This window comes from Apostichopus japonicus, chromosome 6 (assembly GCF_037975245.1).
Source record: "Apostichopus japonicus isolate 1M-3 chromosome 6, ASM3797524v1, whole genome shotgun sequence".
NCBI classification, from domain to species: domain Eukaryota; kingdom Metazoa; phylum Echinodermata; class Holothuroidea; order Aspidochirotida; family Stichopodidae; genus Apostichopus; species Apostichopus japonicus.
The window spans coordinates 17,490,341-17,634,519 of NC_092566.1; the positions used below are offsets into that span (position 1 = coordinate 17,490,341).

Consider the following 144,179-nt stretch of genomic DNA (forward strand, 5'->3'; position numbering starts at 1 on the left):
TTTCCCCGTTGTAACTTGCTGTTAAGGTTGATATGAATTTCTGTCTTTAAAGTCGCCGCACCATTTCAAACTTAACCTCCTTCTCAGCATTTTCTTTCATTTGTCACGACAAACATTGGAAGATATATTGCATCTGTCTCCGGTAGTAATCAAACATTTAATGATCGTTTTTCTTATCCACATAGAGGAAATGGCGAAATATTTTTTTTTTTTTAGCTTCTTTCAGTATTCTGAATAAGTCATCGAGAGTCGAACAGTTCAACGAACCAATAAATGCCCAAACAAAAAAAAAAACAAAAAAAAATGAAAAATATAAACGGGAAGGAATAATTTCAACTAAAACGAGAAAGTGATATTTCTATCCTAATGAAGGATTGATTTATTGCTGCACCATACGTTATAGTTACTGCATCGAATGAGCACGTGAGTTCTCAACTAAAGTGAAAACACTGGCAGATAATCAATGCTCAGTTATGTATTCAATGTGCAGCGGACTGCGTTTCATTATTAAATCCGTATTGCAAACAGCAGTGCGTACAGTATAGTTGTCAAGCAAAAGCAAGGATATAAGTGACAGCAGAATTGGAGAAACTTCCTACCAGTAGGCCTAGTATTTAATGTTAATAGCAGGGTACCTGAAACCGAGGCCGAGTAAGACCAAAGCATACCCTCCCCCCCCCCCCCACAAATGGACTTGGTATCCCTTTTTTTATGGTGTAGGCTAGCCCTTTCTTTTTCTACCCTGTAGAAAGTGACTTTCTGTGTGCACATTTTCAATTGAAATTAAGCATGTATAAAGTCCATGTGAATATATATATATATATATATATATATATATATATATATATATATATCAGTATTGCCAAACTATCTTTTCTTTTACGGATATTTGATCTTAAGAAGGCTGATCGCTGTCATACTGCGGAAGACGACAGTAAGTACATTTTGAAGAATAATATGATACCAATGTGTCAGTGTCTATCTGTGACATCACACCTGTTTGCTTCAAGTTCACTTTTGGTACATTTTCTGACCACTCCAGTGCCCTCCACACCCTCTCACAGAAGCCAAGCGACAGTACCGAGAATAAAAGGGATTAAAATAAAGACGTTACAAAACTGAATGTAACAACCTCACTAGCTCTACACAAGTAATTGTGCTGGAAGTTATGATAAAGTAAATTAAGTTTGGGCTGTTTGGTATAGATTTTTGCATCCACCTCAATTTATGCACTCTTTGTGTAAACATCGGCGATGTTAATGTAATGACAGCGAAGTGATTTGCTATCACCATGGGAATAACTGTTCCTAAAATATAAAAAAAAAATGAGTTACTCATTTCTTTCATCAAATTAAAACAAATCTTGTTTGCCATGTTGTCAAATTGATGGAGTAGGTTCCTTTATCAATTTTGGACAGCGATGTTTAGACATTGGATACGATTGTGGGGGTGATAAGGAGGGATTTTTCATTAGGAGGGAGTTTTAAAAGTCGGTTGCTAGGGGCTGTTCAGATGAGTCAAAATTTGAAGTGTCGTCTGAAACACAGATAACGGATAGACCAGACAAGATGACAAACATGGTTCCCTTCTATTTGTAATGACCAAGAGGAATACTCTAATAGGTCTTTGTAGCTCCGAGTAAATTTATGAAAACGAAGTAAAATCACGCATTTCAGACTTGGCAGGCGACTTAATTACTGAGTCTTCCCGGTTTAACTTATCAAAGCACGGAAAATGTGAGTCTTATTAGACAACACATATAATGGCCGACAGAGTGGCGGGGTTGAGGAGAGAGGGGGCAGGGGCAGTGGCGGAGCGTCCATACAGTCAGGGGGCGGATGCCCCCCCCCCCCCCCGACGGACTCAAATGGACTGCTGGCGCTCTTTTCAGCTTTTTACCACTTTTTACTTATTCGCGATTATTGACTTTTTTATTGCGCTCTCATCTACTTATTGACATTTGTCACATTATGTTGGCGATGACACCTATTTATTCTTCGTTTATCTGCTAATTAACAAGGCCTGGAAAGGGTAATTTCCGGTGATCTAGGAAGTATCTTTACTCAAAAACTTTCTGTACCCTCCGCGCCAACCTGTGGTGGCGCTCTGCTTAGATAGTGTCGAAAGCGCCCCTATACAGACCATTCTCGACCCCCCTGACCAATACCCCTAGCTCCGCCACTGGGCAGGGGAGGCTCAACCAGTGACTAGCGCGATATTATATAAAGTGAGGCAGGCCAGAAATATTCAGGTTGAGTTATCAAATCATTGAAATGTTCCAATTCCCAAGTCATTTTATCTTCATACAAACACACGCTAACGTATGTCAGTTGTACGTTACTACTCAATTGACGTATTCTTCAGTATTATAAATCTTACGGTCAACTTATTAGCCTTCTTTCTGGTTACGTTATCATAAAAATGGATACAAGTGTGCGAGAACACTGGCTGGGCATGGTTAGGCTTCCATGAAAGGGGCTGATCCCCACCCACCCCAACCCCCACACGCCATTCTAGATAATAACAGGAAGGTATGTACAGTACGGCGAATAAGGGCGCACAAAGTCTAATTTTCGTGCTTTTGTTTAGGACTGCATCAACGAACACCAAATTGGATTTATGAGGCATGACGTCATTTTCAATAGATTCGAAGATGCACTATTGTGATACTGATCCCTTTACTCGTGTTGAACATGTATATCCCGGTAGCGAATTTTTTTTTCCCAAACAGATTTGCAATTACGGATTTTTCAGCCAATCAGATTGCTCGTGACGTCAGCATCAATAATGACCATCGCTTGGAAGTTCGAAGACATATACTGAGTTACACACTGACACTTGATTGTGTCTAGTTAAGGGGTTTCCCTTCAAACGCCCTAACTTTACTTTTAAGCTTGGATTACATATTGACCTCACTTATGATACATACACTACATTCTATTTGGTTCGTGTTTGCGTTATCCACGATTCGTGAGCCGTCCTATTGAAATCAGAATTCGTTTCGTGGAATGGGGCCTACACTAAAAGCAACTTCACGACGCGAGTTCACGAGTCTTGAGTGAATATACACAAAACAGTATAGTGCATAGTATGATATATTTCCGTCACTGCACTGTGTACGAAGTTATAATACATATAGGCCTACAGCGCATGTGTGATGCACCCTGTACGAAACTTTCACTGTGCGATGTTATCGATTAATGCCTTCACAGAAAACTTCGATCAAAGTAGATCATACAATAGTAATACTAGTGTGCTAAATATGTCTAAACCAATTCCAAACCTATCTAAATATATGTACGAAAAGCTACGGGTAATTTGAACGGGTATATCTTCGTTGCAACAAATGGATGCAGAACCTCGAAGTGAAGGTTTCTATGATGATAACGTAACTTTTCCCATAGGCGTACGAGTCGGGGGGGGGGGGGGGCAGGGGGGGGGGCAGACTGCCCCCCAAATTTCCAGAGGACAAGAAATTCGGGCAAAAGTCCTAAAAAATTCGGGCAGCCTAAGAGGAGAAAAAAATATATATATTTATATATATTTTTTTTAGGCTGCCCGAATTTTTCAGGAGTTTTGCCCGAATTTCTTGTCCTCTGGAAATATATGCAGTAGCTTGCCCGAATCTTTTTCAAATTTTTGCCCGACAATTCCATGATTTTCTTTATTTAGCATCATGATGCCCGAATATTTCCGTGTAACACCACCGTAAGCGCAGTTCATCTGGGTTACCACACTTTTTGCACGATCAATTTTTTTTTTTCGAACTAGTCAATTGTATACCTGGACCAAGGGCGGCGGAACCAGGGGTGGGCACGTGCCCCCCACTTTTCCTCAGGTTAAAAATGTGCCTTTTTTCTTCATCAAAATTGAGGTGCCTCAAGTTAGCAAGAGGCCTGGGAACCAGAATGAACACTCGATCGGAAAGGGCCGTTTCCGGCCATCTGAGGGGTTTGTAAAACCAAAAAATTTCTAGTACGCTCCGCGCCAACCGATGGTGGCGCTCCGCTCAGATAGTACAATAAGAGTTATAGTGGGTACTAAATATAAGGCTGCATCAATCCAATCGAATTTCTGCGAAATGCCCGTTGTGTCGGTGCACCCCCCTCCCCAGATTAAAGTGCTTCCGCCGCCCTTGACCTGGACATCCCCAACATGAGTGTATATAAGAAGCATTTTCTTTTTCATGGATGATGGGGGGGGGGGGGGGGAGTGCCTACAAGCCTAGAAGTACAGGTTTATCATATTCTTTGTTATATTTTATACTTTTTTGTGAGACAAATTGCAGTCTCACCCGACACAGCGACATTATTCCGCCTACGTGTCGTTGAACAATGTATGTTTTTCTGGAGGTAGCTGAGTACCGTGTTAAAATATTAAATAAGGTAACTAAATAGGAGCTTAAAAAATATACTGTCCGATTTTCCCCTTCAAAGTGATGTTACCATTTTTTCTTCTTCTAATTTAGCAAATTTTTGGGGAAGTGTAAATTTCTAAAACGTGAGATTATAAAATAAAGAATGTTTAGATGCAACTTGCAAGGCCTCAGAAGTGCCGTTTCCGGCAATCTGAGAGGCATTGTGTGCCCAAAATTTTCTTGTACGCTACGCGCCAACCAATGGTGGCGCTCCGCTTAGATAGTGTCACGGGAACTTTCGGGCACAAAAAGTTCTGCCCCCCCAAACTGAAATGGTCCCGTACGCCTATGACTTTTCCCACCAATCATGAACGACTATTTACGCACACTTGCAAACCTGTTTGGGAAAAAAAAAATTCGCATCCTGGTACGTAAACCAGTTACTGTCCATGGTGTGTGGAGTTGGTAGAGCCTTACTCCTGTTACCAACATAGTCATATAGGAAATATGGATGATGGGTGGTAGGAGGGTGAGGAGGTGGCCAGGGGTAACAGAGGCAGCAGGCTGGTGTATTCAGTCGAAGTTGGTCATTTCAAGACTGAAATGGTGGATGGGTTAGTCATGAAATGAGGTAGGTATTGGTGGGAGGGGCTGGACCATTCAGTCACTTTGGAGATGAAGGAAGGGGTGCTAGAAGGGGTGAGTGATGGGGCAGTTAAGGGGTACACTGACCAAGACGACACAAAATAAACCCAGACACAAATTGCTTAGTATTATAATCAAATTCTATTTGTCTTTCTGCAAAGCCGCCATTTTTATTACCAAATAATTCCAACTTGCATTTTTTTTATTATATATGTACACTATTAGTCAATTTCTTCTCATAAAGTAAATGCTTCTAAATACATTTCTATTCAAAATTAAATTTTTCTTTCATACCAAACTTTTATAAACTACAAACTAAAAGATGACTGGGTTAAAGACATTATCACTCTCAAAACATTTCATTAGTTTAGAGACAACTTACAAAATATAAATATTTATAAAAAATGGTCAAATATTGCACCCCCCTCCCCCTTACCTCATACTTTCTTATGAAGTAGAGAATTAATTTGAAAAAAGCCTGACATTTTCTGGTATTTAAACAGGGTAATAGGTATGATAATTTTTTTTGGGCCACACAAAAAAAAAACCAATTTTTCATCTATGTATTTGTGTCATTAGTAATAATAAATAAAGTCACAGGGGAATTATCATGATTAACTTATTTTTTTGCTCTATATTTCTGTTCACATTTGATCTCAGCAGGACTGCTTCTTAGGAACATCATGGCACCTATAAAGATGACTGCACTGAGCAATGCAATAATTTGTCACTTCAGTCCTCATCTTGGCACCTAATATGATAATAGGCAGTTTTTGCTAATTATGCATACAAAATTTATAACTGTTATTTTGTGCTATTTCACAGTTTCTTAGTAGGTGTTTTGCTCTTGGGTGAATATGTCATAATACCACATAAATAAGTGTGTTCTTTCCATGGACATTTCACAAAAGAACCCATGTTAAGGATGAAAGGGGTTAGACTTAGGTTCAGTAACCCCCACCCCTATTCTGGAAGACATCTCCCCCCCCCCCCCCACTCTTCTCCCAAGTTTTCATATCAGTTGGAAAAGTGCACTCACAAATAATAAGTTTGAAACTTATTTGTGACATAACTATTTTAAAATTGCCTTCACATCTTACTTCCCATCACATCATGAGACATTATCACGGTATGACCTTCTCATTGTAAGTTAAACTGTTCATTATTTTTAGTAATATAATTATATAATTCTACATTGACCTGCCCAGTTATGTGCAAAATTACATAGTTTGGAGACATAAAGAGCACATTGCTTTGTGTGTCTTGTGCTAAATTATGACCATTATTTAGTTGTTGTATTACATCATGCATATATGATAATTGCTAATAATGTTCAAGTCCCTAGCAAATGCAATGTCTTCAAAATAAATCGATTTTACAAATCCATATATTGTGATAAAGAGCTGTAATAAATTAATAAAAATATATCTTAAAAAAAGAAGAAGAAGAAACACATCTACCAGATTTAGTTCGAAATTTCAAGCAATTCAAATAAAAAATATCTAACTATATAAAATAAAAAAAACTCTAGAAATAACCTATACCACACCAAACAGAAACCCTACGTTAAAAAAAAAACACATGCATAAGTTTCTTACAAAAATATTTCCTTGGAAGTTAAGATCGCCAACATTTGTTACCACCCCCCGCCCCTGACAGAATTATACATATAGCCAGTAACATTACAGGTGTCCATGACAAGCTTTAAACCTACTCAGAGACAGTCAAGTTATAAGGGTTCCATGTTTTTGTGATTCTTTGCTTCTGAATAAGTTATTAAGTAATCAAATTTCAGAGGGTTTTGCTGAACATTTATCACTTTATTACCAATCGATTTCTTTTAATCCTCAGGAACTAAACGTAAATTACACAAACTTTGTACTTCATTGCAGAGAGAAAATACAGGACTTCCTTTCACACATATAAACCTACTTCATTGCATCACCTTACATGTTAATAAAAATATTTTGTGATGAAACACACCAAACAGGAAGGCTGCTATAATTGTTGCAATTTTGAAGATATAATTATATTTTCTAAGGCACATAATTATTTAAAATAATTTCTGAGTGTTACTCAAAGTTATTTTTTCCCCTCATAGTTTAACCGGTCAACTTCATCATGTATTCCAGCCTTCGTTTACATTGTAGATTGCAGTGATGATATGAACAACACACCAATCTTCATTTAAAAAAAAATCACCACAAATTCGACAAATTATGTCTAATATCTTCAAGTTATTATTAAACTTAAGACATATTGAAAATGAAAGAAGATAATATTGCAAAAGCTACCAAAATTCTGTTTTTTTTTCTCTTTCTAAAGTAAACTTTCCAAGGTGATTTAAGGACTGAAAGATTTTCCTTTTAAATTACTTTAAAAGTTGCACTAAATAAAAGAATACACTAGTCCCAAAAAAAAAAAAAAAAAAAAAAAAATCGTTCGTACAAAGTCAAGTCCTTTCTTTTGGCGGTATAAACAAATTCTAAAGAGAATATAAGCAAATATATCTCTGTGTGTTTCAATGATCCAATATTTGTAACCCACTCATTGTCATTTATATACAGATGTATATAGGTTTATCTGGCTTAATATCTTTACCATACAATCTTGCTTAATACAGATGTGGCACTTACAGTGTGTCATATAATATTTGAATTTAAATGTATTTGAAGAGATTTTCAAGAAGGCAGTGTAGTTTGAAAACTGATTATATAATAAAGAGTAATAAAGTACTGGTCTAAGCTGAATACAATAGTATAAAACGCTTTTAACTATTTTTTGAGAGAGTTCTACGTATGGCAGTGAGTACCTTAACAGCAGGTTTAATCTGTAGAAAAACTAAAAATTTGACTTTGTTCTTAGATTGCTGCAAAAACCTATAATCCCCCTACCCCATCCCCCCAAAAAACATTAATTGGTGAATAATGTCATGATTGCATTCAATTCTATCAATACTTATTAAAATTAACTCACTATACACCCACCCACAGACTTACGAGTTTGTTCTACTAAATGAAGTTGACATAGTTCATTGTCTCTAAATTATGTATTTATACAAACAAAAGAAATTAAACAATTGCTTGTTTCTTTGTGTTTTTATGCAACAATGGGAGTTATATATAATAGACAAAGCAGCTAACACCAAATCTGTTGGTTGCGTCCCACTTAGAAGGCTATCACCACACAGAGCAGTATCCTGTATTGTTCGATCTGTCGCACATCGCCACAGTGAACACTTCATACTGCACGAAAGAGCATGTAGCCGCACAAGGAACGAACGTCTGTAATTAAATTGCATCGTCATTTTAACAGTAAAAATTTCATCAAGGTTTGGACTGAGTTACCTTTGCAGCAAGCCCACAAAAAAATTGTGCTGCGAACAAGTTGTGTTTGTGAGGTTTATATCATTAGAATCTCCTTTACATAGCCTAGCAATGTAGGTTGGGTTTTCATCATTAGAATCTCCAGTACATAGCTTAGCAATGTAGGTTGGCTTTTTCAGCATTACAATCTCCATGACCTAGCTAAGCAATGTAGGTTGGGTTTTAGTCATTAACATCTCCATTACCTAGTTTAGCAATGTAGGTTGGGTTATCATCATTAGAATCTCCATTACCTAGTTTAGCAATGTAGGTTGGGTTTTCATCATTAGAATCTCCATTACCTAGTTTAGCAATGTAGGTTGGGTTTTCATCATTAGAATCTCCATTATATAGCATAGTGATATAGGTTGGGTTTTTAATCATTAGAATCTCCATGACCTAGCTAAGCAATGTAGGTTGGGTTTTAGTCATTAACATCTCCATTACCTAGCTTAGCAATGTAGGTTGGGTTTTCATCATTAGAATCTCCAGTACATAGCTTAGCAATGTAGGTTGGGTTTTTAATCATTAGAATCTCCATCACCTAGTTTAGCAATGTAGGTTGGGTTTTCATCATTAGAATCTCCATGACCTAGCTTAGCAATGTAGGTTGGGTTTTCATCATTAGAATCTCCATTACATAGCTTAGTATGTAGGTTGGGTTTTTAATCATTATAATCTCCATTACCTAGCTTAGCAATGTAGGTTGGGTTTTCATCATTAGAATCTCCAGTACATAGCTTAGCAATGTAGGTTGGCTTTTTCAGCATTACAATCTCCATGACCTAGCTAAGCAATGTAGGTTGGGTTTTAGTCATTAACATCTCCATTACCTAGTTTAGCAATGTAGGTTGGGTTTTCATCATTAGAATCTCCATCACCTAGTTTAGCAATGTAGGTTGGGTTTTCATCATTAGAATCTCTGTTACAAAGCTTAGTGATGTAAGTTGGGTTTTTAATCATTATAATCTCCATTATATAGCTTAGTATGTAGGTTGGGTTTTTCATCATTACAATCTCCATGACCTAGCTTAGCAATGTAGGTTGGGTTTTCATCATTAGAATCTCCATTACCTAGCTTAGCAATGTAGGTTGGGTTTTCATCATTAGAATCTCCATTACCTAGTTTAGCAATGTAGGTTGGGTTTTCATCATTAGAATCTCTGTTACAAAGCTTAGTGATGTAAGTTGGGTTTTTAATCATTATAATCTCCATTATATAGCTTAGCAATGTAGGTTGGGTTTTCATCATTAGAATCTCCATTACCTAGTTTAGCAATGTAGGTTGTTGGGTTTTCATCATTAGAATATCCATTACCTAGTTTAGCAATGTAGGTTGGGTTTTCATCATTGGAATCTCTGTTACAAAGCTTAGTGATGTAAGTTGGGTTTTTCATCATTATAATCTCCGATAAATAGCTTAGCAATGTAGGTCGGGTTTGTGAGTTTTTATCATTACAAATCTCAATTACATAGCTTAGTATGTAGGTTGGATTTTTCATCATTAGAATCTCCATTACTGTACATAGCCTAGTGATGTAGGTTAGGTATTTCTTCTCCTATAACAGTGTATATAATAGTGCAACCCCACCCACCAACCCACTTGAATTCTTCTGGCTGTACCAACATACTAGGAAGAATGTTACTCCTCCTCAAGGGTCTTGTGCACCCACTTGACTCTTCTTAAAATAACTCACAAAACATCTCTTTGAAAACCGTGTCTCTTCCGATCGCTGTCGGCCATCTTGACAGCTTCGTAGAGAGACTTGACTCCAGCGACAGATACTGTAGGATTTAGCTATCGTACAAGGCTTTCTTCTTCCTGGCAGGTTTAGGGCTTCTCTACATTTCAAAAGGCAATCCATTAAGGCACTCTCGTCTTCATCTTCCAGGCCGCAAATTAAAAACCGAACTTTTCATCCTGTGAGAGGGAGGTATACATATTCAAGGAAACCAACTTGACTGAGAGTGACTGCCGTCCCACCCTAATTCTCCCACTTTCTTTCCCACCCTCCCTCCATCCCTTCTCTCCCTCTTCCCCCCCCCCCCCCCCTTAAAAGTATCCTTGCTAAAACCAATTCTCTGCAGGAAATATTGAGGATTGATAAATCACACAAATGACAGTCCATCAACAAGCGGAAAAATGTACCGAGGGTGGAAATATTAATGTTGTTGATGGTTGGGAATGACTGACCATAACCAGACTCTCTAGCATATTTTTTGGTCTAGACTGAAGATGGATAGGTCAAAGGTTATCCAGCAATCCAGTCAACAGGACTCTTGCAGGGAGAAGGAAGTGGAGGGGAGAGGGCATATCAAGCTCGTAATCTTTGTTTTTATTCGAGATACTTACAAGCTTTGGTAACGTAGTTGCCAGGGAAGGTGCCAAACATCCCCGTCCTCAGAGAGGTTCCTACGAACCACCCGTCGTCACACTTCTCTAAGACCACCACCATATCGCCGTCTCTTAGCTCCAATTCGTCGTCGTTCTGTGGCACGTAGTTATACATCGCTTGGTATCTGAGAGTAGCGAAAGGGGTACGACATGGTTAATATGACAGACCATCATGTGTGTAGACAAAACCTCTCTACATAGGAATATTGTAAAGGAAATATACAAGTCCCTCATCCAATTAGAAAGACAACATGACAGATGGTTTGATAACTTCAAGATGTTTTCTCCCCAAAACACCAAAGCCTCGACCTATCAAGCTTTCATAGCAAGGGGTATCAAGGTCTGTTTGTACAGGACACTCGGGCCAGCAGTTAATGCAGTGAACAGGCACACCATCTTGAAAATATCCTTCCCATTTAACCCTTCTTTTCTTTGGAAATGTTTTTGATTCACTTACTGATCTTGAGGTTGTCTTGTGATGGGTGTTGGGGATTGCCTATCGATGGTGTACGTTTGAGCCGTCCCATGGTGCGGAGATGGTGCGATCTGATGGTGCTGTGATTGTGATACCGGATGTTGTGAGACGCCTGGGTTATATTGCTGGGTCCTAGGTGGTTGATGTTGTTTTTGTTGATACATAGGCTGTGGAAAACGAGAATTTGAATAATCACCAGGTCTACAGTTTTACAACGAAGAACCTAATGTTACACATCTAGGTGTCAGTGTTTACAATATAGCAAATTACACAAGATCACTTTTAGCTGATTCGACGTACCTGAGATTGGACAGGTGTGGCTTGAGTTTGTGTTATTCTCTCGTCCGGAACCCTTCCAGGGCTCATTGGCTGACCTCTGGCCGGCTGCTGGTTCATTGAGCGTCTTGTAGGGGACTGAACCGTTCTTGATGAGGGTGAGTGCGGTCCCCCTTGGGTACCAGCAGGTGAGATGGGGCCTCTCGTAGGGGAGTGGCTTCCTTTCGATGAGGGTGAAATCGGCGAACGGTAACTTCCAGTGGGTGACAGTGCAGATGGGACAACTGTAGTAACAAGTGAAGTGAAGGAAGTCATAAATTTCATTCTTTTTTGGAGAGAATCAAATTCTTACTTTGACATATACCTAAATATTCTAAGGCAAGCCAAACAGGACATAATGTATGCATACTATAAATTGTTATCAATACAACCTTTTCACTCATCTGCCACCATTGTATAGTCATCATCTCATTTTGCAAAGGCTGACCAATAATTTGTATCAAAACACAAACAAATACATACAAAAAAATATATACAGGACTACTAGCTGGTCCAATCCATAAAGTTAATGTAACACAGGAAGAAACTACACAATCAGGTTTTGTCAGCAAAGACATGTCATAATTTTTTTGGCTATGTGTTTTCATGATATTTAGAAGATCTCATTGATGGAGAAAAACTTCACACATTAATTGTTTTGATGTGTAACAGACAGACAGGCTGACAGAAAGACAGACACTAAGGACCCACTGGGTGGAAATATGAAAGACTGTGTATGTTGTATGACACTAAATCTAAGATTATACTAGTCTTTTCACACACCTTCAGGATGCTTGAGGACTTCAATGTAACTGTCGGGGAAGATTCCCGTCCTCGGTCCCAGACGACCCTCCCACCAATTACCATCCACTCGTCGGATAAGATCTATGTAATCATGCTGTAGAAAGAAGAGAAAAGAAAAAAACTCTCAGTTTAACATGGCTGAATATTTACCATAAATTATGATTGAATATTGGAGGTGTGTCTTCTCAGCTTTATGAACTGAGGAAAGAAACTTGATTCTTCCAAGCCTCGATCAGGACAGTATCAATGGATTCTACTTGTTTTACTTCAAGAAGGCTTACAATACTTGTTACAATAAAGTTAAGTTTGTGCTAATGTCTTTATGTGGCAAAAGATGTCTGGCAGCAAATGTCCAGACATTCATGAGCAAATTTTGCTAGATGATATAGATCTGCTATGAAAGAGCACACTTCTTGATAAAGTCATAGTTGCTAGGCCAAATTCCCGTAGGAATACAAGATGTATCGTAACATTAATGCAACACATTAGTTGTGTTGCAAGAAGATGCCAACCTCAGCAACACAAGTAAAAGCTAGAAGCCAGACAAAGAAATAACATCTTTTTTTTTAAATTGCATATATGTTTGCCCTTTGATCTGTCCAATTCCTTTATGAAAGGTAATTAAAATTACACTTAAAACTCACTAATTACTACTTTTAATACTTCTAGCCTGGACGATATAAAGATGGATTTCACACTTACTTTATGAAGACTGACTAAGATTTGATTCACATATTGCAATAATGCTTACTTTAGTAATACCTTAGAATCCCAATGCATTCATACTAACCTCATCGATACTAACTTAATTCACTAGATTCAAACCATCTTCACACTGATCTACATCTCACCTTACTAAAAGATAATTCATTCTGGGTCTCTCCTTTGAATTTAAATTTAGCTTTAGCTTTCCCTTCTTTACTGGGTAACGCTAATTGGTTCTTCCTGGCTTCATCTATTGATGTAACAACCTGCAAAATAAAATAAAAACAAACTCTGGACCATCAGCAGGAACCTATAAGTTCAAGAGCAAACGCTCTAACTGCTACAAAACATCTCCATCACACATGCGAGGGCAGGCGGGAGGGCGGATGAGGGTGTGGAAGCATCAGGGTACTTACATTAAGTGTTGGCAGTTTGCTTACAAGATGAAAGACATTTATCTAACAAAATATTGTCTGTTGTTGCAGTTCAAAAAAATCCACAACTATATGCAGGGATGAGCCTGGGGTAAAAAAAAAATCACGGAACTTTGCAAAAGATGCGGTATAGGCTCCAGTTTGCATATGCTACAGTGTGTTAGGATAATAGTTTTTGTCCCCGAGGTAGAAAAGAAATCACGAATATTCGCGGAAAAAGCTCATGCCTATATATGTTGTACTCATGTCTCTCTTTCTTGTCAAGCAGCTTGACTCATCTTCTGAAACAATTTTTTTAAGTTTAATGAAACTGTAAATAACTGGGACTGACCTCGATGTAGGACCTGGGAAATATTCCCATCCTCCCGTGATGTTCTCCCTTGTACCAGTTCCTATCGATCTCCTTTGTCAGGTACAAGGTATCTCCTTTCTTGAAACTTAATTCTCTGCAGAGGAAGAACAGGAAGACTTTGTTGTAATGTTCCATTGATTGGACATTTCAATCTAACATTGGATTTAAATGATGAGTATTCTTTCCTGTGATGTCATTATTTGAGGCAGGATTTGTTATGGCCAGAATATGGTGGTAATGAGACAATTTAGGGACTTGAATATAGTGTAATATTGAGAAAATAATAGAAAAGAAATTAAAAAAAAGGAAATAATAAGAAATAATACAGTCATTACTGTTGTGCTAGTTAAATCCAAGATTCACAGTCTGATGCTTCATAAAGGTGGCTGAACAAAAAGTAGTATTCATAAATGAACCTCATGTGTTTTAGTCCGATGAAAAAAAGAATTGTGGAATACTATTTGCTAATCAATAAAAATTTCCCTTTTTTTATTCATTTATGAACATCTTAACATTAGTTTCTTCATTGCATCAAGGATTTGACAGGGAATTCGGTTAGGTAGGACTTTACTTTGCACTTGTGTGCGAACCTCCGAAAAAACTTCACTATAAACTTTATAAATATTTTTAAAAAAAGAAAGGCTTACAAATGTTTTCCAGGTCTTCAAAATATGTTGGTATATATTGATACTAAATGTAAAGGATTGTTTCTAAATAAATTTGAAAAAAGTTGTGAAGAAGAAAAATTGTTCATTACTTTGCACATGTGATTAGCCAAGAAATGGTGCAATAAGGTGTGACTTACTTTGGGCTTTGAGCAGAAAAGCTGTACAAAGCAATGGCACATGCCCTTGTCTGTAAGAGAAACATTAAAAAAAAAAAAAAAACCAATAAGTATTTCATGAGTATTGAACTGACAGACAAAATGACAATTATAATTTTCCTTGTGAGCTTCGCCAATCCAGTCTAGGTTATTTTCTGACAACTAAACCTGCATCAGGAAGAAATCTTTGCAGGAATTATTGTCAAACGACAAACACTGCTTTGTTCTTGCTTGCATCGTTAAGTAGCTGGCCAACTTGAGATGAACAAAACATTTTTTCCACAAATCTTCAATAAGTATTTTGCTACCCACTATCGAAAATGATTCCCAAATTTGGTGGTCTCATTGTTGAATTTGACTCTAGTCTCCAAAAAGACCTTTTAAATAATCTGGAGTGGTAGAACTTCTAGGAAAGTATTTTTCAAAATTTTAAAAACAATATAAATTTCTGAACAATTAGAGCCAATACTGATGACATCTAAATCCATCACTAGATTTACAGACTGATTCCATCATCTAATCCAAAGACTCAAATCATTCGTTTAATTTTTTTTTGTTTTAATTACCTCTTTCTTGGACGTATTGTCGATGATCGGTTTAGCGTCAGCAAGAATATCCTTGAATCGGTCGTCCGTTATGATGGGTCCTTTGGTTGAGGTGTAGTCGGAGTGTCTTCTGCTGTCCTGAATCTCTCGGTCAGCTAGCGCCCTCTTCTTCTTCTCCTCGTCGATAATTTTCTGCGATTCACACAAAATGATCGACAAGATAACAATGTAAAATTTTGGTTGTTTGAGATAATTATCTTGCCCTTTTTTTTTAGAATTTTATCAATGTTATAAAGATACATCATGCAGACAAGCATGAATTTACTCCAACAGTCACCGAAGCCAAATTCTGATATTGACGTTAAATGATTTCAAAGCTTTTGGAAATGTAATAACATGAAAGATTTCTTTAGCCTTATAAGGCAAATTCAGTTTTCTATAATGTGCATGTCCATTCGTTCTGATAAAACAATCATGTGTCCTGTTTCAATACCAAACATTATCTTCCTCAATATATATGAAGTGAAGGAACTATGATATTTACAGAGCAGTATTTTTTTTATAGGTCTTGTGTGTTGCGCAAATCCAATGTTCTTCTATGTTCTTTTAATATGGATGGACGACATCTTGCCTCTGATGGTTTTACAAATATTAACCTTGTGTACAACAGATTTTCTAGTCCGTCTGTTTCCACCACTTTTACACATGAACATTCAGGTACTGACAATTTCTTGAAAGGTTCTTTAAAAAAGACAACGCATCGAAATGCAAGGTGCACTGGGAAAATGCGGCCTTCTGAATACTCACTTGCACGGAGGCCTTGTCCAGTGTGTGCGGTGGGTTTTTATAGTTGTAATTCTTATCTTTACCAGATATATTGGAGGCACCCAAACCTAAAAATATAACAGAATATATCTGTTAAATCATTTAGGCAAACGCCACTGAACTTCAAAACAACAATTCAACTTTTTGTTAGGATATAGACTAATTTGTAAACACATTTAATGGACTGTTCTATTTATGGCATACTACTAATTTGAAACTCCCAAACATGGGCTGCTTCTGTTCCTGTTACATAGATAGATAGCAGATAGGAAGGAACGAGCCATTCAGCTTTCCCACATCTGTATATGTGGTTGTGTAGCATTGTACCATGTACCCTTGCATAAAGTTGTATCATAATAACAGCCTTCCAAGCGGATTGTTACAAGGATGCTAAACACTGCCTGCCTCTCAATACTTCTTGGTCTTTGTCTGTGACAAACCTCACATCCATGAAATATCAGGTCAGGAATATTTTAGGAATATCTGCATGGTGAAAAATCACATTTAGGAGATGCTGTGCAACCATTTTCTAACCATTTGGAAATGAAAGACCTGTTTCATACATACATCATCTGAATTGTACGATTACTGGTGTCATCAGCAAGTAAATATTTCATACACTTTAGTACCAATTCACGGCTGGATAAGACTATCCGTAAAGCACAGGCAGGGTTATTTCCAGAGCTAAACTGGCAGAAATGCCGATCAATTCCTTTTCCATGAATTTCCCAGCCGATTTTCTGTTTGTGTCTTATTTTTGACTCACGACTATTCTAACGACTTTGCCCTTTACATAAACTTCCGTGATTTGGTCAGCAAATGTTTTGAGTGAATGGTAGAAATGTGAGGAATAGTTTAGAATAAATCTCAGAGACAAATAATGGTGAAAATATATCCAACTATGGACTTTACATCAGTAAACAAACTACTACTGGAGTTGGTATTAAAATGAATGATCAATGATAAAAAGAGATTTATTAACAATGGATTAGATTTAAGATACCTCGCATTAAATCCTCATTCATCGATGACCAATATTCAGACAAATTTTGTGCTATAATTTAAAATGAGCTAGATCAAGTCTTATGTTACTCAAAATGACCACTGCATATTTCAATATAAATTTCAACTTCATAGTTAGTAGCTAGATGAAACACTTTGAAAAGATTTTTTTTGTCTGAACAAAGAATTATTTCATAGATTGATGTCTTTAGTACCAACTACATGATATTATGAAAGAGATGATGAAAATACCTCGCTCATGTCTGCGCTAAACTACTACATCATCTTCCAAACACGACAGATACTGCATGGCCCACGTGAAAGGCACACCTAACATTTGAGGGGTAGGTAGAACGCCTTTTGAATTCCTTCATTCTCTGGAACAAAAATTCTGTTCTTGGCCAGAGTTGTAACAAGTCCAATCATTTTAAGCTTGAGTTGAGTCATTTGCCAGTGATTTTCCTGACTCCGGTGGAGTCCTGGACTCCATTCACTGCTTTTTCTCTATGTAAAAATATTCTACTTTTTGAGTCACGGCTCGCTTAAGCACTAGTTCTAGTCGATAATTGTTTGAATTTGTTCTTTCTTTTAATTTCCTAATTTTTTAATATTTTGGTTTAGGCAAGCAAATGTTGGGATATAAAGTCATAATGGAACCACTTAATTTCATGCCAGAAATACATTCACAAGGTTTAGTGTACATTTACATATTCCAAGGGTAAAATCATACATACTATTAATATTTTATTCTAGCCAAAAGTTGCCCATTTTAAGTTTGTTTATAGCTTCCTTGTTGTTCTTTTCTCATTTAGTAACATATATATTTAATTGTCCAGCTTGGAACATTCCATAGATCCAAAGAACACCCTAATTTTACAGGATAAATAAATCATTCAATTTTACAATCAAGTAATCATATATTATATAATCGATATCCAAAGAAACTTGAAAACATGCAAAGTGCAATATATATGTCTTTCAACATGTTATTGTGCGGTTATTGGTTAATATTTTTCCATAGTGCAAGTATTGCCAAAGCCATTATTGTAAAGGAGCATATTATCCATCTGGAAGTTACCTTTTGAATATTGATATCGACGTCTTAATTTATTTGTGACACCTTCTGCCATATTTTGTTCGTATTGTCGTCTTTTGTTATTCTCCGCCAAGGAAAACAGATACAATACACTCCCTTAATATATAGGTAAGTTTAATTTTAAAAATGAAAATAGCAAGCACCTTCGAGAGATGAGAGAGAGGGCGCCCTCCTAGGAGGAGGTGATTTGATACCCAGCCTCTCTGCCGCTGAAAGACGTCTCCCTCCGGGCTCGCTGCTTAATCTTAGAGAGCGATGTCGGGGCAGTCCACGTGGGAGGGACATGCTTTTATATTGATATTGTGATCTGGTGCGGGTAAAACCTGCCGACATGCACAGACAGAGAGACAAGGCATACGTTTGGGTTGTAAAATAGGTTAGAGAAGCTGTCATGCTACAAGAAATGTCTACATGCATACTACTACTACTACGAGTATATGAACAGAGATATTACATCTAGAGAAGAAGGAACATGCAGAAGAGGAACACATAGTAAAGTCAAACAGTCAAAAAACGATAACGGGTACATGGATTATCGGAGCGGTTGTTTAGTGTTAGTATTCAGTGGAGACATTGGTATTAAAAGGCTTTTCATAATTGTGTTTGGTAATGTGTAAACTTATAGCAATTAGGAAACAGACAACACCATGCCAGACCCCCCCCCCGCTCCCACTCCCTGAAACCCAAGGGACAGCATTGGTTGATTTCGCTAGTTAATGATGAATGTCAAAACCGCTTCAAATGATTAAGATAGTAAAGGAGTACCCTCACTTACAATCCTCCCCCTCTCCCCCTCTCTCCCTCTCTCCTCAACCACCCACCAAATCTTCACAACCACACATGTGTAGGAATATTCATAAAGTTTACATTTTCAATCTGAGTAATGCATAGGAAGGGGCATTGATACATGTCCACTGGGTGGATTATCCTGACAATAATTTTAGAAACTAATGATAACATAACATGTGGAATTGGAGAAATTTAGTTATATGAATGAAATGGTAAAAAGATGTGAACCTCATGAATCCATGTTTAGACCTCAGCTCTCCCACTACTTCTGGAGGTTTAAAAGAGGAACTATTTTTTTTTTTTTTGTGGATGATTATCAGTTCTATCAGTCATTGGGCCCACCTTAGCTAAATATTGTCATAAGAAAATGAGTTAAACCAAAATCCACAATATTTCATTTGACCTTTCATTTGTGAAAATTAAAAATAATTTCAACTACTAATATCACTTTGTTTGGGGTAAGTTTTGCCTAAATTTACTTTTGAAATTACATCACTGATGTCCATTCTTCCAAATAATACTTTGGAGAAAAGTAACTACCTAATAGGAAAAACAAAAAGTTAACTGAATGATCTCTTGCTGAGAATGAGTATGGCACTAAGAAAAAAATATCTATTTTCTAATCTATTTGCAATGATCAATAACTAAAACATTTATACATGATGATAATACTTAAGAGAAATGACACTCATTCCATCCCCTCCCCCTCCCCCTCCCACATGAAGTTATTTGAAATGAATTCTTGATTTTGCTTGGAAACAGGGAAATGGTAAATGATGAATTCTTTGATACCAGGTGAGGGCAGACAAATTGAAGAACAAGAAAATTGAGGAAGTAATAGCATCAACCACCGAGCAAACTGAATAGGACAGTGTTCAGAATCGCATTCCTCGTATGAATGTAGCACCGAAGGTAAAAAATATGCACAAACGATATCAAGAAGACCAATAATGTTGTGCAGGGCCTGCTGGTTATGTATGGGAGAGTAAACCAAAAAAGATAGAAAATGCTATTCCATAGTGAGCAGATTACATCTTTGTTGTGGCTATTTCATTTATACTAGCCATAAAGACGATTGTTTCCAAACTACATATTATCGCCCAGATTTGAAAATTATTCTAATGTAGACATGATCTGCTTGTGGGTGTGAGAATATGAGGCAATGTGCGGGTTGCAGGTTTATAGAAGACACAAAGGAGTGAGGTGACGAAGATGGCGGACTGATGAGAATTATAGACAAAAGAATGAGAGCTACGTTAGCACATGCAGTATTACCTGTTACGTGGTGTTGCGTTACTCCAGAGGCAGTGTTAGTAGGTAACGTGGAGGAGGAGGAGGATGACGTTACATCAGTTAAGATCAAGTGTGAAGTACTGTTTGATAATTTGTTAAAATTCTGTGGCGATGATGAAATTGCATATTCATGACGTTTATGATAATAAGGTGTTGGTGTGACATGACTGTGATTGATCCTTGTGACAAGGTTTGGAAGACTGCGATAGATTTCTTTCGAGTCCTGCGGTTGGTTATCTCTGACGTTCAGGTCGTGCATGGCGGTGTCGGTTAAATGACTCTGTTTCTCTTGACCCGTCGGTCGTGATTGATCGAGGTGACTTTTACTAGAATTTAGGAAGACGTGAGGTGACTTGTGGTGAGTGGAGGAATTGTCGTGGCGTTGAAGTTGTGTCGGTAATCGTTGCTCGTCGGTGTCATCAACATTTGTAGGAGCATGAGCCACTCCTCCCGGCTTATATTCTCCTCGACTTGTTTCTTCAGGTGATGCATCGATGCCAAGATGGTCATTGTTCTGTGACGTCACTGACACACGATGACGAGTAACGTTGGTAGCAGTCAGGTGAGGGTCCACGACTGCACCCGTTCCATGCACGTATGCATCCGCAGCGGTTACATCTGACGATCTAGATTCTGCCTCTAGGATTTCTTCCCAGTTGCGGTGCACTTCATGAACCTTGTCTCTATCCATCTCCTCGACTTCAACATCATCACTTGCAGGAATTGCTGATTTTTTAAACCAACTCTCCATTTTCTTATCTATGAGATCAGGGCCGTCATCTTGTGGAGAGTAAGCCAAATGTTTATCAAATCTTACACGTTTCTTTTCTGAAGTTTTGTTTGGGTACAATCGTGGCAACTCTTTTCCGGGAAATGTTGTCCTTACCTCTTCCTCACCATCATCTACTCTACCTTTTAACAACTGTTCCCAAATCTCATCTTTCTCAGTTGGGTTAAGATCGGATTTATATTTATCTGTTTGTCCATGCTGCGTACCTTTGACCGAAGAGGACTTCTTGTTCAGCTGTAAATAGAGTCTATCGAAAGTGGCTGAATACCTCAATTCGGATGGTGATATCTGACCTTCCATGCTCTGTACTCTATGTTCATCAACATCGACTTCCTTGGTTTTAATCTCCTTCCTCTCCTTCCCTTTGACGTTACTTTTACGGTCGATGTCTTCCTTAGAATTTCGATATAGACCCACATCTTCCACTAAGTCTGCCCTCCGGCTATCAGCATTAGGTATCTTCTCAGTGTCATCGCTCCTTCCATTCTCCTCTCTTTGGCTGCTGTTGTTTTCCCTCTCGACGCCTTCCAAGCCGTGCTCGGCACTCAGCCCTCTAAAGTTATAATACTCACTTCCCTGTGCTAATATTTTCCTGACAAAGTCATTGTGTGTAAGTTCTTTCGATACCGTATAACTGCCTGAATTGCTCTCAGTGGCTTTGATGATGCCATAATGCGCAGGGCTACTTCCCTCACCTCCAACGCTCTTCGTTCTCAGATTTCTATGGAAGTTTGATTCATCCCTGCTGCCTACTCCGGTATCCGTTCTCCCAGAATCAGATAAATACTCCTGCGGTAACGTGGCACGACTGAGTGGATTGCTAACGATCATTTCTCTCGGAGATTCAGATGAGTCCGCAATACCAACTCGATGGTTCTCTGTTAACAATTGCCGATTGGCTTCTTTCTTGTCAACAATAGTTGTCCTCCCGTTGAGCTCTATCTCCTCCCAGTCGACTTGGACCTCTAGATTATCTTTGACTTTACGGAACCCCAACATCTCTGAGAGAGAGAACTTCGGGCCTTGATGACGATCGGAGCTTTCCACAGAAAGGTTCTCAAGACTTGTGTAATAGTTTAATGCAGCTTCAAATTTATCGGCATTGTCGGCATCATCAAGAGACTTACTAAAATATTTCTCTTTCCTTTTGGAATCGCTTTCATTCGACGATAGGGAGAAGAGTTCCTTAATTTTGAAGAAAACATCGGAGGGCAATGTTGATTTTTTGACAAGGTTGCTATATTCCTGATACCCCAGTCTTTGCTCAGTTGACGACATCTCCGCATCGGGACTAGGTAAACTTACCATCGCCACTCGCTTTTCACTATTCTTCCTTTCTGTCGAGATGTTAGCCACATGTGTTTCATTCTTTTCTTTGCTTTGAATGCTCCCATCTTTGATGATTAATGGATCAGCACTTTCTGCCTGTCTTCTACTTGAAAGGGATGGATCATTGATAGATGTTTCATCATCAACGATTAATTTGTCATCACTTGCGCTAGCATCGGAAACGCTTTGACCTACGCTGCTCCAAGAAGGATCATCGACTAAAACAGCTGAACTTTCTGAATCGAGGTTTGACTTCCTCGACAGATAGAAACTGTCAATTAAATCCCCAGATTTGATGTCAAATCCATTATAACTGACATCCTCATACATGGTCTCATTCCTTTCACTTCTCCAAGGTGGATCATCAATAACATGGGAAGTATATCTACTGTAGCATACATCATTACTCATATCAAATTCTTCTTCACTGTCCCTTATATCTTTATCATCACTTTTCCCAGGTGATTTTGTATCATCGTTTAGTGATGGATGGTTATCATATGTATCTCCAGAGTAGTGCTGGTGCTGTTCAATTCCCATGACCAATGGAGTATTGTCCTGATCAAGTCTTTGGTCGTCCTCATCATCATCACTCAAATCAACAATGGCACTGCTGACACCAGAGTGTTCATGATTAACATTAGATGGTACGACCTTAAGGGTATAATTGTCATCATCATCCACATAATCATCACTTAAATCAACAATACCACTGCTGACACCAGTTTCTTCATCATCCACATTGACTTGCCGACCTGTCTGACTATAATCATAATAATCATAATTATCATCATCCACACAACCATCATGGTCATCCTCATTAACATCATTCATAGATGGCATCTCATTTTGTGTATCATCACTTAAATCAACAACACCACAGCTGACACCAATTTCTTCATCTTTCACTTTAAGTGGTAACAACTTCATTGTACAATCATCATCTACATAATCATGATGATCAATCACATTATTGCTATCATCATTCCGAGATGTAATATCATTCTGTGTATCAACTACTCCAACAGTATCAGCACTTTGTTCAGCTGACCAACCTGCGGCATGGTCATATGGCAGTCCTCTTGCAATGGGCGACAGTTCCTCCGATAAAACATGGACACTGCACTCAGCAGAGTCACCTTCCTCATCTTTTCCACCCTTAATGACAGTCGAACTATCGATGGGTATTTCTGTAGAGTCTTGTTTCACTTGAGGATCTCCATGAACAACCCCAGGGACATCAACCAGTTGCCAGGATAAACCATCTTCATGAACTCTTTCCACTACTGCTGTACTACTGACCTTTGACCTATCTAGAGAATCAGTATTCACATTGACTGAATATTCTGCATCAGATAAAATACGGTAATCCAATCCTTCGTAATTTCCACTGTCAACCCTATCAAGTTTCTGCATTAAAGTGCCTACATTTTTGTGAATCTCTCCTGGAGGTGGATACCTATAATTACTGCCATCTGTGATGGTCTCGTCTCTGTTGAGAGTTTCATCATGCTCAAATGTCCTTAAAGGGGAAACCTCTTCCAAAGTAGATCCTGCATCCTCGGTAGTTGTTTTCCAATTACTATCAATTGGAAAATGGTGATCATCAACTTTGCTAGTCTTAATCAACTTCTTAGATCTCTTAGATGGGTGTGAATTTGCTTCATATTTTGATGGGTCCTCAACAAGACATGTCTGTATCTTATTTTGGTTATTTGTGTCGCCTTTGGCGCTTTCCTTCCCGTTCGGAGGGGCACCGCCAAGATCAAGACAAGGTTTTCGAAATAGGCCTTTCCCTCTAACATCGGTGACCGTTCTCAACTTTCCTCCGGCCAGAAGTAATAACCATAATAGTTCATGACAGATGATGACTTTGGAGTGAAAAACCTCTTCTTCAGAGGATGAAAGATAACAATGGGAGAATGACAAATGACAACAATAGCGTCAACTATGTAATTGTTTGAAGTAGCAGGTCGTCTCGTCATGTTATTTATGACATATTGTTTACTAAAGTGGAGTGAATGTTCTCTTGTTTATTCAAAACTGTGATTATGTTCACAAAAGTGTGAACTAAATTGCTACATGATTCTACACATTAATATGTTATGGTTTAATGATAATATCTTTGGTATTCAGGATTTAAATGGCAGCTTTTGATGTGGTAGAAAACTATCAGAATGTAGAAGTTCCTGACATTCATTGCCCAAGATAAATGTCATGTCCTTGTCACTATGGAAATGGATAATGTAATACAATGTACAGGCCAGATGAGGTGTAGAACTTGTATGTAGAACTTGCATTAGATATGGAGTTTACGAGATGATTTAGACTATCCTCAACTGCAAACTTTAATAGAAGTATCTTACTTCCACTTCCAGTGACCTTTACTCTTATACGACACAACAATTGCCTAATTACTAGGTTCATGTAAAGTGAACTCATAGTGTGTATGTAAGTTGAGATATATATTTAATTTGTAGCCTGTTTGTTGGTGGAACAATTAAGAAGAGGAAACCTTAATGAGCTCATGAAGGTCTGCTTGACCTTTGATGGGTTAGTAAAGAAAGAGGATATAGGAAGCTGTTAGAAACACTGATATGCTACTAAGAAAAATTGAGAGCAACTGCCAACTTCGAAACACAAGACAGACCCAACAGCCGAAGGGAGAATACTACCTATGCCATTTTTAAACTTCATTTTGGAAAAAGTCTCTAACATTATGTACTAGATAACAACAGCTAAAGACATTCTATGTCATCAGCATCTTAATTCTCAGGACAATTTGAACAAAAAGTGTCCCAACAACATATTAGAGATAAATAACCAGTCACACTTAACTATCTCCAGAAACACTAATTTATTGTGCAGCTCACCAACAATTTGATATAAAAGATGGCTCCTCCATCATAGAATAGTTTGGTCACACAGTTTGTAAGAAATGTAGCAAACAATAAGAAACTAGAAAAAGAATTTCTTTTCAAAATGATCTTGTTGGATCGATAGCCAAAATATTTTATGTTGGACTGTTAATATGAATCTCTCCCATAGATGACAAAGAGAGGGGGGTGGGGGGAGGGGGAAGAGTGAGGAGTTGGGTCTGTCTTGCAAGTTCCACTGGCTTCATAATGCAGACATGTTAGTATCTTTACAGATTAGTAACTGCTTTTACATCCAGGTGAAACAATGACTACATTCATTCTATACCAGTGGTTTATACCAATAATTCATGCTTTGGCCTTTGTTCCAGTATTCTTAATCTTCATCTGCTTTATCATTCTCACTTCCACCCATGACACCACATACCCAAATTTTAAGTAGCTAAAGAACCATAATGGAAATGAATGACTTTGAATTCTTCTCTTCAAGGATAAGGAATTAAATCTGGCTACCTGTCTAAATGTTAATATTGCTACATTTGAAGCAGAGGGGGGGGGGGGGGAGGGGGAGCAGTATTGAATGAATGATTGCAACATTTTGCAATCATTTTACTTTGAAAGTCAATGAAAAATAATTCCCTGTTAACAATGCTTTATCGTCTCAGAGTGTTGTAAAAATTTCAACCACCGAAGCAGAGAACTTTTCCCCTGTCTCATTTTATAGCTTTTGAAACCTCAATCACCAAAATGCCAAATTCACCAAAAATCTAGATTCCAAAATGCAAATATTTTGACCATAATGCAACAAAAGTTCTGGGCGTATTTCATATTTCCAAATGTGTGAATGCTAAAATTCAAATTTTATACAAACTCTGTAAATAAATTTCTGAACTGTTATAAACTCAATACTATTAAATAATACAGAGAAATCTAATTTGGAGAACAGGTTTTTCATGAAATAATTTATCAAGAATTTTGAAGCAATTGTGGGTTTGAATGACAATGACAAGAGACAGAATGTTAACATAAATCTGTACTTTTGTAACAATGACTCAAAAGCTAATTTAACTGCAAGCAAGCAATGCATTAAATCTTATCAAGCCTTATTTCATCATTTTGAGGATCGAATCATGTTATTCCAGTTCTATGTAAATATGTTAAGCAATTTCATTAGCTACTAAGTGTTTCATGTTTAAAACACTGGGACAAGCCAAGTATCTATCAATATTAGAACTTAAAAATAGCACACTTTGCACAAGTTAACTTTTTCTAGCATGAGCCACCTATACCAATGTGGTCAGCCATTTCAATTTTTTTCTCATATATGATATTTGACACATCTTTTCCATATGATACATGTTACATTAGCAAATCTGAGATTAATATCTCACTCTAAAGAGACATAACATTATCTATAACTATGCCAAGAAACGAATAGCAGAAGTTTTCTTGGCACTTACCTTGGTTGTTCTTGTCGGGATACTGGTTTACTGGCAAGTTTTGTTTAGCTCTTCGACTTTCATCGTCTGATCCGTAGCCAGATCGATGACTACAAGAAGGAAGATGATGAGTCTGAGATCATTTAGATTGCGGAGACATTTAGCATGAAAATTTACGAAGATTTCTAAACAGTGATGTTAAGAGATGTTCTGACCCTCTCAGGTATTGGGAGCGACCAACCATGTTAAATTGACTAGCTGAAATATCTCAGACCGGATGAACCTTTCAGGGTGACAGAAACCAGAATTTATGTAAACAATTGACAACAGAGGATGGCTATTTCTTGGAATTTTGTCATATATAATCTGATTGAAACACTGTTTTAAGGGTCAAGTGTATAAATCTGCAAGTAGAATTAAAAGATACTGATAATTTACTCTTCATGAGTCTATTATTTTGTACAAGCCAATCCTACAGCTGTGCATGCAGGCAAATTAAGTGCACTGCAAGACATATATTTAATAATAATATTTGCTTTTTATATAGTGCTTTATACCAGCGATAGGTCTCAAAGTGCTTTACAGACGTTATATTACCCCTGGTCAATGATAACCTGTCCCAGAGACAATCCCGCCAGTCGGCAGCAGTTAAATACTGCCCCAATGTCAAGTTAACCTCACAGGTACCCATTTAACCCCTGGGTGGAGAGAGGCAAGTGAGATAAAGCATCTTGCCCAAGGACACAACGTAATGAACTAGGCAGGAATCGAACCAGCAATCCTTGGATCACGAGTCCGACGCCTTAGCCAATTGGCCACCACGCTCTCTAACATGATACATGATACTCAGTGCTCTTACCTTTGTGGAGGCGGAGCTGCATAGTCCTGACGTACAGTCTGTGCTTCCATCGGCTAGAGAAGAAAGATAAACCAAGACGAAGGAATGTGAGGGGAATGTAAATCTTCCAGGCTCTAACAGAATGGGTAAAAGAAACATGAATGAAACCCTTGCCCTGTTCAAGGCTTGAGTTATGAAGGAATGCTCAGCAGCAATTTGTTTAATATTATCATATAATTGTTGCAGTTTTATGAACCTGTGAACCTGACAACAAAATATTAAATTACCCCAAAAACTTTTATAACACGAGACAGAGAGAGATAGAGTTAAATCTTCAGCATAGTTGAATCATTGAACAAGTCAGACTAAAATTCAAAAAGCAATGTAGGGGGTGACAGTACTCTGGAATAATTTAGTGATCACTATTTATGAAGCAGTTTTCAATTTTATATATTTTGCTTCCCATAAATTACTGAAACTGTGCTATAAATATTTACAATTGTACAGCAATTTGCAGAGTTTTTGCGTAGCATTTTACTATTCGATACCAGATTTACTCCTTAAGACATTCTCCAAAAAGCGGCGGTCCCAGAATAGGAAGAGAAATAGAAACAATTGTGATTGCTTCATAATTTCTGGCTTAAATGAGAAGATTTGCTATAAGTTGGTCCTATTCTTTCATAATCACAAAGAATAGGGTTTCACTCAACAGGACTACGTAAACCTTACTCTTGTAACCTTGGTACCTTGGAAGAAACCCATCAAACTTACTGCTCTTTCTGTTCCCACAAGAGATGATTTTCCAGGTTCATAGTCAACAATACTTCTGGGCTGCTGTCTGTATCTATTGACTGGAGTACTGACCACAGGGTTGTCTGCAGGCCTGTAATGAGCAAAGGTAGCGACATTCAAATCAATGTACATTGTCACTGAGGCAAAAGTGCTATATTCAACTAGTAGAGTTTAGTGAGTATTTACTCAGCTTTCAGTGTTCCTGAGTTATTTGTGCTTATTTAACTATGAGTGTTACTGAGCCATCAATGCTATGGGCATGCTTTCTCAATAATCAGAATTACTGAGTAAAGAAGCTACCCAAATCTTATCGCTCTCAAATGATCTTCCAAACCTAGCTGTTAAACTATATTTCCAACCAAAACTCAAATATCAGATATATGTTAGCTTCAAGTCATATCAGATGCAACTACTAATAAAGCTATCTGAATTTTTAGACAGAAGTGAGATATGCTATATATTTTACATTATTGCAAACCAATTCTTTGATGTGTAAAAAGTACTAAAGTGGTTGCCAACCTACATACAAACCGCAGAGCAGATCTGTTTTCATATATGCTTAGGCTCCAAGTTTTCATAGTTTTATGTGTTAGGTTACCTATAACATTTGATGAGAACTGAGTGGTGAAAATGGTGGAATGGTTCACAAGGTACTCACGGTTTACTGGGTTGACTGTCAAATGGGTTGGACGTCACTGTCGAAGTAAGATAACAAATAATTATTCATTATTTCACACACAGAGCAAAGAAGAACGTCTTTTTACACTGAAGACCAGATTACTACATGATATGACAGTTTACTAGTAATATCAAAAGATTGTAATACATTTTCATTGAGGAAATTGTGCAATAAAGTTTAAAGATATGAAATCAACATGTATTTACCACTTAAACAAAACATGTCTCTCAAAGACTTTCCAATTTTAGAGTAAAATGTTGGCTTTCAAAAGTTGACAATTTGTTTCATAAGGCATTTTAAAGTTCCTATCATTCAGGTACCATCCTTAAACAGTTCAGTGATTCACAGAATATGTTTGCCATCAAATTTTTAACTGAATAAAATGAACGACTAGTTGTATGGAATGTCTTTCGGACAAAATGAAAGATAAGCTTACAATAAATTACCTGCACATTGTATCTTTTCTTAATGTTATTGGTTTACAAATTCCACATGTAGTGTGACATTATGTTCTATCTTTTGATATATATATATATTTTTTATGAAAAGCAGGTATTAAAATGAAACAGACATGCAAATAAAAAACACTCACTGAAACTAAAGAGAGGAAAATGATAATGCGTGCAGGGGCCAAACAGTTTGAGAAACTTACTGTGCATCTGGGCATGGTGCATATACTGTATATGCACCACAATACTCCAGATAGTTAGGTACATTTATACAGTGTAAAGAAGAAAAACCATATGGAAAGCACAAAACAGTACACATGCATCAAATTTGCAAACACACAAGCACATTAAATATCTGAAGGGAATGGAAGACATTATATTAAGTTGTATTCATGGATAGAAGCTGAAAAGAATCAGGCACAGAGTACTTTATGTTCAATATTGGCAATCAGTTGCTAATGGAAAATTTGTGAAAAGGAGCATTAAAAAACATGATAGAAACAAATACTTGTCTATGTAATAAGTGGATGTGGAAATGAAAGGAGGAAAAATAGATGACTTATGAAATCAGGAAAGATATAAGCTTGAAAGTTTTAATCCATAAGCCCTTGCTGGTTTCTCCCACATTCGTGGTCGCTTAAGCGTCGTAAATATAGCTGCTGGTTATTATATTATTATCATTATTATTATATATGATGAAAGCCAAGCAATGTCTAACCAACATTTTGGTTGCAATATTTTCTGATAGCAGAAAAAGATAGCAAGGAATGATCACAAGCTTGCAATTTGAAGCAGTTCCTAATTTGTAGCAAGTTTATTTTCCTAATTTGTAGCAAGTTTATATCTTCTTTTTTTTAGCCTCTGAAGAAGATCCTCCTAGGATCGAAACGTCAGGCCAACTTACTTTTACACAGTTTATATCTTTATTTGCTAAATCTTTTCGTTTCAACAAATGAACGTTAATTAACAAACTCCATCTGATCTGACAAATATTCCTGCAATAATATTTTTCATGACTATTAATCATATGCAAAATGTATTCAAATTCAGAAATTTTCAAAATTGTTACATTTTATTGAGATGAAAATTCACAAGCTGCTTTTAATGGCATGCTTATTCTATCGAACCATATTATTGAAAATTGACTAAACTAAATTGTAAGATGATGCTTTTAGGTTTCAGACATCTGCTTAATTTCACCTTCTACTGGTAATACAACATCACAAATTTACTATACAGTATATGGCAATGTCCTGTTCATGGCATGACTTTTGAACCATATGGTATACATGTATCTCCAAAAACAGAATAAGACCTTTCTATGGTGTTGGGGGGAAGGAAGATGTTCATCAGAAACATCTCAATCACATAAGATAACATTACTGAGTAGTTTTTCTTGTTCTTTCATATATATATATATAAATATATACGAGCAACAAGAGAGAAAAACTACAAGACTATAAAGAAGACAGAATTGATTATTAAAGTTTTTCAGTAAAACGTGTACAAGATTGATATGCAGGGATGTGCCCAGGATTGCCTGAGTGCCGGATATCCTGATTGCCGTCCTGGGGAGTGGTCTAAGTGGGAGGAGGTGACCCCCTCCCCTTTGAGAAATTTTTCGATTTTTGAAGGTGCTCAGATGCCAAATGCTGGCACTTGTGTAGCTTTTTAAGCACATACACTAGTTTTGCTAACAATTTACATTTTTAATTTTTTTGTGTGAATTATATTGTTAGGAATGTCGGGATTTTAGATGAAAATAGTGCTGGGTGGGATTCACGATTTTCAAGACAGTGCTGGGCGGTAATTTTTAGTGCTGGGGGGGGGGCCGCCCAGCGTGGGCACATCCCTGGATATGTAAGAGTGAGTTAGTAGGAGCCATACCCATGGATGCATCATCATGATCTGGGAATCTGTAGGTAGGTGTGTAAGGGTTAGGGTCTGCTGTGAAAGAAAATATCGTATGAATATGCATGAAGCAAGCATTAAATTATTCAATCATGAGGCCATTCAAAAAATATAAATGCATTTATGAATAAATTGATACCAAGAAGATCAAGGGCATAACAAATGGATTAAGAAAGCTCAGAAGCAGGTGAAAGGAAATATATGAATATGCAAATTCGGCAGCATACATATTCAACACTTTGAGGAAATATCCTCAAGGCATGATGGGATTATGGAGACTGCAATATGAGGAGATGTAAATTATGTCATGAATAAATAAGAATCATTCCGAAGGTGAAAGAGGGCACAATTTGAAGAAAATGCAGAAATTAATGACATCATCAGGCCGTATTGTCAGAAGCAGTAAAAGGTCACTTAGAAGCAATCTATTAACATGTTAATGTAACTATTCCATTAGAGCATTAATAAGGGGTTAATCAACGGTCTAGCGTGGGTTACTCACAGGATTAATGCACGATCAGGGGATAATGCAAGCGATGCACGAGGGCGGAGCCCGAGTGCATCCAGCGATAGCATTAACACCCGAAGTGCATTAATCATGTGAGTAACGCACGCTAGACCGTTGATTAACCCCGTTCATTCATACACTACCATTTGTGTGGTAGAAAAATCATAAAACAAAACATTTTTGGTTACATATAACCAAAGATTTATTAAAGTGATGCCCCGTAATTTTACCGTGCGTTACTCACAGGATTAACCACGGTCAGCTGACCTGAATGGACCAATAGTATTTAGGAATCTTTACTTAGTATGAATGAATGTAGTATCATAAATGTATTAGTGGATAAAAGGTTAACAGAGGTAAGATTTACTGCAAACACATTCAAATTATGTTAACGATACAAGTCAGTCGCGTCTGAGTAAAGGGCGGTTGGTGGTTGAGCTGAAAGGCTAATACTACGAGGGTCATGAAGATCAACACAACCCATTGTTGAAAGGGGCTCATGTGTGCTGCTACACTGTTTCTAAAATAGTGTCTAGTCCAACATTACAAGCTAATGCAACATTGGAGCCATTCCATAGTATTCATTACACTGTTTTCACACATTTTAATTGCTCCATAACAGTATTCCACAGCAATTATTACCACTAATAAGAAATGGCCTTGTGTATTCAAGATTTAATTTAGTTCTAGAAATTGAATAAAAAGTTGATGATAGAATTAAAATCCCTCTCACTAACTACTGGGCAACAACAGACCACCACTCTTGGCATATTTTTCCTCATTTCTTTCCTAGCACTCTGTTTCAGGTTAGTATTGTTGATACAACTTCCAAGAACAAAAAAAGATATTTAACTTATAAAAACCTATAAAAAACTGGGCAAATCTTTACACAAAACTTTTAGTATTTCAGATAAATTTAGTGAATTAAACTAGCATCTAATGCAAACTAATTAACATGTTAAGTGGATTATTATTATTATAATTATTATTAAAGCAGCTCAAACTGGCAGGCAATTTATTTAGTCTGTTATCAACTGGGACTGAGATGAAACAAAAGGAGCATGTACCAGTGCCAGCTAGGGGTGTCGGTGGTTCCGTCATTTCGTAACTGGCAACCAGTGGATTGCCATCTACAGAGGGTAAGAGAGGGAACAAAGATGATGCTTACAAAAACCATACTCTGATATTTCTCCTCACAAAGCAGCAAATGTAGGTAAGATGAGAAGGAACTTTAACCAATTCTTCATTTCTCTGTTCCATATGTAAGTACCAAACACTGAAGAATCCCACTAATCTATGCAATAAAACCCACATATTTGTGGATTTCTAATGCGGTTACCTCACGGCCATCTCCACTTTGAAAATTTTGAAACACTTATAAAAAAATGTAAAAAAAATTAACAATTATGTCAGAGATATTCTTTAGTCACCTGTTCCCACCTACTCATCAATATCTAACATGGCTAGCATAGATCCCATATGGTTCTAACATATAGTTACCTCACAGTCATCTCTACAGTGATACCATTAAAAACCTCTCTTTATTTAGGTACTTGAATGTCAGAGTCAGTATGTTCTTCAGCCACCTGTCCCCACCTACTCATCAATATCTAAAATGGCTAGCATATATCCCATAGCATACATTCTCACATATATGCAGTAGTTACCTCATAGTCATCTCTACAGTGATACCATTAAAAACCTCCCTTTATTTAGGTACTTGAAAGTCAGAGTCAGTATGTAAATAGAAACCTATCCCCATCTACTCATCAATATCTAACATGAATAGCATACATCCCATATGGTTCTCACATATAGTTACCTCACAGTCATCTCTACAGTGAAACCATTAAAAACCTCCCTTTATTTAGGTATTTGAATGTCAGAGTCAGTATGTTCTTCAGCCACCTATCCGCACCTACTCATCAATATCTAACATGAATAGCATATATCCCATATGGTTCTCACATATAGTTACATCACAGTCATCGCTACAGTGATACCATTAAAAACCTCCCTTTATTTAGGTACTTGAAAGTCAGAGTCAGTATGTTCTTCAGCCACCTGTCCCCACCTACTCATCAATACCTAACATGGATAGCATACATCCCATATGGTTCTCAAACATAGTTACCTCACAGTCATCTCTACAGTGATACCATTAAAAACCTCCCTTTATTTAGGTACTTGAAAGTCAGAGTCAGTATGTAAATAGAAACCTGTTCCCACCTACTCATCAATATCTAACATGAATAGCATATATCCCATATGGTTCTCACATATAGTTACCTCACAGTCATCTCTACAGTGAAACCATTAAAAACCTCCCTTTATTTAGGTACTTGAAAGTTAGAATCAGTATGTTCTTCAGCCACCTGTCCCCACCTACTCATCAATATCTAACATGAATAGAATATATCCCATATGGTTCTAACATGTAATTACCTCACGGTCATCTCTACAGTGATACCATAAAAACCTCCCTTTATTTAGGTACTTGAAAGTCAGAGTCAGTATGTTCTTCAGCCACCTGTCCCCACCTACTCATCAATATCTAACATGAATAGAATATATCCCATATGGTTCTAACATGTAATTACCTCACGGTCATCTCTACAGTGATACCATAAAAACCTCCCTTTATTTAGGTACTTGAAAGTTAGAATCAGTATGTTCTTCAGCCACCTATCCCCACCTACTCATCAATACCTAACATGGATAGCATACATCCCATATGGTTCTCACACATAGTTACCTCACAGTCATCTCTACAGTGATACCATTAAAAACCTCCCTTTATTTAGGTATTTGAATGTCAGAGTCAGTATGTTCTTCAGCCACCTATCCCCACCTACTCATCAATATCTAACATGAATAGCATATATCCCATATGGTTCTCACATTTAGTAACCTCACGGTCATCTCTACAGTGACACCATTAACAACCTCCCTTTATTAATAGGTACTTCAAAGTCAGAGTTCAGTATGTTCTTCTGTCTCACTTTTCTCAATGAATTGCAGTGTCTGTTCTAACTACAGTCCTCTTTTATATAGGTAACTTGTACGAAGAGCAAGGGGAGAACAAATAAAAAACAAGACAAATTTTGGTTTCGTTCTACAGGCCACACTGGGACGGGGGGGGGAGATGGAATGGTGTGTTGCATTTCAATTCATATCAAGGACACGACAATCATCATGTCTGACATTTCTGTGACCTTGGAGTTCACCATATCATATCATGCGCTAAAAATAGTCACTTTTTAGGTGGAATAATATGGTGATCACTGACAACTAAACAATAATTTTGTTTTTTAATAATAGAGATTAAACGGTTGGCAACTATTTGAGTCAAACTATGGTTTTTTTTAATACTAAAATGGAGTAACCAAGAATTTAACCAAGAATTTATTCTGCTGTGGTTTGTAAAATTTTTTTTTTTTTTTCAAAGTTTGTTAGCAAAGTTTTTTTTTTTGGTCATCATCACTCCCTTGGAAAAAAATTTGCAAGAGGATCATCGTTCAAGAAAAGACATTCATTGTAAAAGTACGATAGTGCACAAGCCATCAATATCGCAAGCGATAAATATTGCCCGTCACCGAATTACGAGAGCCACATTTTTCACATTTTTAATTTGTCCTGCGATTATTTGAAATGGAATGTTGGTTTGATAAGTTAATGAGATGTCTTTATTAATGAAATAATAATAAAAAAGAAAAACACAAATAGAAAAGAATGCGAGTCAGAATTAAGACATGAATGATCTCAAGTCTGATATTTAAATGAAAAATGGTTATATGTCATTCCAACGAGTAATGGTTAGGAATGTATTTTTCAAATTGAATTAACAGAATGAACATTAGAAATAAATTGGTTAAAACTTGCAATTCTAGAATAACTTAATACTGTTATCTACTAGTGATCTCTCAACAGGGGTGGAGTAGACAGGGGAGGGGGGAGGGGGAGCACCTGCCCACCAAGTTTTGTGAAAAAACTTAAAGTGCCTCTTTTTATAAATGAAAAGTATCCTTTCGCCATTTTCTTCTACTTAAAAAGTGCTTTTTGTTGAAATAATGAATACAATTGTACTTCAAAGAGGGCCCTATTGTTTAAAATGCAAGAAAAAAGGTTAGAATAAAAAAGTGCCTAATTTTGTTGAAAAACACTCAAATGTTGGAATATGCAATACAGAATTGCACAGAGGATTCATTTAGTCGGAAAGCTTTTCACATAACGTTGCCCCCTCAAATCAAAGTTATTAATGTCCCAATCCACCTTGAAGTCCCACCCACCCCCACCCACCCACCCTTAAAATTGACTATTACTCCACCAGTTTCTTAAGTTATTAAAGTGTTATCAATAACAGAACACCTTTTTAACTAATTCCAAAACACTGGCATAAAGAAAACCACAGGATGCTATTGAGAAAAAGAAGATATTAATGGAGGTCCCCTTTCTAATCACAAAAACTGAATAGTAATGACAATAATTAAGCATGCAGTTTGGACTTATTTCTTTTATTTTATTCTAAGATGCTTTATAAAATCAAAAGACACAGCATTATTCCAGTTTCGTTTCCTGTTGTATTTAGAGAGACTTAAGTATCCTTTTCAAAATTATGACTATACTTGGACTGAAGAAGCAGCATCATTGCATGAAAAGGAGTCAGTGAACTTTGACCTCTTAAAAGAAAAAAGATGGCGACTGGGGCAGCGTTTGGATGAATGATGCAGTCAAATTGATTTGAAAAAGTAAAATATTAAGCATAAACCACCCCTGAGGAAGAAAAAATGTTAGTTTTCCTTGGGAGTTGTACCACTCTCGGTGAGTTTGTGTTCCCGGCATCCTTTGCACCCACACACTGCTTAGTTTCTCCCGTACTTCTACTCCCTGCTACCGTTTACAGTACACCATGTAATCGAAGTTACTAAGCAATAAGATTATCTCTCTTATCTTTATATCCTGTTATTAGATCATGGAGGGTAGAGTGTGAAAAATAGAGGAATATGCAGGCAATTAGGGATGTCCACAGTGGGACAGAATTGGCTTTCGAAAGAAAAGAGATGCCCTCTACCTGACCACCCTATGCGGGAGACCCTTATATAAAGTCTGAACTTCTTACCTTCATCTCGATCTTGTTTGTGAATCGACTTGTACATCTCTTTGTACCAATCGTGTCTGTTATCTTCTTTAACATGCTGAGGGTGAAGAGAGTGGATAAAAACATCAACACATCTTTCTAAGAGCATTGAGAAAAGTATTACTCTGTATATTTTATAAAGAACAATTTTGCTAAAACTAACCAAAAAGTAACCAAACAGTATACATTTTGTAAAGTGTTGGGATATTTATACCGGTGCTGTGGCCGAGTGGATAAAGGCGGTGGCATTTGAAGCAATGAGGCTTAGCAATCGGGAAGTTCGATTTCTGACCACAGTAAGGTGGGTTTTTCCATCTGAAATGACTTTCTAAATAGATTCCAAATTTGAGTTAAAATGTTGAATTAGAAGCCACCTGACCTGAAAGTTGTCATCCATAAGCCCTTGCGGGTTTCTCCTACAGTCCTGGTCACTAGAGCTTTGTTAAACTAACTGCCTGATTATTAATATTAATTGGTTAGAAATTGGAAAATAACATAAGCATACACTCTTTGAAAGTTTCATATTTTCTTCTTCTGGCCACCAGCAAAAAAGAAAGAACCATTTTTGCTTACTGTTACTTTCTCATTTCTCTCAATGTATTCTAGAAACAAGTGAAGACACCGACTCACAACAAATTACATTTTCATTCCTGCCTTGAAATATACTTAATGGAAAATGAACCCATAAACTGCTTCAAATCTATCAGCCTTTTGTTAGTATCTTATGCAGGAAAACTTGAATCCATTACTCAAAGCTACTGAAACTTTTACAATGCACTTGGAAGACTATATAAAAATCCTTGCCTGCGGTAATTAGCGAGCTAGCTGTGATTTTTATAATGGCCGTGGCAATGCTAAGCTGCAATTTTTCATTAAAGTCAGCTTAGGATTCGGGACTTTTAAGAAGGTTATAACCACTGTCTGGAAGGCATTTGACTGAAGCAGAAATGATACACATTTAAAGCCTTTAAATTATCAAGCAAGGTCACAGAGGACAAATCAAAGTAAGCCCTACAGTATTGCCGGAGGGTGCTGACTGAATAGAGTAATGGCGATGACTTCAAGATAGACGTTGCCGAGATGAAGACAGGGAATTTATCAAATACAATCCGTTACTTTAGCTGACAGGAATATTCATTAGAGGGAAAGAACTGCTTTCCTTGAAAATGCTGGGGAGATCCAAGTGAATATATATTATATCCTATTTATAAATATGTACTTTCATGTATTGATACTGGATTTTTAATCAACTTGAAACTTTAATAAACCTGAAGGTTTCATAAAACTGAAGGATTTTTACACAAAAACAAATGCTTTTCAGGTTTTTGCCTGCTGGCTAGCTCCATAAAATTCTATGCTTCTAAAGGTGGACTGAATCTGCCTCCATGGATGGCTAGCTTTCGTTTTGATTGATATGGTTAGGGGTGGAGGTAAGGTTCGACTGGCTAGGTTGTGAGTGGTAGTTGCAAGGGACGGGAACTTCCCAGAGATGGGCTAAAAACATTTTTCTTCAGCATCATACCTGTCTCAAGCCCAGAGGCATTCCAGATTCTTGATCCCTGGGTCCGATGCCTTCGTAGGTCGGGGCCTTCTGTACGATCCTCTGTTTGGTTTCGTCGTTCAGATTGGTGGTTTCATGTTTCGGTTTATCTTCCATGGGGTAATATGTATCTGTGTGGATCTGGTCTCCATCTATCGTAATCTTCTGGTACAGAGCACCGGTGGGTAGTTGAGCTGGATCTAAAAAAAATTAATAATAAAAATAAAAATAAATGTTGGACACTTCATGCATCGTTCGACACCTAACTATATCAAAGTTCTGTGTAACGATTTGATGGCTCTTGTACCGAGGTCTACGGTATTTGAGTGATAGTACTGCCACTCCTTGGTGTGGATTATTCTAATTCATTTTAAAATATCAAAGGGTATTTATAACAGATCATTTTTAATAGCTGACGTTTTCGCAACAGAGCTCCATCTGTCTGCATGTAGAGATCAGTTGAGAGTGCCGCCACCCCCCCCCCCCCCCATCCCTTTAACTAGGTTGGAGGCACATTCTATCATCATTGAAAGCATGATAGAAACATGATAACTTATGATATTGTAATGATGATAATATAAGTAAAGTTGAAGGTTCACAGTATTGTTTGAGGCCAACACCCCCCCCCATCCAATACACACCACTTTAATCCCTGGTCATTGGTAACTTGTCACATCCATATACCAAGTGTTCACAATTCAAACAATCTCTACATGTCCCCTGGGGGGGAGGCTTCCCATAGGGTGCAGCCACAAACAGGTGCATGCAACTATATTTACAAGATACCCTCGCAAGTCCCCATTTACACACCTGGGTGAAGAGAGGCAATGGAGATATAAAGTACTTTGCCCAAAGACAAACCTAATGATTCGGCCAGGACTCGAAGATCACAAATCTACTGCTATCATCACATAGTTAGCTTCAAGCACTGTACAGTACTACAAAGCATTTCAGACATTTTCCAGAAAAGTTGAAGATCCACATATGGTCACAATACCTCTGTAATACATCCCTCACCCAACCCCACCCCCCCCCTTCCAAAAAAGAAAAAGAAGAAGAAGAAATCCAAGCACATCTTACAAATCCCCTGAACCAAAATTCTTGACCAGGGGAGTATCAAATTCATTTCTTTTTTCCTTTTTTATTGGTATTTTCTTTCATGAATAAGAACTGCTATATACGCACATTCATGAATATGCAATTATTTATTGAAGCAAAGTAGTATTCAACATTACCACCTTGACGACAAACCTGACACTTTAAAGATTGATGACAGAGTATACCACAATGAAGTTAACTACTCTTAAATATATACATGCAGCTTCCATAAATGTTGACCCTTCACCTGTAATGACAGTTACATTAGGCTTCTTGGGTGGTGGTTGCCTTCTGGAGGGGGCTCTTGGAGGGGTCTGTGGAGGACCAGGTGATGGAGTGCGCCTGGTGGCTGTTGTTATATAGGTCAAAAGGTGAAGCCGAGATGAAGATAAGAGAAGAGAAGAAAGATGGAGGCTATGTGAGCTTTTATGGAAAGTGAGTTAGCAGAGAAGAATGTGATATATGTTATAGATATATGTTCTATGATTTGTGTTAGGTGAGTATAAAATGAAATGAATGACAACTTCTCCAGCCTGCTACAGAGATTTATTAGCTAGCTGAGCAGAATTTGCAGCACTTGATATGATGGCTTAAAAAGCAACCAGTATAAAGTTGAAAACTTTGTCCCCAACGTTCCTCATTTCCATAAATTGCATTTAAATATTGTACAAACTGCACACTAGTTAAGGTACTGAAAACTTATATTACAAACCAATTGTGAAGCTTCAAAACATGTAACAACATTTAAATAAATCTACACAAGATAGTCTACCCTCGCCTTCCACCCCCCCCCCCCCCCAATTCCTCACAACTTGCCCAAAGAGATATTATCTCTTAACACGTAACATGTGATATAGATTCATGAGATGAACAGCGTGTGTTCTGTGGTGTTATTCTGCATGGACATCCTGTTATATTCAGTCTGCTTATCTGGAGGACCACCGACATCATGAACCTTTGCAATGCATTTCAGTCTAGTCTAAAGCAAAATTGTTTGTTTGCAGGAACCTACTACCACCACCACATTGTAAAAACAATTCATTCAAAATGCAGATTTTTATAAATGATCACAACACCTGTTCTCATCAAATATATCACCAGCTAATAGGATGTACCAAACACCTAAAGGGAATTGCCTCCTTTCCGATCAAATTTAAAGTCTCGTAAGAACAAACTTTCAATTTACTATTAATAGTTAAAACAAAATGAAAGTATTTTTGTGTTCAAAAATGTCTCAACAATACGTTCCTATTTTACATTCAATTGTTATTTATGATCTGACCTATTGGGAATTACAGAAATGCCAGCTCCGAAAAATTGAATTTTTGACCCATGACAGATTCTCTCCAACTATATACAGGTCTGATACAATGCCATGAATAATAATGTTACTTCATCTACTGCAGTTCCCTGAAGAATGCTATGTAGCCTCCCAAAACAATTATCTTGTTTTCAAGACTTGGAATTATAAAGTCTGGTCAAAATACATTGGATCCTAAACAGCCGAAAAGAAAAAAAAGGGTATAGAACCTAACTGTAATGTATACAAAAGCCTCTGTTTTATGCATGCAATAGATAAAGAGTTTTACCGCAATTACTTGTAAACTCAATAAAAATACACGCGACTTGGAGGATTTTACGAACCATATTTTTTTTTATACATATCTGAACATTAGCGACAACACTGAACCTCACAATACATTCTAATCAACTATTAATTTTAAAGATGTGTCCAAACCGAACTTTTTAGCTAATGGAACCACGTTTTTTTGCTCTTTTCTTTTGACAGTCCTTTTTGTTGAGATTTATGCGGATCAATTATCAGGTCAGAGGTCATCTGCTTGAATACGACTGCTTTTGAGTCTGTCGTTTTCATCACAGAATATTTTAATCTTTGTTAGATCATTTTCCTCATTCTCGTTGTCATATTGATAAATAGGTCAGCTTGTCAGTAAACATCCACACCTTTCACTGAATATTATTAATATTACTTTGGCCTCAACTGTTTAGTCCCCTTTGTTGGAACACTGATCTATGTTCATTATAGCCCACAGCGTGAAGTATTAGTTGGTATGTCTAGCATATTCTAGCAGATTGCGAGGCTAACATCAACCACCTTTGATGACAGTGACGGAAGAAGGATCAACAAACCGTGAGAATTCAAAATATGTTTGTGGATTAATAAAACCTCGGCTGAATTCAATGAGTAACGTAATTAGGCCGGGCGAAACTTGATAGGGATATCATTACAGGATTAGATCAAATGGCGGAATGGGTTAACTACCTCAGCAGCGGGAGAAATTGGCAGCTAGATAGATAGGAATGTTAGAGCTTGTTTGAGAGTAAGATGGTGCGTAGAGATGAGATGATCGTTAGAAATTACTGTGCCTCCGAACCCCTGCCGGGGAGATCACAACCTTGTCAAACGCAACCGAGGACCAAAATACATGTTTAGTCACTGCGTAAAATAACCCAACAGAATTTGGACTTCGGCGGTAGTTTGAGAAGGAGGGCAGCTGACTGGAATCAATTCCTCAGAGTCTTGACGGAGGCTCTCGTTAAAACATTTTCAGTAAGCTCACAGGATCAAGGGTGTGTGTCATGGCTGTGTTGCGTCCAATTTGGTAATGGTTGCAATGATTTCTAGAAGGTTGAGTTGGCCAAAATTAATGGTAGGTGAAAATGTTAGAAATAAGAAGAAAAGAAGAACTAAACTTTCTTAAGATAGCTGTGAGGTTATACCTGGTACTCTGCTAGGACTTGAAGGGGTGGGCTGAGGGGTCGCAGGATGGTGTACAGCGGTGTGTACGGGTGGCTGGTGTTGTCTCTGAATATGAGATGGTGGCTGTTTCCTTACGGGTGAAGAAGGAGCCTGTTGTACCGGGTGGTGCATTACTGGGGGAGGTGCAGGTTCTTGACTCTGTTGATTGAAAGACAAATAGTCTCGATTAAATGGTAATGAATTGCAATTTTATATACTAAAAATGTCAATTTTCCCCCCTTGCTTTTTGATAAATTATGTAACATGATTTGATGCATGAAATAGTTCCCAAGCTTCCTGTGACATAATAAAGGAAGTGAGTCTCTTTTACTCTTTAATAAACCAAAGCTGTCTTCCTTATCTCTACTCCTCAAGCTCTTTTGTGAAAGTTTATTCTTGCTGAAGCTGCTTCATAAGAATAAGGAAGATAGCTTTGGTTACTTCGTAGATCATGTGATACCTAGAAAATCGCCGTTTGTTTCTTCCGGGTATAAACCAAGCAAGGGCTGACCAGGTCGAACCCGTTAATGGGTGATTTTGACTAACCTGCTGTGGCGGTCTCACAGACCTGAACTCTTTCTTGGCTGGTTGCGAAGATGAGGGCGCCCAAACAGGTTGTAAATCTTGGAAGTTATCGTGGCCGTTGTATTCATCATCCTGTTCTGGTGTCTGACCTGGCTGCCAGACTCCTAGAAGATCAAAAACAAATCTTATTAATGATATAAACAAGAGAGGGCTATAAAGACCCCCCCCCCCCAGCAAAAAATGTACCCTAATTTTACCGCGGTAAACTATGGTAAATGTGTGGTAAATAGGGTAAATGTGTGGTAAAATTGTGGTAAAATCAACTGCGGTACATTTACCGCAGTTTTACCATGGTATTACCGCGGTAAAAGTGCGGTACATTTACCGCGGTAAATTTACCGCAGTTTTACCATGATATTACCGCAGTATAAGTAGGGTAAAAGTGCGGTACATTTACCGCGGTAAATTTACCGCAGTTTTACCCTACTTATACCGCGGTATAAGTAGGGTAAAAGTGTGGTACATTTACTACGGTAAATTTACCGCAGTTTTACCATGGTATTACCGCGGTAAAAGTGTGGTACATTTACTACGGTAAATTTACCACAATTTTACCATGATATTACCGCGGTAAAAGTAGGGTAAAAGTGTGGTTCATTTACTGCGGTAAATTTACCGCAGTTTTACCATGATATAACCGCAGTATAAGTAGGGTTAAAGTGCGGTACATTTACTACGGTAAATTAACCACAGTTTTACCATGGTATTACCGCGGTAAAAGTAGGGTAAAAGTGTGGTACATTTACTAGCTACGGTAAATTTACCATAGTTTTACCATGATATTACTGTAGTAAAAGTAGGGTAAGTTTATATGGTACATAAACTACATATGTGAAATTCCTACAATTGTGCCATGATTAACCACAGTAAAAATAGGGTAAAACTATACAGTGCAATTATACTATGGTAAATTTACCATAATTGTACCACAGAAGAACATATATGGGTCACACTATGAAACATGACGGTACATTTACAGCAATTTTTAATGATTTTGTCCCATATTTTTGCAATACTGATATGACAAACCTTTTGTTCTACTCATATCTTAATGTTGGCAATATAAATTACCTGTGGATATGAGTTGAATAAAGAAGAGAGACAAACTGCTATTCTTATATGTTATAGTATGCATCTCTTTTCCTAAAAAAAAACAAGCAGAGGATAGATACATAGAGAATTCCTTCATGGAATCCCTGATATATTTGAGAGGAGACAACAATTAATTCTTTTTTCATTATAAGGGAGAACCTAAAAGCCTTTAAAATGAAAAAAGAACTATATAAACTAGCACACATAAGGCATAGGTTCTGTGCCTCAACACTGTGGCACACAAAAATTGACCAATCAGTGTCCTCAGATTTGGGTATTCTCTGTCAGGTCCAATAAATGACTTGACAAGTCTATGTAATTATGTTCAGAGTACTCATTCCATTTAAAACAAGTCTTTGAGGACAATAAGAGATCAAAAGTCCAATCTGGACTACCAATCTAGTCAAAAGAAGAGAGTCAGGAATCATACCAGCTAGGGTAAATGAAATTCAACAAAGCTTTCTCATGTGTGAAACCTCCATGGATTTGATGAATTAAAAACTGATGCATTCTACAACTGAGGACTTATATGTCAGGCATACAACCATTACAATAAGGGTAAAGGCATATAGCCAAATCATAATACAGTACACTGATGGGTGAAATTCAAAGGAATATATGGTGTACATGCTAATTGAAATAAGGACAAAATCATGCTCTATGTAAGGTAAAACTGTCCTGCAATTAGTGTAAAATCATGGTAAACTGAGGTAAAACTAAGGTAAAAGCGTAGTAAATCTACGGTAAAATTGGGGTAAAATGTGGTAAGGGCGTGGTAAAAGTATGGTAAATTGAGGTAAAACTAAGGTAAAAGCGTGGTAAATCTACGGTAAAATTGGGGTAAAAGAACGGTAAACTGTGGTAAAAGCGTGGTAAATATACGGTAAAATTGGGGTAAAAGAACGGTAAAACTGTGGTAAATTTGGGGTAAAAGTGTAGTAAAAGCGCGGTAAAAGTATGGTAACACCGTGGTAAATTGCGGTAAAATTGGGGTAAAAGTGAGGTAAAACCATGGTAAATTTGTGGTAATTTACTGCGGTAAACCGCGGTTTACCGCGTCCATAGGGCCAAAACACCGCGGTAATGTACAACAAATTTACCGCGTTTTTACCCCGGTTTTACCGGGGTAAAAGTGTGGTATGTTACCGCGGTAAATTTGAGGTAAATTTTTTCTTGGGCCATCTCCCTGGTAATGATGGGGCATTGCCAAAATCACAAGATATTCCATTACGGCATCAAATGCGTCAGCTTTACTGACTGAAATAAATCCTCATATTCTTACAGCAATAATCACCTAATGTTGATTTATTGGAGACATTAAAGGTACAGTTTACCTAGTTGTTACTTTTGCTTCCTGTCATTTTGTATATGTTAGCAATTTGTAAGCATTCTGCGGGCATTGACATTGCAGTAGGCTATTAAGCTGCCCTGCTGCTACAGTATTTCTTAGAAAAGGACTGTTTTGTTAAACCGTTTTCTTTATGATATTGAAACATCAATAATGTCATACTTCTAAGTTGACCATTTCTCAAATACTTTTAAGCTGTATCTGTTCCATTACTCTGGTCAAGTAACAATTTATTTACCTTTGCTAGAAATGTTATTCATTGAAAGTGTTGACACTGTTAAGTACTGTTCATTTTGGTACTTGTCTGTGTGTTGAGAAATAATCTCCCTTCTTGATTCCTGTACATGGGTGTCTAAAAATATATCCTAGCAGAATCCTGTAGCACATGACTGGTGCCTTTAGCATCATACAGTTTTCATTCAGTGGGAAGTATTTACTTGTATTTACACTGAACACATTATTACTGTTTAGTTTGGTACTTTGTGTGTTGTTAAATGCTCTTACTTCTCTGATTCCTGTACTATGTGTGTTAACAATTACATCCTAGCTGAACCTGTAGCACATGACTGGTGCCTTTAGCACCACATGCAGCACAGCAGGCTGTAAATAACTCATCAAAGACTACTATGGTTCAACCAAAGGTGGCCCCACATTGTTACCTCATGTTTGTTGTCAAGTACATAATATCAAGGTGGTGATATACATGTATATATAGATAAGTTCAATCTGCTCATGCAGTGTTGACTGACAAAACATTATCTCCATCTGTTTCAACTTGAAGAAGTCTCCAACTTTGAAGAAGGAACCTCTGGGATTTGACATGTCAAAATCATGAATGCATGTTACCTTTATTTTGAAAGGTAATGTTTTCTCTTAGAAGGGAAGAGAGAGGTAAGGGAAGGGGGGGAGAGAAAGAGATAAGAGGAGGATGGGAGGGGTGGGTGAGGGAAATCTGGCGGTGATCGACAGTACCCTATCTCCGTTCTTTATATTCGAGAATGAAGCGAAAGGTACTGTGCCAGATCTATGAAGTCAACGATATACTGTATATGCATATTCATTACTGTATATGCAAATATGGTAATATTAATAACATGCTTATCTGACATAAACAATGAAGTAATCATTCCCTGTTGATGGAAAAAAATATATAAGCTCTAAACCTTGAATAAATTGTCTTAACCCTCACTTTCATGCAACTGTCTGTGGTTTTTGAAATCCAAACAGTACTGTATTATTCCTTTTTTTGGGCAAAGGAACAACAGTTTGTTTTGGCTTGAATATGGGATTTGAACAAGTTTATTTATACTTGCATTTTAAGGTTTCTCTATGCATTCTGATAATTTAAATGTCAGTCTCAAATAATTGCAAAACAATTTATCCAGTCATACTGAAAGTTCCAAGTTCATAATTCAGTGAATATTATATAATTACCACAGCATAACTATACGTGCCAATCTGCACAAAAAGTGCACAGCACTTCAAACTGTCAAGAGATTTCTGTTTTTTTTTTTAGCATAAAGCAGAGAGTCCTTACAGAAAAGCTCCCTGGTACAAAAAGATCAGACTTATACATATAATTTCCTTTTCAGTGACATTAAACAATCCACTTGTCTTAGACATATATTACCCATGTAAAATGTCTGGGAGCTTTAAAGTAGAGCTGGGATAGTTTATTTCAATGTTAATATGACATAACTTGATGATGATCACAACAAAGTCACAACAACCAAAGGCAAACTACATGCAGCTTAAAAAACGTGTTTGATGTCATCTTTATCGATACTACGGTAGTTTTCAGTTTTGTTTCGATCAAAGGTACTTTAAGTTACCTGCAAACACAGGGATATAACATTCACTGATTTAATGTGAAATTTAAAGTGAGAAGTTCTGAGACTTTCTCAATTCTTGCCAAGTAAAGATACTGCAACTCACACCAGATACAAGTTTATTAACCTTGATATAAATAGGAGACTTTTGTAATGATATATGCTTCAAATGAAATTTTAGGGTCTTTTTTGTCTTCCCAAGAGATTGTTCTTAAATGCCTATGAAATCAATCATACTGTACCTGTCGGTGACTCCCTTCCGTTAGTAAGTGGCTCGCCCCTTGAGGGTGGGGGAGCTGGTTCCAGTTGCCAGTCTGGGGGTGGGGGAGGTAACCAGTCATCCCAGGGGTCACGCTGTATCTTATTATTATTCATGATGTCTATGGGCGGTGGAGCGATGACCGACCGATCAGCTGTTAGTTGAAAAAAACCATGCAAGAGTCATGATGCACTAAATTGTCATCCATAATGTATGCACAGTATATACAATAAATCATGCAAATTTATGCAAAATATGCTCAATACCGTTCTGTGAGAAAGAACATGCAAGATGCAAACTTAACATAAGTTAAACCTTATCAAAAATTCATTTATTTTGTTACGAGGACTATAAATATGTATGCTTTCACTTTTTCTTTCCCTTAAAGTTTACTTATCATTATTTGTAAACTATCCATGAATATCGTGTCTTTCTTTAAACATACTTATTAATTATTGGCCACGGTATGCCTAACACAGGATATCTCTAGCAGTATGGTATTTTGACCCGCTGCATTTTAGAAAGGCATTTGAAGCCCCAAGTGTATTCTTCACGAACTCACTGTGTAAACCTTGAGCGTAATATTTACTTTACCGAAATTGGTCGGATGTTTACATTTATCTTCATTTATATAGACTTACTAATCAAAATTCCTTCATGGTACATGCTAAGAGTTATTTGAACTTATCATAGAAGTTGACATAGAAATAGACCTGAAAGCCAGCAGGCTTTGTGGTTTCTTGCGGATGTAGGAAAGTTAGGAAACGTTATCAAATGTTAACATCGGGACGCAAGATTTTCAAACCTTAATTGTATAAACAGGTTGTTAGTCATCAGCAAAGATTAAGCTTCAACAATATGTTTTCAATCAATGTTTATGCCGCTGAATTTGGTATGTATATTTTACAATTATTCTGCATTTCCATTATCATAATAGAAGGCATTTAATGGTGATGATATTTAAGGGGTTAGCCCGGTTAGGGTACTTCCCTGTAAATAAGTGATTAAATATACCCACAATGCAATCAAACTGGATTAGAAATGTAAAATATTAGTCATGCACAAACCGACAGTGAAGGCTTACTAAAATTTAAATACATGGGTGGTGATTAGAAAATATCTTAGTACTGTGCAGTAACTGTTTGAAACAGCTGACATTAATTCTTAAGTTAGTACATGGTAAAACAGGGAGGTTGGTAAGGGGAGGTGGGGGTTGGAAGAGGTTCAGGAAAGGAGGAGGGTGATGGGAAATTTATGGGCAGAGACTGAGGGAGAGGCAGAGGGAATTACTTTTGAGTACTGACAGACAAATATAGCTTGAAGATAAATGAGGGTCTTAAATGTAGGTAGCAAAATTGCAAATCTTTTGGGTAAATTTCCATTGCCCTCTGCTCCTTCCCATTTTAGTTGCACCATGTACATTGAAACTGATTTCAATTTAGGGGTGAAGAAGATGAAATTGTCTGATACACTGTTAGAAAATATATGACATTCATTCCTGCATGAAAAAATAAATATTAGAACAGACTAAACCAGTCCATGGGATGTACATACATACATATGGGTCATTCCAAAATGAAATAGGGGACCAACTTGCGTCATGTTTTTAACCCGAGTTCTGGAAGGTTTTGAGTCTCATAATTATGAACATGAGGATTAAATAATTGTACAGTGACGCAAACAGGACGTTTCAAAATTCTGCTTCCTTCAAAAACCGAACCAAGTTTTTACCACCTCATTTATATCTGTGATCAACCATATTTTGTTTCTATACATGCACTGACAGTTATCCCTTAAATTATAGATGATGGGGGGAAGAGGAGAAGGGAAGAGCAGAGGGAGAGGGAGAGGGGGAGGGAGAGGGGTAGTCTTCATTTAGATCAACAACAACAACACACTTGATATCATAAAGCTACAGTACAGAGGAACATCCTGACCTGAAGTGGGGGAAAGGTTGAGTGTATTTGAGCCACAGTGGTTCAAAGTTCATGCCATTGGCTCGATGAAGAATTCTACACAATGGGGCTGTATACACCTACTATAGTACTGTACACATGTAGGCAGTTGGTACATTCCAGGAAATACAAACTTCCCCTACCGTATCCAGCCTAACCACGTGACCAGTAGTTCAATGCCACTGATGTGATGAATAATTCTACACAATTTTCCAAGGGGCTGTACACATGAATGCAGTTGGTACATCGCAGACAATACAAATTTTTCCTACCCGTATCCAACCTAACCATGTGACCAGTAGTTCAAAGTTCATGCCACTGATGTGATGAATAATTCTACACAATTTTCCAAGGGGGGAGGGGGGGCTGTACACATGAATGCAGTTGGTACATTGCAGAAAATACCCACTTCTCCCTACTGTATTCAACCTAACCACATGACCAGGGAATAATTTATCTGTCATCCCATGACAACATGCTATGCAAAATGGTCAAACTGCTACTGTATACACTTGAGTCCAAAGATGTCTAGCATATTGTATACACAGGAACCATGTATAGTATGTCATAAGGAGACCAAATTGGGAGCCTTCGTAACTGCTAAACAACATTCAAATGATAAATTATTCCCCGATGGACCAATAACTTGCAAGAAGGCTAGTATAACCATGAATATATGTTTTATTTAATTAGTATTTCTTTTTAATATATATATTGTATACATTGTTTGTAAAATCTGTCAGACAAGTGTACATAATGAATGCGGCATGCATGAGCTGAGTATGACAGGATACCTCCGGCGTCCATTTCATCAAAAAACTTTTTCTTCTTGGCAAAAAGAGCCGCTCCTTTGGACCCCAAGAAGCCTTGATTTGTCAAGTCTTCCATCATCAGGCCGCCATCTTCGAGGGGGGACGCACGTAGGCATGCAAAGGGCAGAGGTCAAAGGTTAATTAGATGCATATATCTCTATGGATATATCCATTAGATGAGGGGGTTTATCACCTTGAATGGAGAGTCATTGGAGGAGTATTGGGGGAAAGTTCAGTAGGTTCATCTCTACAGAGAAGATTCCACCTTCGTTACAGTACTTTGTACAGTAATATAATATAGTATTAAAGGTATTGAAGACTCGCCCCGAACCGCGTGCCGCCCTCTGCATAAAGTTAACTTTCCGTTGCTTGCAAATGAAGTTTTCTTCTTGTTGCTACAAAATGCAGACAGTAATGAAACATGATAACCTAGTTATCTTTTATCTGGACCTGAGATGTCCATAGCTGCTATATTTGTGGGTATTGACTGTAGCAGCATATATATTTCTGGGATCGATGGTGGTGTCTAACAGTTTTGTTACACCTTATTCGAATCTAGGTCAGATTACCGGCATCAGACGTTTTTTTTGTGCGAGTCTTCACTCCCTTTAAACCATAAATTTTAGCACAGTTTTCCAACTTTTCCATTCTTTTCTCTTTTTCTCTCCCAAACAACAGAGGCAAAAGGTGAGAAGATGGTACATGAACACTAATTTAAATGTTGGTTTAACCAAAATAGCTACATTTATTATATATGCAACTTTGAAGGACGTGCCCTTAAAAACATTTTGAAGTTCTTCATAAGTTTAGCTTAATAATCAACTGGCTATTAACAAGTGAAAAAATAAGAATTGTGTGAAATAAACTTGATTTATGGAGGAGAAGAAAAATAAGGTAAATTTACTATATATATATTTCATGTAGTATCACAGCGGTTCACCTTACCTGGTTTTCCATTCTGCCATATTGGGCTCTTTGGACTTGATGGTGAATACACTATAAAAACAGAAACAAAACAAACATAGATAAATAAATAATTAAAAATCAAATATATATATATTTTCCACACAATGTATGGACATGTACTGTCCCAATTTACACTTTAATTTTCAGACATGTTTAACAGAGCAGCTGGAGGGGCTCGGAATAAAAAAAACATTTCAGACATTTGGCAAATGCTGAATAGCGAGGGCAGTAGACAGGAAATTGTTATAGTCAACATGGGACAGGGTCAGTGTGAGAGAGAGGGATCTTGATGGAGAAGTAGGGAGGAGACAGGTAAGTGAAAAATTGTGGTTTATTACTAAAATAATAAAAACAGATCAAATTAAATTTTGTTTCAATCTACTGTCAATCATAGGAAGGATTAACATGTATGTATAGTACTGAATGTGCAATGCAGCAGACCTCATACTGTGTAGTGTGGTCGTCATGTATCTTTGAAATGCTTTGAGCTTATGAATATGGTTATTAGTTCTACAAACATGCAGTAACGTGTTCCGGTAACCCTTCATTACATCACACAACTTGTATGAATAGCGACAGAATTAACGGACAAATTCAAATATTCTTCAATTGATGTTGAAGCAAAGTATAATAATAAGACAAAGAGTCAATTACCTCCATGCTGGCACTGCACACGTCCTATCAATTAATTTGTCAAATAAAGTAGGGTGCAATTCCAAACGTTGAAGAACCCATTATTAATTGTCCTGCCATCTTAATCATGTCTTAAAACAAAGGGACAAACACCTTCTCTTAATTGTATTAAAGCAGCACGTCCTGACATACATTATATCCTGTCACGCAGATCTCCACCTTCATATATCGACGATGCAACAACTGATATTTTACTGTGTACACGTCAGATTAGTACCTACGATATAACAGTTTTGATTGGTCTTATTTCTTACTTGGGTTTAAGAGGAGTTTTACCATCTTAAAGTACTTAGATAAATTGCAAAAAATTAAATAAATCATAATAAATAACTTTCAGCATATCGTCGAGTGCAATCACAAACTGACAAGTTCAACTTAAATAACTTACTGGAAGAGTTGTCGCAGTTGATGGTAATTAAAGTAATACAAGATTTAAACAAACAATATAAAGATAACAGAGTTTACCACTCAAAAACCATTTCACAGACAGCTGTAAGCCTGGCTAATATGTTACTGGTATTAATAATAATAATATTAATAATAATAATACAGCACCATGGAGACCAGTGCATACTGTATTCCATTAATACAATTTAGTGTATTCAGGGTCATGGCTGTTTTGTAAACTGTATTTATGCTACTATTGAAATATACATCATAGTGATGAATATAGAATCATAGTGATATAACACATCAAAGTCGAGATTTAACATGTAAATAAATGAGGCAGGCCATTCATAGCCCATATGCATGCATATTATCTGTCTGCATGAGAGTATATATATTTCATACGTACAGTATGTTAAATCAAAGGCTATCATTTCTTCCACTTACTGCGGGGCACACAAGCCTCACTTAAGTCAACATGACCAAGACTTTTACACGGCAATCCTTCGAGAAAATTTCACGCCATGTGAACAACATGACTTTATACGACTTCTATACAAACAGTTCACACCCGTGCAGTATTACAACATTGGTATGGTGTGGCTAACTGCAGCTGGGTGAACTGCAAAGACTTGTAGAATCAAATTTCAACCATCTCTTGATGAGTTCCAGCTGTTTGGATGGGGTTATACAAGTCACCTCTTAGAGGCTGTTTGGATTTGTGTTATAACAAACATGAAAATGAGGATTTTATTAAAAGTTAAAGATTGTAATTACATGAAATTGGTCACCAAAGAAACATTAGCCAGTAAATTCTTTATTACATTCACTTTCTGAAATGCCTTTGTCTCACAATATTCTGTATCGGTATTAACCACGAATAAAAGGCAAATCGAGAAATTGTCAATATTTTGGGATTTTTTTCCTTTATTTTTTTCCTTTATGTGAGGTGAAAGTTGACAAGTCCTTATAATGCAAGTGAGATATTGTATTTTTTTTTAATGTGATTTCAGTATTAAAGTTGTAGAAATATTTATGATTTGTTTTAATATTTTTTATTCATTTAGCACATACAAAGCTTTGAGGCAACACGTAATAGCAGTTACAGCTTGTTTTAACATAATCTGTCACTATCCCAGAGAATTTGAGGGGATTTTTCTTTCACTCATCAGCTAACAGGTGATCAAATAACGAACAATGAACTAGGAACGGCAGCCTTAACCAAAAGATATGAAAATGTACATCCTAAAGAACACACTAAAAATGCCAACTGTATTGAATCGGCAGAAAATATTCTTCTTTTTCCAGGATTAAATACATTTCTTGTCTCTTTTCTGTTATTTTCATTTAATAGTTTGTATTTATTTTGTCATTTTTGTCATTTAATCCCCAATTCCACCCAGCATTTTTCAGTAAATAGTTGAGAATTACCAGGGTTAGTTTGATACTTTCAATGACCTCTCTGACAAAGGTTTACCTGCACAACTACAGTAAAGGAGGTGTATAGCGATTATGAGACAAAAGTAATTATACAATAGGGACCTATTCAATGGGTTTATTGAAAGGCCAGCTAATAATAGAATAAAATACACACACTGTACTAGCAGCATTCCTTTGCTCTATTCAATTGCTAAAGGGAATTTTTTTTTAAAGATATTATCAAAATCCTGATGGGCAGGGCAGAGGAAGGGAAAAATGGAAGTATTCACTGGTAATTTATGTCACCTTAAACTTTGCAACAGGAAGAAACACTGACTTGGTGTATAAAGCTTAAGTAATGTGCAAAAATAGCCCTTGGGATTACTGTACTGGAGTAATATAATCTGACTTTTTTAACATTTTATTAAAGGTCTAAATGGTGGTCTGGTGACTAATTTTTCATCAGAGAAATATTGAATATAAATATAAATACATTAAAAAAGTGATTTATACCTATACTTATATATATCTATATACCTGTATATTTCATTATTCATTATAAATCTGGTTGGAATTGCAACTCCACAGTGCAGACATGCTTAATATAAAATCAGAGTCGTTGAGGGATTATAAACCCATAAACATTTCTTAACTGAAATCAGCCATACAGACAGCTGTACATGACAGAGGGAAACAATCTCTTCAACTTCACCTAAATTTGTTTTGACACTTTTGCCAGGAAGTTACATTTCGATAGACCTCTTTACAATAATCATATATATGACTCTTGTACTCTCTAGTTGCATTCAGTTATTATATAGATATGAATATCTATCCATAGTTATGAACATAATGTAATTGTTTCTGACAAGGTAATATTCTAGCAGGAAATCAGTGAAAATCAAACCTTCCTTTTTACTGTTTGCTCCCAAGTTTAATAGCTGTGCCAATAATTTAGTTCAGAATTGTCATAGTTTAGATTAACTGTATGTCTAAGTAATTGATTAATACAATTAGGCCATATCTAGAGGCCTTAGGCTTGCTAACTGTAACCTAGCATATATGGTATAGTTTTGTAGTCCATCTCTTGAAATCAATATTGATGTTTGGCAGATTTTATATATTTGTTTTTGATGAGACTTTTTGTTCTTGTGGTACATTCTGTAAATGTAAGTTAAAAATGAAGTTGATTTGCTTCAACAATCAAGTTTCATTTCATTACTAATGTCAGTTTAAAAACTGAAATTTTTCTATATATATTTCCCTATTTTGATTTTTACTCAAGATTTAGTGTTGTGCAATTTTCACACAATAAGGCACTATAATTTCACAGAACAGGCACAACTGGTCTGTTGAGATAATCTCTGATAGATATTGTTTGGTTTTGCATTCAACCTTCCTGCAGGGAATTTGCAGCTGCTGTGTGCTTTTGTTATTTGACACTTACATGCCTAAGGTAAATACATAAATAATTTATTTCAAATTTAATAATTGATTCGTGATTTCAAATTCAATTTCCTACTTTTAATATAAGTGGCAGTTTACGTACACACTGAACCCCTTCACTGCTTGTTAATAGCAACTTAAGCTATATGTCAGTATACATTTTAAGTATAGTGCAAATGTACCAACAGTTTAAGAGCTGCATTGAATTCATTGACTATTCCAATCCCTCTCAACCATCTCCACAGGAAATTACTAGATACTCAGAACGAGATTATAGGGGGAGGCCGCGGCAAACAATTCTGGTGGCTATGGCTGTATAATTACCATTTAAATGGACACAAACCTGAGTAAGATAGATATAGATATAGTGTTACAGACACCGAGTGACTGGACTGGAATGCTGAGAATCTATGGTATGCCTGAGCAACAGTATGACAGAGAAATGAAGAATTGCAGGCTAATTTTATCCTCCTCGGTTGAGAAATATGGACCGAATTAATAACCATTGGAGATTCTACAGACCTCAAGGCAGTGCTAGTTTATATACACAATGTATGGATGTAACATAGAAACCATTTAAATTATTCTGGGTATGTGTGTGTTTAATACAGAAAGGTTTTAACTTTATAGCTATATCACAGTAACTGAAAATTAGTTTTTTTTTTTTTTTTGCAGCAGTAGTTGAAAGAAAGTATTTAAAATTGAACACTATTCAAATTCTGACTGAAAGAGATGAAAAGAAAGAAATTAAGATGATACTTAAAAAATCATTGAATTAATTAATTAGGCTTGAATCACCATTGCTTTTTTAAGTAAACAACAGTTAAGTTATATAAATTTCATTAAATCATACATAATTTCAGTTAATTTCGTGAACAATTTGAATATTAACTACATTGTTTGATGGGTTCCATGTAAATTTGTAACAAGTATTGAAAACATAACATCAGAGAAAGAGACACAGGGAGAGACCTAGTGTAGTGAGGGGAAAAGCTCAATGCGATGTATTTATCTAACAAACTTCAATTTCTTTTTGCAGCTTGGGTAATTGGAGTGTAAAGGTATCGAGGAGACATGTAAGCCAGAGGAGTGATGTAATTTGTATCGATGTCAATAAGCAGCAGTCGTAAAGATGAGGCAATAACTGCAGGTCTACTCTACATACCATTGGCTACAAAATATCTCTCCTAGAGGATGTTTTCACCTACGTTCAGAGTAAATCATTCCCCACTTGTATGTGCAGTAGCATTCCAACATAGCATGTACTAGAATATGTGGTTACATTAATGATAACCATCCTATCCGTAAAGATGGATTTATGTGAAGGAGACGGTATAAATGTCAATATGTAAAACTCAGACTATCAACTTACTCCCCTTAGCTATCATGATAACCTTCGGGCATGGGTTGATATAATGAATAATATTTTCTATTGATTTACTTTAGCCTTTGTGGTTAATTGTACAATTAGTAAATTCAAAGCAATTGAATTACATTAGCTACTGTACCAGGTGAAAGTCTATTTACCTTTACTAGAATACCAATTCTTTACCAAACTTTCAGCATGGCCCTTCACAGCATTCCAAGAATAAACGAGGTGGTGGTGACCTCCCGTGGGGTCACCCCTGTGACACCCTCCCTCTGGCTACAAACATGCCCTCCTCATATTTGACTGGTTGTGAAAATAAACCTCATCCCTGACATATTTAGCAATCATTTCATCCTATGAGGAGGGTGTATCAAAACACAAATGAATCGGTTATGGTTCATTCAACATTCCTACCAAGCTCAAAGCCTATAGCCTGAGGTACAGTAGGACTTGTTTACCTATATACCCAGCTGCCTCTGCCCAGCTGCCTCTGCCCAGCTGCTGGTGTTTGGTACAGTTTATACATTTTAAGTAGCAATTCCTGCCATATTTTGTGATGTAATCAATTTAACTTGTTCCTTCCTTGATCCGAGAAACATCAATCTATCTATCTCTCAACCAATCAGTTGCAGTCTGTAAAATTGTCCTGATTAGCAGTGACAATTTATTACCACTTGAAAAGAGTGACAGTTTTGAGGACTTTTAATATTAAGGCAAGGACAAAAGGGGAAAGGAGGGGGGGTAGGGGTAGGGAACGAGAAGAAATTAGGGGATAGGGAGGGAGAAGGAGGTAGGGGATAGGGAGGAAGGGTAAAGATATCATCAAAGGGATTTGGAAGAATGGTACTTGGGATTGATGGTTGAGAATAAACATTATGGTACAGTACAATAACTTGAACAGGCAAATGTTATTTTACACAGAATAGGGTGCCATTGTTAGTGCAACACTGTCACAAATTAAAAGGGAGAAGAGATTCGTACTCTGCAGCACATTGCAGAGTTAGGTCACACGTATTACCATTATAATATACAGTAGGGGTGAAGAACCGTCAAACAAGCTAAAAGATAGAATGCTGTCGGGAAATTTCTAACGTTTATACAGTCCTGCCCATAAAAGACAAAATGTGCTTTTTGAAATATTTGGGGAGATGATGATGTTTTCCCACAAATATCATCACAACTGTTAATTTTCAGACACCAAATTTAACTAGTGGATAAATACTTTTGCCAAAAGTTAAGTAAGAAAGCACTGAGTTTGTTTTGTAAAGACTGATATTTTCTGCCTTATTATTAACGCTTTCTTCTTTGAAAGTAAATTATTTCATCATTTTTAAATTATCTTCACAAAGCATGTAAACCCTCTGAATGGCCCTGGAATTTTTGAGAAAACTTACACAGCAGAATTTGTTAGTGTAGACCATGCTGCATGTAACACTCTCCGAACGTAGTGTGTGTGTGTGTGTGTGTGTGGCGGTTCATAATTGATAAAATGTTAGAGGATAATGTTCCCGTACAGTGACATAGTATTGCAACTATAGTCTGCATAGTTCTGAACACATGAAGCTAATGCCAGTAGTAATTCAGTCAGTCACAATGTAGGGTTACATCTCATTAACATTAATTACTCACTGAGAAGGTCCACATGTATGAATTGTACATTTCATCCTGATGAATTCATCCCATACAGTGTAACACTACAGTATAGATACATCCACTACAGTATGTCTGAAGGTTAAATTATGTGTTAGAAGTCAAATGCAACATGAGTGTTAGCGAAAGGTGAGAGGGGGCACAGAAATAAGATTATTTTTTCTTCTTTTTTCAAAGTTAAGGGACAGGGTTTCTGGACACTGCTACTACGGGACGTCTTCCAAGGATGACCTATTGTGATGCTCAGCCAATCAGCATGCTTGTGTAGTACATGCATATTCACGACTTTTATTTACCCTCTCCTTGCATAGGGGTATTTGCACTCAACCAGACGTTGGTGCCTCCTCCCTGGGGCTTTGGTGGTACGGCGGGGAGATCGTCCCCCTCGGTGTCTGTTGCATCACCCGGGGGTGGCGGAGGGACAGGGGGAGGGGAGAAAGCCGCATCAGCAGTATCATCCTTAGACTGTCCTGGTCTGTAGTTGACAGGACGCCATTGTTGGGGACTGCGGTTCCTGTCCGAGGCTAATTTTTCGGAGAGAGAGCAGGAGTAGACGTAGAAGTGAATGATAAAATTATGAAAGGAAGAAAAAGAGATAAGAGAAAAAGGAAAAAAAAGCAAAGAAGATTATAAGAGGATATGTGAGAAGTATGTGATAAATGAGTAATATATGGTAAGGAAAGAAGAGAAACAATAATACCACACCCCTGTCTGTCCCTACCCCCCCCCACCCGCCCCTGAACCTACTGTAGAATAAAGTACTCACAGATCCAACTTATCATGATGTAGGCTCAATGTTCAAGCCTACGTATATACTGTATATATGGCCTAGACTGTACTGTTCATAGTTTGAGAAAGTCAAGAATTTAGAATGTACACAAAGTTTAAAAAAATATAATAAGGAACTCAAAGAGATGAGTGAATTTGATGTCACAGTTAAACTCATGATCTTAAAGCTCACACACAGATCTGTATGAGTTACTTAAAGGTGACTACACATTATGGATATAGTGTTTATGTTCCTTTACTGTATTAAGTGAATACAGTACCTAGGACTGTACTTAATGAATCATGAATATCGTATAAAAAAGCATACATATTTTATTAAAGATTTTACAACTCTCTGCCTGAGATGGAATATACTTAGTCTTTCTTTTGATGGAAGGGGGGGGGGGAAGGGGAGGTCTGGGGTGGGATATCCAGATACAAGGCCTTTTAAAAGACCCTATAAACATCTCTGCAACACAAACACCATCTATTAGTGTTCATTATCTGACAAACTATTTCCAAATGCTTGTTTATGAATATTCATTAGGGTTGCAAATGAGAATACAATGAAGCAAATCAGGTGGGATAAATCATGGGATGTGACATCTAATTTGTTTCATTTAAAAAGTTTTTATGATCACATGACCAAGTAATTTCCCATCATGCAATTGTTCCTTTGAACAATGCAATTGTACTGTACACTATAAAGCAAAGTTAACTCTTCGACCATGGGCACTTCAACCTAGTATGAAAACATAACAACATTACATTTTTTTCCTCACAGGATGGATTTGACATCCTGGCATTGATATGCAAATGAATCTGACACAAAGGGGATCATCACCATTCTTTTCTCTAGGTCAATATGTGACTCACATGAAGAAACTATGTGTCTGCACCTGTAGTATACTAGTATACATGTACAGTACATTAGATTTAAAAAGAGACCACTTTATTTCATTTATATCTTATTACTGTACATTGAAATCTCTGTCAAAGTGTCAATATGTAACACTGTAAACATGCACTGAAAAGTGTTCTGGACATAAAGACTATCAGGTCAAATTATACACATCAAGAAAATATAATCAAAAGTATGAAAACATTGTCTGCAAGAATAAGTAAAAATGAAGATCAAACCACTACAGACAAAAATTAAAAGCAGAAACAAATTGATAGAAAGAGCATTTCTGTACCATCTGCACTTTGAGATCGAGGCCTTAAGAATAACGTGGTCCGCATGCGTCGGCGCCCCATTGGATGCCCTGATCGCATGCTCAGAGGTTGGGGCAAGGGTGGCTTGGCATTGGTCCAATTAAGAATAGCTTGATGCTGATTGGACCATGGACGTGTTAATTTGGGGTCAAGAGAAGAAGAAGAAGAAGCATGACCTGAGTAGCAAAGAAATGCAGAGATAAAAAAATGGACATACAGAAGAAAGAGAAAGATGCAAATGAGATGCAAATGAAGACTGTATCGAGAGACATCGTAGTACAGTTCCATACATGTTCAGTGCCACATGTATGTGTACACATGTTGGACAAGACACTGTAGAGAGGCAAACAGCAAAATGGCGGATATCAACACTTCAAACTTGAATCAAACCAAAAGTTCTTTAAATATATTAAAGATAATGATGTACAAGACAAGAAAGTGACTGATGAAGATGGAGTTGTCCTTACACTTGAAGTTCTGGTCATTAGTTATTAACCTTGGGAGGTCAACAACGCCTGATTGGTTACGTCTTAAGATGAATAATTAACATGTCCAATTTCCACAAGTTTGCAGATTCTAGATTCACTATGTATATCATTACAATTTTACAACACAAGCTATACCTCAAACAATACCTCAAATTTGAACCCTTTACAAAGGAAATATCGGCTGGATGTTTACATCAGCCGGAACAGTGTAAACAACCTTATAGATAAAAAAACAAAAAAAACATTATAGTAACAAAAACATAAACATTATAACAGTACAGCTATGAAACAGGAATACATCTCTTCATTTCTTGTTTAGAACATAAACCAGCCTAGAGCTGTATTGGAAGATGTGTGATTAAAAGCTTTTTCTTTTCTTGACAACAAACATTTTCATCTCAATAAAAGTTACTGTACGACCAATTAAAAGTCTTTCAACATCTACTTAATGGCAAGCACAAACTCCAGAATCATATGAGCACAAGCTTGCAGTTTTTTCACATACAGTAGTATAGGCCTATATACTGTACTGATAAAATATAGATCTATTGTGCCACTACTGAAGTATGAGAGCAACAATAACATTTAATTCTAAATATTAAGGTCTAAACCAGCTGTCTTCGATTTCCCCTACAGAATGAATACCATACACCTACAGTACAGTATGCCTACACTACTTGGCAACATCTATATGACATTTAACACTAGTCACCATGGCAACATGCTGGTGCTGACTTTATATATCTAACAACTTTATGAATATGAAATTCACAATTTTTACAACAATAGTCTAAACCTTAATATAAAATGAAGTTCAATCAACTAGCATAAAAGTCATGATAAAACCATGTTTAAATTGGCAGACACACTCAAACAAATGGAGACAAAGTGTTCACGATTAATGTCACAAAATATATAAATTAGAACGAGACAATGATAAATGACAACTACGTCAGTGTATCACATGGACCCTGTACTGCGTCTCAATGGCTATATACTGTACACCACCCGGACAACTATGGCAAGAATTTAGACATGTTGTTCTAGATCTGTGAAATGTGAGATACATCCATCATTAAGTGAGACATCAACTGTATCATACTTGAGGTTGTGATACAGTATGTCGGCTGAGTCTGTGCCAAACATTTTGTAGTCTATAGTGTACTATGATAGTCAATATCATTGTGGTATCACAGGCACTGTGTGTTTCCTCTGTATGTACAGTACATACAAATCAAAATTTCACTCCCTGAATAATTGATGGACTTAACATTCCATATACTGTATATTGCAGAAGAAGCCTGTGCATGAAGACAACTTGAAACTTAGGCTTAATTATAGGCTTCTCAGTGTATGAATAGTAGTAGCAGTAGTATATGATTAATGATACCAGCAAATATTAATCAGCTAGCTGTCAGCTGTTGTCTGGCTCTCAGAGGGTGTGCAAATTGCCCTAACCAGCCAATAAATGCAATTTAAACTACAGTAATATACAGTTTATTGAATTGAATATTTTATTTTCATGTAGACTCAGCTCTTCATCTTGTGAATTAGCAAATATGTATATAACTTGTTGTGAGGAGACAGGTAAGCAATGAGTAAAAAGAAAATATTGTTTGAACATGAGAAAAGAAATTATGCCTTTTTAAAGAGAATTTGTCTAACATCAAAACACATTAATCATGCACTAGAGGTATGGGGTACATAAAAACGTTTAATCCTGTCTTTTATATGTAATACTGTACTAGTAATATGACATACAGTGCATGACATCCTAAAACTGCAGGTGAGATTTTCTATCTGTAACTACAACTAATCAAGAGTACAAACTGTATTGAGTTGGATAATCAAATTATCACTGTAAATGACTACAACTAGATACTACATTCCATAATAACTGCTGCTTGAATGTAATATTTGTAGTATTAGCAGGATTATCCAGGTTCCAGTAATTGTACCGCAGTTCCCGCAAATGCATTGCCCATTAAATGCCAGACCTACTGATGGATAGCTGGCTCTGTTAATCACCATTTTATATCATACAAATCGATAACAAGAAATCAGACTGCTGAATTATTTAAAATATTTAATATTGACTATTTTAGACTGTGAGCTCTTATCTCACAACTTTGCTACTATTACACGACTGCAATAATTACCTGGGAGTCGCAACATTCCATTTACAATGTCTGCAATTTCCCCGCACAACAGAGTTTTTGTAGTATAAACTTCAACGTATCAAGCCTTGTTAATTGTAGTTGTCAATGAGATGGTGTGTATACACTATCATACAGATATCATGTAATTAGTTGTTGAATACATGTATCATTATTATCCTGCCCTCCCTTTATTGTTGATAACAATAGACAGGGCCGATACAAGCCGCAGTACTAATACCTTCCAAACCGCACCCCACATTCTGGAATGTCACAGAATGTTGTGTCAATATTCCCACTTTACTGTAATACAGAATACAGTATACTATGTATTGTTGTATGGGGGTGTACAGTGTAACATACAAAGCTATAACCTGTCATTGTGCAAAGTGAATTCAGCACTTACTTCACAGTTAAGTGCACTATGCAGGAAAGTGAATAATAACAATAATGTTTCTCGGACCTCCTTATCTTCAGTTCTTCCTCTTGGGTCCAACATCTGTGTTTTCAGTTGGACTAGACCACACAAAAGCATCCACTGTGCTTCAGTAAAGTCTTTCAACACATGCCCTGCCCTTGGCAAACCTTACCCCAGCCCCTTGCTTCCACTCATGAGAATAATTTCGTTAACTTTGTGTTGAATTTGAAAGCAGATAGAATACAGTTCGACGAGAAACATGATTTTGACAGGTCTACGAGGTACTGTGCAGTGTGCACAACGAATGTAACAGTATTTACTGCATCAATGATACACAGAACTGGAAAAAAAGTCACGCTAAAATTAGAAACAAATCTGCACAAAAATCATTCAAAACAGCAGCACTGTATTAGTTCTCCAATAAAGACCAATTTTTTTGTGAGAAATGTGCAATGCTAGTCCAACTAATAGCAAGCGGTTAAATATTTCTATGTTAAAACTAAAGCTTCTCAAGGGTTAGATGTTCGCATCCCACTGACCTCTCTCTCGAGACCGCCTAGGATGCCAGACGCCTGGCTCTGACATATTTAAATGACTCCGGAAATGTTCTTTCGCTTCAGAGCCAGTGTCTACTGCAAACTCACGTCTGCGTAATTAATACAGCCAGCCCTGTGGATCGAGACTTTTCAATGGACAATTTCTGGGTGTGAATAGGAAATTTTTACAGACGTCAAAACCATTGATCTATGTATGGTTTTAAGAGCTCGCTGATGGAGTTCTACAGTTCTAAGAAATATTTACACTCATGTCCGTACGTCTTAGCTTATATAGCTTTAATACACTCTGAGCATAGTTTCTGATTGAGGGGGGAAGGGGTCCGGGGGTGGTGGAGGGAGGCCTTGTGAGTCGTGGCTCAGGGCTAAAGGAAGATCCTGGGTTGTGTTCCAAAAGATCGCCGCCCACCAACTCTGCTTTCTGGGAACTGTACAACATTGTAGGACTCTGATTTGGCTAAAAAAAATTTGCCTGAGCCAGCTATTATAAAAGCCAAATTAAATTAACCATGCCAGCATATGCTTGTGTGCTTGTAATTCACAACAATGCATTCTACTTTCTTTGACATTTTTCTTTTGAAGAGGTTTTTAAATGCATTATGAATTTTATGAAATGGTGATGATGAAGACGCAACAATGTTTCAGACTTACATACATACATACGCACGCACAGACACATACATACAGACATGTATAAAACTGATCAAGCTGAAAGATGACTTGAAGAGCAAAATGCAAGAGTGTTGACTGAGGAAGAAATGAGTTAATGCATGAATATTCATGAAGTACAAATCTTACAAGCTGAAAAAAGAGCATGATAGTTTTGTCATCATCCAACGCAATGCGAACTCCATTCTATAAAATTCAATGTAGACACTGGACCACCAATACAAATTTGCCCTGTTTGGCTATTCACAAATGTGGTTTCAACGGGCAGAAAGTTTCTTCCAAAATTCCAAGCATCTCTGAAACGCCCAATTCATCTTCAATTTCGTTACATTTGACTCCAAGTTTTAATGCATAGTCATTGCATAATGGCAGTTACAGCTATACTGCAAATAGCTAAAACTTTGATACAATCCATTATGAAGTTCCTCTTTAGCTCACAGATTCAATTGGAATGTCCCACATTATTTTCTTGTTGGCAGGTTTTTATTTCCATATCAATCAAATTCATCCTTTGGAATGTTATGACAATTTCATGACGGTGCAAAGGAAGAGTCTAATAACACCAGTTGTTATGTTGGGTCTCCACAATGGGAGACAAACGCTATTGTTTAAAAACCAAACCAGGAATGTTGTCAGCATTCTGTTGATATCAGTAACCTCCAGTAAATGCTGGTATTGCAAGGAAAGGATTTTTATTCCTCTTTCTCAGTATTTCTAGAACTTCTACACAAATACCTGAGACACATTTCTGGAGGCTGACCTTTTGACCTCAGTTCTATCTGCCAGTCTTTTTATTTGTAGCTGTGGTTATTTTTAGAGAGAGTATCAAATGGCGCTTTTTTTTTTTCGTTTTTAGACATCTTGGTGGATTGTCTCCTGTGGTAATCCTTGAAGATATTTAAGTGCAGATGTATTGGATTTGGTAACTGGAGTAGGTTTGAAGCTTTTTGGGGATGTAATTTTGCCAATAAATTTGTGTTTTGTCTAATGATTGGGCAGATATTGAAAATGAAAATTTTGAACTTACTATTTGAGGTTACCGATGTTGGCAGTCTAGTGTCAATCACTTCAGCTGAGGACATTGTAGTCCCACCATTGGGTATCAACGAGGAGCTAAATGAGAAAACAAAGGAAAATTAAAATACTGACAGTTCAAACTCAAAAGGAGACCTAGTTATAAAATCACAACTACTACTACTACTGATAATAATTAACAGTAATGTTAATTACTTGAAAAGAGAGTACTGAATACTTATATAGTCCCACCATTGGGTATCAACGAGGAGCTAACGAGAAAACAAAAAAACTTAAAATACTGAAAGTTCGAACTCAAAAGGAGATCTAGTTATAAAGCCACAACTACTACTGCTAATAATAATTAACAGTCATGTTAATTACTTGAAAAGAGAATACTGTATATTATATAGTCCCGGGCACCATTGGGTATCAACGAGGTGCTAATTAGAAAACAAAGAAAACTTAAAATACTGAAAGTTTCAAATCAAAAGGAGATCTAGTTATAAAACAACTACTACTAATAATAATAATTAACAGTCATGTTAATTACTTGAAAAGAAAATACTGTATATTGTATAGTCCCGCGCACCATTGGGTATCAACGAGGTGCTAATTAGAAAACAAAGAAAACTTAAAATACTCAAAGCAGACCTAGTTAATAAAACTACAACTACAAATATTAATATTAACTGTATTGTTAATTACGCAAATACTGTAGTGTATCAGAGGGACCTCTTACTAGACTATATATTTTAAATGGCCAAAGAGTTTAGCCAGACTGACAAAACAAAATCAATAATTCTTGGCCAACAAAAGATTTAAGATAAAACATTATTATTGGACACAAGATCTTCAAGTTTTGGAAAACATACTGTACATAGACCTCAGCAGTTGTTTGACAATTCTGATGTATGTTTTGCATAGTGTCATGGACACATACCACTGGTCGCCATGTTTACATTGCTGCCCGCAATGCAACAAACCCATGACCTCTGGACATTTAGTCTTTCACAGGATTTTGGAAATCAATTTTAAATTGATTAAATGGATAAATGTTGACATTTAAGGTAAGGACTGCCACCAATATCACCTGGGCTTACCTCTTGGTAAGGACAATATGTAAAGTTTCTTTGGTATTGTAGATAATATCTTGAACAGCTTTCAAATCTAAATTTTGGGTTGGTCTGTTATTTATACTCTCGATGACATCACCCACCTCAATCGACCCACTATGAGCTGCCTTACTTCTGGGATTGATCTGTGAAATAAAGCAGATTTAAATGAAAAATAAAATTTAAAACAAGCAAACAGGATTTTGAATTCTATAGGTATGTACATAAACTTGTCTATAAACTGAACTCTTAGTTATACATGTTTTTTCTCATTGAATCAATATTGTTGTTTGCCAATTGATGTCTACAGTGCAATGAAGTGTTATATACCAGGGTAACCTTGTACATACAAATTTACATCACACATCAGATGGGAATGAGTAAATGGAAGTTCTGGAGAAAACATGAATAACAGCTTGATCGGTCTGAGGTGAATTGTATTTCTAAGACCAGGGGGCCACTGTGCATGAACAGCATAACCATGTTTGGAATTCGTCAAGACATTATTTATACTCCTATTCAACTGTACACATTGATCATGTTCATGTAGCAGTTAAGCAACAATGTACAGTAGTTACACATGTCATGTATGATTTATCATTGCTGGGTTCTTTTTTGGTGTTTTTTCTCCTTTGAATTTAACAAAATAATACTGCGTCCCGTTCCTAGAGCTGGTGGAAGATCGACTGAGAGCTACTGTAATTTATAACCATTAACTATACAGCAAATGGATATTTTTCTCAGGGATCCAAGATGGCTATTTTTGGGGCAAGTTCAATGGTATCATACATGGTTCAAGATCATTTTCAGTTTTTTCACCCTTCTCATCCAAATGCAAAGATCAATTAATTCACAACTTGATATTCATTGGAAACTAGTATGACAAACTGTACATATGTCATGGGACAAAGTTGCAACAATCAAATTTGCATCGTAGGAATTAAGCTAAATATGTTATTTTAAACCAAATCCTGGATGGTCAAGAAACTTACAGTATAGGCCTCAAGCGAATAAGCACTGTGCTTTCAAAAAAGTCCAGCACATCATCGAAATGTTGCAATTTCTTTATCAGCATTCATATATTAGATTGGCTGTCATAATTGTTCTCATCGCTTGATTAGCTGATAACAGATTGACTTGAGGGGTATAACATATGTAGTTGCGAACTTCAGTTTCTTTGAATTTATTATTCATTTACAACTTCCAACTGTAGGTTGATCATTAACGAGGAACTGTACGTGTGGTAAAATCACATACAGTAGTACATCTACTGTGCTGATGTACCAGCAATAAAAACCAGCAACACTGAACGATCCCAGTGTAGATATTAGTATATAAACTGTACAGTAACTAATAAACATGAAGTGCAGTGATTGACAAAGGGAGGAACTCATATTTGTATCTTCATATCAAACAAACAAGCACTGTTTACAGATAAGAGACATGAGTAAACAACTTGGGTGCAAAAGCAATATACTGTGTCAACAGACTTAACAATCTAAGTCTTGTAGAACTATATTACTATGGTGAGCTCTATAGCTGCTACTATATATACTGGAACCAGTGTCATGAATTTTCTCACAAATAACAGTTGATGATTGGCACAACCTGCACTTATTTATTTACTGGGGAATCAGACTTTGTCCCCTGAAATATCACAAACTGTACACAATGTACTGACTGTAAACATAGACAATAATGTGAAATGCACAAACATAACATTTGACAGTAAAATCCAACCTGTTTACAATGTAAAATATCTACTATTGGTTTTAAATTGAACCAATAAAAAAAAAAAAACCTACTTAGGGATCGTCACTCTGGAAATTTTATTCTATAAACGATGCATTTTTTTGCAAAATAAAAAATTCAGCTAAGTTTATTTGATATAATTACACATAACAATATTAATAAAAGCAACTTACTATGTACTGTAGTTGTAGATACTTACAGGTTATATGACCAATAATGCCAATACCAATTCACTTTTATCACAGAATCCTGTTTCAATTTTCACCAGCTGTTTACTTCATTCTGAGTCAAAACTCAAAAATGTCACATCCACTTCGACCCAAAAAGTCTCCTTTTTTTTCCTCCTCAAACAAGAATGCCGATTGGCCCTTCTTCTTGACAAATCAGCACTCCTCCATAATCAGTTTGTCAAAGAAGATCCCTTTTGCAAGTAATCATGACTTTTGTTAAGGCCCAACTCTTTCATCCCACAGCTTGGGGCTTACAATATAGTACTGTATGCAGCTACTGTATGCAGGCTGTACAATAGTGGGGAATGCACCACGCAAAGTCCAAATTTACACTAGAAGTATGCATGCATCCAGTGCAGTGTATATGTGTAGAATTTTGAGTCAGGAGTATGTATAGTTGTATACATACAATTTATATACTACATGTATGTTGTACTGTACTGTACCCCAGCTGCTAAGAATGCTCGTAATGTGTCACATTCCTAAAGGATTGTTGAAATGTCAAGGTAAAACAGCAAACAATAAATTAATGTCCATTCTACAAGAAAAATACTATGGAAAAAAAATACTGTTCTATAAGTTGCAGATGTGCTTCTGATTAAATATGTTTGACTTACCAGATGGCCCTGAAGTTAAAGCAGCTAGTTACATTTCACTATCTATGGGTGCATTTATGTACAGTACGATACAGTAAATCATAGCCATACAGTACCAGGGAGCTGCTGTTAGAATAGCAGCTCCCTGGTCATACACAGGAGTATAGACACACATCTTACATTTTACTACATGGATAGACAGGGAATTATTTTATAGTGTTCAAATTTTGTGTAGCAGTTTTGACGTCTCTGCATTTAGTCTCATATAAAATGTTGCACGGTTCCTATGTAAAAAAAACCCTGCTATTTACATCTTTGCACAGTTTGTACAGTAATTTGTCCACTTTGCACAGCAGTATGTGATGCGTTGTCGGATATATTATTCCGTGTACAATGTTTCAATGGATGCTAGAATACAATCATACTGCCGAGATGCTGTAGGTACTGTAACAACATTCCACTACATGGATGAGCTATTTAACAGAGCTCAAAGAAAGATACTAAGTTACATAATTGAATAACTTGGATGCTACAGTATACTGCACAGAATGACATATACAGAAATAACAGACTCTATCCTAGTGCATACCACATGCATACCAAAATTCACTACATGGATGTTATAATATATGGTTTCACATTTGCTTAACAAGGACACATATGCCTACAGTATATAGGTCTTAATATACTGCAACCAACATTTGAGTAACAATGAATAGATGCTATGTACACAAAGTTACAGGCACCCATACATGACCCACATACAGACACCTAATCCCCATCAGAATTACCCACAATATATCAACAATATTGCTGCATCTTTATTGTTCAGAAGGCCTAACCAACAAACAATTAGGCTTTTTATTCTTTTTGTGTCCAAAAATGATATAATAATTGGCCTGTTATCACTTGATATAACCACAAGAAGAATAGGCCTTGACACACTCTGCTTAAACACAGATAGTTGCTTTGAATATTAATTGACAGAAGTTTTTAAAAGGTTTCAAATTCCTATTTTGGCAATCATAAAAGAAAGTAATACACTGCACTTGTGCTAATTGAGTGGACGGAGCTGCTGTGATTCGAATGCAGTACAGTACAACAGTCATTACTATGGCTTTAAACTGTGATAGGATATATGGTAATGTAAAGGAATTTAAGCAAATTTAACCATCATCAATGCCCTGCAGTGTACGGTGATCAAAAACAAAATTTTTAAATTGAAACCTTGTGATAAACAACTCTCGCATACTGTAGATAATAGCTAATATAAAAGAATAATTTTTTATTCCATTTGAAGGTATCACAGTTTTCATGTTCCTTCATAAACAAGACTAAAGACTTGAACAAGTCTAAATATCACACCATTTTGTGTATTACTCTGAATGTTGTACTGTGTATTACCCTGTATGTTATACTGTGTATTACCCTGTATGTTATACTGTATATTACCCTGTATGTTATACTGTGTATTACCCTGTACATTATACTGTATATTACCCTGTATATTATACTGTGTATTACCCTGTATATTATACTGTGTATTACCCTGTATGTTATACTGTATATTACCCTGTATGTTATACTGTGTATTACCCTGTATGTTATACTGTGTATTACCCTGTATGTTATACTGTGTATTACCCTGAATGTTATACTGTGTATTACCCTGTATGTTATACTGTGTATTACCCTGTATGTTATACTGTGTATTACCCTGTACATTATACTGTATATTACCCTGTATATTATACTGTGTATTACCCTGTATGTTATACTGTGTATTACCCTGTATGTGTAAGTCATGCAAAAAGCCCAACAACTTCACTTGGTACAGTACTTCCAAAGTATGTGGCAGCCATAGTACACTGTCTACTTCAAACATGTTGGTAGGAAATTTCAAACTCAAAGCCCCTGGCACAGATTCCAATGTAATTAACAATAGGTGACATACCACAGTCTAACTGTCACAACATGTTATTGAACCCTCCTTGAAGAGTAGTTGAACCACGTAAACAGCTGTTTAGCAGTAATGATAATTCTCATTGACTTGTAACGTACAGTACATGCATGTGTTGCAGCTGTGTTATAGCTAGAAACATTCGAAACAGCCATCATCATTCTATACTTGAAATCTCCTAGTCTTCGGGACGGGCGGGCGATGTAAACTTGCTGAGAGGAAGTTTCCTCTTATCAGCGACTTTGTTTACTCTGTCATCCAATGGATGCAGCCATGTGTAAATAATTGTTATTGTGTTATTTGTTGGATTATGCCTCATTTTAAGGATAATCTTGTTGTTAGCCCATACCAGTCATAGGTACTGGAATGCAATGTTAGCATGCACACTGTACAATCTAGTCCTACTAGAGCAGGCTGTACTAGTATTTCCTGTACAATTTTACTGAACATACTACAATATCTTACGTTCTCAGTCTTCTTACAAAGGCCTCAAAATTTGGGATCTTTACTGGTTGAATGCCAGTGTTCTTTGCTGTTTTGCTATATAACATTAATGAGCGTAGACACACGGTAAATTGTCTGATAACAATCGTCATTACAAACAATTGTGCATTTTCTGTACCATTAGAACATGAATGAGCCCCAAAGGAGTGCTAAACTTATTAGCAAATATATCATTGGAGTTGCTCCCATTTGCCTGTGCAGAAACAGACTTACAGTATGCTGTAAGTCACGAAAGCAACTGTTCAACTAGTTTAAAGCACTTCCATTTGTTATGAAGTGTGTAAACTTGTAAAATTCTAGGCCTGATAATGGTGCATGTATACCTGTGTATTTAAAGTATATAGCTGAAGGCAACCCAGTTTACAACATAGAGACTGTGTTGCAAGGAGCCAACAACAACTCATACTATACAGAGCTATAAATATGCCGGCTTGTCACATTAAAGTTTAATACCAACTTGACTATTTTAATATCATTTACCTCAAGTCACCTACAATACTGTGTTTATGCCTCAAACCCAATACTCATAACATTCCATTCATACTTTATGACTGCCAAAGTTCAAGTCAGACAATCTGTTACTTTCATTCAGCATCCAGTACACATATGTGTGTAATTTTATAATTGTCCTACTATTAATTAATTTAATTTGTCCCATTTAGGTCATATCAAGCTGTTGCCGATAAACAAACATTCTTGGCGATACCATTTCTAAGGTACTGTAGGCTGTTTAAATTAACTCGTTGAACATAACTCATTTGGCATTTATTGCACAGTTAGACCTATGGTATTTTAATAGTATAGTTGGTGGTAAGATTATAAATGGCCTGCAAAAACAATTTAGTTCTTTCGTCAGGAGTTATGTACAGTAAACACAATGCATTCACAACTTTACAATGTAAGGAAGTATTGGAATTACAGATATCATATTTAAGGTTATCTGTGGTTAACATCAATCATGTATTAAACAATTAGCAGAGAGCCAGGTTTTAAAGTAAATTGTAAACTTTGGCATGCTACAGAAAATTATGTAACACAATTTGTAGTTTACAAGATACAAGCCAGTCTAACATTGCACAACTTTAAATTCCCTCTTAGCATACATACATAAGAAAAATAAGAAAAGTAATAAGTACAGTAACCGTAATAAGTACAGGAACCATAATGAGTGCAGGAACCATCAAAAGTACAGGAACCACAAAAAAGTAAAGGAACCATCATAAGTATGATAACCTAATAAATACGGTAACGGTAATATGTACGATAACGTAATAAATACCAATAAAATTACCCATACACAGTAACATACACAGTAACCATAACAAGTATGATAACCGTAACAAGTACAGTAACCGTAATAAATACAGTAACCGTACATGTGTAGTAACCATACACAGAAACTGTAATAAGTATGATAAACGTAACACGTACAGTAACCGAAATAAATACTGTAACTGTTACAAGTACGATAACCAAAATAAGTACAGTAACCGTACATAGTAACCATACACAGAAACCGTAATAAGTATGATAAACCTAATACGTACAGTAACCGAAATAAATACTGTAATGGTTACAAGTACGATAACCGGAATAAGTACAGTTACTGTAATAAGTACGATAACCCTAATAAGTACGATAACCGTAAAAAGTAGAATAAAGGTAATAAGTAGAATAAACATAATAACTAGATTTGCAGGGAGAGTACAACAGTTTGAGTAAGATACAAAAGAGAATTCTCCTTAGTGATGAATACCAGTATGAGTGCTAGGCTCGATAGCATGAGTTCCTAATCTTGCACTAGGACCAAGGGTATGAGTACAAAAACAAGTCCATCAGAGCTAAGTATGAGTGCCAGGTTAAATAGCATGAGTTCCTAACTTTAACTTTACTCTAGGACCCAGTGTATGAGAACAAAAACCAGTCTATACGAGCTACTGTAAGTATGAGTACCAGTAACCTACAAGTGAGTGTAGGGACTCACCACAAGTGCTTTAATGACTGTCAGCAACTCTTCAAAAACACTGACTTTATTTAAATGGGGCTTGAGCTGCTTGCCTTTGGTAGTGTCAATTATCGTCAAGCTTTACACCAAACCTGACCAGTAATTACATTACAATAGATCTAAAAATAGCAAACCCTCCTTCCCCTTTATTCAGCCAAGCAGGTACAGTTAAGTACTACAAGGACAGTGGACTTGATTAAAGCCTAATTTGACATTTTTGTCAACCAAACACTTTGGAGCCAACATGCAAAGATCAAATTTAAAAACTTTTGAATATTTTTACTTTTATATCTTCATTATTTGAAGTACAATTGTAAATTTGTTTGACAGATCTATTAAATAAACTCCACAATTTTGGGGTTTTTGAATCCAATGTTCACTAAATTGCCAATTTTATACTGAAAATGTTGATATGCAAGAGGCTTCATGGGAAAACAACCTAACCCAGGGAACTAGTTTTATCTCTTAAATTCTACTTGTCTTTAATTACTTTTTTTTTCAATTAATTAAAAGTCAAAGAGTATGTGCATACATTTCTTAACTTATTCTAAACATTCTCTAGGTTATCAAACACAACATCTTGTGCAGTATAATACTGAAATTGCCATATATAAGCATCTAAATTTTGGCAAAAACTCCAATAATATTATGAGCATTAATGAGCTCACTGTAAATTAAAGATAACGGTTATATTCGGTTGGCTTACCCCAAGTGTGAAATATATCCTCCGTCACCCAAACAGAAAAACAGGTAAAGAATTTGTACCGTATACAATCCAATAAGAGATTACTAAGACTCCACAGACAAAAGATAATAAACCAACTACCAGCTGTGTACAGTATGATATATACTGTATACGTGCGTGCTGTATTGACTATGATGTGTGCTACTTGATAAATGGCTACCAATCGACTGTAACTTAATCGCAAGCCTGCCTATACTCCCATACGTTCGGCCAGGCAGTCTTTGCGAGTTCATTCCTCCCACGACGTGAGGTAATTGAAACAGATTCTACCCAGTAGGACGATCTACCATGTATGGAGGGACAACCAGCACCGTGGCACGTGGAAGGAATGCTGCGCGGAGGAGTCACGTTCCGGCTTTCACAATAGGCAGATCATTTTACAAACTGTCTCTTCAGTGGCTTGCTCCTTCGGGGCAGATCACCGTGGTGACAGACCCAGCCAGCTGATATTGGTTGAGTTGATCAAGGAGTGACTTGTTGTTAGGACCAAATGGGAGAGGTATCATGATACTTGTAGCTTGGGGGGATAATTACTAGCTCACCCCCTCTGTAAGTGAAACTTTTAAAAAATGAAACTGATATTGATGACAGAAGCTGATGGACATTTTTTTTCTTTTACATCCATGGTGATATAATTGCCCTAAATATGGTGTCAACTGATTACATACAGTAGCACAGATATATGGGTACATATTTGTGCATTATACTAATTGTGCATTGCATTGCACAAAACTCTGGTAGCTTGAGTATTTTAAATTATCAAAATTGCTGCAAATTTTATCTATCTCTAGTTCAAAACTGAATGCATCAATGTTGTACCACAAACAAAATTTATCAATGTGTACAGATCTACATGTAGCAATGTTTAGTGTAATTGGTGTTGCCACCATGACAATATGAATCAGAAATTATGTCAGTTTTTTTCCCCCTTTAAAATGGACAAATTATTAATCCACTGATGAAAGTGATATTCGTACAAACTAGTTGCACACATCTATGAAATTCAAAGTACAGAGAACATTGACAGTTAACAAAGATAAAATATGTATTGTTATGACATGTGCTGTAGGTTATATCACAGATGAATCAAAAACAAATTTAATCTTCAGTAAAAGTGGATCTGTACAGGTAAATATTCCCTGTTGTGGTTATGTAGTTCCTATTTTTATTTTAGTTTTAGCAGATTTGCCTTTGTTTAAAAGTCTTTAAACAACGTTCTCATATCAAGAACAGAAATAAATAATGGATATATAATATTTTTATATTCTATATTATATTATGTTTTTATTTATTTAATTATGTCTATTTAAGACTATGCGCAATGTTCTCCTACAGGTACATTTATCATTCTTAGTGTAATTCTTTAATTTGCAAACATGACCACTAATTTTAGGCATATATGAATATTTTTTGTCAATGAAAAGGTGAACATCTCCAATAGACGACTCTCACATAAATAGACAGTGTTAATTATGGCCTTGCAGTGCATACATGTTGTCACTGAGACAGTACTACATGACCTTCAGTACTGTACTATAGCAAGTGAAGGTCAATGCCTTAAATACCCAGTACAAAATATTGTAAAACATCAGCGAGCATGATTTGTTTCAAGCCAGAACAGATACACTGGTACCACTGTATCTAGCAGCATGATTCAAACTGTCCTTAAATACTCACAATGGGTTTTTACAGTACTTCCCAGTTGGCTAGAATATATCATGTCATAGTATTTACACTTAATTCATAACCTGGAGGAATTTCTCCAAGCAAACTTTCACTAAGAGGTTTGTATTACTTTAAACTACCACTGAGATAGTGAAACCAGAGCTGAGTTGATCCCTCAGAAAGACAGTGCCCATGCAGTCACAAATGTGTAAAATAACATGCTGGGGAAATTGTGTGTATTCTCCACTTTCAAAAACAAATGGTTGAACTGGTAACAAGATCAATTTTTTTTAAAGTGATTATAGGAACTGAAGAATAGTCAAGTTTTACATTTAGTTGCAAAGCTATGTGTACAGAGAGTGAATACTGTAGCTACTGTAATGTAAGTACAAGGGCTGTTTAAACTACTATCTGCCAGAAACAATTGAATTCCATTACATCACAGATCCAAGTACTACAGGACAGGACCATCTTTAATTCACTTCAGCTCTGTAATAGTTTGATTCTAATTATAACAGCATCAGGATCCAAAATGACATCTGCAGTACTTCTTACAGTAACTTACGTTAAATATTTTTGACTTTGAATGGAATACTATCAACAGTAGTACTGTAGGCCTATTGATGGTAACTACCCTCTTTACAGTGCATGTGACACAGAGACGTTCATGAATTGTTTGAATCGTGTCCAACAATTAGCCTCGCAGCTTTTTTGAATACCGTCATCAGATTTGGATCGAAACTTCAGGAACTGCTACCAGAAGCATCTCCTTTGATTCATTGCATGCTGTACTTGTACAGTACTGTAGCCTTACATTGAATTGTGATTCACAATTCAACTGAAATTGAACAATTGAACCATTCTTTTCATGACCTGGAATTCAAAATGCATACTGTAGCATTACATCAAAGCTAAAGTGGAGGATGGTGGTTGGTTGGGGGGGGGGGGGGGTTCATGTTGGAATATATCTGACACTGACAGGCACATGCAGAGCTGATGTCATCTGGCCAGCTGAGACTAAGCCAGCAGGTCCCTAATATATACCTAGCTAGACTAACTAGTAACAGTACAACAAGGCTAGGCTACTTACAAGTAGGCTTAGGGCCTGTACAAAGTTAGGCCTTGGGAGTAGGAATGTTGTATGATACCTGGGGAGTGATTTTCCCTGAGGCCTGACAATGTTAGTTGTTACCAGTATCATGCCTGGCAATTGCCTAGGCTAAGCCAGGGTAGGACTAGGTCTATACTAGAGCGAGGTAGAGCTACCCTTAACTAGGCTAGGCCAAGTGTAATTGTAAGGTAGGCCTCACTTGCTGTAAGTTAGGCTAGGCCCTAGATGGTGAAAGATGTTACTAGCTTGACCCACAACTGCTCACACAAATAACCAACATTAAAAGTTCTGTAGGCCCTAGGCTTGTTTACGTTAGGCTATGTCATCCTTGTGCTGTCTGCGAACATTTTACTCTCGGAATGATGACCTACTACTAAGTTAGTGAATTGGTCTAAGCAATAGCAGTATAGTTTAGTATAGACATCTGGTAGAGGGTCGTTAATTTAGGCTTCGGATAGGCCACTCACCTTAGAAATTGTAAAATATCCACCGAGTTCGTCACCTTTCAACCGGAACCCCCATGGCGCACCCCCTGTCAGTATTACAGAATAGCGAGCCATGAAACCCCTAAACTAAAGTATTTACCTGGCCTCTAGTCTAACTAGTCAGTTACACCTAGAAAACACAGAACCATAAACTGAGCCCTAAGACAGATGCAGCGGCAACGAAAACAAAATTCACTATTTAAATTTATATCCTTGGACTTGGCCTTAAATTGGCCTGGCCTATCGTGTTCCGATCGTAACTATAAGTATCACAACGCATGAAAGATCAAGACCGCTTGCTGAGCTGAGGTAAGGGCTGTTTGATTTGTTTGGAATAAGGAATCCATGGTTTAAGTGACCAGATTTGTAGTCGTATTAGGCTAGTATTTCGAATGTCAGTTGAAAGTTTATATCTCAACCCTTCATGATACCGGTAAAAGCAATCATAAAAAAGATCATTATTATTATTATTATTTGGGAATCGCTAGGAAAAGGGTAAGAAGAGATGGACAGGAAGGGGAGAGGAGGAGAGGAGAGGTAGGAGAGGATAAGGGACTGTTATTGGAGGAGGGGTAATTCAAATTCACAGAATTTATAAACCCGGCTATGCGTTAAGAGCGTAAACCCAGGCTAAATATGCCCCAGAATTCCCATATAAAATTTCACTTTTCTGGGGGAGGAACCCCCAGACCTATGTGCGAGCTTGGTCACACAACCTCCTATAAAAGCATCCTGGATTGGCTCTTGTTTTCCCCAGTCCAGGCGCATTAAATGCCAATATTCAGTTATACATTTATATTATATGCAGTAACATTATCAATCTATTTCATTTAAAAATGAAAATATTTACATCGAGTATAGAATGGTTGGGACGGGCGGGTTGAGGGATTAAAATGTTTACAACTGGTGGATGGGCGGGAGAGATTTACAAGGCTTGGGAGACTTCTACAATTAGAATTGGCGAAATGAGCACATTGTATCATATATGACAACACTCAAGCATTTTAAGAACAATTGTTCAAACTGTTCAATACTATTATATCAAAACAATCGGGAGGGGAATGTGCATACTGTATAAATGTAGTGAGCTGAACTCTTGACTATGGTACTATATACTTCTCAATGTTGACCAGTGCTTTTGCCATGCTCAGGGGGTCTCACTATTGTCCAATTGCTGGACACCCTCCATGACCCTGTTCGTTAGTATTGTACCGCAGTTAATGTAGTGACGGTAGTCGAAATCTTGACTGAAGCTCAATATTCTCCTAGTTAAGTCTCGTCATGTGATTATAGTTACTATATGTATATATACAAATTTTAAATAATTAGGTTTTTGTCAGTTTAACGTAGTGATTTGAATCGTGTCACTGAGCCGAATGGAAGGCCCGCTATAGCGGTGCATCCCAGCCAACACGTGTTAGCGTGAATGTCCGACCAAACAAGGTCCATTAAAATGTTATTGTACCACTGTTTGATAATTAAGAGGTAGTGTTTCCTCCATGATTATTGTCTTGTTGTCATTTGGAACATGAGTATAAGTAGTACAAAGTGTGTCCCATGAATTGTATGGTGGTCCATGTAATTAGTATTGTTGTTAAGAGTACTCCCAACCATGATCGGCTAAACATTGACAACTCATTGATTGATCATGATTAATAGTTATGGGATGGTCATTTGGATAATTATATTATATATTAGTTGTTAAACCCTTGTTTATGGATTTAGAGCTGGTAATCTAGTGCCTGTGCATCTTGGTATTCCCAATATTTTACTCCCATGTTTTGGGGTGCATCGACAAATAACTAAAGTTATGCAGGTGACCAATTCTTCGGACTGTGTGAGGTTAACATGTATTTGTGCTCATGTAAATTTATTACACACCCCAAGATCATATTATATTGTTGTACATCATGATGTTTCTAATTCTGTTCTCGTGTATATTTTATTTAACATATTTCAGAAGCTGTCTTTCCTTGGTTAATAAATGGACAGTAACTCTTATCTCTGGTATCGCCCTTATTACTGTAACAGATTCTAGTCGACTGTCTTACTGATCTTGCTCGATGCATGCTCAATATTTATTGATGTACATGTGAACATTTTGTAATATTTCCCGACAGTGGGCGGGGGGGGGGGGAATGATTCCCCTGATTATTTTCTGGGAGCTAAAGCCCCCCCCCATCCCCCCCCCCCCGCCAAAAGTATAAGTCATCGCCAGTCCTTGTTATGCTAAATGAACCACAGCCAGCGAAGGAAATCTTTATTGGCCATTAAAAGAGGACGCTATACTGTATTAGCTAATTTAGACGTTCATGATTGCCTTATCCATGGGATCCTCAGTTTCGATCGTGGGGGGGGGGGGGGGGTAATTATGAACAAGGAAAGGGTTGGGTAGGCTTCCGCCTCAAATTGCATTCAAATTTGCTTCATTCTCAAGTTGACTCCGATCACTTTTGACCAGTATTCCTGATCCGCTGTGTCTTATGGTACCATTTCCGAGCAAATGTGTCATCAAGTTAATCTATTGTCTTCCTGTATACGATACCATCCATCCCTCCCTCCACCTCCCATATCTGCCCTACTGGACCACAACTGAGTATAGGGCCACCCGTGTATGACTTGGCACGGCACAATGAATTTTTATGAAACAGTGAAATGTGTTAAACTGTCTCTCAGCCAAATAATACATTACATAAGTTACCATTTCAAAAAAAAAAGTGATCGTGCAAGATATATATATATGCCTGTGCGACATCGCTTCATTTCCAAGAACCCATGTCAGTAACTTTGGTAAGGTGATAGGACAAAGTGTGTTGAAAACGTCCCCACTCCTGGACAACTGCAAGTGACTGTACACACTAGCCTGGATGGATTTAGATCGCCTCCCAGAAGATTTTGTCTTTTGTCTTGCATATAGTTATTAGCGCACTACACTGTCAGTGCTAAATGACAGTGTGTTGCATCTGTAGAGTCTGTTTTATATCTGATGGCCTAGATTTGTAAAGGCGGCAGCAAGTAGAGGTGGCAGCAATTAAAATTAAGTTGACAAACAAAGGTAAAACCTGCTTGTAAAAATATCGGCTCAGTCAGTAGAATATGAAATGTCGAGTTGATTCGAGGCAACAGTACAAGACCGACGCATTTTAATTATCCAATTTCTTGTCGTTCAATTCTGAATTTAAATACATCATTAAAAGTAACTCTGGAAACAACGCCTCCAAAACTGGGTCACAGGCCCCTTTCCCCTCTCAAAAACAAAATAACAAAAGCAGAGAACAGAAAGCGGAGGACAGAAAACAGAACTTTTAGAACAAACACATAGATAGCTAAGCAGTTAGGTATTGTGGGTCATGAGCCTTAGCAGTTAGGTACGGTGGGTCATGAGCCTTAGCAGTTAGGTACGATGGGTCATGAGCCTAAGCAGTTAGATACGGTGGGTCATGAACCGGGTCGCGGAAATCATGATCGGACAACAAAGTAGACATGAAGTAAACTTCCATGTTGATTTCTTTCCTAAGTTTGCTATACTAATGTAAGAGTGTTGTTGTTTACTAACTTTCATTCCAAGTGCAATCAATTGTAAGCAACTTTGCAATCAAATCAGTCAATATGTAACTTCACCATTAAAACTCCAAAGAAGTTTATATTTGGGTGTTGTTAGGCCCAAGAAATTCATGGATCGCCGCTTACATATACGGAAGAAAAAGCGCAACCTGGCTCAAGGAAATGTACGGGGAGGAGGGCTCTGTTGGGTTCTAGGGATACTTAAACTTTGGGGATTTCGATAAACTTAAGTCTCTCTTAAAACATTAAGTGTTGCTTAAACCTTTCTAAATGCATGATTTCAACTAATCATACGTACGAGACCTGAAAAACTTATCGGATGACAAACAAGAAAACTATATAGTGCTCGCATAGTCAGCGTTACGATGTTTACAACGTAAAAAATCCTTCGCAATTCATAAATAGATTGAGAATGGAGATGTGAAGTTAATTACATGATCTCTCTCAATCTGAGATGAACTGAAGGAAATTGTAATAAACTAAATGAATAAAATTGAGTGGAAATCCTCTCCGATGTTTAACACTGGAGGCTACTCATATTTGTGCAAGCGAAATACGTGAATGTACAATTGGATAAGGATAGTATCATTTTCACCTGCCTGGATCCACGAAACGCAAAATTTCAGTTGTCATGGAGACGCAAACCGGTTAACCACTAAAAGCTATATTGCGAATGACATGTATATAATGCTATCACTCGCAGTGAGTCTTCTCAGGAAATCACTTTCTGGGTAACAATGCAAATATCAAAATCAACACCCCAGAAAAACCGGCTTTGAAGTGGAATTTGATATATATATATATATATATATATTATATATAACCATTTCCTGATCAGGAAGCTGCGAGGAATATATATATAATATCTATATATATATCTATATATATATATATATATATGAGTATATATATATATATTATATATATGAGTATATACATATATATAAATATATATTATATATAACCATTTCCTGATCAGGAAGCTGCGAGGAATATATATATAATATATATATATATATAACCATTTCCTAATCAGGAAGCTGCGAGGAATATATATATAATATATATATATCTATATATATATATACATACATACATACATATATATATAAATATATATATATAGATATATATATATATATATTTAGATATATATTATATATATATTCCTCGCAGCTTCCTGATCAGGAAATGGTTGATAAAATATTTCCTCGGGTATTTCTTTCTCTCTCAGAATCCGCTGTCAATCGTTTCATCGTCGTGTATCAGATTCATTTGACAAATGACCACACTGTATACAAATATGTTATCAACATTGAGTGTCTTTGCCACGAACTGTCAAGGTAATATAACACACCTGATTCGATTAACAACACACGATTGGTTAGAGCTTGCTTGCATTGCAGGTAAAAATGTAATTACTACTTTTTTTTCCCAATCAATTACGCAACACATTTCTCCTATTAAGACGTCACGATTGACGCTACGTCATCGTGTCGTTTTGTCAGTATATAAATATGAATAAAGGGTAAAGGTATCCCTTGAAGGCTCGGGTATATACATGTAGACATTAAAAAGCAATAGGATCACAAGAGTATAGAATAAATGTCAACCAATAATTGACAATGGTTTCGAAACAATGACGTCATTTTAACCACTACCTTGATTTGTGCTTCTATCAATATAGTTTCTGAACTGATTCGCAGGAATAATGTGTAATGCATAATAAATTTATGATAGGCAACGCTGTGGCAATATAGTATAATTTAAAGCAGAATATCTAGAAAACCAGAATAGCTATAGAAATATCATACTAGCACTCATTTTTTTATTGTGGAATTAGAAACATCAGGTTTTAAAAGGTCATCAGTGTTTTCTTGCCAGACTTTTGCACGGTTAAGATTGCTATAAGTGATTAAGAAAAAATGTTCTATTAATTCTCTATTTTACTCACAGCCCTTAATTAACGAAGAATGTTTGAAGAGACAATTAAATATCTTTTTTATGGATAACTATATATTTAGTGTGTAAAATGTTTGTTGGGTGACCAGTATCTGACTTACTAGCATAATTGGGGGCGAGACCTTTGACCTTTAAGACTGGTCATGGTACTTTTAAGGAAAAGTCACCCAAGAAAGAACCTGGGCACGAAAAACTAAACAACCGAACGACTGATCCGCTCTCAAGACTTCTTGCATCGAGACTTTGGGGTGTGCTCATCGTCAGGTGTGTATCACGGTTCCCGTTCAAGGGGAACAGAATGCTACGCATGATCTTAGCCACATGGCCGAGAAGCTTTAAAACTGGTCAGGTTAACTGTTGGTATGAAACATTCAGGCAGGACTGAATTGAGACACTGACTCGAATCCCGCTGCACAGTATACTTTCAATGCTGCCATTTTAATATTTGTTCCGAAATCATATGTACTACAAATTCGTTCTGTCACCCTCAAACGTGAGAAGTGATTGCGTTTGAGTATTTGGTCGGACATTTCATGCATGAGCTGTCCAAAATACTCTGAAATTTAACTTAATGGAAGGATCGGGATCGTGTGGTAGTTATTATCAATCGCTAACAAGCTAAATATACATATCCTCTTGTGATAGACAGCGCTCCAAAAAGCACGCTCTCTGGACAGGCGGGGTACCAAAACAAAGGCCCATCGTGTTACAGTGGTTGTACTACAATGAACACTTGTTCTAACGAGGGAAATTTCCTTGATTAACAAAGCATGGAGCTGCTCTGAAACAGCCTAACCGCCCACCCCCCTCCTCCCCCAACCCCATTCCCGCAGGAAATTATACGTTGTAATGGTTCTTGGTTATCATGCAATTGCGGGTGTACTGTAGACGGTACTAACACGGTCGTTAAAAGCGACTGCTTTCATTTTTATTTAAATGCGGACAAGGAATCGATATCGTTTCAAGACTATACACGTAAGGTAGGAATCTTACACCACTTTTGTACAGTCATATTTTCACGATGTGTTTGAATGCTCGGGATTTGGCTAAGCTTTAGGAGTTTTTAGGCCCTTACAACTCCCTGCCGCAATCTTCAAGGGGACCACCTCGGCATTAACAGCGAAACTCGATATATTTTTTTTGGGGGGGGGGGGGGGGGGAGTGGCACTACCTATACACTTCTGTTGGGCAAAGTTAGAAGTAAAATTACTTTGTTACAACACAGTTTAGACCTTGAAGAAAATTATATTGTTATACTCCGAAACCCCGCCTACCTTCAGGATTAAGAAATACGTCAACATAATGCGTCAATATGAAGCTAATAACCAACGACCATCAACAAATATATCCGTACAAACGTGCGAAATAAGAGTAAATCATGACGAAAAGCATAATCCCGGATTTCAAAGAAGGAACTTTGGTCCTGTGGGTCGTTGAAACTGACGCCATGAACAAACGACTCCCGCTCAGTTTTGGATTAAATTAGATTTAAGGTTAATTCAGAAAATCCCAAATAAAAGTGCTTTGGAAAACGTAAGCGTTTGGTGGCAGTTCTGATACAAATTCAAGCATGATTGTATAAAACTACCTCTTTGGCTTCTTTTATGGCAAACTTAGCATATAAATCAACAACTATAGAAATAGAGACCTGCTTAAGCTAAAAACTGAGCTATGCCTGTCGCTTTCATAACTCTGTTACGCACTCATAAATTATAGCGACTCTTAGTATCGTTCCTGTAGTTTCAAGAGATTTTCTAATAAATTTCTAAGACACAAAATAGGTTGGATAACAACCAAATATGCAGGGATACCAAAATTGCAATCAATTCTATTTAAAACTAATCACATTTCTGTCGTTGTGTAACGGGAAGGCTCAAGGTCACTTTGTGCAAAACTCGTATTATGTATTATTATTAGGCTATTATTGTTATTACTATCATAATTATTATTGTTGTTATTATATCATGATTTGTTCCATTGTTTTGAATAAGTGTAGGCTTTACAAGCGTCGCATATATTTGCTGCTACACCTTACAAATAATAAGACATAGTAGCAATTTCTGGGATAATTAGCGATAAGTAGAGTTCATTGTGTTGCATATATACAAATTGATAAAGGGCAAACGACACATTTTCCGCCAAGAAAATGGGCTAAATGACGTCACACTCTATGTGGTTAAGGGAGTTATCTGTCATTTTCATTCAAATGCAAGAAATTTCAAAATTATACGTTGTCAAATTTGTCATATTACGTAATTTTGTTACATTATTAACCATTTCTAAGGTCATCAGTATAGCTCCCTACCCCCTCGCCCACCCCAAAAAGAGTGCGTATGGTCACTCATGCTAAAATGTCAACAATGATTTGATTGCCCCTCTAAAATCATTTATCCACACCGAAAACTTTATATTGTATATTTATTTCAATGATCTCTATAGGGAATAGTAGTATATATGGACGATCAACAAAAGTGAAAGGATAGGTACCTTGGAAATTTATGCATGATTTATGCTGATCATTAAAACTGGTACGTCACCAACTCGAGAAAGATAAAATACAATGGCTTTCTTCATTTACCGATTGTTTATTTCCCTTTAAGCTTCTTTTCCCCCCGCTCTTTTTCTTCCATAACATTTCTGAACCTATAAGAGCACCGTTCAACAATTCCTGTAGCAATATCATAAGTGTAAAGTTATATACAATACAAATGTACATATATAACAAGATACGCATGCACACATGTTAAAAAAAAATTAAACCTATTTAATATAACAGTATACAAAAATATAAATATCGTCTTGTTGAGAAGCATTGAATTTGCTTTCTCAATTGAGACTGCAGAATATACCCAATCACTGTGCGATTTCCCCCTCTTCCCTACCCCTCTTCTTTAATCTACACCCTTCTCCCGCCCCTCCCTCCCGCTCCTCCTCGCTTTCCCATATACACCTGTTTGCCAGGTTTTGTTTCACTCTTTCACACAAATAAACTGAAGAACTTATCTTCGCAAAAAAGTCAAGTCATATAAGAAACCTAACATTTGACATCCATGACCGATAATAATTAACTAACAGTTCTGAAAACCAAATTGCCGTGTTTCTTAGGTTATAATAATAACATTCCATTTACACATTTTCTGAAACTTGTATAATGTGTAAAAATTGCACAATTAAGTACAGAGAGAAGTACATGTTCCTTACATCAACAACATCTGCCCAGATTCTTATATGGAAAGTATAGGCTTCTGCTTTTAAACAGAACTGCTGTGACAACGTTGTTGCATTAGCACAGTGTTTCCGTACCTTTGTCAACACTCGCACATCATGGCAATTGATATAACGTTTTGCACCCAGTTTACAAGTTTGGGATGAACACTAAATGGTTTACTCTTTTTGAAAATTTGTTATATGTGCTTGTGGCGTTGCTCACCCGCCCTTCCTCTGCAGTCCTACTTCGCACCCCTAGACTAGTCAAAATTACACATCCCTGGATAAATTGAATATATTTTGCATCTACATACCTTGGCAGTTGAACCGCCCCACCACCATCCCATCCCCCACTTGGGGTTAGACACTATCATTTTTGTTATATTCCATGTTTTTTGTTTGTTTCTTGTTTAGAATTAACGAACACATCACAAAGAGTAAAGCCCTTTATATATATATATATATATATATATATATATATATATATATATATTTATATATATAGTTCAACACATACGCTGGTAATATATCTCTTGTGTTTGAATGATGATAAAATTAACCTAAAAAAACGATTTTATATACCAAAGACGTTAGGCGCTGCTTCTTAGTGTTCTTTGACACAATAATCTGAAGTAAAAAACATGTCACAAATCGATGAAAAAGCCGTTCTTGCGCAGAAAAGAACAAAACAAATCGAACCCTGTTTATTATTGAAAGTTAATTTAGCCATGCAGTCCAACGCATTACAGTTTGTATTGTCACACATGTGAAATCAATTGATCCATATAGCATTGACTTCAGTTGCAATACCATAGACCTAGAGCTATTTTAAGCTCTGGTGTATTAAAGCTGCCCAAGTTTAAGCTGCCCAAGTTATATCAACAAGATGGTACCATAATCATACAAAATTGAAGGAACATTTTTTACAGTTGGACAACAGGATGACCTGAAACTGAAAGACAATAGGCATTGTTTTGAAAGGTGTACGTATAGCTTAACTAATCTATTTCACTCAATGTTACGTTTCGTTTGTTACGTGAATAAAAATAGTTTCAGTTTTGTTTACCAAACTTTGTAAATTTATTTGAAAACAATGAAACCCCAAAACTATTCTCTGAAAAAGTTGGGAAAATATTTTCACCAATACTGGGTACGTAGATGTATCCAACAAATTTGGGTAACGTTTTGCGCAAAAACGTGTAAACTGACGACAGCTTGACCAACTCTGAATTGCCAAAAAGTGATACATTGGTTAGGAATAGACTGCATTTATGCAGTTTTTATTTTATTTTTTTTGGGGGGGGGGGGGTGTGGGTGGATACATACGTATACCCAGCGTTAGATATAAGCCTTGAAATTTATATTTAAAAAATATTATTAAAAATGATAAACAAAAATCCCCATTGTATAAAATTTGTAAAAAACACCATTTTTAAAAAAAAAAAATTAATGAAGGAGTACACCGGTAATTAAGTTGACTTAAATCGTTGAAAGCCGAATATGAAAGTGGGATATACACACATATTAGACATATATGTGCATATACTTTGTTTGGCGGGATGGATAATCACAATTTCAGTGGAAAATTTGTCTTTTGCATTATCGTATGACGGCAGGGCAACTTACCTAATAAGTTCTGGTATATAATTAAAAACGTGAATACAGTCACAGTATATAAAGAGAGTACATCATTGCATCGTGTTATGAAAATTGACGGTATATGCACTACAAGACACATTTACACAAAAAAAAAAATCATTGTTGCGCTACATCCTGAATTCGTGGCTCAGTTTTTTTTTAATTTAGAAATGATAATATAAATATAATATATTATGTTGATAGAGGAATGACTTTTTTCGGTTGCAAACGAATTATTATCTACTTTGAAAGAAATTGCCCTGCAGTCAGTATAGAGAATCCTTGACATTGTAATATCTCACCTAGAACCCACTTTTTTTTTTCACAAAACGTGCAAATCAATCAAATTCAACTGCCAATTATAATAAATAAGACGTGTTCGTACACATGAACAAAGCAGCAGTTAGGATAATTGTACGCCGTATCCATCATCGTTTAGCCTATATTATCAACTTATGACGTATACATGTTTTTTTTGGGGGGGGGGGGAGGGGGTGGTGGAGGGGGTGGGCGGTGGTTAGAAATGAAATCATATGCTGAATTAAACCAAAATAAGGTTTCTGCAAATGTATACTCTTTTTACTTGTTACCGAAATTAATAAGGCATAATTCTGAACAATGGCGGGAACGATATACGGTGTTAACTTCAGATAATTGCAAAGAAAACAAAATTCGTTACGCATCAATTTTGTAAAATCGGATTAGATCCGATGGCAACTCTCTCTAATTAGGAATCATCCACAGATTAATACTAGACATCTGTATTATATATAGAATGCATTTAGGTCTGTCAAATTATCTGCGAAGCTTTTACTTTGTTTTACATCAGGTGTAGTAGGGAGCTACTTCCCGTCAGAAAATACGCAAATATCCGTTTATCAGAAAATACAGAAAAAAAGTGAAGTCTTGCATAACATATTGAAACCTTTCCCCCAGGATACAACAGTTAAGTAAAGGAAACAGTTTTGTGTCTGTCAGTACCGTCGGAAATGAAACCATCACTTCCATGTCGACATATATACCTTCATAATAATATAGATTTAGTTGGTTCCGAATAGTATGTTGCCACATCTCCATCTCGTGCAGTCGGAATAAATGTAAGGTACTGGTCAGGAGAAATCTCTGGGAGATGTACAGTATATCTCACGAGTGGCTGTACAAATTCCCATTCGTTTAAATTGGAACTGGTGTAAATCTAGCCCCCCCCCAAAAAAAACCATAAATCCGTGTTTTCTTTCTACAATTTGCTGATTGAATTGCTACAATTTGTGTGTGTGTGTGTGTGTACTTGTTTGATATTTACATAAGAAGGTCATCTTTAGCTTCCGAGGTAGACCTATCTGAATCGTCCGCTCCCGAGTTAAAATTGTCCACCCCTAAGAAGACGTCCTGCTGATCCGTTCTCTCTGGCGAAGAATTCGCTATGATCTCATTTCGGTTGGGATCATCCGTGGGGGGCTCCACAGAACTACCCGTTGAATTGCCACTGTCCGTCCGGAGTTTTTTCTTTCGTGTACGACGAATATTGTTCCGTAATCTTTCCGTATTTGGGAGTGGTAAACCTTTACCATAGGCCTCGATATCACTCATTCTTGTCGGCACCGAAGTTGGTTTTATTTTTCGTGGTTGTTTGCTCTCCTTATGCAAACTTGGACCTAATGTTACAATCCTGTCCACATAATTATTAGTTGTGTCACTCTTGGTTCTTTGCAACGGGTCAGCCGCTTGCTCCACTTGGTCGGAAAGCCTAAAATCGTTCAAGGATTTATTCTCCCTTATTTGTAAGGTATCGCCCTGATTTTGCCACTGGGGTAAACTATGACTTTGCGACCTACCTTTCAGTTGCCGCTTTAACCCTTCGTTTTCCTCTCGTAACTTATCGTTTTCCTCTCGTATATTTCCGGGTACATGACCTTGTTCAAGTTCGGCGATTTTCGCTATTAATTTAGCATTTTCGGCTCGCAAGTCGGTTTCTGTTTCGTTTCCAATAGATCCGTTGGAGAGTTCCCCTCGTCTTCGAGAGGATGGACGGCTCCCCATTTCCCGAGATATTTCTCTTACTCACTCCTTCTGGATTATATAAATGGCTTCCGGTTTAACAAGCTTGGTTGAATTTGTATGGTAATTGTTAATACCGTCACTCTGGTAACGAAATATCCCAGGACCTGGTACCTTCATTTAGCTGAAAAATAAGATAACGTTGATATAAGGTCAGTTATTTCTTTAAATGATGATCATGGCTATAGCTATGTAGTTCGCTTGTCTCTATACTATACGAAGAAAGTGCTGTTAATCGGTTATATAGTTGCTTTGTAAGTGTGTCTGCATATATATGTGCACGGAGCTCCGCAGGGGGGGGGGGGGGGGGAGAACGTATATGGAAAAGGCAAACTTCATAGTTAAGCTAACATGCCTATTAAGGACTTAGCATTTAAAAAACTATAGGAAACTCGTCAAAAAAAACCCATGTCAAATAAACATGTCTACGTCTCATTAAAAATTCATCAACTGCAAGTGCATTGCGTTGGGAAGTCATGCAGTATATGTATAATTACAAAAAAGAAAATAGTTTGAGAGAGAATTCTTTTTTTTTTTATAAAACCAAGGATTATGGTACCATTAGCAACCAGATCCGGAATGTTTTTCAAATTGTGTAAATTAAAGATTCAAATATTATATATATTTTAAGGTAATATCTCTAAAAACGCAATGGCAATTATAATTTTAGGAAAATAATGCTATCGCCGTCACACTTGTATATTCTTTGATGGGTTAATGGACAAACTACATTGTATTGTAACGAATGATTTACTTAACCATGGTTCACTTTAAGCAAGGGTTACAATGCAATCTATACAAAGGACAATTCAATCATTTACATCGGAAGCCAGCTGGTTATGCGATATTAGTTTAATCTTTCATGATTTACTTCAAGTTTGTCCAGTAACAAGTCACTAGAAACTATATGAAGTCACACGTCACAATTGAGTATGCGAAGAACAAGTCAACCATTGTTTTACATCAAGCAAGGGATATATAACGCACTAAACAAAGCAAAGCAAAGTCAACCATTCACTTCAAGTAGTTGCAGGATATAAACGCAATGTAAAGAATTATTCATACATGCTTCACTTCAATCAAGAGATTATAATTAATAATTCTTGGCTTTAATAACGTATATAGGTAATCTAAATGTTTTTTGTTCGTATATGAACCTGTTTCATTTAATACACTACGGTGCCATGGCAACATGAATGCGTAGATCTTTAAGCACGTTTAATCTCTTTCATACAAGTACATGCATGGCTTCTCTTTTCTGATGTTGTTTTCCTTCATCAGGTTCGCGCGCGTGACTCCCCGTAGGGTATTTTCACTGGTATTGTCACCTTTGAGCTGTAATTAAGTAACTTACATAGGTTCAGTCGTTTGTGATGTTGTTTACGAAAGGACTCACATGGTTGCATAATGGATTACCCTGCTGCACCTTCATTTCATATGCAAAACAAAGTGTATTCCACATGTACTCATTTTCGATGCAGGTTCAATTTATGAAAACAAAGTATCTTTTCTACATGTAGTCATCTTCGCATACAAGAGTGTTTTTTCAGGGAAACCGTTCCCCTCAAAAGAGTCTTAATGACGGCGTAACTTTTATACATAATTAACTTGAAATATCATAATAAAAAGAAAATTTTAAATCCACAGTTTCTCACCTATCTGTCAATATCGAAGTTTTAATGCAGATTATCCCTCGAAATAGGCCTAAATTTCGCTATTAACTTTATGATATTCAATTTTCAAAAATGTGAAAGCCTACTGGTTATGTATAGGCAGGCCTGAAGAGAGAAAGATGGTTGGGGTAGTCAGAGGTTGTACAGCCCCACGACCCGGGATCTAATTACATGGAGCCAGGCGTATGTGTAAGGATGCATCAAGTCAGGTCTTCCGACCACCAGCATCATTCTTTAAAAAGATACTATGAATTTATATGGAGGCCTCGAATAATGCACTTTAAACAGCATTTCGTCTATGATTCTAGCCATTTCTCAAAACTTCGTACACAAAATAAAGATGAAATCATTCAAGTGTATCACACTATTACCTGAAGAAACCGTCCTACTAGAATTCTTTTTTTATTTACGAAATTTCAACTAGTGACTAATTAATGTTTCCTTTCGATTCTTAAAATATTATCGCCTGACGTCACAACTGCAGCAATACAGTGGTCTGAGTTTTCCCTTGCGACAAAATATGAACACGATGACTTTTGAAAAAAACATTTGTCTTTGCAAAAATTAATTCATAATACTTGCAAAGAGATTTCATGTTCGTTTTGATGAATAATGAAAATCCTCCAGAATGCCTCAAATCTAAAAACTATACTACCCAAAACCTTAATAAATCGCTACACAATCGCTTATAAATTGAATTCTAAGAGCGCAAAGTACAGTTAGCATTAATATCTCAAGTGCTGGGGCCAAACAACGACACACAATAAGAGAGAATTCCTTTTACCATCCTCCCGATCGTTAAATAGCTTATAGAGTCATTAATAATTTTGCCGGATAAAACAGCAGGTAGTTCTATCACAAGATGTAATTCAAAACATCCTCAAAATGAATCTCAACAGTTGTGACTCGAGGGAGAAGAACGTGGCAGACACCGTGAAGAATTTTTATGAGAAATAACGTTATGTTTTTAAAGACAACAAATTATCATAATATAATGGATTATTCTTACCCATAAAAATTTCCAGAATGATAAATGATACAAATTTTAAACCAATCGAATACTCACCGAGCGATGGCCATATTCATCTTCAGAAGACGGAATAATAAGGATGTAACACGTAAAACGAAGACATAGATACACATACATACATGCACACGGATGAAGCCAGAAAGAACGACTACTCCTATAGTGAAAACAGATGGTCGTACACACGAAGCCCGATCTCATTTAATTATGTATAGCCATGAGAGATTGACAATTCTGCTTATGACGTGCGAGCGATTCAAAACATCACCCCCTTACAGTCAAAGGAGACTAGGGAATTGAAAAGAAGACGAAGGAGAAAAAGGAAAAGAGAAAAAGAGAGAGACAAAGAAAAAAAGGGTTTAGATATAATGTTAATATTGTTTGATTATCATCAACTTCATGGGTTGTGTTTTGATGAATTGACTCTGTTTTCTTTGTATCTATCGCATTGTGATGATTTTTTATTACATTTTTGCTTCGAGAAAAGTAGGTTAGCAAATGCTTTCAAGCTGAATGAGGACAAATATTATGGTTTGAAATTTGATAAAGGAATGCGGCATTAAAGGCAAATTACTTAGAACTGAGAAAGGGACAAATGAGGGACATCTTTTAAATCAAATAGTACCCGGATGTTGAAGTATAATATTGGAAGTATATTGGAAGTATATGGATTCCTTCTATCCATTGAAGGATTCGGTTGTATACCATTCCGAGTAATACGTCAAAACTTTAGTGGCAACAAGTCGATTGGGAAATAAAAATATACTTCCCTGATCATGCTGTTTCTTTCAAATCGTAATCGCCTCAATTTTTGGTTTCATGTTTAGAGTTTTTTCCATCTTTTGTGATATACGAAATAAAACCTAACCACTCGTCAAAACATTGCAAGTCTCTTAACAGGCTATACAGTTTATGTTAAAGATTCATTTGTCTCTACCAATCTGTCTTCAAGCTGGGCTCTCATTACCGGCTTTTAATAAATAAGTAATATCGGGGGATATATTTTCGTATTGGCTTATACCATTTCGCCAACGAGATTGTGACATAAATATACAGATTTACATCATGTCCTTTACTCTGCATTTTTGTTCTAGAAAATGAATTACGGCACCATTTTATAATTTATGCTTAGCAACATATCAATCTTAATTTTATCATAAAAAATTCCGAGTATTGTAATATATATTACCAGAAAGTATTCCCACGCCAACAACAATATACCTTTAACTATTGTTGCAGCTAGACAAAGCTTTTAAGCTAATAGCTTCGACTATATCAGATAATTTATATACGAATATATATATATATATTCACTATCGGTCACTTTCGGTGATCATGCACTGAAGAAGAGCTAGTTTTGCTCGAAAGCTCTGCAAAAACTAAACATTGGCTGTTTTATTTCCGATCACTTATCCTAATTTAATTATTGTATCTCACTCGAGATCAAGCCTTTCTGTATATGCAGCATAGTTGTTTAACAGTTTTCCGTTATTCATATATATATATATATATATATATAGGTTCGAAACCGGTAAGGAAGGTCGTTATTCCACTGTAGGCTTTTGTCACCTGTATCGAACAATATACTAGTTCTGTTTTATATTCAATATATATATATTTATATATATATATATATATATATATATATATATATATATATATATATATATATATATATACATATATATATATATATATACATATATATATATATATATATATATATATATATATATATATATATATATATATATAAATTCGTATGTAAATTCCTTGATTGCGAATAGCGCGGACAGCAATTAAAAATTTAAAAGTACTCTGAACCGAAAAGAATAGAGAAAATTGAAAACAGCTACTGACAAGATCTTGGCAGATAAATGAATTACATCTCTCTTGTTATTGGTGAGCTGTAGAGCTATCCTGGGAAAATGTATATGAAGGGTAACAGACGAAACAGTTGTAAAAACAATATTCTGGGTAAGAGTATTCTTTGAAACGACGAAAACGTAATTATTTAAAGTCGATTGTAACTAGCTTTCCCGTAAGATCACTCCGTTTTTCATTATTTAGAGGGCATATTCTGTCGGAAACAGAATTAGCTGGAATCCCTCGGCCAGATTTAATGAATTTCGAAAGCATTTTCAGCAAGGGCAGGTTTCATTTCAATGAACTTTTCTTTTCCCAAAAGGCAAAAACGCGGGCACGGTATTTAATTACAGCTACTGATTGTCGCAGTATTGTCTCTGTTACAGGGTAATGTTAATGTTTTCGTGTATCCAAGAACCGAAGCTTACAACGAAACCGGTGACGTTGCTAGGGTCTTGTGACTGGGTGATGGGGGGGGGGGGGGGATGTAAAATCATATCCCTCCAAATAGAATAATACATTTCCAACTGGGTGAAAAAAATTACAAAATTCTATGAGGATGTGGTTTTTACCGTATACAGAGAATGTCTATCAATTTTGTTATGAAAATCAACTTCAGCTACCAGATTATCCCATTTTTTCTGGAACATTGTACTTGCATGTGTGGTGGTGAAATTGTCCAATTCCAGCTTTGAACATTTGCACCAAACATCGGAGACAATATATGATTAATATTTTATATAGTATTGTCTTTGGGAGGCTTAATCCAGCTACGCGTTTTGAGATTGAAATTTGCAAGAACAATTGACGTAAAATATTACCCACCAGGGAGCTGTCACCTAATAAACTGCTTCATTCGGAGTTATTTCCAAAGTCAAAGTGAAGAGAGCCATATTGTTGGATAAGAACTGAATTTAGGCCTATAGTCAGATAATAACATCGTTACTGTTAATGAGAACTTCGTGAACTTGTGTCACCTTAGCAGACGTCATTATCTTGCAGGGAGAGAAATTACAAATCATTTTATTTTTTAACTTATTTCTGATAGATAGTCCCTCGGCCAAAATTATTTCGGTTGGTCGCGCGGAATAAACTTCTTACCGTACAAATTACAAAATGTGTTCATTTTTTTCTTGTTGTTGTTGTTTGAATTCTGTATTGAAATTATTATGACTTTTATGTTTTTATTATGACTGTGCAATGTAATATTCAGTTGTACAGCTCTCGTGATGTAATAGAAACTTATACGTTAATAAGTCGTTTCTTTGCGCCTTTTACCCATGGTGCACCGGTTCCTAACAGGTAGGGAAATCCGCTCCTGAAACAGCCCGAGTATTGGCGTTGTGAAGAGTTTACCAGCCTAAAATAATGAAATTGCGACCTTCGGTTTCGATTGACGGTCATTTTAGATAGCAGTCAAGCTACCATGGTATCTTATTATATGAAGGCTTTATTTTTGCAAAAGGTCACGCTAATTCATACACACACAATACACGAGGTCTAATCTGCGTTTATAAGGCAAACAATAACGGTAGTTGGTCAACTCAGAGCAGCCCCCTTTTGAAAGGTTGCTATTTTTATCTGCAATTATTCCAAACTTTACTGTTAATACACAAGTGTTGCATTATTAGGCTATACCACGCAGTTAATCTTTTCGTTCAAGGCCAATATTCACTGTCTTTGTTTGGTTTATAAAGTTGCTTATTTTGACACTTTTGCAACACTTTTTGGATGATGCAGAGAAGGTCTGCTATATCATGGCATCAGGGTCCAGTGTCACTCTGAATGACACTGTCAAAAACAGATTTAAATGCGTGGTAACACAATTCAGTTAGAGGGTTAAGAGAATATCTGCTCTTGCATATAAAGCTATTATTTCAGTTTTCTATCGGCTATTTCTTCAACTTTTGCAAACAGTCAATGAAAGGGAAACAACGTTTTGGACTTTTTTTTTCAATTCCTGTTTGATTTAAATGAAAATGACGATAGGTATCGTTTGCGTAAAGTTGTGGATGGCTCTAAAACACATGTTAGAAGTGTTAAATGAATAAATAGGAAATGAGAAATAATGTACCTATTGAACACAGAACACTGTTTATCAATAAGCGTTTATAATGGAACTCCTAATTAAACGATTAAAATGAATATTTTATTGGTTCACTAATTACATGTTCTGTGAACAATCAGTCGTTTATTCTGGAGAATTTGTCAGACTTGCAGCAGCGGTGTCTTATCGATAAGGTCTCTCCGAGTAGCGAATACTGTTTTTAATGTATTGAGGGTAATAATAGTCATTATCGAGTAATCCTGTAAAGGTATTACGAGACTGCAATGAAACTCGTATGTCTGAATGCGCGAGTAATTCCAATTGTTTGACATATATGGTTGGTGGGGACAGCACACTCATATATAGCATTCACATGTACTAGTCGCCTCAGGGCGCGGCACACGCTGCTGCATTGCTTATAACATAAATTATCATTAAGACATTACTTTATTAAAACATCTACGTATGATATTAAATATTCATGCATAATGCAGATGTAAGGTATTAGTAGCGACTCTTCGTGATGTACTATTTTCCTTCATTTTTTTTACCGCTCCCTCGATCATGCTATGATGGCTGTTTTCACGTGCGGTATGAAACTCTGAAGGCAACATGCGTTTAGGAAAGCGGATGTCTTTATTTGTATTTCTCTTTGACAGTTTCAATTAATAGCAGTACAACTAGATGCAAACACGCTCGAAGTTGTTATAAAAAGTGACTAATTGTCAGAAAAGAAGAGCAACTGACTGTATATTAGTTTTTTAGAACAGTGAAAAAAATTCCAGTTTCCACCGGGATTCGAGCCCGGGCCTCCCGCTTTATACGCGGAGACCCTAACCACAAGGTTATGGACGCTGATTATATGTCCAGAAGTTTGAAACCGGTAATGAAGGTCGTAATTCCACTGTAGGCGTTTTTCACCTGTATCGAACAATGCTAGTTCTGTTTTTGGTGACATATTTGCCTTACTCAAGAGATCAAATATGATACTAACCAACTCGAAGAGACGAAATCGGCGATTTTCATAATTGTGGTAGATCTAACAAGGGTTTCAGTTGAATTAAAAACCCATAAAATCGAATCTAGTTACGTGCTTAAAGAAAAGTTATTTAATGAACAGTTATATAGTTGCATTTAAAAAGGATAAAGAACATATGGGGAAGAGTTCGTAGTCAAGTTCTTATAATTTGCATAACAATTTTTCTGATTTTCGTTCCAGATGGTCGTCTGTCTGTCTGTTTGTCTGTCTGTCTGTCTGTCTCTGTCTGTCTCTATTTGGCGGATAGATGTTCATCTCCGTCACGATCTTGAAGCTCTTGTCCTTTGTTCTCTCGTTCCTGTAATATTTGTTCTCGGATACCCATTATTCCATACACAACGGGAGCACTAGTGATCAGAAGAGCCCCTGTTATTGCCATCCAGTCAACTTTATCGCTTGTGAACGCAATTTGAAGCAAGTAGGAGGTTAGTACGTCAATTGCAGTAATCAACGCCACCGTTTTGGCGTTGAGTGTTTCCAGTGCAAAGTAGGTAAACAAGACTTCAGTTAAACCACAGACACAGACGATTGACAAGTAGAACCACTCTAGAGTGGTTTCTAAAGGTTTTAGTTCAGTTATGTTGAATAAAATTCCCATGGAGTAAATCAGAAATCCTGCGACGGTTTTAGCAAGCAAAATTGTCGCCGTATCAAATACGTCATCTGCCACAATTTTTCGTATACTGACATATTGCAACGCCCCGCAGATAGCACCAACCAGGGAGAGCAGGGCGCCAACTAACTCTCGAGAATCGCTGGTCAGCTTACCCCCGAACAAAAAGGGGGGCTTCCCTACTAACAAAACACCAATGAAGTTAGCTAATATCAGTAAGGCGTCGATCCAAGCTAAAGGCTCTTTGATCAAACATTTTCCGAATAGAGCCGAGAACAAAGGCTTTGTATAAAGAATAGCACTGGTATTTCCAACGGAAGTAAAAGCAAAAGCGAAAGAGATGAAACACAGATGTAATGTACCAAAGAGACCAGCGATAAATATCATTAATATATTGGTCAGTGTGTACTTGTTGTTCAGTTCCCAGTTGATCCATGGGATCACTACTAGATGGCATATTGTGAAGAAGAAGCATATAATCCACGGGGAGATGGTCCTGGCTAAGAGATTTGTACCCAGTCCGTGTACTCCGAGCATTATCCCGCCGACGAGTGCGTTGAAAATCCCACGCTGACTTCTCAATGTACGTATCACAGACATTTTTATCTGTCTATAGCTGAATCTTAATCATTCAAAGCTGATTAGTTGAAGGCATACTGTCAGTACTTTCTCTGTTTACGAGTTGCATATATGCTCTTGAACCAAGATGTAAAGCTGACGGTAAGAACAAGATAAAAACAAAACTAAAACATTTGGTAATACACGCTGTACTTGAAGTCAAAGGAGAATAAAAATCCTTTTCACATAAAAGGTATGGTTCTAATTCGATATGTGAAAATTGGTCATCAGACTGCCGTATATGAGCATCCTGTGTAAACATATATGAGTGACGGCGAATCAGTAGGAGGGGCCAGGGGGGGGGGGACAAGTTTCCCTCCTGAGCAAAAATGCCTCTTGTCATTAATAAGAAGTGCCCAGTGTGTTAATGTGGGGGGGGGGGGGGATTCTCCCTTTTTGCAGTAAACTTGAAGTGCCATTTTGTTATATAATTGCAAAGATATTTGTGGTACAGAATATATGGAGATATTGTTATTTTCGGGAAGGTTTGAGGTAACTAAGTGGTTTACTCAAAGTGACACGAATCACAGTCCTTGAACTTTGTGTCATTGAATCGGCTTTCGGGAAGGGAGGGAGGGGTAGTGGGATGGTGGTTGGTGTAAAATGCCGTAATTTTCCATATCGAAAGTTTCTAAATTAAACTTTGTTTTGAGCGAACAAACATCGAAATTTACACGAAAAAATGAGTCGTTTGTACATTCCTTACAACAAATTTGGGATTAACTAAACGACAGTTTTAGATTATGAAAAGTAATTATTTCAGTTAGACGAAAATGAGGAGCATATATCCATGTACCACCCACATTTAGTAATCAGTGGTCCTTTTGCACTTTGTCTTGTTTTTCATTTAAAACGTTTATTCCCGTATAAATTTTATACCCATCTTTCCCTTCCCCTCCCCCTAAATTTTTTAGAGAAGGTAAAAAAAAAATATATAAACAAGGCATGCACAGGCACAGTACAACAAAGTCACACCCATAGTAGTATACATCAAATCTCAAAAAAGGGAATAAAACCTCAAATAGATTTGGAAATGACTCTATTTTACAAAACCACCTATATGGCGCATCAAAAAGAGAAGTAAAAGTCAATGTTTTAAGAAGTAGATGGTTTTAGAAAACGAACACAATCCCAACGATCGTATGTGGATGATATGACAGAGATCTGTGTAAAGAACGATGCTCCCAAATGAGCTATGATATATCTCAGTTTAACAATCGTCTCTGCGATCTGTCATCTTGTAAATCGGTGATGTCATAGAGCCACTAAGGATCTTAATTATTTTGCTCTCGCTTTGTCTTTTTATATCGTTTCATAGTTTCAAGGGAGAAATGTGAACCAGTGCCATTTATTAAATTATATTATGATGTTCAATATTTTAGATTCAGCATTTGCAAAAACCCATCTCCATTCTGCTGAAAATAAAATATTGTTTAATAAATAAATGTTAAATGAAAAACATACAGAATCGAAGAACATGAGGATCGTTGATGTGATATTTAGACTTGGTCAAGTCTTTGGGGGAGTTCATAACAGTTATCTCTGTCACATATACCAATGAAGATGGTTATGGTTTGTGTCTTATTTGAACTCTGCAAGTTCTCTGTTCAGCAAATCCCTATTTGAGTTACCTGTGCCAACATACATTATTACCTTTACGTTGTACTTTAACTTCCTCGGTTTCCCTGTTTCATTTTTTAATTTATGTCAAAACGATGTCACCCAGTCCATGAATAGCCTTCATTTTACTTAAAGTATATTATGAAAATGAGAAAAAGGATATTTATTGCCCCGCATTTTCCCTAAATTGACACTGGACCCCAGGCTGTGACCCCTAACCCGGTCTTGTCAGACCTGGCAAAAAAAAAATAGTTTAAATCAAAACTAACGACCCCCATTTTTCTGTCTTGTCGATCCCATAATGTTTTCTTTTTGTATTTAAAACAATAAGCGTATATGATTTGTATCGATTAGGACTACTTGGTCAAGTAGGACGCCTCTTCGCGAGTTCTTAAACTGGATATGTCCCTCTCATACGAGTTTTCGCTTCCCTGTCGTCCTTGTTTTAAGTTCATTACAGTTCATCGTTAAGTTCATCATAAATAACCATATTGTCAGCGTGTAAGTCAGGAGAGTTCGCCGTGAGTTGTATGGGCTACTCCGTTGCCAGATAATAAATACATAAGAACTGCTGTAATTGTCTCCCCCACCCCTCCCCCACCTCGCCCACTCGCATTACCACTCACCAGGATCTGCATCAAATTACGAGTCAGTTTACCTACCACTATTTACAAACTTACTTGTTCACTATGGAATTTAAGACTTAATTAACTTAACCATAGCAGATTTCTATGTATAACAATCACATATCGACCCTCTTGTTTGCCCTTTCTTTTATCAGATTTCGGTTGGCTAGACTCTACTTAAGCTACTATAGTATGAAGACGGATTAGCTGACAGTATCTATTATAAACAGACACGAAAAGAAATCATAGAACTACTCTACGGTGGTAAGTTGTTCAACAGATTAGTAAATACAAAATAGAATTGTACTGGTAGTGTTTTACCGATTTTATTTCAAATGCCCAATTGGAATCTAATTGTGTTACTTTATTTTGCAGTTAGCAATCAAATTCTGAAATCAAAATGCGTGGTGAGGACTATTGTCAAGAATATTTCAATGGGATTGCATTTGTTAGTTTTCGTTTCTTTCTGGCAAAATGGACTGAACTCACTGGATTTCTCTTTATTTCACTTGATTTCATGATCTTCATATCATCTGCATTTGATCTCATTCTTCAATTTTTTCACATAGATCCTTTCAATTCGGTTCTTCTGAAGTATTTTCAGGATTACTTACATATCTATTTCGTAATGGTTCGAAAGATATGCTGCTTTTTAATGTTGCAATTGAGCGATCAATCGATATGGCTTTATTATGTTGCCATTGATTAATCAATCAATGAAGTAAACAAGCTAACAAACAAACAACAAAGCAAGGGAGCAATTAAACAAACTATCAGTCAATCAGTGAAATAATAAGTCAGCCAGTAAATTCATCAATCAATCCATCTGTCCATATATCCATGCATCGATGCACCCACCCATCAGTCCTAATGCAACAGCGCATGATTTTCGTGAAAGATTTAAAAGTATGAAGATTTTTTTTTTATGTGTAATTTTCCACTCATTCACCACAGGGCTATTTAGAAACTATAAAGTTACTACTTTCTGCATACCGAAAAAAATTGTGTCACATTTTCTATCATATTTTGTAGACATCTAAACGTACATGTATTTTATACCGGTCTATCTCTTCTAAATATTCCTGATTTTAATAGCACGATGTCAGTTTGGCAATTTTTGTCGCCAGCCAATCGCAGGTAGAAGATAAGAGGCTACTTCATGCCCTTGTAAAATTGAGTTTTCAAATGTACTTTTCTCATTCGTTTTATAAACCTGAAGGTTGAATATTGTTTGTTGTATCGTGAACATATCAACCATGACGATTGGAACTTCCACAACCCATGGCGTCACATGTGATAATCAACTATCAAATATTATATTCGAATCCAAAACCAGAACATAGAAAACATATTGGTTAATAACTTATCAACCATTCCTAATTCACAAAATGTTGTGCTTAACGAATGAACGTGTTGCATTTCTCTTTACCTTGCCTTTCATGTTAAAAATGTCGTATATTGGTAAGGGACAAAGATGATTTTTGAAAGGATTGAATTCTTTTTAATATTCAGTAAGATTTCTATTCGAACAGAGAAGCATTACAAACATATTGAAGAAACAAGAAGTGTAATAGACGTGTTTCCACCTCTCTTGATTCCACATCCCATGCATCGGCAATATTTCCTGATACTTTTCTGATTCAAGGATCTAATATAACGTCTGGCACCTAATAAAGTAAATCATCGAAGCAACTCACTTCCAATTGCTCCCAACCCCTGGGTATTATATGAAGCTCACCTCCTTCCTAACCGATCCATTGTTCAATCACTATGGATCTTTTGTCTTCCGGGCTCCAATCCTTATAATGGAGTTGGTTCCTTTAGTGGGCCACCCCTTCGGCCTCGCATACCTATATATTTTTTCTACAGATTGTTGTATAAGCGAATACATATTTAGCTCCTGTAACAGTTACAAAACTAATAGTTCAAATAAAACAGTAATAGTTCGAAACTATCGATTCCAGGGTGAAATATGATCATATAATTCTGTAATGTACATATGAGTGATATAAGCGCCTCTTCAAGAAACCACTAGTACATAATGTTTAAGAAACAGGTATTCTAATAACCGACTTCTCTTTCAAGACAATCTGATCTTACTACTGACGAGTAGACTTTGTATCACTTTTGACTGAAGATTAAAAACCTAACACCTGATTACGATGATGTCCATAATGACGGTGCACATTCTAAAGTTAATCATAAGTATGATATATAGTTGGATGATGTGAAAGTAGACTTTTGTTATCTTTGTTGAAATATGTGCACTACAGATTTGCTATAAAATATTTTACTGTATAAATCATACAATCAGTATTTTTCACTCCCTGTAACGTATTGACAATTACCGTTCGTTCGTTTTCTTACGGAATAAAGCCTAGTAACTTACCTTTGTTTGAGCCTGTAGCATACGAGAGCAAGGCATCCCCTTTGGTTTTGTTGCAGAGCTGTTGTCCTCGGTAATGTCAGTTCTCAAATATACTTGTTACCAAGGAGAGAATTGTACAGGTACAAACTCCACATGTCAGGACCTGACGCTTTGGTTTTATGCGTGATCTGAACACAAATATCACAATATAACAGTATCTCTTGCCATTGAAGCGTAACAAACTAGTCTGTAACAAATTTGGTGGCTATATGCGAAACGACAACGTCCCTGTACGGGTGGGTACTGATGCATCGTCTTTAGCTACAACAAAGTGCTTGAGAGATTCATCTATTTGCTGCAGGCCAACTGCGATGTGGCACTTATTGAATTTGGTTGTACGTATATGTCTCTACATTTTGTAGAGTACTACACATATATGATCGTATGGCTCCTCACACTACCCTGGCAGCATTATCAGATACCATGAGGTATGATACAATGCCACTTGGTGACGACAGTGGCATCAGTACCGGGAAAATAAAAGTTGTTTTAGTGTATGTCTCATGGTCTTATCCTAGCTCACTTTCTAAAGGGATAATCCGATGGAAGAAAACGTGACACGTATATGGAAATTATACACTGTAAGTTAAGAACCGCATCTCAATATCCTCTTCTTGACATTTTGGTATTATTTTTTATTTTTATTTTTTTAATTTTTATTATTGCAAACGTTTCCTCTTCCAAAATAAAATGGTATTTATGATCACTATCCATCTAGGGTAAAGCAAATTATATTATTGTGATATTTACTAATAAAGGCAATAATCTTCTTGAACTTCCTGCAATGTTGTAGTTCCGATGTTGAGCAGGGGGTTACCCATCACTTTTGGGGAAACCGTTTGCTCACAGTAACAAAAATGTGCAAGGTGCATGTTTGATATGATACTTTGTTTTAAATTATAACATAATATATTGAGTTTGATACGAAATATGGCGTATCTATGACACCTCTAGTGGGCGTCATACACAATCGATTGGTGGTTATTAGCTTCATACTGATAAGTCACTCAAACACATACTTAATGTTCTTTATTTGACTCCAAATTGACAAACACAAGCATACATGTACAATACGGATCATCATGGTGATGTGTTTTCTTCTTTTGAACATGTTTCATTTCTTCACCATGGGAATCATGTCAACTAAAAGAATTGCATTTAAATGATACATATCAATTTCAAAACCTGATGAATTTAAATAAAAAAGCAAATTTAACGTTACGTTACATAATCGACACCACGCATACTCATAAATGTGTGCATCAAGAATCAACAATCTTTCGTTCAGTCTATTTACAATGTCATTCTTTAGTTAAACCAGCAGGTAATTGACTTCAACGCGTAGATTGCGCGAAATATATGTAAACATTGAACAATTTTGTTAATTCAGTTGAAATTTGAATCTTCCGTTTACTACAAATTTGTAAAACAAAAAATTCCATCGCTCGAATTGTGACTTGAAACCCATGACCATCAGATGAAAAAATTGTTTGGTGCTCTACCGTTTGAGCTAACCGTGCTCTAGTACCTTACATCTTACTTCACCATCACTTCTAGTTAATCCTATGTAGGCGTAAATGGACTTTTAACACACACATGCGAGTTCTGATCATCTTTCTCTACGACTTCTTAAATATTTAAAAATGCCCTTTCAATAGGGCGATGACGAGTTTCTTTAGATCAGGGATAATTATAACTGATGTCACTAGTTAATTGTAACAACACCGGATAACAAATGGTCAAGTTGGGTTTTCATAAATACCAGGATAACCAAAAAACAAAAAGCTGGATTCCCACACCACACATTATTCGGCCGACCAACATTCAAGAATTAAAGATTGTTATCCTTTCATTTAAGGAAAACCACATCAATACAAAATTGATTTGAATTCCTCGACGAAAAAGAAGACGTTTATTTTAAACATTTCACTTACAATGTTTTGATCACTCAAAATGGTAGACTACGTAGACTTCAAAGTTATTAAAATTCTGTGAACCTTAACTTATATACTATACTTCATCTTGCCTAATTTTATTTTTTCTTTGTAATACACTGTTAGACCCTTTGTTTCAGATGTATTTAAAATATCATTGGGGTCATATGATGAGTGATTAAAAAGCTGATTTGCATACATAAAAGATTGCCCTCTCTTCCATAGAAATCTCTCCTATAAGCAGATCGAGTGATTGCGAGCATATATCACCCAGCAGACAGAAATTTTGACAAGCCGTTTTATGATGACGCATAGGCTGATCGTAAATATTTGCCAATGACTGCTGTTAGAGTTATTGTTGTCACATGTAAATAATGAATGTGAAACATTTTGTGACTCGTAGCTGAAGTGCGGGAAAACCCCTACCATTTGGCGACCGAGAAACGCAAGTTACCATTTCCAGAGCAATAACTGATGCTCCTGCGGGGTAATTTATGTCATGATATAGTTGATCGATGCAATCGCCGTTAACTGTATTGCCGCTGAATATATTAAATATTTACTTAGAACGCAATGGAAAGAACAGGATAACTGCTGTTTGAAGTAGAAGTGTGAACCCTGAATTACAGAGCATTGAATATAATAGCAAAACCTTCGAAACTCAAAACAGCAAAGGTAAAATGCCATGTAGGATATGGCGTGGAACATTATTATTAGTCTGTGTGGATAGATGTTGGAGCATGGATGTGGTAATTGCAGTGTTCCATTATCAATTTACGGCTAAAAATGCATTAACCCTCTTTCAAAACTCTACAAACAACTTGAATTTTTATAACTTTGTTAACTGATAAGATATAAGAAAATGTAATAAAGCTGTAACATTTGTATAGCAAACGGTTTCACCCTAGAACGAAACTACTCACTTTGACGAAGAGCAAATAATCGATGATATATCGTCTTGTCTGCGTGGGATATAAAGGCATATACCGAATGATACCAAACACAGCCACATGAAAATGGCCACCTACAATGGTTACTGTAATTCTAGTCTTCCTTGGGGTATTATCAACCATATTCCATCCTAGCAGTGGTCTAACTAAACCAAGTTCCATAAAATTGGTGAACAATGCTTGGTTACACTGGAGTAAACATCGCGATTCACCCAAACGAAGAGGAACGAGAAGGTCTGATTGAAGCTATCAAAGTGAGTTTTAAGTATAGTTGCCTGACGTTGTAGTTTCTTAGTTTTTATTCAGTTTTAATTCGTGTTCTGTTTTGAAATAAAATACAATTGTTTTTAGATCAAAGGTAAGGATAAGGACATAAAATAAGTGAAACTTTCAGAAAAAATGATTAACATTATTCTATTGTATTGTATACCTTGTACATTCACGTGTCAGTTAACTATCGAGATGAACTTCGGACCACCTTTCAAGATAATCAATATCACATACTTTTGTTAAGTAACTCATTAGAATAACATTTGTTGTCTATTTCAAGTATTATAATTCAAAACTTCCTTTGTAAAGTAACATTTTCAGAGCTTTTAAGTAGGACGTGTGGAAGATCTCTTTTAAATATCATCACCCCCATCTTCAGTATGTCGTAGATGAAACTGACCTTAAACAAATCAGTGTCACGTTTTCTTCACACATCAGTCACAGACGTTTTTTGTTGCCATGGTATTAATGTGGACTTCATCTAACTTTACAATTGACGAATAATGGAATAGGTTCTTTTCAAGTTTTTTCGAGCATAGACTTTATATTGTAGCTGAAGCAAAGTGACAATGATATACGAATGTTGCAATAGAATGCCTTACTCTAACTTAGTTATCAAGGACTGACAAGACCAAAGCATTTGTATAATATAATCAAGTAATAACAAAATGATTAATTGATTGAAACATCTTGTTCGAAATGATATGTTATGAATCCCTTTGGAAGGAAAGTGACAATGGGGAGTTTTTCACTCGGTTTTGCAGTAAGTAGTTGCATATTACATTGTTTTTTTAAACTGACATCGTATATTCAAACACACCACACATTTAGTACACATCTGCTCTCTACTAACCGGGTAAGGTCACAGTGCATGGAAACCATTCAGCCTCTGGAGTGACGAACCCCGCTCATGACTTTCCTGCAGTGGCCATATTGGATGACATTTCTTCAAGTTATTCTCGTCCTACAAAATGTAATATCTTTTACTTTTGTGTCATTCTTTCTCCAGCAAATGGTTACTGATGCATCTCCATACCTTTACACTGCTACAAAACGTCTTGTCTACCTCAAAAAGGTAATTATATTAGTACCAGAGACATGAGAAGATAAAGACAAATACCAATCCTCCCCCAAATGCCACTTTTGATACAGTTCATGGAGAGGTCAAAGGTTAAGTAAAGTCTAAACCTGCCAGTTGTTCATTATACATAATCCATGTCAAATTCAGATAATCTTTTATTCAAAAATAATATAATTTGTCCATGATTTTGAAATTCTTGTTTTTTAGGTATCAAGTAATGTTTATTTCCTTTCAATGCATAGAAAGCCAAACTATCTCGGTTTGAATTTTGTTTTTGTTTAAGACGGAACAACCCCTCACGAATTTATTGCTGATGTTACTCCAACCATTGTTGTGGCCAGAAAGAGATCGGTTCGAGCGGTGCTGATGCTGGACACATCTGGAAGTATGAATGTAAGTCAATATATAAAGCATTATTGTGTTATTGAAAATCACTCGCTTCCTTTGGAACTGGTATTGTTGCAATGTGACGATCGTTACAACGGGACTTGTGCATTGCTCAGATAAAGGTGCGGTATCCATATGGCTCTTCACATGTTACTGAAGTACAGTCTTATGATATACAGCCTATACCGCAATTTTGGAGAGGACTCGAATAGTATCCATCATTTATTAAATATATAAATGTATGCATACTCAGACGAAATAAACGAGGAAATCTTTGCTAATGATATACAATTTCTTTTATTTTAATTACTAGCCTGCTTCTTGTGTTTCCTATATGAACTGAAAGTACAATTAAAAGTTTCATGCAACGTATAAATGACGTTTATTTATAGCGCCACCTCATAAATATGAAGGGGGAAGTTGCTACATGGACTTGTTTGCCACCCTGTAAACTTGAAGTAATCTTTATATTGTAATCCTAAGTAGGAAACCATTTGTCAGTAAATCATTGATGTCAAAGGGCAGTTTGAATTTCCTAATGTCAATATACATAAAATTCGTAACGTCCTAGACTGGTTGTCTCAATGTCAAAAGATAGACGTTGGAAGGTTAATGCGAAGTCTCTTCGTTCTACTTATTGTTTTGTTTCATGTGATGACAACCAAGCTTACATTTTATATTCACGTAACAAAACACAAATAATTATTAATGTTTACAGGGACCTCTCGACGACAGATTTATATTGAATTTTATAGTTATTTGCAATTTGGTTGGCAGTGTATGGGTAATGGCTCTGTTTGATGCAGTAATTGTTGAAAATATTTCTTAGCGTAATATTGAAGCTAATTATATAATATAATCCTGCAATTTGTGTTTTAAACCTCAGACTAGGGATCGAATCTCAAAACTTGCTGTTGCAGCGAGAAATTGCATTGGACAGTAGCGTGGTCGCCCTTGTCAACTTTGATTCGACAGCTTAAGGGACAAACCGTGGTGGACTCTGATGAAATAAGAAGTAAATTGGCGGATCTTGTACCTACCGGAGCGAATGGTTCAACATGTATTGGAAAGGGATTGGAAGCTGCTCTTCAGGTATTGATATTTCCTTGTATTATATTAAATTTAATCATATTTGAATACTGAAATATGAACTAGGGTAGTTGCCGTTCCTTGATTTGTTTAAGAGTACAGTGACAGCTTGGTAAATTTTAATAAGATCTCGTATAATGATAAACATTGAGAAACTATATTTTGGATCGGGAAAGTGGGCTACCTTAAAAATTGTGAGAGACATGACCGGGGTTCCAATTCACTGTAGGTCCGGATGATAAATGCGTCATTGTTCCTATATATTAATGGAATTCTCATAAAAATCTACTTTAAAAAAAGCCCGCAAAAACAACTCGTACCGTTTTTAGTCATGTTACCGTGCACTCATAAATTATTTGCTAGGTCTTATCATCATAAAAAATAGAATCCTGATGGTGTTGCAATGTTTTCTTAGCTTATAGATATATAGTAAATAAATAAAGAATAACACACCAGAAAACTTCCTCTTCACAACCGGTTTCGTCCTTTTGGGACTCATAAGGCGAAGGTAGGAATCGAACCCGTGGTACACATCTGTCATACCACTTGCTACACATTCATTTCTTATTGACCTCTCCCGTCACTTACAGTAAATACAATGAGCCGTGAAATTTGCTAGATTTGTCCTTTTATTATTGTTTATCTATCCGTAACTTATTCTTCTTCTTCTTTTTTTTTTGGGGGGGGGGGGGGGGGGGTAAACATGATAGGTGGCAAAGGCGTTCATCCGTAGACAAGTCATATATTTAGTTGGGTATGATATAAGGGACTTATTTGAACATGAAGACTGGGTATATATAAATCATTCTTAGCTGTTTTTACAAAGCAGTTGTACATTTGTAAGCAGTGTCTAATGTGTAGCAAGTTGATGGGCGTTTGTTATATCACTTCTGTTCTCGCTACATCAGAAATGGCCAATCGTGTCAACCTAATATTATCTTTGGCGATATTGTTATTGAATAATCCATTCCGATGTCTTGGTCTAACCAAACCTTCGGCAGTGAAGCTCGAGAATAACGAGTATTCAGGTGTTGTTATCGCCATACATCATAGTGAACTAGAGAATGAAGATCTCATCGACGAAATTATTGTAAGTACCAAGAGCCGTATAAATAATCACAAACACCAATTAATACTACATCGTACCGGCGTCGGGCCCTCGGGTTTAGTTTTGTTGTTGGGCAATAGAACGTTGTGTAGACTAAATATTGCTCCAAAAAGGTATTTCGGTTGTAATTTCGGTATTTGACTTGTGTCCCGTGAGCACGTCTTCCAAAAAACCCTCGACCTACTCGACCTACTATACCAAGGTTGCTACAGCAGTATTATAAGAATCAGGTAACTATATATATCAATCAATCATTGAACATATTGCGCACGGTAATAATACTAACCTTTCCCCCATCCCCTCCGTCAAAGCGAATAACACCTCTTATCGGTAGGTTATCCCGTCAAGGACCTTTAAATGTCTCGTGAACCAGGGTTTCATTATGTAAAAAGGAAATAGAAAAAAGGAAAAAAGTCGCCAAAAAGAAAAAGGAAAAGGGAAAAAACGTCGCCAAAGAGATAGAGGTCGGCAGCAAAAGATCAAACAACTTGATCCATTCTCAATCCCGGTGCCTCGAGAAACATTGAGCTTTTATGTATGTCACACTTCCTTTCCCATATTGATCATTTGAAATCGTTAATAAATGGTTCGTCTACTCTCACCACGGATTTTTTTTTATCAGTTTTACGTGACCGTTTCTTTCTTTCAAAATACATATTTCTAATATGAAAGGAAATGGTCAACGACGCCTCCTCGTACCTTTACGAAGCTACAAATAATCGCGCTTTCTTCAAGGATGTCACCATCCTTATCCCAGACACTTGGCCAGATAAACCTGATTACCAGTCACCTGGAAATTCAACATTTGAAGGTGCCGATATCATCATTGCACCAAGAAATCCACGTTTTGCACCGACGTCCGTGTTTCCTCCTGCTCCACATACGAAACACTATGAAGGATGCGGCAAACAGGCAGCTTATATACATCTCACCAGCCACTTTCTTCTCAATGAAACATCTGAGGAACTTTATGGCAATAAAGGTTTGGCACAAACTTTGACACAGTTTTGTTTTTCTAGACAAACCGTTTTGTATCAGTTCTCAAGGTATTTTCGTGATTTGGTTGATTGTAAACATAGTAAATACCAAGAACTGAATTTCCCCGAGTGCTTGCAGTATTAGGAAGAACTTTTCGATTGTTCATGGTGTTACTTTTTTGGCGGACAACACACCAGGAAGTATATCATGTAGGTACCTACAAAGTGAGGGTGCTTGTGAGCGTCGTGACAGGCTCAGAACTAAGTTGGCTACACTGCATATGTACATAGACTATATGCAACTTTAGGTCAACGTCCAGTCACGTAGGCCAGTAACGACATATTTTAGCGCGCACGCGCACAACAATAACTAGCATCACTACAATTGTAGAGCTTAGTTTTACCCTTTTTTAGGATACTCTCACTTAGGTTACATATTACCCATAAGAACCAAAGACTTAGGTCATGAGAAACTAATTCAGGGCGTTCAATGGCCTTGATATGCACTTCCTCATAAATCCCGGCTACTTTAAACAAAAGAGGTTACTACTGTGAAACAGAAGTGGCAAACGAGGTGTTTTTTACACAACGTTTTTGAAGTACATAAATAGTTATTATTAACTCGCTTGCAGGAAACGGAAACGTATTGGGACAGGAAAGGTTGTTATGCCCTTTGTAATCGTAAAGATCAAGTTCACACGAATATCATCGAGGTGTTAAGCATCTGCAATGTAAACGGAACAAGCTACGAGCAGTTGAATGGTTCAGTTCACCAATCGATAAGCAACCCGTTCCACATCATAGACGCATGCTCATTCAGCCGTTAATGTTTTCTTAAGACAACGGTTTCGTTTCCTTCTTCACACACTTCAGTGACTCAGAAAAACCAATTGATCAGTGTAGCATAGCTTCTTCTTTCCAAAACAAAAAATCAATTGTACAATTATAGTTCTGATACCAAAAACTCAAAGATCTTGTTATGTTGAGCAAGACCGAGTTCACAACTTAACAAAGCTGGGTAGGGTTCACGTAGCAGTGGTGTGATTCCGTCAATACTTTTGTAACCACAATGCGCTCCAAGACGTCGGTGGATGATTCAAAGCTATGTACTTATGAGTTGCGAGAAGGAATTAGCATGACAATGCAAAAAACCGTGTCTTATCCATAACTCATAACCCTTGAAGTATCCTGCAGAATGTGTAAACCTGTTGGATAGTAAACATGAAAATATCCAGTTAACGTTACATGAATGCCAGAAATTACCAGTTTAAAATTGTTAAGTACAGGGTAACGCAGCAGCGATATTTATGTTTAGCATCAAGAAATTTGAATCTAGAGACAGAAAAAGATTCGTTACAGTGTAGTTAGGCACCTTCAAAGATAAATAACGGCCTCCCATCCCCACCATATTCCTCTAAGGCTACTAGAAAGTGATAAAGAACATAAGGCCGAAAGAAATGTATATGATAAACGGAATTGTAGGAGATACCATGGATAAATATGCCGCACAAGGCAATGCATTGTGTAGTCTGCTCAATTAAATGGTGTATCCGGGCTACCGTAGTAACGCCACTTAAGAAGTGGGATTCACATTCTACAACGCAAAAACAATACTATTCGACAACCTTTGACATTACATATCCGCTAAGCTTTGGTCGCCATTGTACACAAATCTTGTTTCTGTTCACCTTGTGCCAACGCTTACTACCGAGGAACTTATTTGAACACATAGTGAGGCAATTTTTGATAAATCCCTGTTTAGGTAATAAATAGTATCCACCCCAACCTCCCTCCCGCACAACAAGGGGGTTTGAATATTACATGTTACAAGAGCCTGCAAAACTTAATGATATACGTGAATATAAAGAATTTCCATTATGTTATAATGAATAGCGCTAACTGCAAAGTAATTTTTTCTTTAAACGTCTCTTCATGTTGCCTATAGCGATTTAGCGCCAGGATTATATTTTGTATAATATCCATGAACGGTAAACGCGTTAACTGTTTAAATAGATGTAGTTTCTTTCCCTTTAATTGTACTTCCAACAAGAACTTTGCACTGATCATAGATTTCGTCTTTTGAAAGAGTTTTATAAGGCATTAAAGGAGTCTGAGTACGTTGCCATAAAATGTTGTTCGTATTTGTAATCATCTGTTATTAATGATTTTTACTTTTTTCCTATATCAGGGAGGGTACTCGTCCACGAATGGGGCCATTACAGATGGGGTTTGTTCAACGAATATCCAGACCCCATCGGAGATCCAGAACATTACAGGCAGTTATATTTTTCGGTAGAAGAAGGAAAATGTCTCCTATCCGTGTAAGTACACGAAATTCGTAAGGTGAACGTGTTTCTAGAAGGGGTATGGGAAGTATGGGGGAGGTGATCGAAGGTACACTATGTATACCGTCAAAATAATGTCAACCATTTCATTTCACCTGACACAGAAGTAAAAATCGAAAAGCAATTGTAAACACACTGTGTTCTCTAGTTATTATAAAGGTTTATACAACAACTAATTATATTCCGGCCATTTGATTGGTCAATTGCTCGTCGATTGCATGCAAAATCCGCTCTATTGCACTCTATGAAATAGAACCATGTGTTATACTTTTTTGACAGCACTTTTTTTCAATGGTAAGAGAGCAGAGAAACCTGTCTGTTCAATACAATCTGTTGCATGAGTGCATTTTATATCCAAATTTGGAGTTGTTGTATAAAACAAATAATGAATGGTTTCCATTCGTGCAATAGTGCGAATATTTCATTCGTTGAAAGATATAATTTGTTTCATTCAACTCGGCTGCGCCTCGTTCAATGGAACATTCCATCTTTCAACTCATGAAATATTTGCACTATTGCACTCATAACCATTTATTATTTGTATAATATCATATTTTGTGTAAATCTCATATGTCCTGGACCGAGTGATACAGAGCTGCAAACTGGATACAATGTGGCATTAAGTCTAGTAAGTTCATCAACATGTTTACATGCCAATCCTTAAATTCCGTATGTACTTCTGTAATTGGATTCAGAGTTGTGAGGATTTAAAAAAAAGTGTGGGGAAAGGAGGGAGAGGGGGGGGGTAAATAAATCCCCGACTAACTGATCCTTTATGGGAGGTCCAGAGGCAGATCAAGGTTTAATAAAGCAGGGCACATGGCTATGAGTTCGTTAAAGCCGGTGTTCCATGTAGAGGCTCTAGCTTTATGAATAGGTCAAAACGCATGGTTGTGCGAGAAAATTATTTTGAATATTTTTGTGAGGTTGAAACAGAAGGTGGGTTTACACCCCAAGATCCGCACATTAGGGCGTCCCGGGCCGGCGGGAAAGTTCGATTTATTTAAGAAAATAAACTGACGGTGTAGGTATAGGCGCAGGACTACCTCTCGTGCCTTACCAATCCTTGGCGCACGCCACCGATTGTACTATTTTTGTGCACGAGCCATTTAAAGATTTTGTAAGTTGAGACTATCTATAATCGGGAAGACTAATCGATACCGACATTCTTTTCTCATTTTTATTTGAATTAGTTGTACACGAGGCTGGAACATCACCTCTGTAACTTACAACGATGATGGAACATATGTTCCCAATACTGATGTGCCATCAATATCAGACCTTTTTACCTGTAAAAATTTGAATTTTATACCAAACAACATGCAAAGTACAACTGCTAGTATAATGTCCGGCTATACAAATTTTCCAACGGTAAGTTAATATAAACGGGACAAGACAAATATGATCTTATAGATATGGAAATACCATTACAAACAAATAAGTACTATTATTTAAGATCTGATCAACATCATTCTATCTAATCGCTCCCTTAGGTAAAATGGGAATGTCAAGTTCTGTCAAGGTCGTAACTGAGGTCAATGGTCAAAGGTATATTTTGTTGTGTCAAAATTCCTCCTAAACGGCTGTTCCGATTTTCTTTAAACGTGGTAGGAAGTTACCCCATAAACGGAACTCGCAGACTCGCAGAACAATAGGTCAGACGTCAAGGATCAATTATGCACAAAAACATGATTATTTAGTATTATTTGTGTTTGGTGGCTGTAGCTTGAAGTGAAGTATCAAGTTATACCAAAATATGTGGTTGCAACGGTAACAAACATGAACGGTCAAAGTTCAGAGGTCAAAATTAGTAAGTAGAGACATTTTGCTATAACTCTAAAGGGAATCATCGAATTGACTTGCAACCTCCACAGGTATAATGAATGGTTATGTCAAGCGCTATCATATTTTGTGGTTAACATGGGTGTTAATTTAAAAAAAAAGTATATAGCGCATGAATTTTTCATTACTGTGAATTTGCGACGAGATATGCAGCCCCATGGATTGTCCTCTTGTTATTTTGATAAGTAATGCTACATAACGATACTACTGTAGATATCACCTTTAAGCAACGGTTTCCCATGTTTACAAAGGTATTTCTGCTTTTTTTAAGGTGAGGAAATTTTGCGACGATTTGGAAACCACCGACCCAAGCTTAGAACACAACCCAGAAGCTCCGAATAAACACAATAGACTATGCAATCAACGAAGCTGCTGGTCAATAATGAGAGATCATCCTGATTTTAAAGGTCAATGTTCTCAACTACCCAATGCAACGACGGAAAAGATGAAGACAATTATGATGCCAATGAGTTTTACGTTAACAAAAATCTCGACGATAACGATGACACATTATTTTGATTATCCAAATTAAGTTTACAACAAGATGACAATAACGATAAAAATAACAGATTTGATGATGATGATGATGACGACGACGACGACGACGACGATGACCATGACGACGATGATAATAACGATGATGATAACGATGACGATCTGGGTATAACAATGACGATGGCCATAATGATTAGGTTTCCAGCAATAAGTATGATTGTAACGTAGCTGTCGATGTCCTTGATCGTGTTGTTTGTATGTTGCATATTCATCCGTCTCTGCATGACGAAAAATGTGCATGAAAATAAAATGGCAAATTAACAATTAATCGCTCAACTAAAGGTTATCGTGTTTTTTTTCTAAACGAGAGTGTTTACGTTTTCTCTGCTCTCTTTCATTCCATAGATGCTAATTTGCCGAGTCTAGTAACTCTTGACGTGACTCCTTCTATTGTACTGGCACGTTCGAAACCAAAGCGTGTTGTTCTAGTTTTGGATACATCTGGGAGTATGAATGTAAGTGTTTACTTTACATCACTATTTTAAACCATGACAGGAAATTCCAAAATTTTAACAAAACAAAATGGATGAACATCACTTGTTACGACCTTGGAACCTCGGAACATTATACAAATCCAAGCTACAAATGGAACAATCTAAAATATCTTTCTGTGTCTAAGATCTTATATGACATTTATCAAATATTCCATTAGTAGTTAAAACACAAACTAGATGAACTTCATTAATACTGCGAATAAACAAGGCATATTTGAATGAATATTCCTGTTGATTCATTGATTTAGTATACACACAAGTGCATGTTTCGAATACTTTTATTAATGTCTGCAACTTCTTTTGACTAATCCACAGAGTCTTAACCGAATTTCAAAACTCGCTTCAGTATCTCGAAACTTTATCACCAACGTAGTTGTCGACGGCAGTCATATTGGCATTGTACAATTTAGCAACCGCGGTATAAGGTTAAGTGGTCTTACCGTAGTAGATTCAGACGATACACGACAAAAACTAGCTGACTTGATACCGACGGATGCATCTGGGAGTACCTGTATTGGATGTGGTCTGGAAATAGCTTTGGAGGTAAATAAAATAACAAACTTCGAAGTAATCCGAGAATTAAGTATTGAAGTAGACACCAAATCAACAATCATCATTCATCTATGTGAAAGCACATTGTGTAAAACTTCCTCCAACAGCTGAGGAAGAATATTATTTCTCCTCGTATAATGAGGTAAACAAAATTTTTAACGAAAAAATAAAGTTCGCACACTCGGCAATGCTTTTTACTGAAATTTTTAGCTAATAGCAATAAAACCCTTCATAATTGTTATTAACGTTATAATCTATAATCTCCATTTCCTTCTCTTAAGATTTTGACAGAAAATGGAATGGACGCTGCAGGAAGTCTGGTAGTACTTGTGACGGATGGAAAAGACGGTGAAACTACTAAAACGAACGATTTTAAAAACCGTTATATCGAGGAAGGTGTATCAATCGATGGTGTTGCTTTTAGTAACACTGCCGAAGAGAACATAGTTAGTCTGCAAATAGAAACGGGTGAGAAAATAACTTCTTAACTTAGAAAGACAATAAGTTGAGGTCGAAATTGTTTTATTATAAAGTGTCTTAAATAAAAACAAACGGCATTAGCCGAACAACCGACACATCTCGGGAAAGCTCGACCACTTGGAATAACCAGGAGGTGCAAAATATTCCTCTTAATGGGAAGGGACACCCTTTTCCCTGAACCCCTCACCAAAAGAGTTACTATCTTATCACCTCTCCACCAGTACTAATAAAGATGGTTGCGCCCTTGAGCTACAGCAAACAAAAAAGGGAGAAGATAAGAAAGACCCATTAAGTTCTGTAAATTTGAGAATGGGAACACTCTTCAATCAATCAATCAATGATTGGCACACTGTTGTGACTAATCACTAAACATTATAACCTTTAAGACCACCCATGATACCATAAAACTATGAATCATTATCAATGTTTAAAAAAACCTCGGAATCTGTTACGTTTCCACTGAGTGAATATTTAAAATGATAATGACCATTCCATATATCTGAGGCCATCACAGTTGGACATTAACTGTAGCATTTTACCCATAGGACACATTGATTGTTTGGATAATGTACGGTTCTATCGGTTTCTAGCTATTTCTGTCGGTGACACAGCTCCCATGGGGAGGGTAGGGAGGGGAGGGGGAGCTGGTGATATAAAAGGGGGCACCGATCAAGGGTATAGCTGTTGTATTTGTATGGTTGTACATAAAGAAAAAAAATAACTTTGCTCAAAACGGAATGGTAACACAGTGGTACATAGCAGGTTTTGTTAATACAGTAATACATGTTGAAAATATGTCATGAATATAAAAATAATGTTTTGCGGACCCTCTTAGGAGGCAAATTGTTCCTCCAGACCGATGCCCCTTCTTCCACTGGCTTATACGAGGCATTTCAATCAACAATGGAATCTGGTATAGCGGAGAATAACAGACGCATTGAGGTAAGCTTCAGGTTCAAAGCCAAAAGAAACCAGATCCTGCATGATAACGTTTCACAAAATATATAAATTCCTACTGCGTTTTGTCACTTTTCCTGAAGAGGAACATCTGGGTGGATTGATAAAGACTCTAATAGGAGTATGCCACCTCAAAAGAAAAACATCGACCTAAGACTTTCTGACCTCAAACAACATGTTTACAGTGCCGTACAAATTGGTCACGAACCCATTCACGGGTACTCTGTTGTTCGTATGTTGTTACAAAAACGTTTATTGTAGAGTTTATTAGAAGTGATAAATCAATGGATTGACATTAGGCCTAACATTTAGGACTACTGTAAGGAAGCCGACCTCACCATCAATTAAGCGTTGACTGGGTTTGCAAATGACAGCTATTGAATATTTTGTGCGAGGTTGAACAGTATACCGCACAGACCGTTTCCTGAATCCGCGTATCGCCGGCTGCCATTTGTAAACATCTTGTTTTCTTCTTCTAACTGACTGTTAAAACTGTTTCTGTTTTATCAGAGTATATTTACTCTAATTTATGAAGCGGAAAAAGTGTAACTTTCTGAGAATTTTGCACAATATAATTTTAGAGTGCTAATTATCACTGTCCAGCTTTGAATTTTTATAACAGCTTTGCTTATTGTAACTTCAATGACACGTGTTACTTTTTAAAGTCTTAGAGTTTACATGTGACTTTTATAACTTACTTATGTTCTACTTCACCTTTCAAGTTGCATGCGTCCTCGTCAACATTTGAACCTAATCAGGTATTTTCTTCTGGGGTTTACATTGATCCAACGGTTGGAAATAACACGCTTTTCGATTTTTCGTACTTCGGTGGTGCACTAGATGCACAACGTAAGTTGCTTTGTAACAACTTTTTCGAGTTTAACCAGACGACTTAAGGCACAAACTGAACATTTGAAAACACTGCTATCAGTATAGGTTGCATTTCTATAGCATTTTTTTTATTTCGAGTGTGAGCGTTTAAACAACTAAGGTTCATTAATTGAACTGACTAGACTATGGAATATTCTACACAGACCAATTTGGTCAGTTGTTTCAGTTGCCACGCAAAGTTCATTGAGAACACATAAAAGAACTAAATTTTCACTGAGTTATTATAATTTATGAAACAAAAAATTAACAGTAAGATTTAGGAATGTATACCGAGGAGCCTGTGGCATTGTCAAGTTAAACTTAAATGTCAATATATGGAGATCTGGAATAGCTATAGCTTTTTTCCTTTTGAATATCATATATAAATATTCAACTCTGCATAAAGTCATCCTTTAGATCCTGGGTTTTATGTTAAGTCTGATTTGTATTCAGCAAGTTGTGTAACATTATTGATTTCAGTTTGCATGACTAGACGACTTCTTTAAATTACGTCTCATTCGAACGTGTGGTCAGAAGTAGGGTCCACTTGCAGGCGAATATTCAATTTTGAGTAAAGTAATCCTTAATTCCTGGGTTTTGTGTAAGCTTTGATTTGGTTTCAGGAAGTTGTGTGAATTTACTGACTTCACGATTTTGCATGAATATGAAAAGGTTTACTTAACTTAGAGCTATTTTTGAACTTGGATTCTGAAGCAAGGTCTACTTGACTCGGCGTTAGGAGACAGCACAGGCCAATCATCAGCTTATAGAAACTACATGCTACTACCGTGTCCAAGTCCCAAACTATAAACGTCTGGAGACGGCAATATCCGCCTGAAACCTTGATAGTAAATTCATGAAATATGATTTTGTGTTCATTCTTGATTAAAAGATCCATAATGCTCTAAAGTAGCCATTAGGTCAGTTTATCGTAATTTGGTAGAGACTGGGGACCAGTTTTTGTTTGTTTTCAGCATTGCAGATTGTCATAACCAATCCCATGGATGAGGTTTTCGATGTCAGCCACGAAGGTTACGGCGAAGATTTGACTTTTCAGATAGTTACTGTTAGAATACCAGGAACTGCTGTGGTACGATATTTTGTTGGTTATGAGTTCTACATTTACTTCTGAAAGGGCAGTACCGTATCAGGTTTGCCTTTTCTCTCGTCCAGCGGTTGATAACATACATTATTGTGAGCATAAAATTGTACGTACTTTTTATTTGCTGAACTTTTCGCGGAATAGGTATATGGCCCCGCCTCCGAAGTAATTTCTAATATCAATGTGGTGTCAAAGTATACATGTACATTTGAATATTAATCGCAAGAATGGGTAAAGTTAAATAATTTGTTTTAAATTTCCCAACAACGGGCACTTTTTATATCATTTTGGTTGTAATTTCTCAACAACACAGCACTTTTTAAATTACGTGAAAACCTGGAATACCTTTAATTAACAAATGGGTAAAAGGTTACCTTCCTATAACATGGAGAGCTTCTACTTTATAAATAGAAAAACTGACACTTTTGAGAATCTTCACAAATTGGGAGTACTAATTCCCACCCCATAGCAACCAGCTAGAATTCTCAATATTATCAAACATTTACTGTAAAAGGTGGAGCTTATGGTTGCTATTTGCAAGGCTTAAACATATATCGAATTCTATCGAATTTTTGATCATTGCTATATATTTGCAGCCTGGGTTTTGGAGTTACAAGGTTACAAATATAAACAGTTCTGCGATTGGTGTTCTCATTACCATATCGACTCTCGCATCGCAAGATGGTGTCGATCCAATCATCGTTTCTTCAGAACTGAGTGGTTCTATTACAGACTTTGCCAATGACAAACCTCTGATAGCATTTGGCGAGGTTCGTCAAGGAACGTATCCAATTATCAATGTCATGGTTATTGCAACCATTGAACGTCCTCCTGATCCAAAAGGTATTCCTCAAGATCCTGTGCAGATACAACTTTTGGATAATGGTGCTGGTAGGTACACTTATGTATTCACAATAAAATGTATAAATATATAAATAAAAAAAGGTTTAATGCAACTTTGAATTATACGAATATATCATAGTTCTTCTTCTTTTAACTAGCCAAACTGATATTTTGTACCTCTGTGGACATCCAGCAATTCCCAAATGTAGCAGTTTTATTTCAGAGTTTATGTCATTACTTCTACTATGTATCATGTTGATTTACACTTGCTACATCATGGAGCGTCCCCTACAGCCGTGTGGCGTCTACCAATGTTATCAGTGTTATTTATCGTCATTACGTTTCCATTTCTGCACTTCTGGTCAAAAACACACGATGGCAAGGTAACTTCGAATCAAAGTCTCGGCCTGGCGATACTACTCACTGATCATGACAGTGTTTGCTCATTGGCATTGTATACCAGATTAGGCGCACTCTTTTGAAAACACGCGGTGTTAGAGTACACGTCATTCCTGTATGTATATATTCGAATACTCGTAAATCTTGGAGTCTAAATGCACTCTCCAAAAAGAAGGACTCAGCATATGTAAGCCATACAAACCCAATCTACCTGCTTTCAATCACTTCCATTTGTCTTTACCTTCGACCAATTTTGCGACTGTTTTTTAACTATACTTTAGGTCATCTGAGACTCGTTCGTTTATCTTGATCCCCCATCACTGTTAGGAGGCGATACGAAAGATAGCGTTTTTCTTCTGGTCTGTCCGCAAAAGACAGAACTGTAGTTGCCAATGAACTCAAATCAAACGTCTTCGCGTTTCAGTTTATAATTATTTTAATGAATATGCATTATTTTCTCAGGAGCTGATGTAACGAAAAATGATGGCATTTACTCTCGCTATTTCACGAACTTACTGGTGTTGGATTTTATGGCATCAAATTGGCCTTTTTCAATGAAATTGGTTCAGCAATTATACTGAGGCCTGCTGAACTTCCATTTTCTCGTGTACCAGCTTATGTTGATCCACAAGAACTTTTGAAAGGAAACATTCCAATCATTGGTGAGTTTGGAAAATCACATACAAACTGACCTTCTGATCAGATCTCGAATTGTGTAAAAGTAAGTTGGCCTGACATTTCGATCCTAGCAGGATCTTCTTCAAAGGCTAAAATCGGATCAAAGGCTAAAATCAGATCTCGAATTAACCGACGACATTGAAAGCGAAGTGTCGCCGTTTCTTATATGCCACTTGCGTAATGCCTTTGTTGCCCACATTGTTAAAATCATCCTTTTAAACCAAGTTGACTGTTAACCACTTTTCTTCATAATTTGCACATTTCGTGGCATTACACTGCAGCCATACTGAGTTTAAATATTTTGTTTCAAAAATCCTGCAGTTTTCCTAAATTAGGTTCGGCAAACTCTAACATACAAAATGTCCTCAAATATACATTCATGATATGATTGCGTAAACTCCTCAACTTATGATTTATTGCTCTTTTTCATCTCAATCCAATTTTATATATTCAAAAATGAAGTGTTACTATCTAGTTGACAATATGGTTCCAAGAGATGACCTCTGCAATGTTTCAAGCAAAGTATTAAATTGGAAAAAAATACTATGACATTAAAATGCCTGTGAAGGTAATTACCATTACCTGTATGAGTAGTCGTTCTCCATGACATGTGGCATATCGAGATATATACCCCAGTTAGTTCTTATATGCTAAATTCTGTTCAGATGGTACTATCTTGCCCTTACCTGGTATTCCTGTTCCTGAACCTGACAGTGCACCAGCACCGAGTTTTTCAAGAGGCATATCCGGGGGTTCCAGTCGAGTCCCCGAAATACCGGAGAATTGGAGCCCTGGTGATGACGTTTTCCCTCCAAATGCTATACTTGACTTGATAGTGACATCGTCGTCTTATGAAAATGAAACAGCAACATTGCAATTTACAGCTCCTGGAGACGATTTGGATAGCGGATACGGTAAATATGCCAGCTGTCACTTTTATTGGAATATTGACTACTTATATAACATAATTAGGATATATTGTCTCCAGTTTAATAAAGTTTCAAAAGTCGCTAATCATATTTAGGTGAATCAAGAATTCCGAATTTCAAAATTCCTTTTACTCTTGTAGCCAATAAGAAAAAGGTATCAAGCAAGATGCGCCATTCTATTCTTTCTTAACACGGCTTCTTTTTCAAATATCTAAGCTTTTAAAGTTCGTAAACACGGGTGAGGTTTGGAATGGAAAAAAACTCTACCTGCTTTCTACTAGAGATCAAACTGTTTCATCCTATTCAACAGCTTCGTTTTACGTCATTCGGGTAGCTGAGTCTAGCAATCACTTCAAAAACAACGGGACCTCCATCCTCCCACTGAACACTACTGATATTATTCAAGGAAACATTTTGTCACCAAAACTGTCTGGGGAGCGTGAAGTTTTCGTTGTAAGGATTTCGATTCCAGCAAAAGGAACCATGTTCTCTTATCATTTCGCAATACATGCCGTGGATAACTTTGGTAACCAAGGAGATATTTCCAACATAGCCTCAGTAACTATTGATGTACCTATCCCTCTTACGTCACCTGCTCCTGTAACTACTGAATTGCCATCAACAACAACAACAGCAACAGTAGCAGCAACAACAGCAGAACCTACTGAAATATCGTCGACATTGCAGGAAACGACAGCAGGAGATGAACCGGCCGTCACAATAGGATTGGTAGGAATAATCACTGGAATAACGTTCATATTGGTGATCGTTGTTTGTGGTTTCTTTTGCCTGATCTATGTTGTGGCAAAGAGAAGAGCTAAAGCAATAGGACACGGGCAAGGGGATGACCACGAGAGAGGGTACGCTGATCCACACACGGTCAAGAATAAAGTCTTCGCAATTAAAAATTAATTACAAAGGGAAGAAGAAGACAGATTTCAAGGATATTAATTAGTAATCATGCATGGCTATCTTTTTATGATGTCATCGCAATTCCTCCAAACAAGTATCTTGTTCCGTTTTGGAGAAATGCTACTATATAGTTCATATCTGGGAGATGTCAGTTGTAAATCTGTGATATCATAGTGCCGTTAAGATCAGAAACCTTTACTTTCTTTTTGTTTTTCTTTTCATATTTTCAAGGAAAATTTGAAACCCCTGCCATCATTTGGCCCTGAAAAGAGCTTCAATATTTTAGAATCAACATTTGGAAAATCCATATTCATGTAAGAAAATAAACCTGTAATAGATAAAGGAAAACCATAAGGACAATGTAGCACATGCGGCTCGATGATGTCGTATGTAGACTTGACCAAGTCTTTAAACCTTGTTAGTGTTAAAATATTAGATCTTTAATCTGGAATAAGGCATGTAATCGTCCCATGGGTGCATATATTCTCTCCATACAACTTGTGTTTTATTAACTGCTACTTATCCAAGCAAATGTTGAGGTGTATATACGTTGGCACAGGGCCATTGTTATTTCAACTATCATTGTATTTTGTCATTATGTTTAGTCTATTTCTACTTGTAAATAAAACAGAAGAAGCTTTATTTCGGGTACTGTACACAAATGCACCATAGTGCTTTATATGTAATCGTCCCATGGGGCATATAATCTCTCTTTCTCCATACCATTTGTTATTATTTTACTTTCTCTGTTCACTGCTACTTATCAAGCAAATGTTGAGGTTAATATACGTTGAGGAGTGTTAGCTCAGTGGTTAACGCTGGTGCCTTTCAATCATAAGGTCCAGAGTTCGAGTCACTCCAAGATTAATGTATGTCGTCCAGTTACAGAATTGTTGACAACTGACAATTCATATGAATCTATGAGACTGACTTCGGTCAGCTTGAGGCTTTGATAAGTCAATGATGGCTTCTTCGCGAGTTCCTGCTTCTAAAAATACATACATACGTTGAGACAAAGCCACTGATTTCAAGTTTTCATTGTCTTCTGTAATAACGGTTAGTTTATTTCTACTTGTAAATACAACAGACGAAAATGTATTCGGGTACTGTACACAAATGTACTATAGGGCTCGATCGTCCCGAGGGGGCGTATACTATCTCTCCATACCATTTTCCTTTGTTTTTTTATCTTACTTGCTCTGTTCACTGTAACATAGTCAAGCCCGTAACCAGACCAAGGCACGGAGGGCGTGCCCTCTTCACAGTACAGACTATTTACAGTACTGACTAATATCCCCCCTCCACCCCATGGGTGCCATCGTTATATGTACGAAAACTGTAGCACATGACACAAGGTGTGCGTCTCTCCTTACATTGTTGGTGCCCCTCGATAAAAACTGGTGTCCCTCCATCTAGGCTTTCCTGGCTACGGGCCTTTGCTTACCTACTTACATTTAAAACATAAGTTTCCATTGTTCGTATATTTATGCAGTCAGATTAGTTTATTTTACGTTTATCAAATTATGAATTACATTACCAAGTGTAAACTGACCGGCTCTGTGCGTTTTTATTGTTTATTCATGTTGATGTTCAAACAAAAACAAGACCAGAGGTTGACTGGGGCATAAATTGCTACTTGGTCATGTGATCAAACTTGTCAGGACATGTCCCCCCCCCCAATATTTTAGGTGGGGATATAGTATCTAATATCTCCCCCCCCCCCCCCAGTATTTGGTGGCATAGTTTTTTTTTAGCATATTTTTTTATGATATCTCTAGTAATTTCGAAATAGCAAATGCTAAGATGCAATTTACAAGGCCGGGGAAGTGCCATTTCCAGCGATCTGGAAAGCATTTTCGGCCAAAATTTTCTTTTGCGCTTAGCGCCAACTTGGCGCCACGCTTAGATAGTTTGCCTACAAGCTTCGCCCCTCCCTTGGCAAATCCCTCGCAAGGCGCCTGCCTAACCGTGTCACAATTTGTTACTATATATGACCGAAAGTTGTTTTTACTTTTTTTTCGAAATGAATAGCTAGACGTACCGCATCCGTAATGAAATTAGGTATATATATATATATATATATATATATATATATATATATATATATATATCGTTTCTGTGACCTGTGGCCGTATAGCATGTTGTCACTCATGAATATTATCATAATATATGTACATCTCTTGTGTATGAGTGTTAGTTTGGATGACATTCAAGTTATTCTCGTCCTACAACATGTAATATCTTTTACTTTTGTGTCATTCTTTCTCCAGCAAACGGTTACTGATGCATCTCCATACCTTTACACTGCTACAAAACGTCTTGTCTACCCCAAAAAGGTAATTATATTAGTACCAGAGACATGAAAAGATAAAGACGAATACCAATCCTCCCCCAAATGCCACTTTTGATACAGTTCATGGAGAGGTAAAAGGACAAGTAAAGTCTAAACCTGCCAGTTGTTCATTATACATAATCCATGTCAAATTCAGATAATCTTTTATTCAAAAATAATATAATTTGTTCATGATTTTGAAATTCTTGTTTTTTAGGTATCAACTAATGTTTATTTCCTCTCAATGCATACAAAGCCAAACTATCTCGGTTTGAATTTTGTTTTTGTTTAAGACGGAATCAACCCCTCACGATTTATAGCTGATGTTACTCCAATCATTGTTGTGTCCAGAAAGAGATAGGTTCGAGCGGTGCTGGTGCTGGACACATCTGGAAGTAGGAATGTAAGTCAATATATAAAGCATTATTGTTTTTTGAAACGCACTCGCTTCCTTTGGAACTGGTATTGCTGCAATGTGACGATCGTTAAAAATGGGACTTTTGCATTGCTCAGATAAAGGTGCGGTATCCATATGGCTCTTCACATGTTACTGAAGTACAGTCTTATAATGTACATCATATACCGCAAGTTTGGAGAGGACTCGAATAGTATTCATCATTTATTAAATATAGAAGTTTATGCATACTCAGACAAAATAAACGAGGAAAACTTTGCTAATGATATACTATTTCTTTTATTTTAATTACTAGCCTGCTTCTTGTGTTTCCTATATGAACTGAAAGTACAATTAAACGTTTCATGCAACGTATAAATGACGTTTATTTATAGCGCCACCTCATAAATATGAAAGGTGAAGTTTCTACATGGACTTGTTTGCCATCCTGTAAACTTGAAGTAATCTTTACATTGTAATCCTAAGTCTGAAACAAGTTGTCCGTAAATCATTGATGTCAAAGGACAGTTTGAATTTCCTAATGGCAATATACATAAAACTCGCAACGTACTAGACTAATTTTTAAAGTCTAAATGTCAAAAGATAGAAGTTGGAAGGTTAATACGAAGTCTTGAAATTATTCAGCTATGTTACGCGGAGTTGTTGTGGCCTTCGTTCTTCTTATTGACTTTATTTCATGTAATGACAAAAGAAGCCCACATGTTAGTTACATAACAAACATAAATAAATAAGTAGTGTAAAATGGGACATCTCGGCGACAGATCTATATTGAATTTTAAAGTTGTTTGCAATTTTGTTAGCAGTGTATGGGAAATGTCTCTATTTGATGCAGTAATTGTTGAAAATATTTCTTAGCGTAATATTGAAGCTAAATATATAATCCAATCCTGCAATTTGTGTTTTAAACGTCAGACGAAGGATCGAATCTCATAACTTGCTGTTGCAGCGAAAAATTGCATTGGACAGTAGCATGGTCGCCCTTGTCAACTTTGATTCGACAGCTATGAGCTTAAGGGACAAACCGTGGTGGACTCTGATGAAATAAGAAAGAAATTGGCGGATCTTGTACCTACCGGAGCGAATGGTTCAACTTGTATTGGAAAGGGATTGGAAGCTGCTCTTCAGGTATTGATATTTCCTTGTATTATATTAAATATAATCATATTTGAATACTGAAATATGAACTAGGGTAGTTGCCGTTCTTTGATTTGTTTAAGAGTACAGTGACGGCTGGGTAAATTTAACAAGATCTCGTATGACGAAAAACATTGTGAAACTATATTTTGGATCGGGAAAGAAGGCTATACCTTTAAAATTGTGAGAGACATGACCGGGGTTCCAATTAACTCTCGGTACCGATGATAAATGCCGTCGTTGCACCTATATATATATTAAGTAATACCCATAAAAATAAAAATCGCAAAACACAACACGTACCGCTTTCAATTATGTTACCGTGCACTCATAAATTATTTGCTTGCTCTGATCATCATAAAAATAGAATCATGAAAGTGTTTCAATGTTTTCTTAGCTTCAAGATATATAGTATTTGATAAAGAATAACACACCAGAAAAACCGACCGGTTTCGTCCATTTGGGACTCATCAGGCGAGGGATCGAACCCGTGGTAAACATTATACCACTTGCAACATATTCATTTCTTATTTACGGCTTTGCTTGCCAATAACGAGTGGATATTCTGTGTATATTGTCAGATTCAAATCACCAGGGGTGTACTCTGTACAATCATAACACTTGGGTAATACGCTTTCAATAACAGTTATACAAAGCCAAGTTATACGCATTCACACACCAGTAGAATCACTGTGGTCGAGTGGTACGGACTTCGGTCTGTGTTTTTTTGGTATAGGACAAACATGGGTGATTAAATAAGGCACTGTTGCCCCCAGTACCTATCCACATCACCCTTATGAAGCTTTTTTGTTTCATCTATTTTAATAAGGACCACGTTGTGAACAAAATGTGCAACGTGAAGAATTTCAAAGCTTTTTCAGACAAGAATGATGCTCGTCACTGACAGTCAATAAAGTAAGCTTTGAAATTTGCTAGATGTTTTCTTTTTTCATTGTTTATCTATCCGTCACCTATTTTTGGGGGTAAACATGGTAGATGGCAAAGGTGTTCATCCGTAGACAAGTCATATATATAATTGGGTCTGATATAAGGAACTTACCGTTACGGTTTATTGGTACATGAAGACGGGGTATATATAAATCATTCTTAGCTGTTTTTACAAAGCAGTTGTACATTGGTAAGCAGTGTCTAATGTGTGTAGCAAGTTTTTGGACGTTGGTTATATCACTTCTACTCTCACTACATCAGAAATGGCAAATCGTGTAACCCTAAGATTATCTTTGGCGATATTGTTATTATATAATCCATTCCGATGTCTTGGTCTAACCAAACCTTCCGCAGTGAAGCTCGAGAATAACGAGTATTCAGGTGTTGTTGTCGCCATACATCATAGTGAACCAGAGAATGAAGATCTCATCGACGAAATTATCGTAAGTATCAAGAGCCGTATAAATAATCACAAACACTCATTAATTCTACATCCTACCAGAGTCGGTTCCATGGAGGAGGCCCTGGGGGCCCGGGTGCGAGTTTTCTTTATGCAGGTAGGTTCGTACTATTGTGTATATTGAATAGCCAATCACAGCCAATTTCATTTTGACGTCATCAAATATGACATGGAAAGCATGAAACACTTAATATTTAAAGTCGATAAGTTCAACCTGACGTGCTAGCCTGATGCAACAACAATGCTGCAGTAATCTCAAGCGAAGGTATTCCTTTAGCTTTAGCCATACACCGACTAAATTTTTAGTTTTTTAATATGAAATCTGTGTTCGTTCCAAAATTTTGGAAACCTGGTAATAATTCTTTGCCACAAATTTCCTATCTTAGTGATCTTCTTAACGTATCTTTGTGCATAGGAATTGTTCAGGGAGTAGTTTTGCGAAATTTGCAGTTGACACAAAGTATTATTACTTAGACAGTCATTGAAAATTGAAATAATAACAGACCTACAAATTGTATCATTAAAAGGCTACTAGGTTAGGCCTAATAATCATTATTCTAAGTTTTGCCTTCACAGCTTCAGTGACACACATTACAAAAGATCTAGCATTTATATAAGAAAGAATCAGAGGAACATTTTTTCTTGTATGTGATGTGTTCAAGACAATACTGTATTTGTATTGAGTTCACAGTAAAGGTTGCACTTGGGAAGTTATAAAAATGCGAAGAAATGAAAAAGATTTCTGAACAAAAAAATGCTTGGTTTGGGAGAAAATAAAAGATAAAACGAGCTAATGACAACAACAAAAATTTTCGGCAGATGTGAGATTCGAACTCACAATGCTCATACAGCATCAGATTGACATTGTTTACAAATCTTACTGCTTTAGAGCGAGTGACACGTGCATATTTGATGACGTCAAAATGAACTTGGCTGTGATTGGCTATTCAATATACACAATGGTACGAACCTACCTGCATAAAAAAAACTTGCGGCCCGGGTCCCCTTTTTTAGTTTTTTTGTTGGGCAATAGAACGTTGTGTAGACTAAATATTGCTCCAAACAAGGTATTTCGGTTGTAATTTCGGTATTTGACTTGTGTCCCGGGAACCCGTCTTCGAAAAACTCCTCAATCCACCACTGCATACCATCATGATACTGTACCTATGTTGCTAGAGCAGTATTTAAAAATGTTCAGTTAACTTTATCAATCAATCATTGAACATATTGCGCACGGTAATTATACTAACCTTTCCCCCATTCCCTCCGTCAAAGCGATCAACACCTCTTATCGGTAGGTTATCCCGTCAAGGACCTTTAAATGTTTCGTGAACCAGGTTTCATTATCTAACAATGAAATAGAAAAAAGGAAAAACGTCGCCAAAATGAAGTAGGAAAAGGAAAAAACGTCGCCAGAGAGAGAGAGAGGTCGGCAGCAAAAGATCAAACAACTTGATCCATTCTCAATCCCGTTGCCTTGAGAAACATTGAGCTTTTATGTATGTCACACTTCCTTTCCCATATTGATCATTTGAAATCGTTAATAAATGGTTCGTCTACTCTCACCACGGATTTTTTTTATCAGTTTTACGTGACCGTTTCTTTCTTTCAAAATACATATTTCTAATATCAAAGGAAATGGTCAACGACGCCTCCTCGTACCTTTACGAAGCTACAAATAATCGCGCTTTCTTCAAGGATGTCACCATCCTTATCCCAGACACTTGGCCAGATAAACCTGATTACCAGTCACCTGGAAATTCAACATTCGAAGGTGCCGATATCATCATTGCACCAAGAAATCCACGTTTCGCACCGACGCCTGTGTTTCCCCCTGCTCCACATACCAAACACTATGAAGGATGCGGCAAACAGGCAGCATATATACATCTCACCAGCCACTTTCTTCTCAATGAAACATCTGAGGAACTTTATGGCAATAAAGGTTTGGCACAGTTTTATTTTTCTAGACAAACGTAGGCCTGTAATGCCAAACCGATAAGAACCAAAAACTTAGATCATGAGAAACTAATTCATGTCGTTAAATGGCTTTGGTATGAAGTTACTCATAATTCCAGGGTACTTAAAAAGAAAGAGGGTACTAATGTGATAAAGAACTGGCAAAATATTTGATTTTGGATAACGAGGTGTTGTGTACACAACGTTTCGAAGTATATATATAGTCATTATTAACCCGCTTGCAGAAACTGAAACGCTGTATTGGGACAGGAAAGGGTGTTATGCCCTTTTTAGTCGTAACGATCAAGTTGACACGAATATCATCAAGGTGTCAAGCATATGCAATGCGAAACAAGCCAGCTGCGAGCAGTTCAAAGGTTCGGTATACCAATCGATAAGCAACCCGTTCCAAACTTCATAGACGTATGCTCATTCAGCCGTTGCTGTTTTCTTAGGACAACGGTTTCGGTTCCTTCTTCACACACTTCAGTTACTCGAAAAAAAAACAATTATTAGTGAAGCATAGCTTCTTTCCAAAAAATCAGTTGTTCAATTATACTTCTGATACTAAAAACGTTTAGAAGCTCAAAGATCTTGTTATGTTGAGCAAGACCGAGTTCACAAATTAACAAAACTGGGGAGGGTTCACGTGGCAGTAGTGTGATTCCGTCAACACTTTTGTAACCACAATGCGCTTCAAGACGTCGGTGGATCATTCAAATGGATGTACTTATGAGTTGCGAGAAGGGAGACAGGCAATGCAAAAACCTTGTCGTATCCATAACTCATAACCCTTGAAGTATCACGCAGAATGTGTAAACCTATTGGATAATAAACATCAAAATATCTTTAATGTTACATGACTTTCAGGAATTACCAATTTAAATTTTGTCTGTTAAGTGCATGGTAACGCAGCAGCAACATCTATGTTTAGCATCTAGAAATTTGAATCTAGAGAGAAATAAAGATTAGTTACAGTGGAGTTAAGCACCTTCAAAGAAAAATAACGGCCCCCATCCCCACCATATTCCTCTTAGGCCACTAGAAAGTTATAAAGAACATAACGCCGAAAGAAATTTATATGATAAACGGAATTGTAGGAGATACCATGGATAAAAATGCCGCACAAGGTACTGTGTAGTCTGCTCAATAAATGGTGTATCCGGGCTACAGTTGTAACGCCACTTAAGAAGTGGGATGCACAGTCCACAACGCCAAAACATTACTGTTTGACAACTATTTGACATTACATATTTGCTAAGCTTTGGTCGCCATTGTACAGAAAATAAAGTCGTCTTTTTTCTATGTACCTTGTGCCAACGCTTACTACCGAGCAACTTATTTGAACACATAGTGAGAAAATTTCTGATGAATCACTGGTTAGGTAATAAATAGTACCCACCCCACCCTCCCTCCCGCACGACATGGGGGTTCGAATATTACATGTTACAAGAGCCTGCAGCAACTTAATGATATACGTGAATATAAAGTATTTCCATTATGTAATTAGCGCTAGAGAGATGTCTCTTTACCTTCAATAGCAATTCCAAGAAGAATTTAGCACTGATAATAGATTTCGTCATTTTGATAGGGTTTTATAAACCAATTAGGAAGTCTCAGTACGTTACCTTAAAATGTTGTTCTCATTTGTAATTATCTGTTAGTAATATTTTAACTTTCTTTCCATATCAGGGAGGGTACTCGTCCACGAATGGGGCCATTACAGATGGGGTTTGTTCAATGAATATCCAGACCCAATCGGAGATCCAGAACATTTCCAGCAGACATATTTTTCGGAAGAAGAAAACAAAACTCTCCTGTCCGTGTAAGTAGACGAAATTCGTACGGTGAACGTGTTTCTAGAAGGGGTAAGGAAGTGTAGCTAGGTAGGTGCTCGAAGGTACATTATGTATAACGTCAATGTCATTAATTTCATTTTACCTGACACAGAGGAACAAATCGAAAGCAATTGTACCCACAGTTTTCTCTAGTTCTATTAAGATATATCCCATAGTGTGTAAATCTCATATGTCTTGGTCCGAGTGATACAGAGCTACAAACTAGATACAGTGTAGCCTTAATTCTAGTTAGTTCAGCAAAGCGTTACCAATTCTTAAATTGCGTTTGTGTTTCTGTTCTTGGATTCAGTGTTGTGAACAGGATTTCAAACGTGTGGGACAAGGTGGGAGGGGGGGGGGGAGGTGAATACATCCCCGCCTAACTGATCCTTTTTGGGAGAGCCAGAGTCGGATCAAGGTTTTAGTAGAGCAGGGTACATGGCTATGAGTTCGTTAAAGCCGATTTTCCATGTAGAGGCTCTAGCTTTATTAATAGATCAAAGCACAAGGTTGTCCGAGAAATTTATTTGAATATTATTCTGTGAGGTTGAAACAGAAGTTTGGTTTACACCGCAAGATCCGCACATTAGGGCGTCCCAGGCCGGCAGGAGGGTTCGAATTAATTAAAAAATTGATGACGGTGAAGGTATACATCTCCCGTGCCCTACTATTACTTGACGCACGCCACCGATTGGACTTTGTTGTGCAAGAGCCATTCAAAGATTTCAGAAGTTAGTTTAAACTATCTTTAATAGGGAAGACTATTCGATACCGACTGTCTTTACCTCATCTTTACTTGAATTTAGTTGTACACGAGGCTGGAATACTACCTCTGTGACTTACAACGCTGATGGAATGATAGGAACATTTGACGAATGTGAGATGAATGTATTAGAACCTGGTACCTGTAATCCTATACCAAACGCCGTGCAAAGTGTAACTGCTTGTATAATGTCCGGCTACATAAACTTTCCAATGGTAAGTTAAAAAAAAACGGGACAAGAGAAATATGATCGTATAGATATAGAGATACCATACAAACAGATTAGTACTATTATTTAAGCACTGATCAACATAATTTTCATCTCGTCGCTCCCTTAGGTAAAATGGGAAGGTCAAGTTCTGTCAAGGTTTATTTGTCAAAATAAAATAAAACTGTTAGCAAACTGCTTATCCACTAGAGAGCCTGTGTAATAAAATGTGTAAAAGTAAGTTGGCCTGACGTTTCGATCCTGGCAGGATCTTCTTCAGAGGCTAAATGACAAGTTACATAATAGAGGGGACAAAAACACGCACAGAATACAGACAGGTTAATGAGCACGGTGAGCACAATGAGATGGATGAAAGGGGATTATAAGTAGACAATGGGATGGTGAGAAGAAAGCAACAGGGGAAGAGGAGAGGAAGGAGATAAACTGTGGAGGGTAAAAGAGAGAATTAAAGGCACAGGGTAGGGAATAAACTGGAGAGGGACAAAGACAGAAAGGTGTGGAGAAAAAAGGAGGAGAAGAGAGCTGAGAGAAGATGAGTGAAGGGGGGGGGGGAGGGAGAAAGGGGAGAAGGAGTAGGGAACAGAGGAAAAGTTAGTCATGTCCTTCCTGAATGTTCAGCCCATGAGGTTGAATGGTACGAAGGCGTTGCATCCAGAGCCTCTCTCTGCTGATTCGTACTAGGTCAGGACGGCTACCTAAGGATTCAATCCCCTGTAGGGACATGTCGTTAATGGTATGGTTGGGAAGGTTAAAATGTTCTTCAACTGGGGTCTCAGTCTTCATGGTGTTGACTGTGGATCTGTGACCATAGAACCGCATCTTGAGGGTGGTTTTGGTTTCGCCAACATACTGGATGCCGCAAACTCTACAAGAGATCAGATAGATGACATTGGTGGTAGTGCAAGTGATGTGACCCTTAGTCTTGTGTGTGAGTTGCATGCTGTGGCTGGTGATGGAATTGGATTCAACAATGTGGTGGCTGCAGACGATGCATCTCGAAGTACGATCACATTTGAAGGTACCATGCTGAATGGGTGTGGGGTTAGAAGTTAGAGGTGGAACAGCAGCACGTACAAGAAGGTCTCGTAGGTTGCGTGGTCGTCTGTAGGCGATGATGGGTTTTTCAGGGACGGCTCGTTGGAGTCTATCTGAAGTGAGGAGAATGTTGTGGTTGTTAGAGGTGATTTTCTGAAGGGGAGGAAGATTAGGGTGGAAAGTAACAACCAGGGGCAGCTTGTTGTCGCAATCTCGTCCCCTTTTGTCCTTCACTGCCAAAGTAGATGATCTGGAAAGGGAGCGGACTCTCTGAATGGCTTCACGCACCCTTCTGGCACTATGGCCCCTGGCAGTAAGGTGTTTTTCCAAAGCATCTGTATGGCGAATGAAAGAGGAATTATTTGTGTTAAAGTAAGTTGGCCTGACGTTTCGATCCTAGCAGGATCTTCTAAACAAGCAACAGTAACAGAAGGGACAAAAACACGCACAGAATACAGACAGGTTAATGAGCAATGAGGTGAATTAAGGTTTATTTGTAGTCAAAGTCGTAACTGTGGTCAATGGTCAGAGGTCAAATGTATATTTTGTTGTGTCGAAATTCCTTCTAAACGGCTGTTCCGATATTCTTTTAGCATGGTAGGAAGTTACCCCATGAACCGAACTCGTAGACTCGCAGAACAATAGGTTAGACTTCAAGGATCAAATTATGTAAAAAAAAAACATTATTATTTAGTATTATTTGTGTTTGGTTGTGGAATTTCAAGTTATACCGAAATATGTGGTTGCAACGGTAACAAACGTGAACGGTCAGAGTTCAGAGGTCAAAATTAGTAAGTAGAGACATTTTGCTATAATTCTAAGGGGAAGCATCGAATTAACTTGTAACGTCCACAGGTATAATTAATGATTATGTCAAGTGCTATCATATTTTGTGGTTAACATGGGTGTGAACTTAAAACAAAAGTGTATAGCGCATGAATTTTTCATTAGAGTGAATTTGCGACAAGGTATGCAACCCCGTGGATTGTCCTCTTGTTACCTTGAAAAGTTATGGCACATTACGATGCTAGATATCACCTTTCAGCAACGGTTTCCCATGTTTACAAATAGATTTCTGCTCTTTTGAAGGTGAGAAAATTTTGCGATGACTTGAAACCCATCGCCCCAGGCTTAGAACATAACTCAGAGGCTCCGAATAAACATAACAGACTCTGCAGTAAACGAAGCTGCTGGTCAATAATGAGAGAGCATCCTGATTTTAAAGGTCAGTGTTTTCACCTACCCAATGCAACGACGGAAAAGTTGAGGACAATTATGATGACAATGATTTTTACGTTGACAAAAATCTCGACGATGACGATGACACATTATTTTGATTATCCAAATTAAGTTTACGACAAGATGACAATAACGATAAAAATAACAGATTTTATGATGATGATGATGATGATGATGATGATGACGATGACGATGACGATGACGATGACGATGACGATGACGATGACGATGACGATGACGATGACGATGACGATGACGATGACGATAACGACGACGACGACCATGACGACGATGATGATAACGATGATGATAACGATGACGATCTGGCTATAACAATGACGATGGCCATAATGATTAGGTTTCCAGCAATAAGTATGATTGTAACGTAGCTGTCGATGTCCTTGATCGTGTTGTTTGTATGTTGCATATTCATCCGTCTCTGCATGACGAAAAATGTGCATGAAAATAAAATGGCAAATTAACAATTAAACGCTCAACTAAAGCTTACCGTGTTTTTTCTAAACGAGAGTGTTTACGTTTTCTCTGCTCTTTTTCATTCCATAGATGCTAATTTGCCGAGTCTAGTAACTCTTGACGTGACTCCTTCTGTTGTACTGGCACGTTCGAAACCAAAGCGTGTTGTTCTAGTTTTGGATACATCTGGGAGTATGAGTGTAAGTATATACTTTACATCACTATTTTAAACCATGAACGGAAATTCCAAAACAAAACAAAATGGCTGAACACCACCCGTTACGACTTCGCAACCTCGGAAAATTATACAAATCCAAGCTTCAAATGGCACAATCTAGAATATCTTTCTGTGTCTGAGATCTTATATGACATTTATCAAATCTTTCATTTGCAGTTAAGACACTAAGATTAACCTCATTAATACTTGCGAATAATCAAGGCATATTTGAATGAATAAGCCTGTTGATTTAGTGTACACACAAGTTCAAGTTTCAAATTCTTTTTATTAATGTCTGCAACTTCTCTAAACTAATCCACAGACTCTTAACCGAATTTCAAAACTCGCTTCAGTATCTCGAAACTTTATCACCAACGTAGTTGTTGACGGCAGTCATATTGGCATTGTACAATTTAACAGCAGCAGTTTAAGTTTAAGTGGTCTTACCGTAGTAGATTCCGACGATACACGACAAATACTGGCTGACTTGATACCGACGAACGCAGCTGGGGGTACCTGTATTGGATGTGGTCTGGAAACAGCTTTGGAGGTAAATAAAATAACAAACTTTGAAGTAATCCGAGAATTAAGTATTGAGGTAGACATAAATCAACAATCATCAATAATCTGTGTGATAGAACATTGTGTACAACTCCTCCAACAGCTGAGGAAGAATATTATTTAGATTTCGAAGATATCACAGATATAACCATCCTTCCAACGCTGAAGACTTGATCAAGCCTTAATATGACATCACTGGGGGAACTTTTGCTTCAGTATTCTTTATTTAATATAACCTTTAGTTCTTTTAGATTTTGTAATTGCTGAATCTAGATTTTGAACCTGTTAAAATGAAGTACTAACGGCACTGGATTCAGTGTCCTTCTCTGTCGATTACTATCTCTAGTAGTGAATATCCGATAATCTCCATCTAAAAACACGTTCTCCGCCACCTCGTATAATGAGATAAACAAAACTTTTAAAGAAAAAATAACGTTCGCACACTCGTCAATGCTTTTTCGTGATTTTTTTTTAGCTTATAGCAATAACACCCTTCATAATTTTTATGAACGTTATAATCTACAATCTCCCTTCCCCTTCTCTTAAGATTTTGACAGAAAATGGAACGGACGCTGCAGGAAGTCTGGTAGTACTTGTGACGGATGGAAAAGACGGTTCAGCTGCTAAAACGAACGAAATTAAAAACCGTTATATCAAGGAAGGTGTAGCAATAGATGGCGTTGCTTTTAGTAACACTGCCGAAGAGAACGTAGTTAGTCTGCAAATAGAAACGGGTGAGAAAATAAGCTTCTTAACTTAAATAGACAATAAGTTGAAGGCGAAATTGTTTTATTATAAAGTGTCTTAAATAGAAACAAACGGCAGTAGCGGAACAACCGACATATCTAGGGAAAGCTTGACCACTAGGAATAACCAAGAGGTTGTCAGCTCCTTCTCCTTCCTCCTTTCCGTCTCACTGGCATGCACATATTTACAACATTCCTGGTGTACCGTACATAAATATATAACATATAAATTCGATACAACCTTAACAGTCGAAAATTCTTCACCATCGTTTTATAAGTTGAAAATATTCCTCTATATGGGAAGAGACACCGTTCCCCTTAAACCTCTCATCAAAACAGCTAATATCTTATCACCTATCTACCAGTACTAAAAAAAGATAGTTGTGCCCCAGAGGTACGGCAAACAAAAATTGCTGGAGTTCTTTTGACTGATCTGAGTGACCACTTCCCAATATTCTTAAACACATCGTGTAAACTCAATGCTGATATAAGACATGCCATTTTTTAGCGTAAGTATTCTATGTTTAACACTGAGAGGTTCATCTCATATATCTCTAGAACCAACTGGGATTCCCTCTTTTGTGAATCTAATGCCAACTCTGCATATAATGAATTCTTTGATATCTTTAAAAGTGCATACGACAGATGCTTCCCCATTACTCGTTTGAGACGAAATAACCGACGTTCCATAAAGCAGCATTGCGTCACCTCTGCCTCTGGTATTTTTACATCTATCAAAGGGAAATAAGCTCTATACAATATGATTAAAACATCCTTTACCTAGCAAAAAATCTGAATATAGTAGCTATAGAAATAAACTTAATCATTTAATTTGCATTGTTAAGAAAAATTACCAAACAGATACTTTCAACAATTGTAAGTTTGACACGAAGAACTTAGCCGGAAATCAACAATCTATTAATCTATCCTGAATACTTGATGGTGTTAAAATTACTGAACCCGCTGCCATAACTCGTACTCAAACTACCTCTCTGGGAGCATTGCCTTTTCAGCTTTCCTTTTTCCATTAAGTGATGATGAATTAATTAGTGTTTCAAAAACTTGCCTTAAGTCAGGAAAATCTGCGGGTTTTGATGACATAAAATCTTCTGTTGTTCATTTCCTTAATTTTTAAACCGCTCACTTACATTTTTGATTTGTCTTTAGCGATTGGTGTCGTTCCCGATAATCTGAAAATTGCCAAAGTGGTCCCCATCTTTAAGAAAGGTGATCCAAACTGCTTCGTTAATTATCAACCAATTTCTGTTTTACCATGTTTTCGACAATTTTGGAACGTATTGTTTACAACAGGCTTTCAAATTGTTTACACCAGCAGAGCATTCTTTTCAATGGTCGGTATGGTTTCCGGCCTGGTGTCTCCACCGACATGGCGCTTTTTTTTTTTTAACACAATTTAACACAAGCTATAAACAAAAATCTTACAGCCATTGGTGTATTTCTTGAATTATAGAAGGCTTTCGATACTATAGATCATACCATACGTTGTCATATATTCAATCATTACAGTATTAGGGGGTCATTCCTCGATTGGTTTGTTAGCTATCTTTTAAACAGAAAAGAATTTACGTTTTATCAGGGTAAAAAGTCTGATGTTTTAGAGAGCTGCACCAACAAAGGGTATAGCTGTTGTATTTGTATGGTTGTACACCATGCGTTCAAAAAAAAAAAAGTACGTTTGCTCAAAACGGAATGGTAACACATTGGTATATTGGTATATACCAGGCCTTGCTAATACATGTTGAAAACATTTCATGAATATAAAAATAATGTTTTGCGTATCCTCTTAGGAGGCAAACTGTTCCTCCAGACCGATGCCCCTTCTTCCACTGGCTTATACGAAGCATTTCAATCTACAATGCAATCTGGTATAGCGGAGAATAACAGACGCATCGAGGTAAGCTTCAGGTCAAATATGGTGTGATTAATATCAGAGGAATTTAAGAATAGGTTTTAGGAACAAATAATTAATATTCGATACGTTGTCAACCGTTAGAATACACTGCTAATATTTCAGGTTGTATTTCTACAATACATTCAACTTTTGAGAAAAAGACCCTTGAAACACCCGAGTCTCATCGACTGATGGATAGTGGCTGGAGTACATAGTCTAACCCGCAGATATATAAGGTCATGTGGTTTCTAAGTTTAGATAGAAGTTCTCACTAGCTAAACGCTACCCATTACTTGATAGCTGACAAGTTGGCCTTTCATGGCACCATTAATTTTCCGTATCATGACCATGTATGTACAATAGTCTAAAGAAGGCTTACTTAAATGATAGCTAGATACACCGTTCATCTTAATACCATATCTAGTCCAGTTAACGTTGTGCATAGGTTGTCACATTGTTTTTAGAGACATTATATGGGAAGAGAGGTGGATAGGGGGCCGTATTTCATGATAAAACATTCAAATTTGTTGCTCGGCAAAGAACAACAACGACAAGTTACTTTATTCTCCATTGGTAGCATGGACTGGTTCATATAGTAACTACAGTAGATCTCCAAGATATCTCTGTATGCTGCCAGGGTTGTTTTGGATGGGCTGTTACCTCATCTAACCAGTGGAGTCCATTGATACCACACCCATTCAAAGTATCCAGCTATGAATGCTGAGCACAATCAACTTTCTTTGAAAATTTATCTAAAACAGACTATAAATGACAGTGAGTAGGCTAAACAAAATCCTTGAAGCGCATATGCAGGAGCAGAAAATGGCTTACCGTTGTAGATTATTTGCTAAATAAGACTCAAAACATTCTCTGTGCAAGGTATTAGCACTCAGCAGCCACTCCACTTAGGATACAGACCTCATACAACATTGTGCTACAGCTGGTGTAGACTTGGTCTAGGATACTAACGTAGCGCAATTATGAACTGAGGCCTAGGCCTAAACTAACAACATGGTGGGTAGTTACTTCCAACTTAAGCACAAATTACATAAAATAGGATTACCATGTACTTTAGGCGCAGACAGATGTAAAACATCACTGAACTTAGTCGTTCAGTTCACACACACTGCAGGGAGTTGGGTCTGATTCTGAAGGATTTTGAATTTCGTGCATTTGGCAACTTCTTAGCAGGATGAAGGCATGAACCAAAGTACGGAAGCTGTGGTAGGTCAAGGCTTAATGACCCAATAGTTTATTGGGAAAAACTGATCAGACATGCTCAGAAGGCTGTTCTAGTCTCATGTATAGAAACACACATGTACTTTGTAGTACTTTTAGGCTGAAATACTTATTTAGGCAGAAGTTGTCAGACATTTTCTTGAAAACCATTTTTACACACCACAGCAAATACTTTGGTCCAAAATTGGGACTTCTATCACTTAATATAATTGTTTCTGACATACTTGCTTAAGGTATAGCGTATGTCCACTATAAGCCCTGTTGACTTACCCACTAAATCACAAATGTAATGTGGTCTCTATGTATACAAAGAAATTCTCACAATCTATACGCTACCCATCACTGAAAAGCTGACAAGGTGGCCATTCATGGGCAATATCAATTTTTCTTAGAATAAATTTTCACAATATCATTTTAGAGTGCTAATTATCACTGTCCAGCTTTGATTTTTATAACAGCTTTGCCTTTTGTTACTTCAATGAAGCGTGCTGCTTTTTCAAGTCTTAGAGTTTATATGTGACCTTTACAACTTACTTATGTTTTCCTTCACCTTTCAAGTTGCATGCGTCCTCGTCAACATTTGAACCTAATCAGGTATTTTCTTCTGGGGTTTACATTGATCCAACGGTTGGAAACAACACGCTATTCGACTTTTCATACTACGGTGGTGCACTAGATGCACAACGTAAGTTGCTTTGTAACAATATTGTCGAGTTTTACCAGACCATTTTAGGCACAAACTAAACATTAGAAAACACTGCCATCAGTTTAGGTTGCATTTCTATAATTTGAGTGATAAGCCTCTAAACAACTAAGGTTCATCAATTAAACTGACTAGACTGGAATATTTTACACAGACCAACTCTGCATAAAGTCATCCTTTAAATCCTGGGTTTTATGTTAAGTCCGATTTGTATTCAGCAAGTTGTGTAACATTAATGATTTCAGTTTGCATGACAGGACGACTTCTTTAAATTACATCTCATTTGAACATGAGGTCAGAAGTAGGGTCTACTTGCAGGCGAATATTCAATTTTGAGTAAAGTTATCCTTTAATTTCTGGGTTTTTGTGTAAGGTTTGATTTGGTTTCAGCAAGTTATGTGATTTTACTGATTTCACGATTTTGCATGAATAAAAAGGTTTTCTTAACTAAGAGCTATTTTTGAACTTGGAGTCTGAAGCAGGGTCCACTTGACTCGGCGTTAGGAAACAGCACCGGCCAATCATGAGCTCATAGAAACTACATGCTACTTCGGTGTCCAAGTCCTAATCTATAACCGTCTGGAGACGGCAATATCCTCCTGAAACCTTCGTAGTAAACATGAATTTTTGGTTCATTCTTGATAAGAACATCCATAATGCTCTAAATAGGCCATTCGGTCAGTATATCATAATTTGGTAGAGACTGGGGATCATTTTTTGTTTGTTTTCAGCATTGCAGATTGTCATAACCAATCCCAATGGTAAGGTTTTCGATGTCAGCCACGAAGGTTACGGCGAAGATTTGACTTTTCAGATAGTTGCTGTTAGAATACCAGAAACTGCTATGGTACAATATTTTGTTTGTTATGAGTTCTAGATTTACTTCTGAAATGGCATTACCGTATCAGGTTTGCTTTGTCTTTCGTCCAGCGGTTGATTACATACATTTATTGTGAGCATGACAATGTACGTACTTTTTATTTGCTGACCTTTTCGCGGGTAAGGTATATCGCCCCGTCTCCGAAGCAATTTCTAATATCAAGTATGCATGTACATTTGAATATTACTCCCCAGAAAGGGTAAAGTTTAATAATTTTGTTTAAATCTCCCACCAACGGGCACTTTGTTATAACATTTTGGTTGTAATTTCTCAACAACACAGCACTTTTTAAATTACGTGAAAACCTGGAATACCTTTAATTAACAAATTCATTTGGTAAAAGGTTACCTTCCGATAACATAGGATAGCTTCTACTTTATAAATAGAAAAAAATGCCACTTTTGAGAATCTTCACAATTTGGGGGTACTAATTCCCACCCCATTGTTACCCGCTAGAATTTTTAACAGTATCAAACAATTACTGTAAAATATGGACTTTATGGTTGCTATATGCAAACACATATCGAATTATATCGAATTGTTGATCATTGCTATGTATTTGCAGCCTGGGTTTTGGAGTTACAAGGTTACAAATATCCACAGTTCTGTGATTGATGTTCTCATTACCATATCGACTCTCGCATCGCAAGATGGGGTCGATCCAATCATCGTTTCTTCAGAACTGAGTGGTTCTATTACAGAATTTGCCAATGGCGAACCTCTGATAG

At 36.8% G+C, this 144,179-nt stretch overlaps 4 protein-coding genes and 1 long non-coding RNA gene across 24 annotated transcripts in view; 3 read left to right on the forward strand and 2 right to left on the reverse strand.

Annotated features, from left to right (window-relative positions):
- Positions 1 to 4,789: 4,789 nt before the first annotated feature.
- On the forward strand, positions 4,790 to 9,492 carry LOC139969190 (uncharacterized). Of its 3 annotated transcripts, none has more exons than XR_011793665.1 (2): positions 4,790 to 8,445; positions 9,024 to 9,492. It is a non-coding gene; the product is annotated as an uncharacterized lncRNA (long non-coding RNA). The 3 variants fall into 3 exon arrangements; XR_011793666.1 differs by lacking the exon at positions 4,790 to 8,445 and adding an exon at positions 8,452 to 8,590; XR_011793664.1 differs by lacking the exon at positions 4,790 to 8,445 and adding an exon at positions 8,747 to 8,831.
- Positions 9,493 to 10,045: 553 nt separating this feature from the next.
- On the reverse strand, positions 10,046 to 77,961 carry LOC139969182 (uncharacterized). Of its 18 annotated transcripts, none has more exons than XM_071974035.1 (30): positions 77,610 to 77,961; positions 66,563 to 66,720; positions 65,473 to 65,558; positions 60,142 to 60,336; positions 58,474 to 58,701; positions 51,193 to 51,243; positions 50,230 to 50,337; positions 47,464 to 47,634; positions 42,914 to 43,056; positions 42,349 to 42,526; positions 39,854 to 39,955; positions 38,491 to 38,708; positions 36,951 to 37,026; positions 32,899 to 32,961; positions 31,300 to 31,356; positions 28,943 to 28,979; positions 28,264 to 28,375; positions 27,514 to 27,566; positions 26,676 to 26,764; positions 18,282 to 18,461; positions 16,023 to 16,108; positions 15,237 to 15,407; positions 14,653 to 14,702; positions 13,827 to 13,941; positions 13,208 to 13,327; positions 12,336 to 12,450; positions 11,538 to 11,797; positions 11,220 to 11,404; positions 10,721 to 10,887; positions 10,046 to 10,288 (listed from the first exon to the last, which is right to left on the reverse strand). In XM_071974035.1, coding segments are annotated over exons 1-30 (3,669 nt in total). In that variant the 5' UTR covers positions 77,703 to 77,961; the 3' UTR covers positions 10,046 to 10,286. The 18 variants fall into 18 exon arrangements, with proteins under 18 accessions (XP_071830136.1, XP_071830135.1, XP_071830146.1 ...); XM_071974034.1 differs by having other exon boundaries at positions 31,300 to 31,359; XM_071974045.1 differs by lacking the exon at positions 77,610 to 77,961 and adding an exon at positions 74,328 to 74,911 and having other exon boundaries at positions 31,300 to 31,359.
- A 19,979-nt stretch (positions 77,962 to 97,940) lies between these two features.
- Positions 97,941 to 98,921, reverse strand: LOC139969286 (solute carrier family 35 member G1-like). The gene has a single exon (XM_071974202.1). The coding sequence runs from the start codon at positions 98,919 to 98,921 to the stop codon at positions 97,941 to 97,943; it is 981 nt and encodes a 326-aa protein (XP_071830303.1).
- Positions 98,922 to 110,119: 11,198 nt separating this feature from the next.
- LOC139969176 (calcium-activated chloride channel regulator 1-like) lies at positions 110,120 to 126,034 on the forward strand. The gene is made up of 15 exons (XM_071974023.1): positions 110,120 to 110,414; positions 111,105 to 111,414; positions 113,598 to 113,730; positions 114,948 to 115,125; positions 115,868 to 116,003; positions 116,497 to 116,606; positions 116,961 to 117,188; positions 117,479 to 117,665; positions 118,513 to 118,619; positions 119,357 to 119,483; positions 120,479 to 120,594; positions 121,203 to 121,497; positions 122,311 to 122,510; positions 123,192 to 123,440; positions 123,766 to 126,034. Exons 1-13 carry the CDS (start codon positions 110,178 to 110,180, stop codon positions 122,427 to 122,429), a joined length of 2,283 nt encoding a protein of 760 aa, XP_071830124.1. The 5' UTR covers positions 110,120 to 110,177; the 3' UTR covers positions 122,430 to 122,510; positions 123,192 to 123,440; positions 123,766 to 126,034.
- A 920-nt stretch (positions 126,035 to 126,954) lies between these two features.
- LOC139969287 (calcium-activated chloride channel regulator 1-like) overlaps positions 126,955 to 144,179 on the forward strand; it is a 23,226-nt gene continuing 6,001 nt past the window's right edge. Inside the window, exons 1-14 of the mRNA XM_071974204.1 lie at positions 126,955 to 127,102; positions 128,027 to 128,239; positions 129,078 to 129,639; positions 131,292 to 131,601; positions 133,308 to 133,440; positions 134,260 to 134,431; positions 136,570 to 136,705; positions 137,284 to 137,393; positions 137,733 to 137,960; positions 138,519 to 138,705; positions 140,526 to 140,632; positions 142,427 to 142,553; positions 143,303 to 143,418; positions 144,017 to 144,179. The exon at positions 144,017 to 144,179 is cut by the window's right edge and continues 132 nt beyond it. Of these exons, the coding sequence (XP_071830305.1) occupies positions 129,460 to 129,639; positions 131,292 to 131,601; positions 133,308 to 133,440; positions 134,260 to 134,431; positions 136,570 to 136,705; positions 137,284 to 137,393; positions 137,733 to 137,960; positions 138,519 to 138,705; positions 140,526 to 140,632; positions 142,427 to 142,553; positions 143,303 to 143,418; positions 144,017 to 144,179 (1,969 nt within the window). The 5' untranslated portion in view covers positions 126,955 to 127,102; positions 128,027 to 128,239; positions 129,078 to 129,459. The remainder of the gene's footprint in view (positions 127,103 to 128,026; positions 128,240 to 129,077; positions 129,640 to 131,291; positions 131,602 to 133,307; positions 133,441 to 134,259; positions 134,432 to 136,569; positions 136,706 to 137,283; positions 137,394 to 137,732; positions 137,961 to 138,518; positions 138,706 to 140,525; positions 140,633 to 142,426; positions 142,554 to 143,302; positions 143,419 to 144,016) is intronic.

What these genes read in the sequence shown, in the direction of transcription:
- LOC139969182 (XM_071974034.1), bottom strand. Translation starts at nt 77,702, where the DNA reads ATGGCTCGCTATTCTGTAATACTGACAGGGGGTGCGCCATGGGGGTTC. An exon ending in GATATTTTACAATTTCTAAG is followed by an intron (nt 66,721 to 77,609) that starts GTGAGTGGCCTA and finishes TTTATTTCACAG; the next exon opens with ATCAATCCCAGAAGTAAGGC. An exon ending in GACAGTCAACCCAGTAAACC is followed by an intron (nt 28,376 to 28,942) that starts GTGAGTACCTTG and finishes TGCTCATTACAG; the next exon opens with GCCTGCAGACAACCCTGTGG.
- LOC139969286 (XM_071974202.1), bottom strand. Translation starts at nt 98,921, where the DNA reads ATGTCTGTGATACGTACATTGAGAAGTCAGCGTGGGATTTTCAACGCA.
- LOC139969176 (XM_071974023.1), top strand. Translation starts at nt 110,178, where the DNA reads ATGTGTAGCAAGTTGATGGGCGTTTGTTATATCACTTCTGTTCTCGCT. An exon ending in AGATCATCCTGATTTTAAAG is followed by an intron (nt 116,004 to 116,496) that starts GTCAATGTTCTC and finishes TTCATTCCATAG; the next exon opens with ATGCTAATTTGCCGAGTCTA. An exon ending in TGGTGCACTAGATGCACAAC is followed by an intron (nt 119,484 to 120,478) that starts GTAAGTTGCTTT and finishes GTTTGTTTTCAG; the next exon opens with CATTGCAGATTGTCATAACC.